The sequence below is a fragment of the Desmodus rotundus genome, chromosome 1 (assembly GCF_022682495.2).
Source record: "Desmodus rotundus isolate HL8 chromosome 1, HLdesRot8A.1, whole genome shotgun sequence".
Classification (NCBI taxonomy): domain Eukaryota; kingdom Metazoa; phylum Chordata; class Mammalia; order Chiroptera; family Phyllostomidae; genus Desmodus; species Desmodus rotundus.
In genome coordinates this window covers 122,423,506-122,533,787 of record NC_071387.1, presented here as the reverse complement: position 1 = coordinate 122,533,787, position 110,282 = coordinate 122,423,506, and the positions used below count along the sequence as shown (strand labels likewise).

General features: G+C 40.9%; 1 protein-coding gene, 1 long non-coding RNA gene and 1 pseudogene across 2 annotated transcripts; 1 reads left to right on the top strand and 2 right to left on the bottom strand.

The window, feature by feature from the left end:
* Positions 1-917: 917 nt before the first annotated feature.
* On the bottom strand, positions 918-3,724 carry LOC112314740 (olfactory receptor 1f45-like; annotated as a pseudogene).
* Positions 3,725-21,916: 18,192 nt separating this feature from the next.
* Positions 21,917-83,576, top strand: LOC112314814 (cytochrome P450 3A12). The gene is made up of 13 exons (XM_053910404.2): positions 21,917-22,106; positions 31,012-31,105; positions 32,968-33,020; positions 34,580-34,679; positions 47,658-47,771; positions 48,031-48,119; positions 49,685-49,833; positions 54,314-54,441; positions 55,719-55,785; positions 71,639-71,799; positions 75,035-75,261; positions 79,468-79,630; positions 82,006-83,576. The coding sequence occupies exons 1-13, from the start codon at positions 22,036-22,038 to the stop codon at positions 82,099-82,101; spliced, it is 1,512 nt and encodes a 503-aa protein (XP_053766379.1). The 5' UTR covers positions 21,917-22,035; the 3' UTR covers positions 82,102-83,576.
* Positions 55,753-109,368, bottom strand: LOC123480838 (uncharacterized). The gene is made up of 3 exons (XR_006656961.2): positions 109,202-109,368; positions 56,032-56,140; positions 55,753-55,885 (listed from the first exon to the last, which is right to left on the bottom strand). It is a non-coding gene; the product is annotated as an uncharacterized lncRNA (long non-coding RNA).
* Between the last annotated feature and the right edge of the window lie 914 nt (positions 109,369-110,282).

Genomic DNA, 110,282 nt, shown 5'->3' with positions numbered 1-110,282 from the left:
GTGAATTTCAAATGGACGGAAGTCAAATGGCTAGTAATTGGAGGGGCCAGGAGTAGAAGCTAGTTGTTGCGGCTTTCTGTGTGATGCTCTTTCCAGCTCTATTACACTTTGTGCAACATAGGATATTACTCTGTTGGACAGGAAGCCAAATACAACGTCTCTAGCCACAAACTCGTTTATGAGGCTTTTCCTCTTTGTCTCTTCTCCAGGTCAACTTGTAGAGAAACAGATCCATTAAGATTGTCATGGCCCATTCTCTTCCTGTTTTTCATACCCAGAGAATCAACTCTAAGTCTAGCCTCTTTTCTCTTGTTATCATGTGGATGGAAGACCTTTCTTTCCTAAGAAAAAAAGAGAAAACAGTTGAGACAGTGTGGGGTCTGCTTGGGTGCTCAGATGAGACTGTCACTACAGGCATTCCTGATATGTGTCTATAGCTATGGAACTCCATCTGGCAGGGTCCATGGCCAAGAGTGGGACAGTTTCAGGGAGAATGATCAATCTGTGCCCAGAGCTCGGCTCAACCCAGAATGTGGGGATGTTGTCTAAGAAGTGGGGGTGGAGTGGAGGAGTTTGGAAATTGGGATGCATAAGGGCTAAGGATTTGAGGAATGTGAGGGTAAGCAGGGGCTTTCAGGGGGCATCCCTTTGGCAGAGGCACCAGCACCGGTCACAGGCTTCTATGAACTGAACTTTTTCATGTGGAGTGTATGGCCTTGTCAGCCCTCTCCAGAAAGTCTGTGGATAAAGCTAATTTGCATGTTTATGTGGCCTGTCTTTAGAGGAGAATTTATCCATGCAGGGGCCAAGAAATTTTGGACTTGCAAATTACTTAGGGAGCCATGGCCATGGCGACAACCAGGATAATGAGGTCTGTGTTCCTCCTGCCCTCTGTGTGTGCAGCCTGTCCCTGGGATTCATTCTCCTCTTCCCAGCACAGAGACCCTGAAGGGGAAATCTGCTGTTACAGCCCACAGGATAAAGCCTTCACACTGAACAGTTTCCTTAGAGCTCTCTTCATGTCCTTATTTCTTAGGCAGTAGATGAAGGGGTTCAGCATGGGGGTGACCACTCTATATATCACTGAAGCCAGCGAGTCCTTGTCAGATGAATGGGAAGATGAGCGATTCAGGTAGGCCTCTGTAATGGTCCCATAGAAGAGAATGGCTACAGTGAGATAGGAGCCACAGGTGGAAAAGACCTTTTGTTTGCGCCAGGCAGATGGGACCTTGAGCACAGCAGATACAATGTGGATGTAGGAGACAAGAATGCCAAGGAGGGGATGAGGATGATCAAGCCCCCCGCCAGCAGAATCATGAGGTGGTTGAGTTGGGTGTTGGAACAGGAGAGCTGGAGCAGGGGAGGAGGGTCACAAAAGAAGTAAGGGAAGCTGTTGCTGGCACAGAACTCCAGCCAAGCCATGAGGAGGGTGTGTAGTTGGGAATGGAAGTTGGCGATGAGCCAGGAGCTTCTTAGCATCAGGGTACAGATTTGCAGACTCATCGTACTGGAGTAGTGCAGGGGGTGGCAGATGGCCACAAAGCAGTCATAAGCCATTGCCGTCAGGAGGAAGTTGTCCATGTTGGCAAGAAAATGCAAAAGTAGATTTGAGTTAGGCAGCCACCACAGGAAATGGACTGAGTCTGCATCTGGGTATTCACAAGCATCTTGGGTACTGAGGCAAAGATGAAGCAGAAATCCACCAGGGAGAGGTGCCAAGGAAGAAGTACATGGGCATGTGGAGGCAGGAGGCTGAGCCAATGGCCAGGATGATGAGCAAGTTCCCTGCTGCCCCGATCAGGTACCTGACCAGGAAGGGCCTGAAGATCAGCTTCTGGCTTTCGGGCCGGCTGGTGAGCCCTAGGAGGATGAACTCAGAGAAGCTCGTGTGGTTTCTTCTCCATGGTCATTAGTCCTGCTGGGAGATCCAGACCAGGCACAAGCTATAGAGAGGGCAGAGGTGCCCATGCCTCCTTCCTTCCCTCAGACAGTCCTTCAACTTACAATTGGCCACACGTCTACGTTCATTGGTACAAACCCCAAAGAAGGCTCTCCATCTAGCAAAGGAAAGTCCTATAGCTACAACAGCCCTCAAAGTCAGGGTTTTTGAAAATCATTTTACCACCAAAATGCTACTGATCCCAAACCCCGCGCAACCTCATCTCCCATCCCTCCAAGGAGAATCCTTGTGACACAGGATCAGGTACTCATTGGTGGTGACAATGAATTGGGTGCTGAGGGTGTTTTACCTCCTTGAATTTCAATTATACTCATGCTTTGATATGAGCAATTAATGTTGTCTCAATGTTAAGTAAAAAGCTATGGAAATATAGTTTCTCCCTAATCCTGATAAGACTGGCACCTGAAGGACATTTCTCTACAGAACTCTGGAACCACAGTGACGCATATATAGAACCACAGGGTATTATTTGTATATACCCTCCTTTCCCTTGAGTATTTTGTCTTCTCACCCACAAAGAGCCAAGGGCTCAGGGTGCTCCAGCTGCCCCTTGTCACTGACCCTGGGCCACCCTGGTCCTGGTGATGATGCTGTGGGATGGAGTAAGTCGGGGCAAATCTGGACAGAAGAGCGTGCTGACTGGGACGGCTCAGCTAGCCCTTCTGTCTGGGCTTACTCGGGAAAGGACTTGCCTCTGGAGGGTAAGAGTTGCCCCTGCATATAACAAAGAGAATAATAGGTAGAACATTTCCCAAGGTCAACAGTTGGCAGCAGAGCAACATAGAGACCCCACTAAACTGGAGTCCAAAATAGTTCAGTGCAAGCTCAGATACAGTTTCATTAGATATTACTATTCACTGGTTCGCAAGACATAGTTGGGATTTGGGTCCTACGAGAATATGCAAATCAATAGTGGCATAGGTAAACACATTGCTTGACTCCTCCCACAATCACATCAAAATTACAACTAAACTACAGAATAACCATCATTCAGAAACCACTGAAGTTGGTCTGAATGGAAGTCCTACAACTAGGGAATTAAAGAAGAAGCTGCATTGAGACTGGTGGGGAGGCGGAGATGTAGATCAGGATGGTCTCACACTCACGTGTGGTGGATAAAGATAAGGAGAATTATCTCAACTGTGGGTTTCCCCCCTGAGGAGTGAGGGGTCCCAGCCTACACTAGGCCCCTCAGCCCAGGGTTCCAGTGCTGGGAAGAGAAGTCCCGTAACTTCTGGCTGTAAAAATAAGTGGGAATTGAGGCCAAGGGAGACAGAAGGCTTCTGGAGTCTCAGGCAGTGTCTCTTAAAGGGCTCACACATGGACTAATTCATACTCCCTCTGAGCTCCAGCATAGAGTCAGCAGCTTGAGAGGTACCAGAGACATACAGGGAGGAAATGAACTGTCCAGCATCAGGGAGAGAGCTGTGGGATGGGCATCTTTCTCCCAGACAGAAGTGCTGGCAGAGGACATTGTTCCTTTGATAGCCCTCCCCCACAGAGCCTGTAGGCAGGTGCCATATCTCAGACTCCACCAACGTGGCTCACACTGTTTGCCCCACCCTGATAATTCTCTGAAGCCTCACCCCCCTCAACTTTCGGGCACACCCAAGCTGTTTCCAGTGGCTTTCTCATATGAATGGCCTATCTTGGCTCATGTTTCTGATTTTCCTAAAATCTCTCAACAAGCAGCACCTGGCCTCTGTGAGCCTCGTACCTTTCACTAAGTGGCTGAAGCCCAGGCACTAAGCAGTAGCCAGCCATGGTTTAGAGCTTGGCCCTGCCTGGGCACCTCCAAGCCTAGCACAAGTAGCAGCCGCCTGCAGATCGCTTTGTAGCTCACGCCAAGTGGCCCAGGAGGAACACAGATAGAGGCTGACCTTGGCCTATACCTCCTGGGAGGCCCTAGGGCTAGCACACCCAGTGGACAGCTTCAGATCACATTGAAGCACAACCACCCAACCACCTCCACAAGTGACACATTCAAGGGGAAGACTCAGTGAACACCAGAGCCCAGCTGGAATAAGTCCTGCTCTGTGGGGTGGGCCCCAGCACACCTGATCCTCTACAGTGGTCAGAGGTCAGTGGTAAATGTTGTAGCCAGTCCTTGCACCTGATTGGCCTGGGGGTAAGTCTCTCCCATTTATGTGCCAACAACAATCAAGTCTCAACTACAACAGGAAGGATACACAGCCAACATTGGGAGTGGGGGAGGTGTTACATCTGGAATGCCCAGCTCAGATGAATGAGGAGGCTGTACCGCTGAACCCTGCAGGACACCTACTACATTAGTCCACTCTACCAAGCCTGGGAGATGTAGCAACTCTACTTAATACATTGAAACACAGGGAGGCTGTCAAAATGAGAAGACAGAGAAACATGCCCCAAATGAAAGAACAGAACTAAACTCCAGAAAAGGAACTAAACAAAATGGAGACAAGCAATCTACTAGATGCAGAGTTCAAGACACTGGTTATAAAGATGCTCAATAGCATCTTTAGTGAGAACCTCAACAGCATAAAAAGGAACCAGTCAGAAATGAAGGCTACACTAGCTGAAATAAAGAATAATTGACAGGGAATCAACAGTAGAGTGGATGAAACTGAGAGTAAAATCAGTGACTGGAATATAAGGAAGCAAAAACACCATCAGATCAGGAAAAAGAAAAAGGAATTGAAAAATGAGGATAGTGTAAGGAGACTCTGGGACAACTTCAAGTGTATCAACATTTGCATCATGGGGGGGGCAGAAGGATACAAAAGAAAGCAAGAAATTGAAAACCTATTTAAAAAAATAATAATGAGAGAAAACTTCTCTAACCTGGTGAAGGAAATATACATACAAGCCCAGGAAGTGCAGAGAATCCCAAACAAGATGAACCCAAAGAGGCCCACACCAAAACATAGCATAATTAAAATGCAAAATGTTAAAGACAAAGAGATAATCTTAAAAGCAGCAAGAGAAAAGCAGTTAGTTACCTACAAGGTAGCTCCCATAAGACTGAGATGATTTCTCAACAGAAACTTTGTAGGCCAGAAGGGATCGGCAAAAAACATTCAAAGTGATGAAAAGCAAGGACCTTCAACTAAGATTACTCTACCCAGCAAAACTATCATTTAGAGTCAAGGGACAGATGTAGAGCTTTCCAGACAAGAAAAGGCTAAGGGAATTCATCACCACCAAACCAGTATTATATGAAATGTTCAGGGGTCTTCTTTAAGAAGAAAAAAGGAAAATATGAACAATGAAATGGCAATAAATGCATATCTATCAACAATTGAATCTAGAAAACCAAATAAATGAACAAGCAGAAACAGACTCATAGATACAGAGAACATTTTTGATGGTTGCCAAATGGGAGGGGGATTGAAAGGGTGGGTGAAAAAGGTGAAGTCATTAAGAATTACAACTTGATAGTTATAAAATAGTCATGGGGATGACTATCACTCAAGTGGAATGCTTCATTCCCCTCACCCTAGTCCCAGCCCTGCCTCAAAGTCCCTACTGAATTGTATAAATATCCTGTGTTGGTGTAAATGGAATGAGCTCTCCCTACTCTTTCGGTATTTCTCTCTGCCCATAAAGCATTCAACTTTGGGAACTGTTTAGAAACAAATTCTTCCCCATGTGGAAGAGGGTAGTGGGAGAGATTTCTGTTAGTGGGAGGGTTTAAGGTCCCACAAAGGCAGGGAAAGGTGGCGTGTGCTGGACCAGCTCCAGGCCCTATGCTCACACCACTGGACAGACACTGGCAGCCCTGATTAGAAATACAGGAAATTAAGTCTCCAAACATTTATGAGCTCAGTGGCTACTCAAGAAGCAAGTGGTAGAAAGAGCTATTTATTTTTTAAAAATTAAATTTATTTGGGTTAACTCCATATAATTTTCAGGTGTAGAGATTCTAATTTGATATCTGTGTGCCCTGCTATATGCTCCTGTTAACATATATTTGACCTCCTTTACCCATTTTGCCCTTCCCCTCTGGTAAGCAACATACAGTTGTGTGTATCTTTGTTTTTTATATTCAACATATGAGTGAAATCATACGGTTTTTGCCCTTTTCTGTCTGACTTACTTCAATTAGCATAATGCCCTCCAGATCCATTTATGTGGTTGCTAATGGTACTATATTATCTTTTTTTTTTTTTTTTTGGCTGAGCACTATTCATTGTACCACTTCTTTATTCAACCATCTGTCAACTGATTATTTACTAAAAATTTTCTTGTTCCTTGAGGTAAGCCTGTAATGCTACAAACTTCCCTCTTAGTACCATTTTTTCCCTCTCACTTTTTGTTTATTGTGTGTTGCAGGGGTGTGGAGGGGGAGAATGGAGACTCTTAGTACCATTTTTGCTCTATCCCCCAAATTTTGATATATTGTATTTTGATTTTCATTTGTCTCTATCTTTTAAAAAAGATTTTATTTTATTTTACTTTTTATTCTTTTAATTTTTTAAATTTTTGTTCAAGTACAGTTGTCTCCATTTTTCCCCCACCACTCCTCCTCACCCCAGCCATTCACACTTCCCACCCTTGATCCTACCCTCTTTGGTTTTGTCCATGTGTCCTTTATACATGTTCCTTAAAATCCTTCCCCCTTGCCTCCCATTATTCCCTCCCACCTCCCCTCTGGTTACTGTCAGTTTGTCCTTTATTTCAATGTCTCTGGTTATATTTTGCTTGCTTGTTTGTTTTGTTGATTAGGTTCCACTTATAGGTGAGATCATATGGTATTTGTCTTTCACCACCTGGCTTATTTCACTTAGCATAATGCTCTCCAGTGCCATCCATGCTGTCACAAAGGGTAGGAGCTCCTTCTTTCTTTCTGATTTTAAAATTGTTATTCAATTACAGTTGTTCCAATCTCTATATAATCTTTTTCTTTACTGTCAGTAATTAGAATTCTTTGGGTTTTATTTTGTTATGTTTTCTATCTCTGTATAATCTTTTTTTTTTAATATATTTATTGATTATGCTATTACAGTTGTCCCATTTCCCCCCCCACTCCACTCCATCCTGCCTAGCCCCTCCCTCCCACATTCCCCCCCTATAGTTCATGTCCATAGGTCATACTTACAAGCTCTTTGGCTTCTACATTTCCTACACTATTTTTACCCTCCCCCTGTCTATTGTCCACCTATCATCTATGCTACTTATTCTCTGTACCTTTACCCCTCTCTCCCCCTCCCACTCCCTTAATGACAACCCTCATGTTCTAGTTGTTTGCCTAGTTTGCTCTAGTTTTTGTTTTATGTGTGGCCGTTAATAACTGTGAGTTTGCTGTCATTTTTACTGTTCCAATTTTTGATCTTCTTTTTCTTAGGTAACTCCCTTTAACATTTCATATAATAAGGGCTTGGTGATGATGAGCTTCTTTAACTTGACCTTATCTGAGAAGCACTTTATCTTCCCTTCCATTCTAAGTGATAGCTTTGCTGGATACAGTAATCTTGGATGTAGGTCCTTGCGTTTAATCTTGGGTAATGTAATGATGATGTGCCTTGGTGTGTTCCTCCTTGGGTCCAGCTTCTTTGGGACTCTCTGAGCTTCCTGGACTTCCCGGAAGTCTATTTCCTTTGCCAGATTAGGGAAGTTCTCCTTCATTATTTGTTCAAATAAGTTTTCAATTTTTTGTTCTTCCTCTTCTCCTTCTGGCACCCCTATCATTCGGATGTGGGAACGTTTCAAGGCGTCCGGGAGGTTCCTAAGCCTCTCCTCATTTTTCCAAGTTCTTGTTTCTTCATTCTTTTCTGGTTGGATGTTTGTTTCTTCCTTCTGGTCCACACCATTGATTTGAGTCCCAGTTTCCTTCTCATCACTATTGGTTCCCTGTACATTTTCCTTTGTTTCTCTTAGCATAGGCTTCATTTTTTCATCTGTTTTTCGAATAGATTCAACCAAGTCTGTGAGCATATTGATAACCAGTGCTTTGAACTGTGCATCCGATAGGTTGGCTATCTCTTCCTCGCTTAGTTGTATTTTTTCTGGAGCTTTGAAGTGTTCTGTCATTTGGGCCATTTTTTTTTTTTTTTGTCTTGGCGCCTCTGTTACTTTAAGGGGCGGAGCCTTAGGTGTTCACCAGGGCGGGGTAACGCTGGTCGCTGAGCTGTGACGCTGTACGAGGGGGAGGGGCCGAGTGGGAGCAATGGCGCCCTCCTCACTCTCCTCCGGACCTCAATCCTTCACTCCGCCACCCACAATCAAACTGGGCCACTCTGGTGCTGGTTCCCGAGTAAGTGGGCCTGTGCACACGCTAGGCCCCTGTGGGTCTCTCCAACAACCTCTTCTGTGAGGCTGGGAGTCTCTCCTGCTGCCGCCCCAACCCCCAGGGGCGCTTTCAATCAGAGGTTTGAGGCTTTATTTCCCGGAGCTGGAGCCCTGGGTTGCACGGTCTGCTTCTTTGCCCGCCGTTCGTCAGGTTTATCTGTGGGCGAATTTGGTGCCGCGGGGTGCTACCCTCTGCTCTGCCTGTCCCACTCTCCGCCACTCTGAGTCCGGCCCTCTGGGTTTATCTGTGCAAATGTGGGGCCGCAGGGTCTGCTAGTGCTCAGACTGCCTGCGCCATTTGTCCCACACTCCACCAGTCTCAGTCCCGCCACAGCCACGAGAGTCCTCTCCACCCCGGTGCCCGTCTCCGCCCCTCCTACCAGTCTGGATGAATGGTTATTTTCTATTTTCTTGGTGTTGGTCCCCCTTGCTGTTCAATTCTCTGTCAGTTCTGGTTGTGCGAGGAGGCGCAGTGTGTCTACCTACGCCGCCATCTTGGTTCTCTATCTCTGTATAATCTTTTGATTTCTTACATTATTTGTTCTTTGACCTAGTAGTTGTTCAGTAGTGTGTCACTTAATCTTCACCTATTTGTCATTTTTCCAACTCTCTTATTATAGTTAATTTCCAGTTTCATATTGTTATGTAGAAAATATGCTTGGTATTATTTCAGTTTTCTTAAATTTATTGAGACTAGTTCTGTGTCCACCTCATGGTCTGTCATTGAGAAAGTTCCACGTACACTTGAAAAGATGTGTATTCTGTCATTTTGGGATAGAAAGTTCTATAGATATTAATTAAGGCTATGTGTTCCAGTGTGTTATTTAAAGCCAATATTTCCTTATTGACTTTCTGTCTGGATGATTTATCCATTGCTGTAAGTGGGGTATTCAAGTCACCTACTATAGCTATATTTTTGTCATTTTCTCCCTTTACATCTGTTAGTAATTGTTTATATATTTTGGTGCTCTCAGTTTGGGTGGCTATAATTGACAAATGATGTCTTTTTGATGAATTGTCCCGTTTATCATTATAAAATGTCCATCTTTGTCTCTTATTACATTTTCTGTCTTAAATCTATTTTGTCTGTTAGAAGTACGGCAATAACCCACTTTTCTGTGGATGTCATATTCATGGAATATCATCTCCCACCCTTTTACTTTAGGTCTATTTGTCTTTGGATCCGAGATGTATCTCTTGAAGGCAGTATATAGTTAGTTTTTGGTTTTTAATCCACCTCACTACTCTCTGTGAAAAAGAGCCATTCAAACATTAAGAAGATGGAAAAAGGTAAACAGCCCCCACTCAGCAAACTCTCAACATTTTTATTATTTTTTCAACTAAATTTTGAATGTATATCTCTTCTTCTTGCTAAAAGAAAATACATTCTGACTGGTGTGAGGTGATATCTCATTATGGTTTTAATTTGCTTTTCTCTGATGATTAGTGACATGGAGTATCTTATCGTATGTCTGTTGGCCATCTGTATGTCCTCTTTGGAGAAGTGTCTATTCATGTCCTTTGCCCATGTTTTAATTGGATTGTTTGGTTTTTTGGTGTTGAGTTTTATAAGTTCTTTGTTAATCTTGGATATTAACCCCTTATTAGATGTATTGGTGAAGATATTCTCCCATTCCATTGGTTGTCTTTTTATTTTGTTGATGGTTTCCTTTGCTGTGCAAAAACTTCTTAGTTTTTATTGCAATTTGTTTATTTTTCCTTTTGTTTCCCTTGCCTGAGGAGATTTATTAGAAAAAAATATGGCTATGAGCAATGTCCAAAATTTTACTGCATATTTTTTCTAGGATTTTTATGGTTTTGGGTCTAACATTTAAGTCTTTAATTCATTTTGAATTTATTCTTATGTGTGGTGTCAGAAGGTGGTCTAGTTTCATTTTTCTGCATGTATCTGTCCAATTTTCCCACTACCATTTATTGAACAAACTATCTTTAGCTCATTATATGTGCTTGCTTCTTCTGTCAAATATGACTATAGAGGTGTGGGTTTATTTCTGGGCTCTCTATTCTGTTCCATTGATCCCTGCATCTGTTTTTATGCTAGCACCAAGCTGTTTTGTTTACTATGGCCTTATAGTATGGTTTGAACTAGGCAGTGTGATTCCTCCAACTTTGTTCTTCTTTCTCAAGATCTCTGTTGCTATTTAGAGACTTTTGTGGTTCCATGTAAATTTTTTAAATATTTGTTCTAGTTCTGTGAAATATGTCTTTGGAGTCTTGATAGGAATTGTGTTGAACTTATGGATTTCTTTGGGTAGTATGGACAAACAACAAGCGCTGACATGGATGTGGAGAAAGGGAAACGTTTTTGCACTGTTGGTGGGAACACAGATTGGTGCAGCCACTGTAGAAAGCAGTATGGAGTTACCTCAAAAATTTTAGAGTGGAACTGCCTTATGACCCAGGGATTCCACTTCATGGAATTTATCCCAAGGAACCCAAAACACTAATTCGAAAGAATAGAAGTACCCCTATGTTCACTGCAACATGATTTACAATAACTAAGATTTAGAAGCAGCCCAAATGTCCGTCAGTAGAAGAGTGGATAAAACAACTATGGGACATTTATACAATGAAATACTACTCGGCCATAAAAGACAAGAAAATTTTACCTGTTGTGACAGCATCAATGGACCTGGAGAACATTATGCTAAGTGACATGGGCCAGTCAGAGAAAGACTAATACCCTATGATTTCACTCATATGGAGAATGTTATGAACAAACTGAACTAACAAACAAAATAGAGACAGACTCAGCGAGCAGGCTGACAGCTCGGGGGAGGGTGGTTTGGGGGTGGGAGGGTTCAGCAGAAAAGAAAAGGAACTGACGTGCATGCACGACAGTGTGGGGGTCGTCGGGAGGGGAGGTGTGGAGTATAAGGGGACTAAAGGATAAGGCAAAAACCACTATAAAAAGATAAATCAATAAAAATTAAAAAATATATCACACTATTTTGGGTTACTCTATAATTCTTGTCCTCTCTCATCCCTTAGCTAAAATATGAGTTCAGATGAGTGAATATTTCCAGATGACCCTGTTAAACGTCAGATATCTGGCTTAACAACATTATATGTTGGCTTCAGTCATAGCTACCGTGTGCCTGACTCTTAGATCTAGGCTCCGAGCCACGTCAGATCACAGGTCAAGGTCTGGTCTTGTCTGGGCTCCTTTGGGAAGGAAAGACATAATTATTAAAACTCATTTTATAGATTAGATAACTGAGGCTAAAGGATGTTGACATTATTCATACAGGGCCTGCCTATCAATCCCATTCCACGGATCCCTAAGCCAGCTGTCCACACAAAAGAGAGCATATATGGCCCTGGAGTCCATAGACTGCTCAGGGGCCACCTGGGACAGGTGCCCAGCCATACCTTTTCCTTGTTCCCCCTCCAACTCTGGCATATTCTCACAGGTTTTTAACCACTGTATTTGCACAAAGTCAAAATCCCCAAAATGTTACCGCTCTACAACCACTAGGATAACTGTTCAAAAATAATAAGTAATTGTAAAAATGTGAATACATTGAAACCCTTATATATTGCTGGTGGTAATGTAAAATCGTGCAGCCCCTGTGGAAAACATTTGGCAGTTTCTCAACAAGGATAGCACTGCCATATAACCCAGCAATTTCACTCCTGGTATATACCTAGGAGAACTGAAAACATTTTCTCAAACACATGTACCAACATGTACAAAACACCATTTTTGTTCACAGTAGCCAAAATGTGGAAACACTGAAAACCACTGGATTAATGGCAAAGCAAATTGTGGTATATGGATACGGTATGATAGCATTCAGTCATAAAGGGAATGAAATACTGATACATGCTACAATAAGAATGAATCTTGAAAATTTACGCAAAAAGAAAGAAAGCAGATATAAAAGGCCACATATACATGATTGCATTTATGTGAAATATCTAGAAGGGCTAAATCCATAAGCCAGTATGTACATTTGTAGTAGCCAGGGGCTCGGGGGAGCCGAAAGCAGGCAGACATTGCTCCGTGTGCACGGGACTTTATTTTGGGTGCAATGGAAATGTTTGGACACTAGATGGAGGTAGTAGTTATGCAACATTGAGAATGTACTAAAAGATAATGAACTGTTTATTCTAAAATGACTGATTTCATGTTAGGTGGATTCGACCTCAGTCAATTTTTAAAAATACCAGCAATGTACCCTAGTAAGTGCAATACAGACCACGATGGGGCCGGCCAAGCCCAGTGGCTATTTCCAGAGGACCTGCCCCACCTTCAGCACCCTGCTGACTGGTCCAGGGCTGAGCCTTGGCCCTAGAAGCTGAAGATCCCGGGGTGTGCCTGTGAAGTGATTACTTCCTTATTAGCAGTAATAAAGGTTGGCTTGTTCCAGACACTGTACTTTGCACCAAGAAATGGTAAACATACTCAACGACAATAATAATGGTAAGCTAAGCCATTCTCGCAGCCTGAAATACCCTCTCTCCTTCTCTTCTTCTGTCAAAAAACTCCTCTGTCTGTGGTGGTGCAAGCAGTGTCACCTTCTCTGGGAAGCACACCCACCACTCCAGGTGGCTCCAGATCCCACTTACCCCTGCCTGACTCAAGCTCTCAATGCCTTTGGTGTGTCTGCCCTCAGTGGAGCACGCCGCCTAGGTCCTCTTCATAAGTGACATTTGTGTTGGTTTTGTTTACACCTCGTTTTCATGGCGCATCATAGCACTGGGCACAGTGAAGGCGCAGTTCAGACTGATAGGCAGGGCCCCATGGCTCTGGGGACAGCCCTGTGACTGATTGGAATAGGGCATCTTGTGCTGGAGTTCAGGAGTGGATTGAACTTGGCTGGCCCCTGGCAAAAGTTACTGGGATTGGCAGGTGCCAGGGCAACATGTCTCTTTGGGAGCCCCTTGGAACTGCAGGGAGAATGATGAAAGTTTATTTTCTGGGGTGACTGTTCATTACTTTTATCTGATTATCAGAGGAACCTATGTTCTAACTAAAGGTCAACAACTTTAACTCATGAACTTAGGTGCTCCCAGATGAATGAGTTGCTGACCCTCTTCCTCTCCTCTTCCCCTTCCTGCCCTTAAATCTGGTCAGTTCACACAGCTTCATAGGGAGAAAACTATTTAATTTTTTCAGTGATTTTCAAACTATTCACCAGGGAATCCAAAAGCAGGATTTCTCATAAAAAGCACGTAATGATATTCTTTCCACTTACATAAAAACTTAAGTTAATTGGTGGGATTTTCCTTATTTAAGAAAAATTACTATTTTTTAAAAGACTATATGTTCACAAGATAAAACATTAAAATGGCATGAGAATAACATTTTTCTTAGGCTTTTTGGTAGATGCTTTTATCAGATTAAGAACTCCATGCCATGAGTAGTTTAAGGTTTTTTGTATCATAAGTGGGAGTTGAATATTATCAAATGAAACTATTGAAATGATATGATATTTCTTTTTTAATTAGTTAATGTGATAACTTATATTTACATATTTTTTTCTGTTAACCCCCTTTGAGTTCCAGGGTCCAATCCAACTTGGTCACGGCGTGCGGGCACTTCTGGATTTGGCTTGCTACTGTCTGGTTTAGGGTTTTGCACTGAAGCTGCTGCGTGTGACTGGCATCTCCACCTCCTGTCCCGTTCTGTCTGAACCGGGCCAAGTTGATGCTGTCCTCATGGAATGAGCTGGACAGGGGGTGTTCTTTTCCAATTCTGTGGATTGATTTTATATGACCCTTTTTTACATGAAACACAGAGTTTATTCTTTTTTAAATTTCTTCGTTTAATAGTTTATCTTTATTGTATGTTTCTCCATTACCATTCATCTCCCTTACACCTTCTAGATTCTCTCGGCTTCACCCTGCGGTCACATCCTCTGAGATGGCAGCCCATGGTCCCTGCCTCCTAGTAGTTATGCTCCTATTTAATCATGTCCTCTTAGTGTGGGCCAGATCATGTGACTTGCTTCTAGTGAATAGATTATGGCCCAAGACAAGAGGTGCCACTTCTGAGATTAGGTTATAAAAGATCTGTGGCTCCCATCCTGGGCATCTGCTCTTGCTCACTCGCTCACTCTTTAGAAAGCCAGCTGCCATGTTGTAAGCTGCCCTATGAAGAGACCCAGGTGGCAAAGAGCTGAGGGAGGCCTCTGTCCAACATGTAGCAGAGGACTGAGTCCATGAGCTTGCGAGGAACTGAAGCCTGCCAACGGCCACCTAAGTAGACTTAAAAGTGGATCCTCCCCCAGTCAAGTCTTTGGATGGGACTGCAGCCCATCCTGACAGGAGTGCCACCTCACGAGAGAGCTTGAGCCAGAGGTTTCTAGCTAAGCCACACCTGGATTCCTAAACAAGAAACTGTGACAGAGTAAATGTTTGTTGTTTTAAGCTTTTATATTTGGGGATAATTTGTTCCAAGGCATTAACTACTAATTTACCTATCCTGGTCTTTGGCTACTTGTTTGGGTTCAGCCACCACTGCAGGACCCATTTTTGCATGGATTTTAACTTAAAATGCATATGTGTAACCTGACAGTGCTTCCCAACCTACCAAATCATCTGTAGTGCAGAAGTCTGGGGGAGTTCATGCCCCACGGGAAGAACATTGACCCATGGGAGGAGGAAGCCAGCAGACACCTCTTCCCCTTTCCTTCCCATGATGGGCAGTCCTAGAGGGAGTGGCCGTGGGGCCTCTCAGAAGCTGGTCTCTTTTGATGAAAAATCAGTTGCTTTTGATAGCATGTGTTAGCCAGATTGGCATGAAGCCCTCTGGTAAATTCTCCCTCCTTCCATGCTTCATTCCCATTTTCCTTCACTCATGGTCCCCTTCCAATCCTATTCTGCAACAAACTAGTAGCACCAAAGTCTGTGTCTCGGGCTCTCTTTCCTTGGAAACCAGACTGAGACATGTTTGTTTCCTGAAGGGTATTGTAAAACTCTGTGGATGTGATGTTTTTCTTGTGGGAAGATTTTGACTTCTGCTTAAGTATTTTTAGGACTTTCAGATTATTTAGTTTTCTATATCTTCTTGGGTTGCTTTCAGTAAATTATGTTTTCCTAGGAACTTAGTCTATTGCTTCTAATATTTCAAGTAATGTTTTTCACAATTTTAGCAACAAATATTATTTTCTTGAGTTTAGGTCTTCAATCCACAAATTTAAAAAAAATTGCCAATGTGTACTACTCGTTAACTGCTAGAAGGTTCTGGCATTTGACAAAGTGAATGCACAAGCAGCAAGTAAGTATTAATTAAAAAACTGAGAAATGGCCAATCCCGCCTTTTTCTCACAGACATGTGGACAGACATGTGGAAGATGTCATTTTAGATTCCAAGTGCTATATCACATTTTTTTCCTTAGTAGTATATTTCATAGTTGGTATGATAAAATTAAAAATATCAATATTTCTGAAAATAGACTCATGACATCTAAAGACAGGTGCCTCCTAACGAGTGGCCAGGATTGGAACCAGCCCTGCCATCCACCTTCTCTCCGTGCTTAGGGTCTGGTTTTAGGGAGCAGTGCCAACAGAGGCCTCTAGAGACTCTCAGATCACAGTGATGGCAAGTTTATTTTACATGGGAAACTGCTTGGTTTTCCCACCCCTGGAGCAAACACCCCCTTAAATAAACCGCTTCCCTAAAGGGTATTGCACTATTTTACATGACGTGGATGGCTGCATTGGGTGATCAGTCGGATCCTTCTTGGTTTATTGTTCTCATTTTCCAAATTTATCTCCCTAGTTACTAGCTTGCAGGCTGGTTACTAGCTTAGGAGATATTCACTGTCTCTCTTGCTACTGTTTCTTCTTTGGGATTCCAGGTTGCCCTTTGCTCTCCTCCTGCCTCTCATCAACCTTCACTGATTTGATTCATTCAGACAGCCTTCCATTCTTTCAGCAAACACATACTAAGGGTCTGTGATGTACCAGGCAGTGTGCTGGGTCAGGGATTTGGAATCAAGAAGACAAAATTCTTGCCCTGAAGGGGAAAACTCATGCACTGTGCATCATATCTCCATTAGCAATTCTCAGCCCCGGCTGCATGTGAACATGCTTGGAGAAGAAGGTTTTTCTTTTCACTTTAGTATTGTTGTTTTGTGTTTTTAATACTGATCCTTTCTTCTACTTCCAGATATGTTGGTGGGGCCAGGTGCTTATATGTTTTAAAGCTCCCCGTTCACATGGATTGTAATGAGCATCCTGGAGTAAGAGTCATATTTGTTTCTCTGTGGGAACTGTAAGCTTTGGGGATGGCAAAACTTACCATTTGCCTAAAACATCATGTACTCATGGAAAGTAGACCAAGAGAAGACTGAAGAAGGCAGTCATTGCAATATGAACAAGTGTTTTGCATTGGTACCCAGAGACATTTAAATTTTACCTTGTGGATAATGGCAGCTGTCGGTGGATTTGAGCAAGGGAGAAAAGTTATAAGATCCATGTTTGACCAGGCTCTGCTGGTGGCCTATGGGAGGATTCCCCGATGAGGCCAGCCTAGTCTCAGACAAACCCGTTAGGAGGGTACATCAACAATACGTTAGTTTGTAAAGGCTTTGTTCCCCTTTTGCAACATACTCTGAGATGCTTATCTTTTTTTTTCCTTTTACATTTCCTCTTTTTTTAATTCCCTTCCACATGGTCTTATGAAATTTGCCAGGCATTCTCCAATTACTCTTTCATTCATTGGTTTCATCACCTTTTACTTTCTGCTTTCCTGGAAACCTAAAAGATTCTGATTGCATCATGTCAGAATTGTTGGCAACATCCTCCTTCTGCTGAGACCAGTTCAGCGAATACATGATTTAGTAATGGATACAATGTGCATGTCATTTTATAGTCACAACCAGCTCTGTCATATTTTTTTCAACGACAGTGGAAGTGTGCTGGGAGTTATGGAAGGAAAAGTTATCCCATGTGAGGTTGACAGTCTGCCAAGTTATTTCAGGATGCCTCTTGGAACTGAAGCAAGCACGTTGCCGGCACAATTTAGAATGACGAGGTCTGGCTCCGTGCTCTGGCTTCATGGATTAATTGCTTTTGTTTACATATCTGTAAAATGAGCATTACAGTAATGTGGCACTGCTCGTCTCACAGGGTTGCTGTGAGGGGCAATTAAGAGAGTCATGAAAGAACTTCTTAAACTGTACGTTGAGGTAAATGTATTGATTCTACTTTGCCTTAGAATCATCTTCTAAACTCTCCTGTTTTTCCTTTAACAATATTCAAGGTTGCAGCTCCATCTACTTCCCTCTCTGTAGGGCTCCATCACCTCAGATCTTTGAGGGGTTCACCACATTCTGGGCACAGTTATGTGTCTCCCTCCTTCCAGTAGGAGGCTGCTCCCAAGAATGGAGACTGTATGGCCTGTAGCCCACAGCCTGGTGAGGTAACTACACATAACATTCATGCACTTGGCCTTGAATCAATTCACAGATGAATAAATGTATTCATGCATTACACTTCCCAGTGACAGCTATGGAATTTAACAGATGCCTCCTGGAGAAACCTTAATGCAAAGATGACAAACTTTGATGGTAGAAATTTCAGGCTTGAGACAAACTTCCAAATAAATAAAAGGAAGTAGGTGAGGTGGTTGGGACTTTCTGCATTTTACCAATGAGGCATCCACCTACTGAGTCCAGTTTTATGCAACACTGGAGAATTTCTGGCCAGAGGGCCTTAAAGAATTGGCAAAAGGTGAATATCACTTTCTACAGAAGGGCTGAACGTGTGAAAGAGGAAGAGAGAAGAAAGTGTACAAACACAGCTTAAATATCTCCTGTTTCTATAATTTTTAGGAACTTTTAAGGTTTTGGTTTTTATTTAATCCATGGCTTCTCAGGCCAAGCAGACACAGAACGTGGGTCTGAGTGATGGTAATGAGTTGGTGGAATTTCTAGATGCACGGTCCTCCGATCTCTCCCATCAGGTGACACTGACTGCTATTTCAGACCTTCTCCTACCAGTTCCTCCTCACCCATTATAAAATCCCCCACTCATCAGACAAACAGGGACTTCCAGCCAAGATGGAGGCATAGATAAATATGTCTCACCTCCTCACACAATTACATCAAAAGTACATAAACTACAGAACAACCATCACTCAGAACCATCAGAAATCAAGTTGCATGGAAGTCTGACAACTACAGACCTAAAGAAACTGCATCCATCCAGACTGATAGAGGAGGTGGAGACACAGATGCTGAACAGTCCGGTCACACACCCAGCTGAGTTGTATAAAAATTAAGGGGGGTATCTGAGGAGTGAGGAGTCCCAGCCCCACACAGGCCCTCCAGCCCAGATTTCTAGTGCCTGGAAGATAAATCCCCATAACTACTGGCTACAAAAACCAGTGGGAATTGAGTCAGTGGAAGAAACTGCTGGTCTCAAGGAGTCTCGTAAACAAACCACAGATAGACTCATCCCTCTGAGCTCCAGCATCAGGGTAACACCCTGAAAGGCACCTGTGATATACAGGGAGGAATTGAAGTGCCTGGCACCAAGGCGGGGGGTGAGGGACCAATTTCTCCCAACAGAAAGGTAGACAGAGTCCATTGTGTGTTTTCTGAACTCTTCTCCAACAGAGCCATAGAGCTGGCAGATGGATGCCATATTTGAGACTCCATCAACCTGGCTAACTCTGTTTGCCCTGCTCTGGAGATCCCCTAAGCCTCCTCTCCACCCAACTAACATGCCCACCCAAGTGGATAACAGTGGCTTTTCCATATGAATGGCTGGTCTTGGCTCATGCTTCACAACTTCTTAAATTCTCTCAAACAAGCAACAGCCAGCCTCAGCAAACCCCCAACCCCCATTCCTCTTGCTAAATGGCTCCAGCCATGGCACTAGCAGTAGCCAGGCTAGGTTCATAGCTTGGGAACCTCCAAGCCCAGCACAAGTGTCAGCATACTGCAGATTGCTCTGTAGCTCATGCAGGGTGGCCTTGGGCAGAAGACAGGTGGTGGCTGACCTTAGCCCGGGAGACCTCAAAGCCAGTGCACCCAGTGGACAGCTACAGACCACATCGCAGCACCACCACCCTGCCCCTGCACATCTGAACCTCCACAGAGGGCAGAGGTTGGTGGTCTGTGGTCACAGCCAGTCCTTGCGGCTCACTGACCTGGGTAAATCCCTCCCATTGACTTCCCAACAACAATCAAGTTTCAACTACAAGAGGAAGGTGTATTCAGCTCACATGAGTACTCAGCTTGGGTAGTAGGGGAGGCTGTGTCACTGGATCCTACAGGATACCTACTTCATTAGGCCACACTACTGAGTGAGGGAGCCATAGCAGCTCTACCTAATACATAGAAACAAACACAAGGAGGCTGCCACAATGAAGAGACAAAGAAACACGACCCAAATGAAAGAATAGATCAAAACTCCAGGAAAAGAACTAAACAAAATGGAGGTAAACAATCTATGAGATGCAGAGTTCAAAACACTGGGTATAAGGATGCTCAAGGAACTTAGTGAGGACCTCAATAGCATAAAAAAGATCCAGTCAGAAATGAAAGATTCACAAATTGAAATAAAGAACAATTTATAGGGAAACAACAGTACAGTGGATGAAGCTGAGAATCAAATCTGTGATTTGGAACATAAGGAAGTAAAAACCAATCAGAAGAACAAGAAGAAAAATGAATCTAAAAAGACAAGGATAGTGTAAGGAGCCTCTGGGACAACTTCAAATATTCCAACACTCACATCATAGGGGTACCTGAAGGAAAAAGGAAAGAGCAAGAAATTGGAAATCTATTTGAAAAAATAATGAAAGATAACCTCCCTAATTTGGTGAATACACATGCAAGCCCAGGAAGCACAGAGAGTTCCAAACAATATGGATGCAAAGAAGACCACCCCAAGATACATCATAATTAAAATGTCAAAGGTTAAAGATAAAGAGAGAATCTTAAAAGGAGCAGGAGAAAAGAAGTTAGTTACCTACAGGGAAGTTCCCATAAGACTGTCAGCTGATTTCTCAAAAGAAACTTTGCAGTCTATAAGGGAAAGACAAAAAATATTCAAAGTCATGAAAAACCAAGATTGCTCTACCCAGCAAAGATATCATTTAGAGTCAAAGGGCAGATAAAGAGCTTCCCACACAAGGAAAAACTAAAGGAGTTCATCATCACCAAACCGTTGTTATATAAAAGGTTAAAGGGACGTATTTAAGAAAAAGAAGAAGATCAAACTAGGAACAATAAAATGGCAAATATACATATCTATCAACAATTGAATCTAAAAAACAAACTAAGCAAACAAGGAGAACAGAGACAGAATCATAGATACAGAGAGCATTTTGATGGTTACCGGATGGGTAGAGGGTTTGGGGGAGTGGGTGAAGAGGTGTAAGCGTATAGAAGTACAAATTCATTGTTACAGAATAGCCATGGGGATGTGAAATACAGTATAGGAAATGGAGCAGCCAAAGCAGTTACACACATGACCCATGGACATGAACAAAGACGTGGGGATTGTCTGAGGGGGTTGGGAGTGCTGGGTGGTCAGGGGCAATGGGGGGAAATTGGAACAACTGTAATAGCATAATCAATATGATATAATTTTAAATTTTTTTTTAAATCCTACTGGTCAAAATTGGAAGCCAAATGCTCTGGTCCCGTTTTCCCCAGAAAAGAAGCTCATGTCATCTTTTTTGAGTTTTGCATGCTGTGTGTGCTTCCCATAGTGACATCTGCCATGTCAAGTGTGGTAAGGTGTAGGGGTTCACTTGGTCTTTGGACTGCTATTCTATTCTCCTCTTCATACTTTTGTTCTTGGACTTGTGGTCTTTCCAGAGAAAGGGATCCACCCATTGGTCATGAAACTGTCTAACTGCTTGTCTATGGCAGGATGCTCTGAGGGGTGGGACAGAAAGCAGAATGAATTGGGAAGCTTAGTGTAGACGTGACTATCTGGTCCCTCCTACCTCTCTTTCGGGTGCCCCTTGTCAACAAAATCCTGACGGGTCAGCCTGAATGTGAAGCAATGATGAATGAGGCACAGCCAGGCCCACTTGTTTTGTTAATCCAGGAAGATAGAGTAGTCACCAGCTCAACTCCACCAACATTTCTCAATGCCCACTATTCATAACGTGTTATTCTAGGGACTAGGGACATAATGGTGACTAATACCCGATCTGTGTCCTTAGGAAGCTCTCAATCTGGTGAGGGCATTTGGTTTATAGACCAACAGTGGTGATGGAGAGTAGACAGGGCAATAATAGAATTGTCTGCAGAGACTAGAAGTTGCCCAGAGGAGGAAGCAGTTTTATCTGTTCAAGGAGTTTGGATAGGGTGACTCTAACAGAGGAGAATCTGTCTGAGCTAGGTTTTGAAGGATAAGTAGGAGCCTTCTGAAGGGACGGGGGCTGAAAACTGCATGGGTAAAGATATGTACACCTAGCTTTTTTGAAGGATTTCAAATATTTTTTAGTTCAGGCAGCCATGGAGTCAAGGGCATTTTAAAGATTTACCTTGAATATCTGTAACCTTTGGGCATACTGATAAAATGGAATGAGTTGTTTATTGATTTCCCACAGAACATGATCTGAAGGGTGGAAAAAGTGGGAGTTCCAGGATGCTTTGCCAACTGTCAGGTGGAGAAGGCACCTACAGGTCAGATGGTTTTTCTGCTGGCTGCTGCTCTAGCCCCACCTACTTTCTCAGCACATAATCATTTCCGTTCAGCTGAATCACATCTGGGTTGGGAAGGAAGCTTCGCACGCACAGGCTGGCAAAGCATAACACACACTACTGCAAGGAAAATTCAGAGGAGAGAGTCTTGAGAGGAAAGTGGCCATGGACCTGATCCCAAGCTTTTCCACAGAAACCTGGGTTCTCCTGGCTACCAGCCTGGTGCTCATCTATCTGTGAGTAAACTGTCCAGACTCATGCTCTCTGTAATCTTGGACTTGGGGAGCTCATCAGGCCCCCCTTTCCCTTCTCTGCTTTAAAGATCCAACAGTCGATAAAGGGGAAGTTGCTTAAATTGGGGGGGGCTACAAACTCCAAAGGAGTTATTGTTGATCTTACCATGATCTTTTGAAGGAGTAATACCCCCAACTCCCATTTTCTGTAGCCCACATGCTTTGGTGACATTATTTACACCTAGGGTGATCTTCTGAATGACTGCCCATCTGAGTAGACCTAGACTAATTAACCAGAGTTCAGCAGAGGCAGATTAAAAACAATGGGCTTCTGTGCAGTAAGGTCCTCATCCACCTTCCAGCTCTGGGGACCCTGGAAGCACAACAGAGTGGCCTGGGGTTTGTCTCATTTTCTTCACCTTCCAAGTTCAGGGTGTGCTGCAAGTGATGTATGCAAGGATTGGCTTTTGTGTCACTAGGTTTGTTCCTGCTCCTCTCCTTCCCACTGCCTGGCATAATTTACACCATGTGCCAGGGTGCATTCCACAGTTCCTAGGGGGCTGGAGACTGCCCCCTTCTCTTCACACTAGCTCTTCCCTCTCTTCAGCGTCTCTCCCCTGACACTCTCCTCCTGCAACTCAGTTCTGTCACCCTATAATAGGCAGAACTATTGAAGTATTCCCCCTTCGTGAGAAAACTTGAGCAGAAGAAAATTGCAGAAATCTTGACATTGTACTCTTTTATTTCACCTTTATCTTCTAGTCTTTGCAGTAGGTTGGCATCATTATAGAGATTTATTTTCCTCCTGACATGAAATCTGCTAACAGCCTGTAAAGGCACAATCCCACAAGATGATTTATATTTAAATATTTTTGCTAGTAAGTTACAGTACAGGAGGATGAATCAAACCATCTAGCAGAGGAATTCCTTTCAAGAGTGTGATTCCTGAACATGGAGGTGTAGGTACATACACTTTGCCTCTTCGCACAGTCAAAAGAAGGACAACAAATTTAAAAACAAAAAACAACCAGATCTGCCAGAAAACTTGAACTGTATAGAAGTCCAACAACCAAGGAATGACAGAAGAAACATTCTTCTTTAATGTAGGAGGGGTAGAGAATGGCGGCTGGGGGAGAGGATGCATGGCAAGGCGGTGGCTTGAGGACTGGGCATGTGAGGTGGCGCCTGGCGGTCCCACATTTCCATGTGGATAAACCAGAAGAACAACTGCGGAGGAAGACAGACCACACAACCCAAGGTTCCAGGGAGGGGAAAAAAAGCCTCCAAACTTCTGGCTGTAAAAACCTATGAGAATTGTGGTGGGAGAAACTCCCAGCCTCACAGGAGAGTTCATTGGAGAGACCCACAGGGTCCTAGAACATACACAAAACCACCCACCCAGGAATCAGCACCAGAAGGGCTCAATTTGCTTGTGGGTAGCAGGGGAAGTGGCTGAAAGCAGGGGGAGAGCTGACCAAGCAGCATTGTTCCCTCTTGACCCCTCTCCCACATACAGTGCCACAGGGGTTGGCCTGCCCTGGTGCATACCTAAGGCTCCACCCCTTACAATGTTACAGGTGTACTGACACAAAGAAATATGGCCCAAATGAGAGAACAGATCAAAACTCCAGAAAAACAACTAAGCGACAAAGAGAGAGCCAACCTATCATATGTAGAGTTCAAAGCATTGGTAATCAGGATGCTCACAGAAATGGTTGAGTACAGAAAAAATATAGAGGAAGAAGTGAAGGCTATGTGAAGTGAAATAAAGAAAAATATACAGGGAACCAACAGTGACAGGAAGGAAACTGGGACTCAAATCAACAATTTGGAGCAGAAGGAAGAAAGAAACATTCAACCAGAACAGAATGGGGAACCAAGAATTCAAAAAAAATGAGGAGAGGCTTAGGAACCTCCAGGACATCTTTAAATGTTCCAACATCTGAATCATAAGGGTGCCAAGGGAGAAGACGAAGAGTAGGAAATTGAAAACTTATTTGAAAATATAACGAAGGAGAACTTCCCCAATCTGGCAAATAAAAATAGACTTCCAGGAAGTCCAGGAAGCCCCGAAAGTCCCAAAGAAGTTGGACCCAAGGATATGGACCAAAGAACATCATAATTACATTAGCCAAGATTAAAGATAAGGAGAGAATCTTAAAAGCAGCAAGAGAAAAGGAGAGTTACCTACAAAGGAGTGCCCATAAAATTATCAGCTGTTTTCTTAAAAGAAACCTTGCAGGCAAGAAAGGGCTGGAAAGAAGTATTCAAAGTCATGAAAGGCAAGGACTTACATCCAAGATTACTCTATCTAGCAAAGCTATCATTTAGAATGGAAGGGCAGATAAAGTGCTTATCAGACAAGGTCAAGTTAAAGGAGTTCATCATCACCAAGCCCTTATTATATGGAGTGTTAAAGGGGCTTTTCTAAGAAAAAGAAGATAGAAAATACGAACAGTAAAATGTCAACAAACTCACAACTAGCAACAACTAAACCTAAAAAAAAAAACGCAACAAAAATAAACTAAGCAAACAACTACAGCAGGAACAGAATCACAGAAATGGAGATCACATGGGAGGTTATTCACGGGGTTGGGGAGGGGAGAGAATGGGGGAAAAGGTACAGGGAATAAGAAGCATAAATGGTGGGTACAAAATAAACAGGGGGAGGTTGAGAATATTATAGGAAATGGAGAAGCCAAAGAACTTATATGTACGACCCATGGATATGAAATAAGGGGTGGGAGGAATATTGGTGGGAAAAAATTGGGACAAATGTAATAGCATAATCAATAAAAGATACTTAAATTTTTTTAAATTGTTTTTCAAGTACAGTTGTCTCCATTTTCCCCACTCCACACCCCCATGCCCCATCCATCCCCACCTCCCACCCTCCATTCTACCCCTCTCTGGCTTTGTCCATGTGTCTGTTATACATGTTCCTTGACAACCCTTCCCTTATTTTCCCCATTATCCCCTCACCCTCTCTGCTCTGGTTACTGTCTGTCTGTTTTTTGTTACAGACCTACAAAAAAAAAAAAAAAAAAGGAGTGGAATTCCTGGCATCCTGGAGCAGGTTGGGGTAGGAGGCATTTAGGACATGTGGGTAGGGAAGGCCCCCTTCACATCCCATGCAACTTCTAGCTCAATTGCACTTTCATTAAGAGTAGGAATCATGATGACATGAATATAGAAACTATAAACATTATTTTAATTCTTTGAAAGAAATGTTACCAATACTGCGTATTATGGCAACATATTTTCTGTCTCATGGCATTTTAGAATTAATTGACAGTGTTTGATTTCATTCTTTAATATTAGACTTTTTTTACTGAGGTAAGTCTATTTCTAGCATGTTCTTTCTGTACAATAAAAGAGGTGTTGCTCCAGGATTTGTGGCTACAAAGGTGTGTAAGTAACCTCACCCGACTAGAATAATATCTGAAATATGAGTCCATTGTACAAATACATACATGCATGACATAGATTGTATATATATTTTTAAACATACCTGCCTAACTGGTTATTTTAATCCCACAGTGCAGGTGAGTAAGTGAGATCATGAGGCATGGTGATAAGCGAGCCCTTCTGGAGGGAGTGGGAGGATATTTCTCCCAGAAACCCTGGTCTCACAGGGCAGCAGGGTAGGCGTCTCTGCTGCTTGAGCCTGGGGATAGGGACACCATCTAAGTCACACTGTGCGGTCTTTGTGGCAATGGGCCTGTCACTAGATGCTGTCACCACTGGGTAAACAAACTTGGTGCCTTAGGAGATGCTGGTCCAGCTGTGAGCCAGTTGCTGTAGACAGACCATGCCCTCTCATGGCAACGCAATGGAGATGCAATGGAGATGACCGGCTTTACCAAAAGCAGCATTACTCTAGCAAAAAGGGGGAAGCTGGAAAGAAACCACAGAATTCACCCAGCCCATCCTCTGCCTTGCTAAGGAGCATGTGAGTTTAGACACCAGACCAGGTGCTTCGGGGGATCAACATTGCCGACACATTCACTCAAGTGCTTGGCCTCACTTGCGAGTTCATGGAACATGATGAAGATCAGAAGCAGAAATGGGTTTAATGGATTTGCCACAGTTGTCACAGCAAAGGAAGGAGCTGGGGTGGGACTGTCCAAGGGCGCCCCAGGTCTGGACAGCCAGTGCACACACTTCACCAGCTTTCTGGAGGAAGGATCCACACACCCACCTGGGCCTGGCTCGGGCGCCTCTGATGTCCTCGAGCATCAGTCCTTTCCTGCGTTATTTTACTTTCTTTCATCACTTACTATGAGATTACTAATATTGCACAGAATGTTAGAAACCCATACTTTCTTAAAGGCAAACCTCCAAAGAGGAGGAGACAGTTTGAATTCAGCTTGCTGAAACATATTTTATGTTGTGTAGCACATTTTTTGCAATAAACGGGAAGGTGCAGAAGTCTGGAAGGCCCCTTTTCGTGGGAAGTGCTGGTAGGGCATGCTGAACGGTGATACAGAGCCCCCTTGTCAGCCACACTTTCTTAATTTGCCTCTGTGGGGTGAGTCTTGTAGGCCCAGCAACTTCACCCTTAAAATGGTTGCCAGCAGCCTCTTTCCTCAGCCTCTCCTTGTCCTCCTCTCCTCCACCTGTCAGGGACGCTGGCGTGGGAAGGCTTGCAAGGATTCAGAACCCCCAGTTGCGAACCGCCACACCTGACACAGGAAAGATGAGTCGCAGGCAGGCCCACCCTGGGAAGCAGCAGCCTTACTGGGATTTCGAGATAGCTGACACACAGAAGCAGTAAACTAAGTGCTTTCTGACCGGCCCCCTTGAAAAAACGGGTGACCTGGCACTGTGCTTGGCAGGTGAGCATCACAGGCTGGAGGACCAGATACTGCGAGGGGAAGAACGGTCTGGAAATGGATTTTTACTAATTGGTACCTTTACACAGTTTCATTTGGGAAACATATGGGTCAATCACCCTTCTCTAGAGCTCCCGCCAATCAACTTGCCTCACAACAGAGACTTGGGTGTAGCTGACAGGCACTCACGTTTCTACAAGACCAGTGGAAGCTTTGAACACAGTTTTCATTCTGTGGGTAAGGTCACTGTAGCTATTACAAGGCCTTCCTATGGTGATATACGAGTATTTAAGAAAAGCCAAATCTTTTTTTTTAAATATATTTATTGATTATGCTATTACAGTTGTCCCATTTCCCCCCCCACTCCACTCCACTCCATCCTGCCCACCCCCCTCCCTCCCACATTCCCCCCCTATAGTTCATGTCCATAGGTCATACTTGTAAGTTCTTTGGCTTCTACATTTCCTACACTATTTTTACCCTCCCCCTGTCTATTGTCCACCTATCATCTCTGCTACTTATTCTCTGTACCTTTACCCCCCTCTCCCCCTCCCACTCCCTTATTGACAACCCTCATGTTCTAGTTGTTTGCCTAGTTTGCTCTCGTTTTTGTTTTATGTGTGGCCGTTAATAACTGTGAGTTTGCTGTCATTTTTACTGTTCCTATTTTTGATCTTCTTTTTCTTAGGTAACTCCCTTTAACATTTCATATAATAAGGGCTTGGTGATGATGAGCTTCTTTAACTTGACCTTATCTGAGAAGCACTTTATCTTCCCTTCCATTCTAAGTGATAGCTTTGCTGGATACAGTAATCTTGGATGTAGGTCCTTGCGTTTAATCTTGGGTAATGTAATGATGATGTGCCTTGGTGTGTTCCTCCTTGGGTCCAGCTTCTTTGGGACTCTCTGAGCTTCCTGGACTTCCCGGAAGTCTATTTCCTTTGCCAGATTAGGGAAGTTCTCCTTCATTATTTGTTCAAATAAGTTTTCAATTTTTTGTTCTTCCTCTTCTCCTTCTGGCACCCCTATCATTCGGATGTGGGAACGTTTCAAGGCGTCCGGGAGGTTCCTAAGCCTCTCCTCATTTTTCCAAGTTCTTGTTTCTTCATTCTTTTCTGGTTGGATGTTTGTTTCTTCCTTCTGGTCCACACCATTGATTTGAGTCCCAGTTTCCTTCTCATCACTATTGGTTCCCTGTACATTTTCCTTTGTTTCTCTTAGCATAGGCTTCATTTTTTCATCTGTTTTTCGAATAGATTCAACCAAGTCTGTGAGCATCTTGATAACCAGTGTTTTGAACGGTGCATCCAATAGGTTGGCTATCTCTTCGTCGCTTAGTTGTATTTTTTCAGGAGCTTTGAAGTGTTCTGTCATTTGGGCCTTTTTTTTTTTTTTTTTTTGTCTTGGCGCTTCTGTTACTTTAAGGGGCGGAGCCGTAGGTGTTCACCAGGGCGGGGTAATGCTGGTCGCAGTGCTGTGACGCTGGACGTGGGGGAGGGGCCGAGTGGGAGCAATGGCGCCCGCCTCACTCTCCTCTGGCTTTCAATCTTTCACTCCGCTACCCACAATCAAACTGGGCCACTCTGGTGCTGGTTCCCGAGTAAGTGGGCCTGTGCACACTCTAGGCCCCTGTGGGTCTCTCCAACAACCTCTCCTGTGAGGCTGGGAGTCTCTCCTGCTGCCGCCCCAACCCCCACGGGCGTTTTCTTTTTTTTTTTTTTTTTTTTTTTTTTTAATATATTTATTGATTATGCTATTACAGTTGTCCCATTTCCCCCCCCACTCCACTCCATCCTGCCCACCCCCTCCCTCCCACATTCCCCCCCTATAGTTCATGTCCATAGGTCATACTTATAAGTTCTTTGGCTTCTACATTTCCTACGCTATTTTTACCCTCCCCCTGTCTATTTTCCACCTATCATCTATGCTACTTACTCTCTGTACCTTTCCCCCCCTCCCCTTCCCACTCCCTTAATGACAACCCTCATGTTCTAGTTGTTTGCCTAGTTTGCTCTCGTTTTTGTTTTATGTGTGGCCGTTAATAACTGTGAGTTTGCTGTCATTTTTACTGTTCCTATTTTTGATCTTCTTTTTCTTAGGTAACTCCCTTTAACATTTCATATAATAAGGGCTTGGTGATGATGAGCTTCTTCAACTTGACCTTATTTGAGAAGCACCTTATCTTCCCTTCCATCCTAAGTGATAGCTTGGCTGGATACAGTAATCTTGGATCTAGGTCCTTGCGTTTAATCTTGGGTAATGTAATTATGATGTGCCTTGGTGTGTTCCTCCTTGGGTCCAGCTTCTTTGGGACTCTCTGAGCTTCCTGGACTTCCCGGAAGTCTATTTCCTTTGCCAGATTAGGGAAGTTCTCCTTCATTATTTGTTCAAATAAGTTTTCAATTTTTTGTTCTTCCTCTTCTCCTTCTGGCACCCCTATCATTCGGATGTGGGAACGTTTCAAGGCGTCCGGGAGGTTCCTAAGCCTCTCCTCATTTTTCCAAGTTCTTGTTTCTTCATTCTTTTCTGGTTGGATGTTTGTTTCTTCCTTCTGGTCCACACCATTGATTTGAGTCCCAGTTTCCTTCTCAACACTATTGGTTCCCTGTACATTTTCCTTTGTTTCTCTTTGCATAGGCTTCATTTTTTCATCTGTTTTTCGAATAGATTCAACCAAGTCTGTGAGCATATTGATAACCAGTGCTTTGAACTGTGCATCCGATAGGTTGGCTATCTCTTCCTCGCTTAGTTGTATTTTTTCTGGAGCTTTGAAGTGTTCTGTCATTTGGGCCATTTTTTTTTTTTTTTTTTTTGTCTTGATGCGTCTGTTACTTTAAGGGGCGGAGCCTTAGGTGTTCACCAGGGCGGGGTAATGCTGGTCGCAGCGCTGTGACGCTGTACATGGGGGAGGGGCTGAGTGGGAGCAATGGCACCCGCCTCACTCTCCTCCGGCTTTCAATCTTTCACTCCGCTACCCACAATCAAACTGGGCCCCTCTGGTGCTGGTTCCCGAGTGGGTGGGCCTGTGCACACTCTAGGCCCCTGTGGGTCTCCCCAACAACCTCTCCCGTGAGGCTGGGAGTCTCCCCCACTGCCGCCCCAACCCCCACGGGCGTTCCCAATCAGAGGTTTGAGGCTTTATTTCCCTGAGCTGGAGCCCTGGGTTACTCGGTCTGCTTCGCTCCCTGCCATTTGTCCGGTTTATCTGTGGGCGAATGTGGTGCCACGGGGTGCTAACCGCTGCTCTGCCAGCCCCGTTCTCCGCCACTCCGAGTCCGGCCCTCTGGGTTTATCTGTGCAAATGTGGGGCCGCAGGGTCTGCTAGTGCTCAGACTGCCTGCGCCATTTGTCCCACACTCCGCCAGTCTCAGTCCCGCCACAGCCACTCGAGTCCTCTCCACCCCGGTGCCCGTCTCCGCCCCTCCTACCAGTCTGGATGAATGTTTATTTTCTATTTCCTTGGTGTTGGTCCCCCTTGCTGTTCGATTTTCTGTCAGTTCTGGTTGTGCGAGGAGGCGCAGTGTGTCTACCTACACCGCCATCTTGGTTCTCCCCGAAAAGCCAAATCTTAAAACAGAGTCATGGCATAGAGGGAAGTAAAGCTTAAAAGTCACTGAGCAAACTGTAAGGACACTGTCTCGGTGGGCTCACAGTAACTCTCTGCTATTGAGTGCGTGTAGGTAAGCGAAATCTCATCATTGGAGCAGAATTTATTTTGTGTGTGTACATAGAATAGAATCTCAAAGTCACTGAAAAATCAACTTACTAAAAAAATGACTGAATTTTCTAGAAATATTCCAACCTGAACCTCTCAGGGGCACTCACATTGGAAACATTGAACAAGTACTCACTCATGTTGGGTCCATGAAACTTCAGCTGCTTTTTTCTAATCATCATTCCCTTTTGTGCGTGTCACAGTGGAAGTGGGAAAGGAGGTGACAAGCGAATGTAATCATTGCTGTTGGAGTTGCTGTTACTATTGATTGCCTACATGTTCATTCCCTAGCTTGAATGGTCCAGTTCTGCACCTGTTCCATTAACCTTATAATACGGTTTTCTCCTTCACTTTAAAGATATGGGACCCACACACATGGAATTTTTAAGAAGCTGGGAATTCCTGGGCCGACACCCCTGCCCTTTGTGGGAACCGTTCTGGGCTATCGTAGGGTGAGTGTTGTTTGGGCTTCCTCTTTTGCTTCTCATGGTTACAAATCGCAGCTGAGTTCCATAGCAAAAGGGCTGTCCGCAAGTGGAAGTTCTGAGGTTTCACACTTTCCAGAAAGGGCATCTTAGGCACCGCCCAGCACAGCCCCAGGTTTACCCCAGGGCTCTACGTCAACTGTTCAGAGCCTCAGGTTTTGCCTTAGCTGGGCAGCAGCACTCTCTGGCTGATTCAGGACATGATTTAATATTCCAACTTGTGTGCATCCAGAGGAGAATTTTCCTTCTGCCACACGCAGGTTCCCGGGATAACATAATAGTAATGAGTATTAGGAGAAAAGCAGGAAGAGGTGCCTGGTAGTGCCTCATGAAGTTAGGGGTGTCAGAGTCAGGCTTTCCTGTTCATAGGGTACACTCTGGGCAGCCTCTTTTTCCTTCTTCCTCCGGGACAGCTGTGCAACTTCAGTGTGTGAGGCAGCCCACATATTCACCATCGGGTCATTTGCACACACGTCCTGAATTCTCTCAAGAATGGCTAAATCCCTGATGTTATTTCCATGGCTCTAACTCACTCTTTGGTTCCCATGATGTCTTTGTGGGACTTGAGAGATGTAACAAGAGCTTTCTGCTTTACTTCTCGGCCCTCAAAGGAGGCAGCTTATGGCTGAGTCTGAGAGGGAGTGGGTGTAACTGATGTAAGATGGCGTCTGTCTCTTCAACCTCTAAAAGAGTTGTGTGGGTTTAAAAACAAAACAAAAGCACAGTTACTTATACAAAGTCACTAGAAAGAAAAATGATTTGACAAAGTTATTAAAAATTTAGTTTATCTGAAAGAAATTATGTCGGTGACACACGGATTGTGAATTTTGGTAAAACCTTCATGGTTGATTCGGTCCGGATGCTTTGCCCAGGGCCCGACCCTTGGATGGAAAGCTAGGAGCTCTCGTTCCTTGGGCCAGCAGGCAGAGCCTGTGTGCAGGCTGCTCTGCGCCTCAGATTTTCTTTCCTGTAAGGGAGAGGCTTGATTCTCAGATTCTAATTTTCCTAGTTGAGGTCTTCAGTGCCTCATCTAGTTCAAGAAATCCTGTATATTTTTGCCTCTGAAAAGATAATAGTTTACTTTCCACCTTTCCCAGATCAGCTCTTTATAGATGTACCTCAAGACCCACATATCCTGAACTTCTTTTGCATAAAATCAAATATCACACCTGAAATTTAGCTCACAGGAAGATCTATTATTTTAATTACAGAAGTTGAAACTTAAAGAAAGCATTTTCATTTGCTCTGTCCTTGTGTAGTGCTGGCATCTCCCCACTTTTTCCATGTTGAGCTAGGAAGCTTGAAAGTGAGTAATTTCTCATTCATTCATTCACTTTCTCAACACACACACGTCTTACTCATTTAAATCTGCTAGACTACAAGTGATCACTGATGATAAACTTCCTCATTCTGCCTGAATTCAGAGAGGGCCCATGAGAGAAATGAGAAGATGTTTAACTAGCAGATCAAAGAGTGTGCAGGCCACTCTTACTGTCCCTTGGGTTCAGTTCTGGAGTCTCTGGGGTAATAATTCCAGGGTTTTAGAGACAACACAGGCACAACACAAACCCTTCTGAAAGACAGGAGGTACTTACACAAAGTAAGTCGAGCATCAACACTACTTGGAGGAAATTCAAGAGTGATTTTAAATTCTCCACTTCAAATATCTCCTCTATTTCCTCTCTGTTCCCCAAGACACCACTGAATAAGAGCTTCCCTCCACCAGCTGTGAAACACAGTACATCTGAGTTCATGGGATTCGAGTCCTTTTGGTCCCCGTGAGAGGTAGAACATTCAGATTAATAATCTGATTTTGTGTCTCCTTGCAGGGTCTTGCGGAATTTGACCAGGAATGTTTTAAAAAGTATGGAAGAATATGGGGGTGAGTATCGGGGGGACTCCTGGTGGATATACTTGCTGTTACGATGAGGGCCCCGAGGTGTGGAGGGCAGTCTCAGCCCAGAGCCTCTCGGGATGAAGCCACCTATGGTAAAGGTTTGGGAGGCTTGTCCTACCAGGGACCCAGATGTCACCAGGTGCCCGGGCCTGCATTCTGCATCAAGTTGAGGAGTTGTAGGTTGTCACTGCTCTCCAGGCTCTGATGCCCAGGGACTCCTGGCATCACTTCTGTCCAGTCTCAGCATGCCCCTCCTCTCCATTTTCCCTCCCTGAGGTCTCCTTTCATTGGGTGGAACGCATTGTGTCAGACCCTTGCAATATAGGCTCATAGATGCCTATTGCAACTTCTTTCCCACATGGTTGACTATTAATTCAAAGCCAAAATCCTTCATTTTAAATTTGGACTTGGATGTCCTTTGGAAAAGGCTGTGGGGATAGGTAAACAGAAAGGGAAGCCATATCTGCTCAGCTTTTTATAATTTCTCCATAAATATGGAGTTTGGGTTTTTAAGAAAATGTAAAGCAACACTTCTCAACAGAGGTTTAGTTTATACAAATACTGCTTTATCTACTCTGCTCTACTAACTTTGAAGAGATGTAGGATATTTCTAAACCACACTGCCCCCTGGTGGGCGGATGGACTTGAGGATTTTGTAAAGTGGCCTCAGCCAGTCTCAGGGGCCACTCACTCCTGTTAGGAGCCCCTGGAGGGGTGGTGGGCACAGCAGGAGGGGGCTTGCCCTGCTGCTACTGGGAGCCCGGGGCCAGTGATGACCCACGTGGAGAATAAATATAAGTAATGAAAGGAAAATATTTGTAAGTGAATTATACATGCTCCTCTGTGTTTTTTATTCTCTTTGTTGTTGTTTTAAATATTTCTGAACTGGATTCTACCAGGGGCCTCTCTTTAGCAGTTAAACTATTTCCTTTAAGCACTTGTAAACTAGTAATCAAATTTTAGAGAAAGAGCATAGAGATCATTCATATTTCTGCTATATCTTTGTGAGCATTCCAAGTCTTTTTTATTTGCAGACTCGTTTTTACATATTTGTGATCAGTATGTCTACACTTTCCATCTGATATTCTGTCATATGCATTTTTTTAATGTTTTTGGTTATCTTCAAAAGTGCATCTTTTCCTTTTTATTTTTATTGTATTTTTTCCATTTCCAAAGATTACCAAAGTGTATCTTTTCCTTTTTACTTTTTGTTGTATTTTTTCCATTACCAAAAGTGTATTTTTAAGTGACTGAGTTCGCTCTTATTGTGTTCATGTTCTCAGATCACTTACTTGCCTTCATCTATTTACTAACTTAACTTCCTTTTTGATAGTGAGATATTTTAAGCCTACAGAAGTGTTAACAATGGTATATGAAACACCCAGGTGCACAACCCAGGTTTAAATGTGCTCATGTTATTTCCACCAATGATCACAAGGAATGTGGGTTACGTAACGTCAGAATGAAAGTCTGGACTTCCAGAAGTGGCTCCAGCTGCAGAAGCCGGCCTATTAAATTGAACGAGCTCTGTTTTCCCGACACAGGTTCTATGACGGCCGGCAGCCTATGTTGGCTATCACCGACCCAGACCTGATCAAAGCGGTGCTCGTGAAGGAATGCTACTCTGTCTTCACAAACCGGCGGGTCAGTGTCCGTTTTTGCTTAAATTTTTATTTTAATTTTTAATATTGAAATAATAGATTAACAGGAAGTTACCAAAAGAATCCAGGTGTGTTATGTACCTTTCATTTTGTTTCCCCTGATGGTAATATCTTGTATACCTACAGTGCAACATCGAAGCAGGAGATTGACATTGGTACCACGGTTACAGAGCTTACTCAGATGTTATCACTTTTATGTGCACTCATTTGTGTGTGTGTTGCTTGTAACAATTCATCGTGTATGTACATTTGTGTAACTGCCGCCGTAAGTTGCCCTCTTACTATTTTTTTATAGTCACCATGTGTAACTTATCTTTTCCTTTTATCAGGGTCATTAGCAGAACAAATATATATATTTTTTAATGTTGATGAAGCCAATTTTTCAATTTTTTAAATAGGTTTAAATTGGCCTTTAGTGCCAATTCTGAACACTCTTCTCCTAGCCTTAGGTACCAAAGATTTTCTCTTCTTTCTCTAAACATATACTTTTATGTTTTAAATTTAAGTTTATTATCTGTTTTGTGTTAGTATTTGTATAGGTATGAATGCAGGTCAAGGGTCTCTTTTCCCCCTGTGGATGTCTGATTGCTGTGGCAGCATTTGTAGACGGGCCATCCTTCCTCCTTGAACAGCTTATGTACCACTGTCAAAAATGTTGGCCCTATTTGCGGGGCTCTATTTGTCATTCTCTGTACTGTTCATTGATTTACATATCTATCCTCCACCGGTACCACACTGTCTTTTTTTTGTAAATATATTTTATTGATTATGCTATTCCAGTTGTCCCATTTTATCCCCTTTATTCCCCTCCACCCTGCACACCCTCTCCCACCCGCATTCCCCCCCTTTAGCTCATGTCCATGGTCATACATGTAAGTTCTTTGGCTACTATATTTCCTGTACTATTCTTAACCCCCCCTGTCTATTTTCTACCTACCATTTATGCTACTTATTCTCTGTACCTTTCCTCCTCTCTCCCCCTCCCACTCCCCCACTGATAACCCTCCATGTGATCTCAATTTCTGTGGTTCTGTTCCTGTTCTAGTTGTTTGCTTAGTTTGCTTTTGTTTTTGTTTTAGGTGTGGTTGTTAATAACTGTGAGTTTGCTGTCATTTTACTGTTCATATTTTTTATCTTCTTTTTCTTAGATGAATCCCCTTAACATTTCATATAATAAGGGCTTGGTGATGATGAACTCCTTAAACTTGACCTTATCTGAGAAGCACTTTTTCTGCCCTTCCATTCTAAATGAAAGCTTCGGTGAATAGAGTCATCTTGGTGTAGGTCCTTGCCTTTCATGACTTGGAATACTTCTTGCCAGCCCCTTCTTGCCTGCAAGGTTTCTTTTGAGAAATCAGCTGACAGTCTTATGGGCACTCCTTTGTAGGTAACTGTCTCGTTTTCTCTTGCTGCTTTTAAGATTCTCTCCTTATCTTTAATCTTGGGTAGTGTAATTATGATGTGCCTTGGTGTGTTCCTCCTTGGGTCCAACTTCTTTGGGACTCTCTGAGCTTCCTGGACTTCCTGGGAGTCTATTTCCTTTGCCAGATTGGGGAAGTTCTCCTCCATTATTTGTTCAAATAAGTTTTCAGTTTCTTGCTCTTCCTCTTCTCCTTCTGGTACCCCTATAATTCGGATGTTGGAATGTTTAAAGATGTCCTGGACGTTCCTAAGCCCCTCCTCATTTTTTTGAATTCTTGTTGCTTCATTCTTTTCTGGTTGGATGTTTGTTTCTTCCTTCTGGTCCACACCATTGATTTGAGTCCCAGTTTCCTTCCCATCACTATTGGTTCCCTGTACATTTTCCTTTATTTCACTTAGCATAGCCTTCATTTTTTCATCTAATTTGCGACCAAATTCAACCAATTCTCTAAGCATCCTGATTACCAGTGTTTTGAACTCTGCATCTGATAGGTTTGCTATCTCTTCGTCACTTAGTTGTATTTTTTCTGGAGCTTTGATCTGTTCTTTCATTGGTCCTTTTTTTTTTTTTTTTTTGTCTCGGCATGCTTGTTACATAGTAAGGAGCGGAGCCTTAGGTGTTCACCAGGGTGGGGGCCGCACTGTGACGATGTACGTAGGGGAGGGGCTGAGAGGGAGCAATGGTGCTTGCTCCACTCTCTGTTGGATTTCAGTCACTTCCCCCACTACCACAAGCAAATTGGGCCCTTCTGGTGCTGATTCCCAGGTAGGTGGGTTTGTGTATGTTCTAGTCACCTGTGGGTCTCTCCAAGGAACTCTCCTGTGAGGCTGAGAGTTTCTTCCGCTGCTGCCTCAACCCCCACAGGTGTTTTCAGTCAGAGGTTTGAGGCTTTATTTCCCGAGGTGGAGCCCTGGGTTTCGAGGTCTGTCTTGCTCCCCAGTTGTTCCTCCCAGTTTATCAGCACATGATTGTGGGACTGCCCACTCCACCAGCTGCCACTCTCCTGCTCCACCCTCTAGCCCTGCCATGCCGTGAGACCTGTGCACCCTGGCTTCCTGTCTCTGCCCCTCCTACCAGTCTGGATAAATGTTTCTTCTTTATCTCCTTGGTTGTTGGACTTAGTTCCATTTTCTGATGGTTCCAGTTATTTTTTGTTTTTAAATTTCTCGTTGTCCTTCCTTCGGATGTGCAAGGAGACAAAGTTTATCTACCTATACTTCCGCCTTCGCCAGAAGTCCCATTTCTGCCAGTTCTTCCTGCGTACCACACTATCTTGATAGTATCTACATTGTAAGTCTTGGCAATAGAATGATTTCCTCTCACTTTTCTTCAGAACTCTTTTAGCTTTTGTATGTCCTTTGCCCTTCCATACAAATTTAGAATAAGCTTATCTATATTTATAAATAAATTGATAGGATTTTGATAAGAATTTAGTCTTATGATTAATTTGGAGAAAACCTATATTGTTACTAGGTCAAGTCTTTCAATCCATGAATACCAATATGTCTCTCCATTTATTTAGGTTTTCTTTGATGCCTTTCACCAATATTTTGTTGTTCTCAGCACAGAAATCCTATATATGTTTTGTTAAATTTTCACCAAAAATATTTTCTTTTCTTTGGAGTGATTGCAAATGGTATTGTGTTTGCACATATTCGTTGTCATTGTATGAAAATGTGGTTGATTTTTGTGTTGCTCTTGTATCCTACAACCTTGTTGAACTCATTGAATCTAGAGATTTTCTTTTTGTATTCCTTATGATTTTGTACATTGACAATTATGTCATCTGAAAATAGGGACACTTCTATATTTTTTCTTTCCAACCTGTATGCCATTTATTTCTTCTTTTTGTTTTTTGGTGTTCTTACTAGCTAGAACTTTCAGTCTGATATTATATAGAATTGGTGTGAGTGGAGATTGTTACCTTCTTCCTGATCTTAGGGGGAAGCATACTGTTTTTCACCATTTAAAAAATTTTATATATTTATTTTGGGAAAATAAAATGTATGTATATCAGTATATAATATAGTATTTTGAACTATGCATACATTCCTAAAATAATTCCTACAGAAGAAGTGGCATACTCATCACCTCTCATAGTTACTTTTTTCTTTTGGTGTGTGATAAGAACACTTAAGATCTACTGTCTTAGCAAATTTCAAGTACAAAATACAGTATTAACTGTATTATAGTCATCATGCTGTACATTACATCTTCAGAACTTATACATTTTATAACTAAAAGCTTGTGATCTTTGATCATTATCATTATCTTCCCTCTGATAAACAACATTCTGTTCTCTCTTACTATGAGTTTAATTGTTTTCTTTTAGATTTCACATATTAGTGAGACCATGTGATATTTAGTTTTCTGTGTCTGACGTAATTCACTTAGCATGTTGTCCTCCAGATTCATCCATGTTGTCACAAATGGCAAGATTTTCTCCTTTTTAAAGGCTGAATAAAATTCCATTATATATATAACATTTTCTTTATCTAGTCATCTATGTACTTATATAGAAAGGAATTGTTGATAGGTAAGGACTTACTATTACCATTTTGTTAATCCAGGTGTGTCGCAGGTTCTTTATTCCTTCTTCTCTTCTTCCCGTCTTTTTCGGGGGATTTGATGATTTTCTGTAGTAGTATGCTTTGATTCCTCTTTCTTTCTTTCTTCTATATCTACCAAGCTTTGTGATTACCATGAGTCTTACATAAAATATTTTCTAGATATAACCATCTATTTTAAGATAATTTTGTTCTTGTTTAAAACTAAATGCTTTTGCTCTCCTTTATTTTATGTTTTTGATGTTATTATTTACATATTTTTATATTCTTGATCCATCAACAAATTATTTTTAGCTACATTTTTAATTGTTTTGTTTTTTAACTTTTATTTTTAAAATGTTTTTCATTTTTCAATCATATTTGATATATTATATTACTCAGATGTACAATGTAGTATTAGACTATTGAAGTGATCGTCCTGATAAAGCTAGTACCTATCTGACACCATACACAGTTATTACAATATTGTTGACTATATTCCCTATTTATATTTTACATGACCTTTTCGTAACTGCCAATTTGTAGTTTCTAATTCTTTTACCATTTTCACCCATCCCTCCAAGCCCACTCCCATCTGGAAACTGTCAAAATGTTCTCTGTATCTATGAGGTTGTTTGTTTTGTTTGTTTGTTTATTTTACCCTTCCAGATTTCATATATAAGCAAAATCATATGGCATTTGTCTTCCTCTGTCTGACCAATTTCACTAAGCACAACACCCTCTAGGTCCATCCATGTTGTTGCAGATGACAAGATTTCATTCTTTTTTATAGTTGAATCATATTCCATTGTACATATGTACCACTTCTTCTTTATCCATTCTTCTACTGATGGATACTTAGATTGCTTCCATATGCTGGCCATTGTAAACAATGCTGCATTGACTTTATGGATGCATGTATCTTTTCGAAGCAGTGTTTTGAGTTTCTTTAGATAAATAGCCAGAAGTGAAATCACTGGGTCTTTGTCTCTTGTTATAGCCTTTTTAAAAAAACAAAACAAACAAACAAACAAACCTGTTTTATCTGATAAAAGTATTGCTACCCCAGCTATTTTTCTGTTTCCATTTTTATAAAATATCTTTTCTATTTCTTTACTTTCAGTCTGTGTGTCTTTCAATCTCATATGAATCTCTTTTAGACTATATATGTAAAGGTCTTGTTTTGTTATCCATTCAGCCACCATATGTTTTTTTATTGGATCATTTAACCATTTACAATTAAAGAAATTATTGATAGATATGTAGTTATTGGCATTTTATTATTTATATTGTTGTCGTTCTCCTCTCCTCCTTCTCCTTCTCTTTCTCCTTCTTCTTTCTTCCCCTTTCCCTTCCTTTTCCCATTCCCCTTCATCTCCTTCCCCTTCTTCTTCCTCCTCCTCCCCTTCTACTTTTCCCCCTCCTTCTTTTTGTCTTCCTACTCCTCCTCTTTCCTCTTCTAAGTCCCTTTAACACTTCTTGTAATACTGGTTTGGTGGTGATGAACTCCTTTAGCTTTTTTGTTTGTTTGTTTTTTGGTCTGGGAGGCCTTTATCTGTCCTTGGATTCTAAATGATAGCTTTGGTGAGTAAAGTGATTTTGTTTGTAGGTCCTTGTTTTTCATCACTTTGAGTATTTTGTGCCAATCCCTTTTGGCCTGCAATATTTCTGTTGGGAAATCAGTTGACAGTCTTATGGGATCTCCCTTGTAGGTAACTAACTGCTTTTCTTTTTTATTATTTTAAAATTTATTTATTTATTTATTTTAGAGAGGAGAAGGGAGGGAGAGAGAGAGGGAGAGAAACATCAATGTATGGTTGCCTCTTGTGCAGCCCCTACTGGGGACTTGGCCTGCAACCCAGGCATGTTTTCTAGACTAGGAATCAAACCAGCAACCCTTTTGTTTGTAGGTCAGCACTCAATCCACTGAGCCACACCTGTCAAGGAATCATTTTTGAAAATTCTTTTTTTTTTCTTTTTTGCTGCTCTGCTTGGGTGTTTTTTCTACGTTGCCTTTCGAAACAGTGCTCCTCAGATGATCCTCTGCTTCATCTTACTTACTGTTTATTCCTTCCAGTGTGTTATTTTTTTTTCAATCCTCTTGACTTTATTTTTTTAATATTAACTATACAGTTATTTATTTTTAAATAAAAACTCTCAATTTTGTCATCGGTGTGCTATAGTAGACAAGCTCATAAGTTGGAAGTGGGAAGGTAATGTCTCATAATCTTTCTGGAATGCAATTTATTTATTTATTTATTTTGCTTTTTCTTTTTATTGTTACTCAACTACACAACAGCATGGGTAGAACTGGAGAGCATTATGCTAAGTGAAATAAGCCAGGCAGTGAAAGACAAATACCATATGATCAAGCTTCCTGACTTTACATCTAGTGAGTTTTCCATACCTGCATTGTTCTTAATCATTGAGGTGATTAGAATCCTCTTGGATTCATTCATAATTATTCAATAAAATTCTAGATTCTACTTCACACCTAATGAAGCAGAATCTGTCACTCCTTAGATCTTCCAGTTGAGAACCAAAGTTGAAAACCATTGCACTTTATCTATAGTAATGATTTTTATCATAAGAAAAGAATATACCATATTTTGCTATGTACAATGTGCACTTTTTTGCCCAAATTTTTGAGGGAAAAATAAGGATGCACATTATACATGGGTGGTACTGGTACATAAAATTTCTTGTACATTGTATCTGTTCTTGTGTTTTATAACTATTTGTTACATAAAATTTCTTGTACCATAATGTGTTCACACATAAGTGCTAAGATTCCTTTATAATACAGACAAATAAGTATCTAAATATAAATTAAAAATTGAATTAAAAAACTAAAACATAAGGTTTTTTTCCTGAAAGTTTGAGCCAAAAACATGGCTGCACATTATGCACAGAAAAATATGGTAATCAAGGATTCTCTTCTCCATCTTTTTATTTTATTTTAGTTTTAGTTTTATTGTTGTTCAAGTACAGTTGTCTGCATTTTCCCCCACTAATCCCCTCAACCCAAGCCATACCCACCTCTTTTCCCTGATGCCGCCCCACCTTGGTTTTGTCCATGTGTCCTTTATGGTGGTTCCTGAAAATTCTTCCCCCCTTCTAGTATATTATTTATTTCAGATATGTATTCTTTATTTTTGACTGGTTCTTCTTTATGGTTTCGATGGTTTTTTATCATGCTGTTGAGTGTCCTTATAGTCATTACTCTAAACTCTCTATCTGATAAATTGCTTGCTTCCATTTCATCTAGTTCTTCTTCTGTAGGATTCTCTTGTTCTTTCATTTGGGGTCTGTTTTTTTGTCTTCCCATTTTGGCTGCTACTTTGTATTTTCTGCCTTAGCTACTAAACTAATCAGATGTTAAACTTATTAGTTATTGATATAATCAAGCTGTAATCTGCAGCTGGGCTTAAGCATCACAGGGTGGGGCAGAGTAATTCCTGTCAGCGAGGCTATTGCTTCCCCTGAGGTTATGCCACTTGGAGAGGAGTGCTCTGCCTGAGAAGGATGGCTTCTGCAGTATGGGGGATGACTTAGCACAGGGGTTCTGGTAGCTGTTCCTTGTGTTCTCTCCCCAGAGCCACTAGCCCCAAGACTCTCCTCAAGGGTCTCTAGTCCACTCTGCCCTCCCTCTTCCAGAGCCCAGGGTAAGTGCCTGCAAATAAAATTTTGTGTGTTGGCACTTTAAGAGGCTCTCTTCTTCTCCAGCTATCTCTTCTCAGCAGACAGAAACCCTGCTGCTTTTCACAACTGGATGTTGTCTGGGTTCCTTTCCAGCTCTGTTGCTATAGGCTGGGAAGCCCAGTTTGGGGTTTACACCTCACACTTCTCAGGGGGAATCCCCAGTCACTGAAATGTCCCTCCAGAACTTCAGCTGCCACCTGTGGGAGCCTAGCTAGCCCTCTTCCACCACCTCTGCATTCCCTACCAGTCTTGCGGTGAAGTGGTTTCTTCTTTCTGACCTTCATTATAAGGCTTCTCTCTAGCTAGTGCTCAGTTAGTTATTCCAGATGATTTCTGTACAATTTAGTTATAATTCCAGAATGGTTCTGGGAGGAAGTTAGTGTAGCTTCCACTTACTCTTCCTCCATCTTGGATTGTTATCCTTCATTTCTAACCGATCTTTTTTTTATGCGTTGAAGTTCCTGCTAAGTTCATTGAGCATCCTTATAGTTGGTGTTTTGAACTTGGCAACTAGATTGCTTGTCTCCATTTTGTTTAGTTCTTTTTCTGGAGTTTTGTTCTGTTCTTTTATTTGGGACATGCTTCTTTGGCACTTCATTTTGGCTGCCTCCCTGTTTTTGTTTCTGTGTATTAGGTAGAGCTGCTGTGTCTCCTGGGGTTGGTAGAGTGGTCTAATGCAGCAGGTGTCCTCTAGGCACTGCTCCTCTGTTCACTCGATCAGGCATTCCAGATGCGCCCCCTTGTGGGCTGTGTACACCCTCCTGTTGTAGTTGAGTATTGATTGCTGTTGGCATGTGCTTGGAAGGTATTTACCCACCCATGCTGATGACCTGCAAGGAATGGCTACAACCACTGATCACTGACCTCCAACCACTGTGGAGGATCAGCTGTGCTGGGGCTTACCCCACAGAGCAGGAATTTAGCAGGACTCTGGTGCCTGTTGAGTCTGCCCCTTGAGTGTATTGCTTGTGGAGGTGGTTGGGTGGTGATGCTTCAGTGTGGTCTATAGCTGTCCACTGGGTGTTTTGGCTCTGGGGAATCTTGGTAAGTACAGGCCAAGGTCAGCCACTGTCTGTGTTCTACCCCAGGGCCACCCGACATGAGCTACAAAGTGATGTGCAGATGGCTGCCACTTGTGCTGGGCTTGGAGGTGCCCAGCAGAGGCCAAGCTGTGAACCAAGGCTAACTGTTGTTAGTGCCTGGCCTGTAGCCACTAAGCAAGAGATACAGAGCTTGCTGAGTCCAGATGCTTCTTGTTTGAGAGATTTTAGAAAAATCTGAAGTACTAGCCAAGACAGTCCATTCATAAGGAAAAGCCTCTGGAAACAACTTGGGCATGCCCAAACTTGGGTTGGGAAGGGCATCAGGAAGTCACCAGGGAGGGGCTAACATTGTGAGTCAGGTAGGTGGAGTCTCAGATATGGCACCCATCTGCAGGCTCTGTGGGGGAAGAGCTCATCAAAGGAACAATGGCCTCTGTCAGCATTTCTGTTTGGGAGAAAGATGCCCCTTCCAGCTCTCATCCTGATGCTGGACAATTCAGTTCCTCCCCATATGTCTCTGGTGCCTTTAAAAATGTTGTCTCTGTTTTGGAGCTCAGAGGGAGTGAGTCCATGTGTGATCCCTTTCTGAGGAACTGCCTGTGGCTCTAGAAACTCTCCGGCTCCCTCAGCCTCAATCCTTGTTGGTTTTTACATCTAGATATTTTGAAGACTTCTCTTCCTGATACTGAATCCCTGGGCTGGGGTACTGGGGTGGGGCTGAGACCGCTTGCTTCTCAGGGGAGACCCTCACAGCTAAGATATCCCTCCTGACATTTATCTACCACATGTGGGTGTAGGATGTGTCTGGATAATTTTAAGTGATTTGCCATTAAATTCACTTCTTCTATTTGATTTGGTCTGCTCACATAGCTCTATGTTGCAATTTTTGAGTTCAGTCATTGTACTCTTCAGCTTCAAAATTTATTATTTTTTTTCTTTTTATGCTTTATATCTCTTTGTCAAACTTCTCTTTTTGTATTTTTTTCTGATTTTGTTAAATTTTTTAAAAATTAAATTTATTAAGATAAAAATTGGTCGATGGCGATGTACAGACACCATTGCAAGACTACAGGAGTCATGAAGAGTCAGGGAATATGACACTAGATGATCTCGTTAAATTTTTTATCTGTTTTCTTTAGCTCTCTGAGCTTTGTAGAACGAGTACTTTGAATACCTTGCCAGGGCAATTTGTGATCTCCATTGTTGGGCAGATCTGTTACTAGAAGTTTATTATGTTCCTTTGGTGGTGTCATGTTTCCCTGATTCTTTGTGATTACTGTAGTTTTGCAGTGGTGCCTAGAGAGAAATCCCCAGTCCAGGAGACTTTCCCTTGCTGAGAAAACAACAGGGTGAGTGACAATTTTCCCCACTCATTCAGGGCATTGGACAAATGACCTCCTGTGGTTTTGCTATACCCACTGTCCAGGCATAGATAAGAAGTCTAGAGACAATTAAGAACAAAGAAGAGCAGGAACTACCAGTATTAGCCATGTGGCAAGATTGACCATGATTTTTTGTGTCCTGCTGCAGAATTTATGAAGTCCTCTTGCAGATTTTATAAAGTAACTTGAGTAAGGAAAGATCTTTACCAGTGGGTTGGGGCACACTGGGGCATGCTGTGACCCTCATCTAGTGGCACAGGATGCCTCATAGGGGTGTGTGGTGGCTCCAGGCCTGGAGGCAATGTTGGTCAGATAGCTGGGGTTCACAACACAACCAGCTGTATGATCCTTGACAGCAAGAGCTGTTTATGGTCCACGGTGGCTGCAAGGGCTGTTGGGGTCTTCAACAGAATCAACAGGTCTAGTGCTGACTGACTCAGGCAGGCAGCAGTGGTGGCCAAATTTGGCAGTATGCAAATTCTTGGGGCTAACTGCAGGCCCACATGTCCAATGGTGAGATCCAATTCTAGTGGAATGGGCTGGGGCCAACTGTGGGCATAATAGTAGCCTAGAGTGTTTGGGTTATCAGTGTATACTCATGTAGCTACAGCAGCTACCTACAAGCACATGCACAGCTGTGGGGTCTGGCAAATGGAATTGAGGCTAAAAGTGTGTAAGTATGTGGCTACAGTAGTTAGCTGTGGGCATATGCGTCAGTGTAGTCCATTAACAGGAGTCAGAACTGACTCTAGGCACCTGAGAATCTGCAGGGGACTGGTCTGGTGTTATGCACATGGCCAGTCACAGAGGCCAGGGCTGGCTTCTGTCACATATCCTGGGGCTCAGGGCATTGGTGATGGCACGAGTTGGGGCAGCACCCTGGGGGGTGGAGTGTGGTTGGGCAGGACTCAGGCTCTTGGAATTTGTAAATGTGGGGCTATCAGCAGTAAAATCGGCAGGGTGTTCACAGTGGTTGTGCTGTCTATTGGTTTCCTCAGCAGCAAAGGCTTTTGGGGTCTTCTGTGCAGCAGGACAAAAACTCATGTTCACTCATACCACATGGCTGATACTTGTAGTTCCTGCTCTTCTTAGTTCTTAATTGTGCCTAGACTTCTCACCTATACCAATATAGTGGGTATAGTGAATCCATAGCAGGTCATTTGTTCAATGCCCTGAATGAGTGGCGAAAATTGTCACTCACCCTGTTGTTCTTTTATCAGCAAGGGGGAGTCTCCCAGGCTTGGGAGTTCCCTTCTGGCACTGAGTGGTACTGGCCTGGGAGATGAGGTGATGCAGGCACAATAAACTATACTCCCTGTTCATTTTGTATAGTTATTCTTAGGATTTTTTTTCTCCATTCTGTTGCTGATTTTCTTGAGTAAACTCCAGAGCTCTCCCAGATATATTTTTGTGTGTGTGGATAGCTGTCTAACTGTTTTGTGGGGGTTTTTTTGCGGGGGGGGGGGGGGCAATGAAGGCAGGAGGCTTCTACTCCACCAGGTGATGTTACCCCAGGCTTTTCTCACTACGATATTACCTGTAGATTTTGTAGGTGGTTTTTTCAAGTTGAGGAACTTTCCCCTCTTTTCTAGTTGATGAGTTGGTTTTGTTTTTTTTTTTTAAAATTCATGAGTGTGTATTTGAGATGTCCATTTTAAACCAAAATACAGTGTTAGAAAAGTGAAAGAAAAGTCTCCAGCAGGTTGGCTTGATAGTCCAGTCCCAAACTGAGAAATAGAATTACCTCTTTCTTTTTTCTTCTATCCCTGGTGGGAAAATGTAAGGGAAGAGGATTTCCATGTAATTGTATCTTTTTTTTTCCAGAATAGAAAAAGATACCTTATCTTTTAAGTATTAACTGCTGTTTTATAAAAAACCACCATATTAGACACCCCTTTTTCAAGTTGTTCCTGCTGTAGACATAAGTAAAGATAGAACTGGTAGAGTTGGTCAAGGCTCTGTCTATCTGTCACGAATTCCTTTTTATCCCGCACAGCTCTGGAGGATGTATCGGGTTGGTCAAAAAGTTCATTAGGTTTTTCCCCTAAGGTGGCTCTGATAGTGTTTAGTTGTCTTTAACTTTGTTCAAAACAATTTTGTTAGATTGTATTGTGACAGCTGTCATATCAGCATGCATTTTCAAAATAACTTATCAAAACTGGGGAATTTTTGTGTAGCCATTTTAATATTGAGGATGGAAGAAAATATGCAACACTTTTCAGCATATTATGCTTTATTATTTCAAGAAAAGTAAAAATGCAACTCAAACACAGACAAAAGATTTGTGCAATATATGGAGAAGGTGCTGTGACAGATTGAATGTGTCTGAAGTGGTTTGCAAACTTTCATGCTGGAGATTTCTTGCTGGGTGATGCTCCATGGTTGGGTAGACCAGTTGAAGTTGATAGCGATCAAATTGAGACAGTAATTGAGAACAGTCAACATTATAAAACACAGGAGATAGCTGACATACTGAAAATACCCAAATCAATAAAGTTATTGGTGAAAATGATAAATGTGTCTTATTTTATGGGAAAAAAACATGTGAACTTTCTGACCAACCCAATAATAGGTCTTAACTCCTATCTATTCCTCTGGAAGAGCAGTTTCCCTACCACATGGATCATTTGCCTTGAAAAAGAGATTGGAATATAAAGGCTGGATATCACATCAAGTGACTGGATATCTCCTGCACCTTGATGAGATTCTAGACATTTGGTACCTAGACATTTTGAGTTTCTAGCATAGAGCCTGCTACTAAGTAGACAGTCACTAAATATTTGTTGAATAATTGATGCCCACTTAACAATTGTTAAGACCTCCAAAACTTATATGAGACAAAATGTATTTTGCTTTCAACTCCAGGCTGTTGGTCCAGTGGGATTTATGAAAAGTGCCATCACTGTGGCTGAGGATGAAAACTGGAAGAGAATACGAACGTTGCTGTCTCCAACCTTCACTAGTGGAAAGCTCAAGGAGGTAAGAATATAAGAGGACATTTAATTTGAAACTTAAAGAATGCATCTGGGGACAGGTAAAAAATAAGATCATTTCTTTCCAAGGGTAACTTACTGAATGTGAGCTTCCTAAAAAAGGTGTTTTATCTTTATGTCCTAGAAATGACATTATAAGATTCATTACAAAATATCCCTTACTACTCCATGCTTGTGAAAGCCAGGTCCTTCTAGGACTTGGGTCTTCACGTTTAACACCCAGTGGTGTTATATTTTGTGTCTAGATGTTCCCTATCATTGGCCAGTATGGAGATGTGTTGGTGCGGAACCTGAGGAAGGAAGCAGAGAAAGGCAAACCCATCACCTTGAAAGAGTGAGTAGAAGCCCAGATGCTGGGATTCTGAGCTCTTCCCCAAGACCCAACAGCTGCCTGCCACAGAGCCGAAATTCCCACTGTTGAGTTACCCTATGACCAAGCAGAAGTAGGTGTGTGGTGTTAGAACTACATTGGGCTACCCAAGAAGATGTGGCTCTCCCAAAAAGGCAGGGCAGCCGGGGGGAAATGCCTTCTCTTGTGTATGTGAGCCGGGATTAATGTGTCTGCTTGATCGTCTCCGTGGGTATTCTGGAAGACAAAGATACATCGCTCAGAAAGGAGAAACATGATTCTACCAAAGGGTTCAGGGTAGAGAGTGTGGAATAGTGGCAGGGGAAGGCCCTGGTACACATTGGCGGGCAGTGGGTGTGGCAGGGAATTACAATGTGGAACTTGGAACAACTTAAACCCCTGCATGATTTTGGTGAGGATACCAGCAAAATACTAAACATTAAATCTTACCGCCACTTCTTTCTTTAGTCTAAAAGAGAGAAGGTCCTGTACAGACTCTGGGTAGAGCGGCCATATTATTTATTGTCTGAAGTAAGACATTAAAAAAATTATGCAGGAACAACTGATGTAAATTGGGACTGGTCTGAGGAAACTGGGGACATATGATCACTTACCTACGGGATTTCCCCAAATTGATTTCGGAGTGATTTTTTATTATTATTACTTTTAGAACCAGGAATATTCTTAGTTCTTATATTTCACAGAAATGAGCCCTGGCTGGTGTGGCTCAGTGGATTGAGTGCTAGCTTGCATACCAAAGTGTCACTGATTTGATTCCCAGTCAGGGCACATGCCTGGGTTGCAGGCCGGATCCCCAGTAGGGGACGTGTGACAGACAACCACACATTGATGTTTCCCTTTCTTTCTCCCTCCCTTCCCCTCTTTTTAAAAATAGATAAATAAAATCTATTAACAATTTTTTAAAATTATTCATTAAAAATAAAAGAAGTGAGTCCGCCCTCGGGGCAACCTCAGCTCGCCAGAGTTGAGGAGAGCGGGTCTTTCAGGAGCTTTAGCAGGACTGTAGAGAAGCAGGGATGACATTCCTGGCAACTCAGACCAGGGTGCTGCTGTTCTGTAACGTGCTGAAGAGGAATCAGCTCTGAGTATAGATACTGCGATGGGACAAGACCTAGGTCCATGTCACCTTTTTTGCTTCCACTAGGAAGCTCATTATCCACCCTTTGTCCTACTCACACACAGAACTGCTGTTGTCCAGACTCAAACACACTACTGTAGTTCATCTGACTGTGGGTCTCTATCCCTCTGACTAATCTCCCTGTGCTCGCAGGTGGGTCTGACTTGCCTTGGTGTCCCCTTAGCCCCAGCACAGGGCCAGCTGCATCACTGGCCCCTGATAAGTACCTCATGATTGAGTGTGACAGGGGCATAGAGTTTTCAGATGATGCAGTTGACGGTTTGACAGTTGTGTGACTCTTTACCTGTCTTTCCTGAGCATATGAATTGACATGTCCTGCTTACTGTATGTGTTGGATGAGGCTTAAAGAGTTGCCGATTTTAATTTTCCATGTCTTTGTTTCTCTACTCAGCATCTTCGGGGCCTACAGCATGGATGTGATTACTAGCACATCATTCGGAGTGAACATCGATTCCCTCAACAACCCACAAGATCCTTTTGTGGAAAATATCAAGATACTCTTAAAATTTAATATCTTTGATCCACTTTTTCTCTCAATAAGTATGTGGGCTACTATGTTCCTCTTTCTTTCTCTCTCCCTCCCTATGTCCCTTCTTTCCACACCCCGCTTCTTCTCTTCTCTCCTCTCCCGCCTTACCAGCATCCCTTCGTTCCTTCTTTTAAAAACTTTATTGAGATATAATTCACATACTATAGAATTCATCCATTTAAAATGTGCAGTTCTATCCTTTTTACAACCCAGTGTCCATCAAGAGATAAATGTGTTAAAAATATCATATGTAAACACACACAAGAGAGTACTATTCGGCCATAGTGCTGCCATTTGTGACAGCATGGATGGACCTCGACAATGTTATGATAAGTTGAATAAGTGACAGAGAGACAAATACTGTGTGATCTCACTTATATGTGGGATCTAAAAAGATACCCAAACTCATAGAAAAATGAGTACTGATTAGTGATTATCAAGGCAGGGGTTAAGGGTGGGAGAATTGGATGAAGGTGGTCAAATGGTACAAATTTTCATGTATACAATCAATAGGAGTGTAGATTCTAAAAGTTCCTATTACAAGGGAGAAAACAACTTTTTTAACTACATAAGGTGGTTGATATCAGCTAAACTTATGCTGGTAATTATTTCACAATCTATGTCAAGTCAGTATGCCGCACACCTTAAACTTACACAGTACTGTATTTCAATTACTCAATAAACTCAATAATATTTATACTTTCAAAGATATGTGCAACCATCATGATATCATTTGTTAGAACATTTTTGCCAACTTAGAAACTCTGTACCTTTTAATTTTCACCTCCTGCTACCTTTAGCCATAAGCAATCACTACCTTAGTTTCTGTCTCTCCATATTTGCCTGTGCTGGACATTTCATATATATGGAATCACGTAATTTGTGGGGTTTTGTGTCTGGCTTCTTTAATTTAGCATAATGTTTTCAAAGTTTTCCATGTTGTAGCATGTATCAGTACTTCATTTCTTCTCATGGCCAAATAACATTCTATTGGATTGTGTATATTCTAACATTCTGCATTTTTTATCCACTCATTAGCTGACAGATGTTTGGGGTGTTTTTACCTTGGCTGTTGTAAATAGTACTACGGTGAACGTTCATGTACAAGATTTTTTTTCTTCGTGTACCTGTTTCAATTCTTTTGGATTTCTCTTGGTTTTGATTATTCCACTCAGGGGTGAAATTTCTGAATTGTGCAGTAATTGTGTGTATAACTTAATAAGGAACCGCCACACTCTTTTTCACACTAGGTATACCATTTTATATTCCCATCAGTAATGTAAGAAGGTTCCAGTTTCTCCACAACCTCACCAGTGCTTGGTTGACATTTTTCTGTGTTTTTGATTATGGCCATTCTAGTGGGTATAAAATGGTATCTCATTGTGGTTTTGATTTGCATTTCCCTAAAGACTAAGGATGTTGAGTACTTTTTACATTTTTGGGCCATTTTTATATCTTCTTTAGATAAATGTCTATTAAATTCTTTGCCCATATATAGTTGGATTGTTTCATTTTGTTGTTAAATCGTGAGTTCTTTATTTATTATAGATAAAATTCCATATTAGATACATGATTTGAAAAGTTTTTCCTATTCTGTGTCATTTACTTTCTTGATACGTGTCCTTTAAAAGACAAAATTTTTAATTTTGATGTACAATTTATATATAGTTTTTCTTTCATTGCCTGTGCTTTGGTATCATATCTAAGAATCCATGGCCAAAACTGTCATGAATAATTTACTCCTTTGGTTTTCTTATAAATGTATATATTTTAGCATTTGTTTTTAGTTCTTTGACCCATTTTGATATTGTTTTTGTATGTGATGTAAGAGTTCAGCTTCATCCTTCTGTGCGTAGCTATCTAGTTGTGACAGCACCATTTATTAAAGAGACGTTTCCACAATGAATCATCTCGGAACCCTTCTCAACGTTCAGTTGACCGTAAGCACAGAGGTTTATTTCTGGACTCTAAGTTATATCCCATTGATCTCCATATCTATCCTTATGCCAGCACCACATCGCACTGATTATTATAGCTTCATGGTAAGATCTGAAATCTGGAATTGGAGTTCTGCCACCTTAAGCTTTTTTTGTTCCCCCAGATTTGTTTTGACTCTTCTGGGTCCCTTTCAATTTCATAAAATTTAAAATTTATCTGGTTAGTTTCTACAAAGAATTCAGCTAGGATTCTAATAGGGAATGCATTAAAACTGAAGATCGATTTGGGGAGTTTTGCCATCTTGACAATATTAAATTTCCTGTTGGGGGAATATGGATGTTTTTCCATTTACTTAGATCTTTAGTTTATTTCAACAATGTTTTGTAGTTTTCAGAGTACAAGTCTTGCATTTCTTTCATTGAAGTTTTTTAAGTATTTCTAAGTATTGGTTTTAAGTATATATTTCTAAGTATTCTGGTTCTGGATGTTATAAATTGAAATATTTTCTTAATTTCACTTTTGGATTGTTTATTGCAGTTTATAGAAATACATTTGATCTTGCATACTGATCTTGTATCTTGAATTTCTACTGAAATTTTAATTAGTTATAATAGGTTTTTAGTGGATTTTTAAGGGTTTCTATATACAAAATTATATTATCTGATAGAAGAGATAATTTTACTCCTTCGTTTCATATATCAATACCTTTTCCCTTTCTTGTCTGTTTCCACTGGCCAGAGCCTCTAGTACAATGTTAAATAGAAGAGGTGAGAGAGGCATCCTTGCCTGGGTCCTAACCTTAGGGGAAACATTCAGGCTTTCACTATTAAGTATGGTGTTAGCTATGGGTTTTTCATAGATGTCCTTCATCAGGCTGAGGAAATTCCTTTCTATTCTCATTTTGTTAAGTGTTTTCTTAAATCACAAAATGGTATTGGGTTTTGTCAAATGCTTTTTCTGTATCTACTGAGAACACCATATGGTTTTTGTTTTTTATTCACAACTTGCTTTCCTGGGATAAACCCCAGATGATTATGGTGTATACTTCTTTTCATATTTCTGGATTGAGTTTTGTTAAAGATTAATGCATCCATTTTCATAAGATATGCTTGTCTGTAGCTTTCTTTTCCTGTGATATCTTTGTCTGGTTTTAGTATCAGGATAATACTGGCCTTGTACAATGAGTTTAGAAGTGTTCATTCCCCTTTTATCTCTAGAAGAATTTGTAAAAATTAGTGTCTATTCTTCCTTAAACATTTTGTGGAATTCACCATTGAAGCCATCTGGACATTACCTCTCTTGTATGGGTGGTTTCTTGATTACTAATTTAGTCTTATTACTTGCTATAGGTTTATTCAGATTGTCTATTTCTTTTCTGAGGCAGTTTTTGTAGTTTGTGTATTTATAGGAATTTGTCCATATCATCTAAGTTACCTGAATTATTGGCATGTGATTGTTCATAATATTTCTATATAGTTCTTTTTAAAATGTCACTAGTAATCTCCCTTTTTTCATTTTCAATGCTAGTAATTGAAATGTTCTTTTCTTTATTCTTGATGAATTTAAATGTTTTCAAAGAATCATCTTTTGATTTCATTATTCTTCTCTGTTGTTTTTATTATTTTATTAGTTTTTTCTCTCATCTGTATTATTTCCTTTAATGGCTTGCTTTGGTTTTGGTTGCTCTTTTTTCTCACTATGTTAAGGGGGAAAGTGTGGTTATTGATGTGAGATCTTTGGGGTTTTTTTTAAGTGTAGGCATTTATAGCCATAAAGTTCTCTCTGAGTGCCCCTTTTGTTACATCCATGAATTTTGGTATGCTATGTCTCAAATTTTCTTCATCTCAAAGTAATTCCCAATTACCCATTTGATTTCTTGTACAACCCATGGATTTTTAGGAGGGTATTTTAAAAATTTCCATGTATTAGTGAGTTTCCCAATTTTCTTTCTATTATTGATTTCTAATTCCATTCCATTGTGGTTGAAAGACATACACTATATTATTACTATCCTAACTACCAATTCTTTTTTAAAAATATATTTTGGTTAATATATTATTATACAACGCATATTTCTTATAAAATTTTCAAAACTTTTTTAAAAGACAAAGAAATAAGACTCACCTGTAATTAAATACTCAGAAACAATAATTGTTGACATTTTCACGTCTAGTGCTCTACTGCGTCCATGCATGTGCGTCTGACTCCAACTTCTTGAACAGCGTGATTATTAAAGTCTCAGACTCTGGTCCAGTGTATTCAAGGACAGTCTAATTCAATAGATAAAATGCAAAGCCAATCAGGAATGACATCCTGTTCTTTTAGTCACCCAGAAGGTGAGGGAGGGGCCGCTGATCTCACTGCTACAGTGATGGCCCTTATGTGTGGACTTGCCCTTGCTCGGCCATGTGCTCGGAAGTCTGAGCAAAGGTCATAGAGGGAATGGCTCCTTGTTGAGAGCCTGGTGTCTTTTACTCTTCTGATTGGAAGAGGAAATTTTAATTGCTTCAGGTGCATTCATATTTTCATTGTACTTTCTTTTTTTTCTTACAGTACTCTTTCCGTTCCTTACCCCAGTTTTTGAAGTATTAAATATTCATCTGTTTCCAAAAAGAGTTACTGATTTTTTCAAAAAATCTATAGAAAGAATGAAAGAAAGTCGCCTTCAAGATAAACAAAAGGTAAAATCTGGTGGTGGTTACATGAGTGTGTTCCCTTTTTGATAACTTACTGAGCTGTAGACATATGATTTGTGCACTTCTCTTATTTTAGATGGGTAGAGAACTCTAGTTTTATAGGAGGAAAGTTATATAACATATTGTAGGGAATAAAGAAGGTAGAATTTGGAAAAGAAAAAAAGAAAACGAGTCTGAGAGACAATGTTTGAAATATAACAATGGTTAATACGTCACCACAAATCTCAAAACATTTTTGAGTTCTTTTTTCCACATAAAACATACAACTTCCTTTCAATAAATTGTGAAAGGAAAGAATTGCTATTTAAAAATTATTTTTCTGGTATTCTCATTTCCCCAGGCCTAAAGCTAGCACAGAATCATATCACTTCCAAGCTTCTTACTTTACACATTCTGCAATGAAGTCCCCATGAGGCACCTGACAGAGTGTACTCTATGTTAAGTCAGAGCCTGCTCAGAGACTGAGAGGGCAGGAGTCTTCTCTGGGCCTTGAGATTACAAGCTGGCCAACCCAGCTTTGCCTTCATGGGCCTGGAGGCCAGCACAAGAACGTCTGCAAGTCACGGTGATAGGGTTAGGTACCCCAGGATTGCATTGAACATTGTGGAGAGTTCCAGGATGGTGGGCATTTGAAACTGATCACAGAAAAAGCTCCAATAAACCCTTCAAGTCTTGGAGATTAATGTATATGGCCATTCATGAAGAATTAAGGCTAGAGAAAAAAAATGAGGTCAGAGATTTTGTGTGTGTGAGCCAGCAGGTGTGACAAGAGAGGGAACAGGCACCTTTTTGACCAGGAAGCTGTGTTCAAAAGCGAGAGAAGCCAAAAAATCAGAGAGAGTGAGGACCAAAAAGCAGTTGAATTTTGGCTAGATTTCTCTCAGGAGAACATCCTCCTCTCCAAGATTGGTAGCTGGATGTTTGTGCCCACTTATGACTCAGCACTAGTGAGACTTCTGGACTTAAAGGGGCCATATTATATAGCATAGTGAATATAGTCAATAATATTACAATACCTGTGGACCAGGTAGGTACTGGAAATGTTCAGGGGAACACCTTGTAAAGTATATGATTATCTCACCACTATGTGGTATGCCTAAAATTAATACCAATAATATTGAATAGAAACTGTAATTGAAAAATAAATTTGAGAAAGAAAAACAGGGGTCATTTTATTAGGAAAGAAATATAGTACTGCACTCTTGACTTATTTCTGACTTCACAAGTGACTGTGTCATTGTAACTTTTCCTTCTGCTTCCAGCACCGAGTGGATTTTCTGCAGCTGATGATTAACTCCCAAAATTCCAAAGAAACAGACTCCCATAAAGGTAAACAAGGCATGCTTCTGAGGGCCAGTGATGGGGGAGGCTCAGAGGTAGGTGTTGCTTCTGAAAATGTGCATGAAGTTCTCTATGCAGATAAGAATCTCTGCCAAATTGAAGAATGACATAATCAGATGTAAATTGTAGCCAGACGCACTTTCTAGAACATGAAGGTACAACTTTGTTTAATTCTTGAAACGCACCATAAACAAGAATTTTATGCCCAGGAGTCAGTCAGTGGCTTGTGCTCACCTGTATCAGGACCTCTGGGGTGCTTGTTTCCAATGTGTAGTCTCTGGCCTCATCCAGCAGCATGGACATTTGCATTAAGACTTCATCACATTAGGCAGGACAACTGTAGCTGAACAACAATAAAAAATAAATGTATTATTAAATTATTAAGTATTATTAAGTATTAAGTATTAAATTATTAAATAAAAATTTAATTATTAAAAAAAGACTTCAGACACACTGCCTCCTTGCACAACCAAAAGGACAACAACAAATTTAAAAACAAAAAACAACCAGAACTGCCAGAAAATTGAACTGTATGGAAGCCCAACAACCAAGGAGTTAAAGAAGAAACATTCATCTAGACCAGTAGGAGGGGCAGAGACAGGCAGCCAGGCAGAGAGGACTCATGGCAAGGGAGTGGCTGGAGGACCAGGGCAGGCAAGACTGAGGCTGGTGGACCCAGCTAGGTGGTGGATTGCGGACTGGGCAGGCCCACATTCACATGCAGATAAACCAGGAGGAGCAAATAGGGAGTGAGATACACCATGCAACCCAGAGTTCAAGCATGGGGAGATACAGCCTCAAACCTCTGACTGAAAATACCTGTGGGGGTTGAGGTGGCAGTGGGAGAAACTCCCAGCCTTATAGGAGAGTTCGTTGGAAAGACCCACAGGGTCCTAGAATGTACACAAGCCCACCCACCCGGGAATCAGCACCAGAAGGACTCAATTTGATTGTGGGTAGTGGGGGAAGTGACCGAATACCAGCAGAGAGCAGGGCAAGTGGCATTGTTCCCTCTCAGACCCCTCCCCCACATACAGCATCACAACGCAGTGACGTGGGTTGCCCTACTCTGGTGAACACCTAAGGCTCTGCCCCTCACTACATAACAGGCAAACTGAGACCAAAAAAAAAAAAAAATGACCCAAATGAAAGAACAGATCAAAACTCCAGAAAAAATACAACTAAGCAACGAAGAGATAGCCAACCTATCAGATGCAGAGTTCAAAACACTGGTAATCAGGATGCTCACAGAATTGGTTGAATATGGTTGCAAATTAGATGAAAAAATGAAGGCTATGCTAAGTGAAATAAAGGAAAATGTACAGGGAACCAACAGTGATGGGAATGAAACTGGGATTCAAATCAATAGTGTTAATCTGAAGGAAGAAAGACACATTCAACCAGAGAAGAATTAAAGAAATAAGAATTCAGAAAAATGAGGAGGTGCTTAGGAACCTTCAGGACATCTTTAAATGTTCCAACATCCAAATCATAGGGGTGCCAGAAGGAGAAGAGGAAGAGCAAGAAACTGACATCTTATTTGAAAAAATAATGAAGGAGAACTTCCCCAATCTGGCAAAGGAAATAGACTTCCAGGAAGTCCAGGAAGCTCAGAGAGTTCCAAAAAACTTGGACCCAAGGAACCATACACTAAGGAACATCATAATTACATTACCCAAGATTAAAGATAAGGAGAGAATCTTAAAAGCAGCAAGAGAAAAGGAGACAGTTACCTACAAAGGAGTTCCCATAAGACTGTCAGCTGATTTCTCAAAAGAGACCTTACAGGCAAGAAGGGGCTGGAAAGAAGTATTCAAAGTCATGAAAGGCAAGGACTTACATCCAAGATTACTGTATCCAGCAAAGCTATCATTTAGAATGGAAGGGAAGATAAAGTGCTTCTCAGATAAGGTCAAGTTAAAGGAGTTCATCATCACCAAGCCCTTATTATATGACATGTTAAAGGGACTTATCTAAGAAAAAGAAGATAAAAAATATGAACAGTAAAATGACAGCAAATTCACAGTTATTAACAATTGAACCTAAAACAAAAACAAAAGCAAACAACTAGAACAGGAACAGAATCACAGAAATGGAGCTCACATGGAGGGTTATCAGTGGGGGAGTGGGAGGGGGAGAGAGGGGGAAAGGTACAGGGAATAAGTAGCATAAATGGCAGGTAGAAGATAGACAGGGGGAGGTTAAGAATAGTATAGGAAATGGAGAAACCAAAGAACTTACATGTATGACCCATGGACATGAACTAAAAGAGGAAATGCAGGTGGGAGGGGGTGCACAGGGCAGGGGGGAATAAAGGGGGTAAAATGGGACAACTGGAATAGCATAATCAATAAAACATATTTAAAAAACTGTTGTGCATTTACACAATGGAATACTATGCAGCAGAAAGAAGGAGCTCCAACCGTTTGCGACAGCATGGATGGAACTGGACAGCATTATGCTAAGTGAAATAAGCCAAGAGGTAAAAGACAAATATCATATAATCTCGACTTTAAGTGGAACCTAATCAACAAAACAAAAAAGCAAGCAAAATATAACCAGAGACATTGAAATTAAGAAGAAGTGGACAGTAACTGCAGGGGAGATGGGAGGGGATAATGGGGTGGGTGGAGGAGAAGGGGGAAGGGTTTTCAGGAACAACCAAAGGACACATGGACAAAACCAAGGAGTGGTGGAATCAGGGGATGGAGGTGGAGATGGCTGGGGTGGGGGGAAAGGTGGGAAGAAAGGGCAGAAAACTGTACTTGAACAAGAATAAAATAAAAAAAAAAAAGAGGGTAGAAAGGTGGCTGCTAGCCATAAGACATAGAATATTCACCAAGAAAAATAGAAAAAGACTTCCTCACATTAGGAAGTACATTGCACAGTGCAGGTGCCTTAACTTGGAACGCCTGATTAAAATTGTGTTCACTAGTTTAAACCGCTGTAAAGTTTTATTTTTTATTTGTAATTAATAAGTAACTTGTGGGGAGGCCTTTAGAGCTAAGAAAATATTCCGTTCTTTTTCAACCTTTCACTTACTAATTTTATCATCCATAGATTGTTTTTGATGGAATTATTTTTACTACGATGGTTGCAAACTGATGACTTTCTAATTCCATCATTTCTATTACTTTTATGAGTTTATGTTCCACTGTAAGGGGGAGCTTTTCATTTTCTCTCATTTACTTATTTGTGTTTTATTTATATCAGTATGATATCATATACAGTGTCTGGCACAAATAACGCCCCTTTTTTATTACAGAATCTTTTATTACGAAATCATAAGCATGTCATTCTGTAACATAATATCACACTCAAGCACACCACATGACATTTTAGGTGAAATGTTCAAATTAAAACTCTAAATTATTATACCCATATTATTACCCCACCAACCACACTCAAACAGGCCTACTGCTGCTGGCCCCTGTATTAGAAATTTACCCTCTACATCATTCTCCTTCCCCTCCCCCTCCTCCTCCTCCTCCTTCTTTATGACCAAATTCTCTCGGGTTTGTCCACTGGAGCCCTTTTTAAGTTTTTCTTTCTTTTTAATTGTTATTTTATTCAATAGACTTTATTTTTAGAGCTATTTTACATACACAGCAAAATTGTGTGAAAAGGACAGAGATTTCCCATAACCTTCTCCCCCCACCTATACTCAGCTTTCCCAACTACCAGAATCCCTCACAGGAGTGTATCATTTGTTATAATCAGTGGGCCTACAGTAACACGTGATCATCACCTAGAATACACGATTTAAACTAGGGTTCACTCTTGGTGTTGTACATTCTATGGGTTTTAATAAATTTATAATGACATATCTCCATAAAGAGTGTCCTATATCCTTTTCACCTATCATTTTCTTTAATTTTTTTTTATTTGTTGATTTTTGAGAGATAGAAACATTGACTGATTTGTTGTTCCACTTATTTATGCATTCATTGGTTGTTTCTTATATGTGCCCTGGCCATGGATTGAACCTGAAACTTTGGCGTATTGAAATGATGCTCTAACCAACTGAGCTACCTAGTCAGAGCTCACTTATCATTTTCCTAGTACTTCCTTGCTTTCTGTCGCAAGGCATTCAATATTTCTCTATATTTCCCTGATCAGCCCTGAAATCTGCCATTTCACCAAGGACCTCTGGTTTATTTTAGTGAGAAACGGTATTTAGAACCCCAAATCAGATCTGGGAGTACTCATTGCTCTTAGGGTTTCCTTACTTCTAGATCCTCTCAGTGGGCAAAGCTAAGAACATCAAATATACTGGGTATTTAAACAGGTCTGATAAACATAAATATTTCTATATCTACCTATAATCAGTGATGTAAACATATTTTCTCAGAAAAGAAAAATCCATGCATTATAGTTATTCCTATGATATAGATACTCCCATCATGGTTCATTTCAAACTACTGATGGTTTGACAACCATCTCACAAAATTTCTGGATATTTAATAGTTGGTTCTAGAGAACAGGGAGGAGATGACTCTGGCACACCACTATAAATGTATCTATGGCTACATCTCCTTCCTTCCTCGCTTCCTTCCTTCCTTCCTTCCTTCCCTTCCTCCTTCCTCCCTCCCTCCCTCCCCATCCCTCTCTGTCTCTTCTTTCATCTATCTGTCTGGTCTAATGTAATCTTCTTGATGAAGGACATCTTTTATGTGTACATTGTTCAACAGAGTTACCACCAAGCACATGTGGCTATTGCACACTTTGACATGTGAGCAGTGGAACTGAAAACTGAATCTTATATTTAATTTTAATTAATTACAATGTAAATAACCATGTGTAGCCAGTGGCTACCACATTGGACAGCACAACTCTAATCTTTGAATATCATGGGGTATATCGTAAGTCGGGGAAAGAATTCAATAGTTGAATTTACCCCAACAGTACCTTAAAAATCACCATTGGAGAATCAGAACTCTGTAGACCTTTCTCTTTTTTTTCCTTAATTTATTTATTTATTTTTATTCAGTTACAATTGTCTGCATTTTCTCCCCTTCCCTCCACCCCACCCCAGCCAGTCCCACCTCCCTCCCCCACCTCTACTCCTTGAGTTTGTCCTTGTGTCCTTTATAGTAGCTCCTGGAAATCCCTCTCCCCACTATCCCCTCCCCACTCCCCTCTGGCTATTGTTTCAATGTTCTTAATTTCAATGTCTCTGGTTATATTTTGTTTGCTTTTTTCTTTTGTTGATTATGTTCCAGTTAAAGGTGAGATCATATGTAGACCTTTCTTGTTTTTAGTTGTGAGTCACAAGGTTGTGGGCAGTACCGTGTCGATTTCAGTGCTCTAAGTACCTTCATGTCCTGATGCAGTTCCAAGCAAATAGAGCAGAGCTTAACCACACTTACCCTCTCAGGAGAAAATTAAAAAGGAGGCCGATTTGCTCACAAATAGAGCAAAGAGAGGGGGCATGTGCTGCGAAAGATGACTTTCGAGTCATGATTGAATAAACACTGCTAATTCCACTCACTGGACCCTACGTTTCTATATTTCATGCTGTCCAATGCCCTCCTATTGGCACATTCTTCTGCTATTTTAATGCCACCAATTAGACTAAGATCAATCATCTATCTTCTATATTTTTTCTATCTCTGTGGTTTATGCACATATCTGAGGTCATCAATTTTGAAAACATGTACCCCAGGTCCTCTATTACCTGATGCCTCTTAAAGGTATAATCCATGTTTCTTAAGCAAGGTTGTGCACATAAATCACCATGTGACTTGAAAGTTCACACTGTGATTCGACAGTTCTAGCAGGGGGTTTGACATTCCGCATTTCTAATAAGCTCCCAGATACTGATGATGCTGCTAGTCCGCAGATGATACCTTGAGTAGAGTACTTTATCTGTAGCCCATTCTTGTTCTCTGAAGTTGCTGAAAATATGTTTTTGTACTGCAATGCCGTGTGGGGCCAGGGCCTCCCCAAACCAGCTGGCAGTTGCTGCCTAGATCCATATTTTTTTTGATGAAATCTGTGGCTCAATACACCTACTGATTGAAATGGATGTCTTAGTCTAGGCTCATATTTTGTCACATGGAATTGAGTAAAATGCAGCATGTGATATCATTTCTGAATCACCTCCCTTGAGTATTTGAATGGAAACTGTGGAATTTTAGGTTATGGCCAGTTCTGGTGGGTGTTCATCCGTGTTGTTTCTCTGAGGAAGGTCAACGTGGATTGGCTGCTCAGATTTAAGCAATATCTCCAGGTATCTTGATGGGTCTCGAAGTTGTTAGTTTCACTTTCTTCTCAAATAAGAATGCACCTAAGCAATAAAGTAAACATGCGAGCAAAATAGAAACAGAGACATGGAAATAAACAACAAACCGACAGTGACCAGATAGGAGGCGGGAGGGGGTCAATCAGGGGATAAAAGGGGAAGAGTCAAGGAACATGTATAAAGGACACAAGGACAAAGACAATGAGGGAGGGACTGAATGTGGAAGATGGGGGAGGGGAGGGTGGAGGAGAGTAATGGGGGGAAATGAGGAAACTGTAACTGAACAACAATTAATTAAAAAAATGCATCTTCCTGATTTTGGACTTTTTCCTCTACAAGGGAAGAGGCTATAGTAGAAAATGCCTATTAGGGGCTGTTGGCAGAGTATCCAAAACTGACTGCACTCAGCTTCCTTCTTGTCATCGGCATCCAGTGAAAACACTGGCTCTTGCAGTTGCTTGACAGTCAGGTTGCTGTGCAGGAAGGACGTGGAAGGCGAGGTGCCACCGTGGACCTCAGGGGCACCTGTCCTGCAATTCTGGGTGGAAGCTGGTCCTAACTCTCAAAGAAGCTTTACCTCACCACCGCATTTGATAAGACTTACAACTTTAAATAAGTTAAAAGCTCCTGGATTTCAACATATATAATCCATTTCTTCGGTTTTTTAGTAATTACTGACACCTAGAAGCCACAGTAATTTTTACCTGGAAAGTGCCAGGTGATGTTAAAAGGTACCACTGATCAAGGTACTGACCACTAACTAACTGCCCAGTGCACCTTCCAGCCCACGTTCTCAGCCTGAGGGATTCAACGTGGTGATTTCACTGTTAGACTACAAATTACTGGATAGAAAGTGACCTAATCAGTAAGTTCAGATTTTTTAACGGTGAAGAAATAGCAAAGATTCCTACAACCACTTAAAATATTTAATATAAATTAAAATGCAGGGAAAAGGGGACATACTTCTATTTCAAAAATATTTCCCACGTAAAACCAGAGACGTTGGCTCAACAAGCCTGGACATTTACTACTTTGTGATACTAACTCTGGTTGCTTAGAGCATTTATCAAAGAATCAGATATGCTAAAAAAAAACCCTAAAATATTATTTTTTAACAGTAAGTAAAATAATGATTTTAATGCTATTGAAAGTTCATTAAATTAACCTAATACATATAACTTCTAGGTTTTTCTATTTAAAGGTTTCATGGAAAGACAGTCAACCTAAGTGTGTATCTTTCATTGGCAATTTCCAGTTTCTTTCTCTATCTCTTTTTTTATTGTTGTCCCAGTACAGTTGTCTCCATTTTCCCACCACTACTCACTACCACCCCAGCCATCCCCACTGAACACCCTTGATCCTACCCACTTCTGACGTTGTCCATGTGTCCTTCATACATGTTCTTGGAAGACCTTTCTCCCTTTATCCCCTGTTATCATCTCCCACCTCCCCTCCAGTTACTGTCAGTTTGTTCTTTATTTCAATGTCTCTGGTTATATTCACTTGCTTGTTTGTTTTGTTGATTAGGTTCTACTTGTAGGTGAGATCATATGGTATTTGTCTTTCACTGCCTGGCTTATTTTACTTAGCATAATGCTCTCCAAATCCATCCATGCTGTTGCAAAGGGTAGGAGCTCCTTCTATCTTTCTGATGCATAGTATTCCATTATGTAAATGTACCAGTTTTTTAATTCACTCTTTTACTGATAAGCGCTTAGGTTGCTTCCAATACTTGGCTATTGTAAATTGTGCTGCTGTGAACATTGGGGTACATAGGTTCTTTGAGACTGGCGTTTCAGGATTTTTTAGGGCATAATCCCAGCAGTGGAATTGCTGTGTCAAAAGGTAGTTCCATTTTTAGTTTTAAGGAAATTCCATACTGTTTTCCACAGTGGCTGCACCAGTCTGCATTCCCACCAACATTACACTAGGGTTCCCTTTTCTCCACAACTTCTCCAGCATTTGTTGTTTGTTGATTTGTTTATGATGGCCATTCTGACTGGTGTGAAGTGTATCTCACTGTGGTTTTAATCTGCATCTCTCATGGCTAGTGATACTGAGCATCTTTTCATATGTCTCTGGGCCCTCTGTATGCCCTCCTTGGATAAGTGTCTGTTCAGATCTTATGCCCATTTTTTAAATTGGGTTGTTGTCCTCCTGGAGTGCAGTTGTGTGAGGTATTTATATATTTTGGAGATCAAACCCTTGTCTAAGGTATCATTGGCAAGTATATTTTCCCATACAGTTGGTTCCCTTTTCATTTTGCTAATGTTTTCTTTAGCTGTGCTAAAGCTTTTTATTTTGATGAAGTCCTATTTGTTTATTATTTCCTTTATGTCCCTTATTCTGGGCACATATCAGTGAAAATATTGCTGTGTGGAATATCTGAGATTTTCCTACCTATGTTCTCCTCTAGGACTTTTATGGTATTACAACTTATATTTAAGTCTCTTATCCATCTTGAGTTTATTTTTGTGAATGGTGTAAGTTAGTGGTTGTTTCCATTTGTTGAACAGGCTATTCTTACTCCATTTTATGCTTCTTCCCCCTCTGTCAAATATTAATTGACTATAGAGACCTGGGTTTATTTCTGGGCTCTATTCTGTTCCATTGATCTACATTTCTGTTCTTATGCCAGTACCATACTGTTTCCATTACAGCAGCCTTATAATATAGCTTGATATTAGGTTTGTGATCCCTCCTACTTTGTTCTTCTTTCTCAAAGTTGCTGTGGCTATTCAAGGTTGTTTAGGGTTCCATATGAATTTTTGAAGTGTTTGTTCTATATCTGTGAAATATATGTCATTGGTATTTTCATAGAGATTGCCTTGAATCTATAAATTGCTTTGGGTAGTATGGTCATTTTGATGATGTTGATTCTTCCAATCCATGAACATGGTTATGCTTCCATTTATGTCTTCCTTAATTTCTTTCTTCAGTGTTGCATAGTTCTCTGAGTACAGGTCTTTTACCTCCTTTGTTGATTTTATTCCTAAGTACTTTATTTTTCTTGTTGCTATAGCAAATAGGATTTTCTTCCTGATTTCTGTTTCTGATATTTCATTGTTGGTATACAAAAATGTCTTTGATTTCTGAATATTGATTTTGAACCCTGCTGTTTTGCCAAATTCACTTATTAGGTTGAGTAGTTTTTTGGTGGAGTCTCTAGGGTTTTCTATGTAAAACTCTCATCTGCAAACAGTGAGAGTTTTACTTCCTCCTTTCCAATTTGGATGCCTTTTATTTCTCTTTCTTGTCTGATTGCTGTGGCTAGGACTTCCAATACTATGTTGAATGGAAGTGGTGAAAGGGGGCATCCTTGTCTTGTTCCTGATATTAGTGGGAAAGCTTTTAGTTTTTCCCTGTTGAATATGATGTTGGCTGTAGGAATCTCGTATATGGCCTTTATCATGTTGAGGAATGCTCCCTCTACTCCCTCTTTGCTGAGTGTTTTTAATCATAAATGGGTGCTGTACCTTATCAAATGCTTTTTCCTCATCTATTGATATGATCATGTGATTTTTGTCTTTCCTTTTGTTTATGTGATGTATTACGTTTCTTGATTTGTGAATACTGTACCATCCTTGCATCCCTGGGATGAATCCCACTTGATCATGGTGTATGGTCTTTTTAATGTATTGATGGATGCAGTTTGCAGTTTGCTAATATTTTGTTGAGGATTTAGGCATCTATGTTCATCAGCAACATTGGCCTGTAGTCTTCTTTCCTTGTTTTGTCTTTGTCTGGTTTTGGAATTAGGATGATGCTGGCTCTGTAAAAAGAGTTTGAGTGTCTTCCCTCATCTTGGATTTCTTGGAATAATCTGAGAAAAATAGGGGTTAGCTCTTCCTTAAAAGTTTTGTAAAAATCTCCTGTGAAACTGGTACAGGGCTTTTGTGTGCTGGGAGTTTTTTGATTACTGCTTTGATTTCATCAGCTGTTATTGGTCTGTGTAGGCTTTCTGCTGCTTCTTCATTTAGTTTTGGAAGATTATATATTTCTAGAAATTTGTCCATTTCACCCTGGTATTCTAATTTCCTGGTATATAGTTGTTTGTGATAATTTCTTACAACCCTTTTTTTAAAAAAAATATTTTATTGTTGTTCAATTACAGTTGTCTGCATTTTCTCCCCACTCCTCTGCCCCACCCCAGCCAAACCCACCTCCCTAATTTCTTACAATCCTTTTTATCTCTGTGGTATCAGTTGAAATCTCTCCTCTTTCACTTCTGATTTTGTTTATTTGTGTCCTCTTTCTTTTTTTCTTGATGAGTCTGCTTAAAGGCTTGTCAATTTGTTTATCTTTTCAAATACCCAGCTTCTGGATTTTTGGATTGTTGTTTTAGTCTCTATGTTGTGTAATGCTGCTCTGATCTTGGTTATTTCTTCCTTTCTACTTGCTCTGGGCTTTGTTTGCTGTTGTTCCTCTAGTTCTTGTAGATGTAGTGTTAGGTTGTTTATTTGAAATGTTTCTATATCGTTTAGGTAGACCTGTATGTGTATGAACTTCCCTCTCAGGACTGCTTTTGCTGTGTCCATAAGTGTTGGACTGTTGTGTGTTCATTTTCACTTGTTTCCAGAAACATTTTGATTTCTTCCTTGATCTCATTATTAACCTATTCATTGTTTAATAGCATGCTATTCAATCTCCATGAATTTCAGTTTTTTTGAGCTTTTTTTCTCAAGGTTGGTGTCTAGTTTCAGGCCCTTGTGGTCTGAGAAAGTGCTTGATATGTTTTCAATTTTCTTGAATTTGTTGAGGCTGGTCTTGCATACTATCATATGGTCTATCTTTGAAAATGTTCCATGTGCATTTGAAAAGAATGTGTACTTTTACTTCTTTGGGATGAAAGGTTCTATATATATCTGTTAAGTCCATTTGATCTATGGCCTTGTTGAATGCTGCAATACCCTTGTTGATATTTTGTTTGGAAGACCTATCCATTTTTGGATAGTGGGGTGTTAAAATTCCCTACTATAAGTGTGTTGCTGTCTATATCTTTCTTGAAGTTCCCCAAGATTTTCCTAATGTATTTGGGTGCTCCTATGTTGGATGCATATATGTTTACAATGTTTATGTCTTCCTGATGGATTATTCCCTTGAGTATTATGAAGTGTTCTTCGGTGTCTCTTTTTATGGTCTTTGTTTTGAAGTCTATTTTGTCTGATATAAGTATTGCTACCCCAGCTTTTTTTTTCTGTCCATTTACATGGAATATATTTTTCTACCCCTTAACTTTCAGTCTGTGTAGGTCTTTTTTTCTGAGGTGGGTCTCTTGTAGGCAGCATATGTGTGGGTCATGTTTTCTTATCCATTCAGCTACCCTACATCTTTTGATTGGAGCATTTAATCCATTCATTTAAAGTTATTATTGTTAGGTAGTTATTCATCTCTATACTACCCTCTTTGTACCTGTGTTCCTCTCTCTCACTCTTTTTCTTCCTTTTCTTAAAGCAGTGCCTTTAGCATATCTTGCATAGCTGGTTTAGTGGAGGTGTATTCTTTCAGCCTTATTTTGTCTGGGAAGCTCCTTATTTGGCTTTCCATTTTAACTGAGAGCCTTGCTGGATAAAGTAGTCTTGATTGCAGGCCTTGGCTTTCATTACTTGGAATATTTCTTGCCAATCCCTTCTGGATTGTAGTGTTTCTATTGAGAAATCAGCTGATAGTCTTATTGGGCCTCCCTTGTATGTTACTTCCTGTTTCTCCTTTGCTGCCTTTAGGATTCTCTCTTTCTCTTTGAATTATGCCATTTTATTTATGATGTGTCTTGCAGTGGGCCTCTTTGGGTTCCTCCTGATTGGGACCCTCTTTGCTTCCTGAATTTGTGTGACTTCTTCTCTCATCAAATTAAGGAAGTTTTCCATCATTACTTTTTCAAACAGGTTTTCTATCCCTTGCTCTTCTTCTTCTCCTTCTGGTATCCCTATTATACAATTATTGTTACACTTCATGTTGTCCTGCAGTTCCCTTAACCCCCTCTTTATTATTTTTTAGTCTTTTTTCCTTTTCTTGCTCTTTCTGGATTTTTTTTCTCTGCCTTGTCCTCCAGTTCGCTGATTCAATCCTCTGCTTCATCTAGCCTGCTTTTAACTCCTTCTACTGTGTTCCTCAATTCAGAAATTGTATTCTTCATTTCCTCTTGGTTCTTGTTGACAGTTTCTATGTCCTTTTCCATGCTGGTGTAATTCATAGAATATTCCATTTAGCTTCCCCGTATTTTTGGTAATTCTCACTCAGTTCATTGAGCTTCATTATAACCATTGTTTTGAACTCAAAATCTGATAGTTGACTTCCCTTTACGTCATTTAGCATTCTTTCTGAGGATTCCTCCTTTCTTTTCATTTGGAGGTTGTTTCATTGTCTTCCCATTATTGTGAGACTCTTCTTGTTTGCCTCTGCTTCTTAAATTGATCTGTTTTGAGTCCCTGAGTTTGTGGTGTGACCTTCTATGGTAGGAGACCTGTGAGATTCAGTGGTGCAGTCTCCTTGATCTCTTGAACTTAATGCTCTTGGGAAGCCCTTTATGCCATTTATAGTGACTCTTTGGATGTAATTGGTTTTTTTTTTTTTTTAAGATTTTATTTACTTCATTTTTTAGAGAGGGGAGGGAGAGGAACATCAATGTGTGGTTGCCTCTCAAGCACCACTCACTGGGGGCCTGGCTGGCAACCCAGACATGTGCCCTAGACTGGGAGCTGAACCAGCAACCCTTTTTCTCAGGCGGGCACTCAACCACTGAGCCACACCAACGAGGGTGGATGTAATTGGGTTTTGATTGTTGTTGGATTGTTCGTTGGTGGGTCTTTCCCTCCAGGTGGTTGACTGAGGGTCACTCCATCCACCACATCTTATATGCTGATGTGCAGGTGCTGCCAGAACAAAACTACAAAACCCAAAGAACAAACTCACATCTGCAAATATATCTCAAACCGCCTCCCCACAATTCCATTATCAACAGCAAATGAACCTGTATTAATGAGCATGTAACGAGATTAAGACTATTTAAGAAAGAAGAGAAATAAACTATAGTATAAAATCTAGTGACTTAATATGCACAAACTTGATGGACAAGAAATGAATGTTAAAAAGCTATGCAGGAAAGAAATTATCTCTAATCATGGAGAAGACCACAGTGGATTTCATCTTGGTAGCTTCTAGCACTTACCACTGTTTTTCCTTTCTGGATCTGCCTCTGGTAATATCAGATGTTGACCCTGTCTGACCTAGGCAGCCTGCTCTGAGACTGCCAGGGATCTACTGTCTGTGGCTGTCTCCTTCAGTTGTTAATCTGGTCACTCTGCACTGAGCAATCAGGCTTAAGTACCACAGAACCCGGGCAGAGTCTCTCTGGGAGTTAGGGCTATTATTTCCCATCAGGCTGCAGTTGCTCAGAGGGGAGTGGTCTGCCTGAGCAGGATGGCTGCTGCCTTTTGGGGGACGACTCAACACCAGGATCCCGTTAGCTACTCTCTCAGTTCTCTCTCCAAAGCTTCCATCCCTAGTCTCTCATCAGGCATCTCTAGCCCACTCTGCCCCTGCTTTTGCTGGAGCCCCAGGTAAGTGGCTACAAATGAAAATCTGTGCATTGATCCTTTAAATGGCTCTTTGTGTTGCCAGCTGTCCATCTGTGACAGAGAGCAACCCTGCCACTTTTCACCACTAGTTGTTATCCGTGTGCTTTTTGGGTTCTGTGCTCTAAGCTGGGGATCCCAGCTTAGGGTTTAGATCCAAGACTTCTCAGGGGGATCCAACCAGTTGCTTAATTATCCATCTGGTGCTGCCACCTGTGAGCACCCAGCCAGGCTTCTCTAGTCCCCACCGCACTCCTTACCAGTCAGTTAGTGCTGAAGATGATTCTTCTGTCTGTCCAAGGTTATATGGCTTCTCTCCCTCTATTGTTCAATTGTTTGTTTCAGGTGATTTCTCCATGATTTAGTTTTAATTTCAGATTGGTCCTGGGAGTAGGTTAGTGTGGCTTCCATTTACTTCTGCGCCATCTTGCCTCTTCCTTAAATATTGTTTATTTAAATATGTTTCTGTTCTAAGTCCATTACAGGAACCATTCACATTTAACATCAATTAAAACAATATTGCTAAAGGGTTTAAAAGCAATGGTTTTGAAACTCTCTGCTGAATGGTGGTATGGATCCCTGCCCCTCTCCTGAGCTGGGCAGCCATGAGCTACGTGAAGAGTCCAGAATCAGGGCTGTCCAGGCATCTCCATCAGTAGGTTGAGCAGATGTTTCCAGCCCAGCCACCTTCAGATCCATGCGCTCACCTGTTGTCTGCTTGATGTCACAACAACCAGCCCCCTCATTTATCCCATACACTTGTAGCAGGTGACTGTCACCTATGTGGGACTCTTTGTCTGGCAGTCCTAGGGACCTCCAGGGCCAGTCCCTTGAGATAAAACCCTGTGAGCACTGATAGTTACCAAACCAAGGCAGGAGGGAGTGCTGGTTCTCTTCCTGAGAAGTTTCTGATGACCCACAGAAACAGGCCTGTCAGCTGATTTTTAGCTGCAATAAAATCTGATCTACAAAATATTCCATACAAAACTGGGAAGAAAATTCAATTTTCCTTTTCTGCTTAAGTGGGAAACATTAACCATTATGTCAGCACTCTTTAAAAAAAAAAAAAAAAACTAAAAAGTGAAATCATACAGGCATTTTCCTCCCATTTTCTTCACGTGTTTGTACCAGGCTGGGGGTGTGGGTGCGCAGCTCGCTTGCTAGCCATGGGGATGGGGTGCCAGGGTCCAGCTGGCCTTACCTGTGGGACATGAGAGCTGTAGCCCCTTCCTTCCACTCTGCTCCTTATCTGTAAGAATTGGGTGAATTTGGATATTAAAATTCTTCCCAGTTCGAAAATTCAGTGTTTTTTAACTAGAACTAGCACTAATGTACACCTTCCCTTTTCTCCCCCAAATTCACTAGACAGATTAATTGACACTATTTATAGAGAAAGAACAAATGGTTACCTAAGAATATAAATACGAGAAATCTATTCCAAATGACTTTCTAAAGAAAATGTGTGGAGTCATTTTTGGACCATGAGAAATATGTTGGTATCTTTGAGTTTTAAAAAAATCATGGAATTTATTTAAGCTTTTAAAATGCAACTATATTTAAAGTAAAATAAAATCAAGCTCTGTGAAACAAACACACAAAAATATCATTTAATTTTTCCCCACATAAGCCTTACTATTGCAAACCATCTCAAAATTGTTTCCCGGGTGAGAATGCTACACTATATTACTTGTAGCTGAGCTACTTTTGGGATTTTTCAATAATGTACTGCATATGTTACAGAAAAATGCTATCTCTGGAACTACACAGCTGTATTAGTGGCAAAAGTGACATGACCAAGAGGAGATGGCCAAGAATAATGTAGACATTTGGAAAAACTGGATCAACACTTTTTTTTCCCTTTTTCTGGATCCATAAAATAAACATCAGAGTGTAAACCCCTCCCAATTTGATCTAAACTAATACCCACTTTTTTCTCCTAGCAATTTGGAGTTTCATATGGATTTATGATCATCTAAATTGTGAGAATGTACATTTACCTAAAATGTCTTTTTTTTCCTTTTAGCTCTGTCTGATCTGGAGCTCATCGCCCAATCTATCATCTTCATTTTTGCTGGCTATGAGACCACTAGCACTTCTCTCTCCTTCCTTATGTATTTATTGGCCACTCACCCTGATGTGCAGCAGAAGCTGCAGAAGGAGATTGATGCCACATTTCCCAATAAGGTGAGTGAGTGATACCTGGAGAGGGAGGGAAAAGTGAAACCTTAGCAAGGGTGCCTCCTTACCACTTCCTGGGAGAATTTTTGCAAAGAGCATAAGCATCAATTCTTTTACCTGTGCTATTTAGGAAGGATGTAAAGAAACAAAAAGAAAGAAATATGGGTAATGTATGCTATTTACAGATGATAAGATCTTTGAAAAAAGCTTTTGTCCTGGCATATCAGGTATCTGTTATCACAATAATGCCAAGTGAAAATCTAAAAACTTCAGTGGCAATTAATAATAACCATTTATTGCTCAAGTGTCTGGATAGTTGTGTCTGTTGATATTGGCTGGACTTGCTTTGGTCTGGTTCTTGGCTGATCTAGAATGGCCACAGCTAAGCTGGTTGGACTGATTCAGCTCCACACATTCTCCACATCTCCCTTAATCCAGACAACTAGCATGGGTGTGTTCTTCTCAGGTGATGGCAGAGAGAAAGAGCAAGAAGCCCAATTCAAAAGTCTGCTTGCATCACACTTAGCCTCATTCCCTTGGTGCAGTGTATGCCACATGACCAACCTCAGCATCATGATGGAAGAGGACAAAATTAGGTGACTAAGGTCATGGACACAGGAGGAGCTGGATAACTGGCACCATTATTGCAACCTACACCTCTGGGTAAACTTTGCGGTCTAGGAGAAGCCTGGTACACAGGGAAGAGCACAGGGTAGGAAATAGAGGACATGAGTTTGAGTCCAGACTGTCATTTTGGAGAGATCTTAAGACCCTTCTGTGTCATAGGTCCTTCAGATATAAGGTAAAAAAACAAACACACAAACATTTTAGAGTCCAACTAAATTAGAGATTATCTTTTATCTCAGCGTAAGTGTATATTGGGATCGATTTTTATTGCAAGCAGATGTGTTCACTAAGAGACAGAGGCTAGCTAAAGCATTATGATCTCCCCTTTTTATATTAATAATTACAATGACAATAACGACACTATAGCTATATACTTCTAACTATATATGTCTGTTCTAAATGCCTTATATTTATAAATGAATTTAATCTTTAAAAATATTATGTATTAAAAATAGAAACAGACTCAAAGAGAACAGACTGGCAGCTATCTATCAGAGGGCAAGGGAGTTGGGTGGCTGAGTGAAAAAGGCAAAACAGTTGAGCAACACACACACAGACACACACAGACACACACACACAGACAACAGTGTGGTGACTACCAGAGGGTGAGGGGAGGTGGGGGAGGTGGAAGGCATTACAGGGGGATAAATGGTGATGGAAAGAGACTGGACATGGGGTGGTCAACACACGATACAATATACAGATCATGATATTATAGAATTGCACAGCTGAAACCACATACTTTTATTAAGCAACATCACACAGTAAATTCAGTTATAAACATTATGCAGTAGGACAAAGTAAGGCATGCCACAGCTACAGATTAGCCCCCAGTTCTCAGTGCCTTTACATAGCAAAGGGTTGTTTCCAACCGACATTACAATGTTCAAACATGATTGTTAGAGGAGGGTGGGAGTGGGCGTCTCTGCTCCACATACTTCCTAGAAAACTAAGCTTGAAAGGCTCCTTGTTCTTAAAGCTTCACTCGCTGGAATACAAGGCCTTCATGGTGTTGAGGAGTAAAGAACTAGAGTGTTGCTGACGAGATATTCATATGTTTTGGCCCTGAACTGACACACGTCACCTCAGCTCACAGCCCATTCTCAAAGCTGGTTTTCCCGAACTTCAAGTAGACTGAGAGGTGCAGAGACCACATGGGTATTGGGCGAGCTGTGAATATCTCTGCCCCACAATCCATGAAGGGTCAACTCTAATTATCTCCATGTAACATATCAGAAAACTGAGCTATGGAGAGGTGAAGTAACTCATACACGAGTCATGTCGTTAGTGGTGAAGAAGCCACTAGCCGAACCTTTAGCCTCTACAATATTGCCTCTTTAATACAACACCAAGGGATACCAAACATCGCCCACACTGTTTTCAGTTATCTGACAAAACTGGAATTCTTGGTGGTGGGAAGACACTGGCCCCTGAGGCTGGAGAGTCTTGTTTGAGATCTTCACAGCTTGCAGTCAAGCCCTGAAGCAACAAGTAGGAGACTGTTCCAGCACGGCAGCATGGGGCTGCGTGGGAATTGTTAAAAACAAATTCCACCTGTTGATAACTTCCACTACAATGAACTGTGTGTTCTGGTGGCTAGCATCCAGTCCTACCCTTCTGTTGCCATATTTGCTTTATAAATGAACTCGTTTCTCTCCAAATTATTTATAGTTTCTGTATAATATAGTGTTTCTCTCCAAATTTTTTATTAAATATTTTTTATTTTTATTGTTGTTCAAGTTCAGTTTTCTGCCTTTCCACCCCACCCCTCTCCACCATCCCAAGCTTCCCCTCCCTCCTCTGTTTCCACCCCCCTTGGTTTTGTCCATGTGTCCTTTACAGTTGTTTCTGTAAACCCTTCACCCTTTTCCCCCATTATCCCCTCCCCTCTCCCTTCTGGTTACGGTCAGTTTGTTCTTAATTTCAATGTCTTTTGTTATATTTTGCTTGCTTGTTTGTTTTGTTGATTAGGTTCCAGTTAAAGGTGAGATCATATGGTATTTGTCTATCACCCCCTGGCTTATTTCACTTAGCATAGTGCTCTCCAGTTCCATCATATAGATCATCTAAAGAGTTAGCAAGCAGAATTTTTATATTTTATTTCTTTATTTTTTATTGTTGTTCCGTTATAGTTGTCCTGCCTTTTCTCCCTTTGGTCTCTCCTGCCCTTCCCCCACACACACACACATTCCCACAGTCAATCCCCACCCTTGTTGTCCATGCCTGTGCAAGCAGAATTTTTCAACAAAAAAACTGTATGTCAGATAGGGATTTTACTCTTTTACACATTCTCTTTCCTTGGTACAGAAATGTGTCCTCTCTTTTGAAAGGATACAGTGATGTTGGCATATTTTAGTTAAGAGTAAGAGGGATTTCAGATCCTGTTCAGAGAATTGTCCCAAAGCCTCTCATATACATAACTACTCCACACATCTCAATGGACCATTTAGTAGGTCAAAGGACATGATAGATATTAAAATGTCTATAAATCTTTAGGCCCTTTACCAAAACAAAGTATTCTTTGGAACGCCTAACATTCCTATAGAACTACGTAGACTGAGTTGAAAGTTGATCCCAAACCTCAATTTATCAAAACCTCTTTCTTTCTTCCCAGGCACCTCCCACTTATGATGCCCTGATCCAGATGGAGTATCTTGACATGGTGTTGAATGAATCTCTCAGATTATTCCCAGTTGTTGGCAGACTTGAGAGAGTGTGTAAGAAAGACGTGGAAATTAATGGGGTGTTCATTCCCAAAGGGACAGGGGTGATCGTGCCAAGCTTTATTCTTCACCAAGACCCAGAGTACTGGTCAGAGCCTGAGGAGTTCCGTCCTGAAAGGTACTGGGCCCCTGGGAAAGGGCACCCTCCCTGATCCAGGCTGCTTAGGACATATGCAGATGTCTGTTAGTACAGAAGACAAACTCATGGTCATACAATCATTTATATGTACACATTTTTATTTTACTTTACTTTTTTGCTTTTTTAAAATTTTGCTCAAGTACAATTGTCTCCATTTTCCCTCCACCATTCTCTCCCATCCCACCAACCCCCAACTCCCACCCTCAACCCTACCCTCTTCTGTTGGCTTTGTCCATGAATCCTTTATACATGTTCTTTGATGACTATTACCCTATTTGCCCACTATCCCACACTGCCCTCCCCTCTGGTTGCTGTTAGTTTGTTCTTTATTTCAATGTCTCTGGTTATATTTTACTAGCTTGTTTGTTTTGTTAATTAGGTTTCATTTATAGGTGAGATCATTTGGTATTTATCTTTTACCACCTGGCTTATTTCACTTAGCACAATGTTCTCCAGTTCCATCCATGCTGTTTCAAAGGGTAGGAGCTCCTTCTTTCTTTCTGCTGCATAGTATTCCATTGTGTAAATGTACCACAGTTATTTGGTCCACCCACTCACTGATGGCCACTTAGGTGGCTTCCAGCACTTAGCTATTGTAAATTGTGCTGCTATGAACATTGGGATGCAAGGTTTTTTTAATTGGTGTTTCAGGATTCTTAGGGTATAATCTCAGCAGTGGAATTGCCCAGTCAAAAGGCAATTCCATTTTTAGGGTTTTTTTTTAAAGGAAATTCTGTTTTCCACAGTGGCTGCACCAGTCTGCATTCCCACCAACAGTGCAGTAGGGTTTCCTTTTCTCCACCACTTCTCCAACACTTGTTGTTTGTTGATTTGTTTATGATGGCCATTCTGACCAGTGAGAAATGGTATCTCACTGTAATTTTAATTTGCATATCTCAGCAGCTAGTGATGCTGAGCATCCTTTCACATGTCTCTGGGACCTCTGTATGTCATAATTGGAGAAGTGTCTTTTCAGGTTCTTTGCCCATTTTTAATTGGGTTATTTGTCTTCCTTGAGTGTAATTCTCTATATATTTTGGAGATCAAACCCTTGTCAGAGGTATCATTAGCAAATATATGTTCCCATATGCTTGGTTCCCTTTTTGTTTTGCTGATGTTGCCTTTAGCCATGCAGAAGCTTTTTGATGAGGTCCCTTTTGTTTATTCTTTCATTTATGTCCCTTGCTCTAGGGGACATATAGATGAAAATATTGCTGCATGGAATATCTGAGATTTTCCGGCCTATGTTCTCCTCTAGGGCTTTTGTGGTGTTGTGACTTATATTTAAGTCTTTTATCCATCTTGAGTTTATTTTTGTTTATTGTGCAAGTTGGTGGTCGAATTTCATTTTTTTTCCATGTAGCTCTCCCAACACCATTTCTTGAAGAAGCTATTTTTACTCTTTAAGCATTTTATGCTTCTTCCCCCTCTGTCAAATATTAATTGACTATAGAGACCTGGGTTTATTTCTGGGCTCTATTCTGTTCCATTGATCTACATTTCTGTTCTTATGCCAGTACCATACTGTTTCCATTACAGCAGCCTTATAATATAGCTTGATATTAGGTTTGTGATCCCTCCTACTTTGTTCTTCTTTCTCAAAGTTGCTGTGGCTATTCAAGGTTGTTTAGGGTTCCATATGAATTTTTGAAGTGTTTGTTCTATATCTGTGAAATATATGTCATTGGTATTTTCATAGAGATTGCCTTGAATCTATAAATTGCTTTGGGTAGTATGGTCATTTTGATGATGTTGATTCTTCCAATCCATGAACATGGTTATGCTTCCATTTATTTATGTCTTCCTTAATTTCTTTCTTCAGTGTTGCATAGTTCTCTGAGTACAGGTCTTTTACCTCCTTTGTTGATTTTATTCCTAAGTACTTTATTTTTCTTGTTGCTATAGCAAATGGGATTTTCTTCCTGATTTCTGTTTCTGATATTTCATTGTTGGTATACAAAAATGTCTTTGATTTCTGAATATTGATTTTGAACCCTGCTGTTTTGCCAAATTCACTTATTAGGTTGAGTAGTTTTTTGGTGGAGTCTCTAGGGTTTTCTATGTAAAACTCTCATCTGCAAACAGTGAGAGTTTTACTTCCTCCTTTCCAATCTGGATGCCTTTTATTTCTCTTTCTTGTCTGATTGTTGTGGCTAGGACTTCCAATACTATGTTGAATGGAAGTGGTGAAAGGGGGCATCCTTGTCTTGTTCCTGATATTAGTGGGAAAGCTTTTAGTTTTTCCCTGTTGAATATGATGTTGGCTGTAGGAATCTCGTATATGGCCTTTATCATGTTGAGGAATGCTCCCTCTACTCCCTCTTTGCTGAGTGTTTTTAATCATAAATGGGTGCTGTACCTTATCAAATGCTTTTTCCTCATCTATTGATATGATCATGTGATTTTTGTCTTTCCTTTTGTTTATGTGATGTATTACGTTTCTTGATTTGTGAATACTGTACCATCCTTGCATCCCTGGGATGAATCCCACTTGATCATGGTGTATGGTCTTTTTAATGTATTGATGGATGCAGTTTGCAGTTTGCTAATATTTTGTTGAGGATTTAGGCATCTATGTTCATCAGCAACATTGGCCTGTAGTCTTCTTTCCTTGTTTTGTCTTTGTCTGGTTTTGGAATTAGGATGATGCTGGCTCTGTAAAAAGAGTTTGAGTGTCTTCCCTCATCTTGGATTTCTTGGAATAATCTGAGAAAAATAGGGGTTAGCTCTTCCTTAAAAGTTTTGTAAAAATCTCCTGTGAAACTGGTACAGGGCTTTTGTGTGCTGGGAGTTTTTTGATTACTGCTTTGATTTCATCAGCTGTTATTGGTCTGTGTAGGCTTTCTGCTGCTTCTTCATTTAGTTTTGGAAGATTATATATTTCTAGAAATTTGCCCATTTCAGCATGGTTTTCAAATTTCTTGGCATATAGTTCTTTGTAGCAATTTTTTACAGTCCTTTGTATTTCTGTGGTATCAGTTGTAATCTCTTCTCTTTCACTCCTGGTTTTGTTTACCTGTGTCCTCCCTCTTTTTTCTTGATGAGTCTGCTTAAAGGCTTGTGGATTTTGTTTATCTTTTCAAAGAACCAGCTCCTGGATTTATTGATCCTTTGAATTGTTGTTTTAGTCTCTATGTTGTGTAATGCTGCTCTGATCTTGGTGATTTCCTTCCTTCTACCCACTCTGGGCTTTGTTTGCTGTTGTTCCTCCAGTTCTTGTAGATGTAGTGTTAGGTTGTTTATTTGAAATATTTCTATCTTGTTAGGTAGGCCTGTATGTCTATGAACTTCCCTCTCTGGACTGCCTTTGCTGTATCCCATAAGTTTTGGACTGTTGCGGGTTCATTTTCATTTTTTTCCAGAAATGTTTTGATTTTTTCCTAGATCTCATTATTAACCCATTCATTGTTTAATAGCATGCTGTTCAATCTCCATGAAATTTGAGTATTTTTGAATTTTTTTCCTTGAGGTTGGTTTCTAGTTTCAGGCCCTGTGGTCTGAGAAAATGCTTGATGTTATTTAAATTTTCTTCAATTTGTTGAATTCCTTAATATATTTGAATACTTAGGAATCAAATTTGAATAAAGCTAGGTCTAACCTTCAAGTAATTTACAGCCTAGTTGAACGGATATACAAGGAAACCAGTGATTACACTAGAGTAGAGGAGCATCATACTACCATGAAAGTCATATGATTAAGCTATTCAATAGGAGAGAGAGGGATAAAAGAAGAGACGTCAGAGAAGGGGAGGGAAGAGAAAGAAAAATAGCAACTTAACTAATGGGAAGTATTATTCCGCTTCCTTGCATGAGTGTGTGACCAACATGAGTTTGATGGAGCAGGATCCTACTTTTCCTTCACTTAGTCTCATTTCCTGTTTGCCTTCCAGAGTGTGAACACATCAATACCCTGAGTGTAATTTAGTGTTTAAAGGTAAATTTTCCTTTAAACAGCATTCATATCATCTCTTCAATGAGACTGAAATCTCCTATAGGGCAAGGGGAATGGAAAGGATCTGTAGCTTACAATTCTCACAGCAAAATAACCAGATCAGGATCTCACTGACGAGCCCACACGAGTAGCCTGTGTACTACTGGTTGAGGAGCCTAAGTGAGAACCTCAAACATGTAGCTCTTGTGGTGTTTATGTTTCAATAATGGTTTTCATCTACTGTTGTGGAACCAGGTTCAGTAAGTCGAACAAGGACAGCATAAATCCTTATGCATACTTGCCCTTCGGAAATGGCCCCCGCAACTGCATTGGCATGAGGTTTGCTCTGATGAACATGAAGGTTGCTGCCGTCAGAGTTCTGCAGAACTTCTCCTTCAAGCCTTGCAAAGAAACACAGGTCAGACACTTCACACATTACCACTCTGCATAAATAACACTTGAATAAGTTTTTCTTAAGCTGAGATACATATATGTGTACATACATGTAGTGAATATATATATGTATGTATGTGTGTGTGTGTGTGTGTATATATATATATATATGCCTGAGTGTGCTCATTCATTGTTTAATAATTTGTTCTGTTGGACAGTGAATCTGTTTGCAGTCATCTGTGACCTTTAAGATCCTGTTAGTCTGGAGTGCTAAGTCTGTGATTTATAAAGACCCAACAAAAAGGCCGTCTAGAGTTAATGCACTGAGTGTGACATGATGAGGCAGAGTCCTTTGAGAGAAGTTTTAAATTTGGTTTCAAGTCCCCTGGAAGGGAGTGGAAGCGCTGTGCACAGCCCTGAAGTGCAACGATGACAACGGGTCGTGACTTCTGAACGCTGCTCCTCCTCACCAGACGTCAGAGAGGCCCTCGTGATAGTGGCTCTCAACCCTGCTGTATAACGAAATCAGCAGGAGCTTTGAAAAATCCTGTGTCTCAGTCATCTCAGATTCTAAAATCATTCCTCCTCTGTGGGTTTGAAACCCATGTGCAGACAAGGTTGAGATCACTCATGAAAGCATTTCTGCCTGATGTGAGGAACTCCCACAGTCCAGAGCCATCTGGCTACTTGAACCCTCCTTCTGGGAGCCCTGCTGCAGTCATGCTGGGATTGTTTACATCTTAACAAGAGCTCTCCGACATTCTTGCTCTCCTCCTCATTCTGTTCTCATCCTTCAAGTCCTAGTTCACTCCCTAAGCCCCTCCAGGAGCCTTCCCCACCAAGTCCAGAGCCCGTTCTTTACTCTGTTCTGTTATAGAGACTGCAGGCTGGTATCATCAGTCACACCATCTAACCTAATCCTTTATCATTAAGCCATCCAGTTTGGTTCTCTGTGTTTTCGTTGTACCTAAGAATGTCTTTAACTCTAGCACCTCATTTTATTCCTTTCATAAATTCCCAATGGTGCCTTATGTCATGCAGGAAATGCTTAAAGAGGTTTTATTTGTTTGTTTTTGCAGTTGATTTGGAGATTGGGATACAGATTTTAAATGATTTAATTTGAAAATTTTAACAAATAACATTTGCAATGTGCTTTTTCTGCGTGTGTTGTTCTGTGTCCAGGGGAAGGATATATATTCCATTTGAAATTATAAAATAGAAAGGTTTTACATTAATAGAATGAACTGGAATCTCTCTCCTGAAAAAGATACAGAGTAGCTGCTATTGTCTCATATCAAGCAAGGCCCTATAATAAGGCTTATTTTTAGGACTTGTGCATTTATTATGCAGCTCCTTTCCTTAAGTAGGCTCTATGAGAGAAAAGAGGTGGAGGACGGAGGTGGTTTGCATCTTATTTGTGGCTTTGGGCAGCTGTGTAGCAGTCCTAAAGTGTGTAAACACAGGGGCCTCAGCCCTGAGGGGCAGTGGGCCTCTGGTACACCTGAGGTGAAGCAGACACTCCCTGCAAGCTCCCAGTCATCAATGGCTGGTGCTTCTCACCCTTCATGACAATTTTCTTGCCCTTCAGTCAATTGAGATCAGAAGGTTACTGTGTTGGTAGCTCTCCCAACACTGAAGAAGTGACTGAGTGAGAATAGAGATAAAAATTTAGTCTGTTACTTCATAGAAGAACATTATTTGAGTCATTCATTAAGCAGAGAATTTTTATTTTTAACTATTTCAGGATCATTTGTATTGATTGTTAACACTATTTACTGAAGCACTTTAATAAAAAGAAAATTGAACTAGATAAAATTAGTATAATGTATAGGTCTTCAGAAATTCACCATTTATTTTACACTTGGGAGCCAGGAGATGTTAGAAAACAGGCACAAGCTTTCACAAAGAGCTTTTCCCATCACAAAACTGGAAGGTTTCCACTGGGATAGATTACTGGGCTCTCGAAGTTGAGGATGACCCATACAATGAAAACATGTAATACATACTCAGGATTACTTTGCAAGTTCCAACATGCACAAAATTAACTCTATATGGATTTTCCAGATAGCTTGCCAGAATGCCAAAGAATCTGGTTTTAAGAACTCATTGTTTTTACTTAAAGTTTAAATCAAAAACAAATACAAAACATGATATTGTCTCTGGCCTGGCTCAGAATAGTTGCTGTATTGATATTTTCTTGAAAGTATGTATTGATGAATGATTTTACTGACCAGTCGTGAGACAGCTTACCACATAAGTATAAAGAATCAGAGATATATTTTGCTAAACTAATTTTATGTACTGTAAAGCATTATCATCCTCAACATATCTCATCTATTTTGCTTCTGTTGTTGACAGTGCTACATTAACTGGTTCTCATATGCTGTTTAACATTTGCAGATCCCTCTGAAAGTAGAATCTCAAGGAATTACTCAACCACAAAAACCCATTGTTCTAATGGCTGAATTGAGAGATGGGACTGTAAGTGGAACCTGACTTACACCTTGTTCTTCAAGGGAGCTGCGTCCCTGGCGCCTGAGATCTCGATTACTTTGTGAATAAAACCCAGAAATGAACTTAACCTACTGCACTTGATAGATAATTAGGGATCCTGTGCATTCATTTAGTTTTCCCAGTGTCTACATAGAGTATTATGTATTGTATATTTTAAGGGAGGTGAGTAAATAAGTGCCAGCTATGGCGACCCATCTTATTGGGTTCTTATTATACTATTTTCATCCATCCCCACTTAGTACCATCTACTCTTCCTTAGCACTAATCAAGAATACAAATCCCTCTACAATTTCATCAACAAACTTTAAAGGAAACAAGAATTATTGTGGTAAAGGTAGTAGTGACATTTTAATCAAATGTTTTCTGTTGAATATTCTACATGCTATATTATACTGAGCAACTCAATAAACATCTCTTCATAATAGTATTATCTAATGCTTTCGTGCACAGTAGGGGAAATCTATAGAGCAAAATCAGAGGGAGCCAGTGACTAAACAGTCACTGGTTGGGTAGGACCTTTTTCAGAATCCCAGTTTGATATACTAAGATAGGTGAGTGGAAAAGGATGGCTCAAGGTTTGGCTACATAGAGGAGGATTGATTAAATAAGAAAATGTATTATAGATCATGGAAACCAGGCTCCTCATTATTGGAGGAGAATGTCACTGATTCAGAAAGAGAGAAAACCTCATGAACCCTGTGGGCTCAGAGGTTGGAGCTGAATGTATTGTGTAAATTCATGCTTTTCTGTATAGCTAGGTAGATGTGCATGGGTGTGTGTACATGACTGTGAGTACACGCATGTAAAGGGGTAGGGTCCCAACAGTTATCCTGATGGGTGGGGAAAGATTACCACTGCTAGTTGGTGTGTAGGTTGAGAGAGAAAGCTTTCCCTGAATGCATCAAGCAGATCTGACACTTACAAGCTGGGTGTCCTAGTTATTTAAACTTGACGAACCTCAGTTTCCTCATCTGTGAAGCCTGGATGATAATAGTACCTACCTCATGGGGTAATTGTGAAGATTACTAACAAATACGAGACTCCAAAAATTATTTCAGGTACATGGTAAACCAACAACAGTGCTGGCCATTGTCATTAAGATTCATATTTTTACAACAGCACTTTTGAGCTGCAGAAGTCATGAAGCAGATTAATTTACAGAAGAGCCAATTTGCTGCATGGCTCAGTCACTGGATTCCGGAAGATACTTTCTGAGGTTTTGTTTCTTCTCCACCTTTGGCCTCTGTGATGCTGCACTATGACGTGAAAAAGTGGGTTTTCTGTAAACACATTTTACTGTTGTTTTTTTTTTTTCTGGACTTATGTCCTTCCTGATATCTGTCCTATTACCTGCATTGTCCCTTTCTTTGGCCTCCCTTGCTGCCCCCATTGTATGGGCACATTGGTGTATTTGTGGAATATCCATTAAACAGACTTTACTGTTTTCTCTATTTTCATTGGACTTATGGCAGTGACGGCATATTATAGGTCTTAATGTCATGGTTTTGGTGAATTGACTTGTCTTGAATTAACTTTAGGTGAAGTGCCAAAAGCAGGCACTGGGTTTAAGGCAGCTGCACCAGATTTCAATGATCCCTTGGTACTGGCCACATTTGCTGAAAAGTTGACCTTCCCCATTTCAGTGACTTTCAAGTGGCTTACATCATTGTGCCCATGACCCTTCATGTTATGCCATAAGAACTGGATTAATTAATTGGACTATTTACAGAGTGATATGACCTCTGCACCCTCCATCTTATTAAATTTGAGGATGGTTGTGCAAAGTGGAGATGATTCCTTCATTCATGTATTCATTTAAACCTTAGGCCCAGGAATATAAAAGTGAATACACTATGGTTCCTATGCAGGAGGATTATATAATTTAATTGGAGAGATAGGAACATAATTATTGTACAATTACTGAACCCACAGACACCCTATTTCTGGCCTATGAGGGAAGGAGACTAGATCTGTATTAGTCTGCTGGGGCTGCCATAGCAAAATGCAGTAGACTGGTGGCTGAAACAGCAGAAATTTATTTTCTCACAGTTATTGAGGATGGAAATCCAAGATCGAAGTGTCACCAGGGCTGGTTCCTTCTAGGGCTTCTCCCCTTGGCTACCAGATGGCCATGTACTCCCTGTGTCTTCACGTGGTCTTCCCTCTGACTCTGTCTGTTTCTGAATCTCCTTTTCTTATAAGTATACCAGTCATATTAAATTTGATGAACCCAAGGGGAGGTCTCCACAAGCACCAGACCCTGCTGGGACAAATTCTACTTCATGGGGTCAGCCTTCACACCAGAGCCTGTACACTGTGGTCTGGGCCAATCCTCACAACCAGCCAATCAGAGGGTAAATTCCACCCACAGATGCCAAGACTTAACTGTAATAAAAGGGCTTACATAATCCACACAAAGGACAGTCCTGGAGTGCCCAGCTCAGGTGATCATGGAAACTGTGCCACTCATCACCATTAAACATCTAAAATATAGGCCACTCTACCAAGACTTGGAACATAGTAGATCTACCTAACACACAGAAACAAATGCAGACAGGAAGCCAAAATGGGGAGAAAAAGACACAGGCCCCAAATGAAAGAACAAGAGAAATCTCCAGAAAAAGAACTAAGTGAAATGAAGGTAAGCAATCTACCAAATATGGAGTTCAAAATGATGGTTATAAGAGTGTTGAAATAACTTAGGAGAAGAACAGAAGAACTAACTGAGTACTTAAAAAAAGAGATAGTAAGCATAAAAAAGCACAAATAAATTATAAAAAAGGAACTAGTTAGAAATAAAGAATACAATACCTGAAATGAAGACTATATTAGAAGGAATCAAAAGCAGGCTAGATTAAGCAGAGGATCAAATCAGCAATTTGGAAGACAAAGTGGAACAAGACACCCAATCAGAGCAGCAAAAAGAAAAATAATTAAAAATAGAAATAGTTTAAGGGACCTCTGGGACAACATCAAGCATAACAATATATACATCATAAGGGAACGAGGAGAAAAGAGAGAATAAACAACTGAGAACCTATTTGCAGAAATAATGACTGAAAACTTCCCTAACCTAATTTCCTCCCTAACTAGAAGGAAATAAACATAGAAATCCAGGAAGCACAGAGAATCCCAAATGATATGATCCCAAAGAGGTCCATACCAATACACATTATAATTAAAGTGGCAAAGTGAAAGACAAAGAAAGAATCTTAAAATCAGCAACAGAAAGACAGCTGATTGTTTACAAGGGAGCTCCCATAAGATTGCCAGCTGATTCTTCAACAGAAACTTCAGGCCAGTCAGGAATGGCACAAAAAGTCAAAGTGATGAAAAGAAAGGACCTGCAACCATGACTACCCATCAAGGGTATCATTGATTATTGAAGGTGAAATAAACAGCTTCTAGGACAAGAAAAAGCTAAGAGTTCATCACCACCAATCCTGTAATACAAAAAAATAGTTAGAGGGACTTTAACAAGAAGAAGAAAAAAAGGAACATAAATATTAGTCATAAAATGGCAAGAACTAAATATCTATTAATAATCACTTTAGTGTAAATGAATTATGTTCCAATAAGAAGACATAGGATAGCTGAACGGATAGGAAAACAAGGACTCATATGTATGCCGTCTACAAGAGTCCCACTTCAGATTCAAATGCACAGATAGATTGAAAGTGAAGGGATGGAAAAAGATATTTCATGAGAAGGGAAACAAAAAAAACTGGGGTAGCAATATTTATATCAGACAAAATAGACTTTATAACAAAGGCTCTATTAAGAGACAAAGTGGGATGCTACACAATGATAAAGAGATCAATTCATCAAGAGGATAAAACCCTTGTAAACATTTATGCATCCAAAATAGGAGCACCTAAATATAGAAAGCAAATGTTGATAGACATAAATGGAGAGATAGTAATACAATCATAGCAGGGAACTTTAACATCTCATTGGCATCAATGGATAAATCTTCCTGGAAGAAAATCAATAAGGAAACAGAAACCTTAAATGACACATTATACCAGATAGATTTAATTAATACATATAGAGCATTTCACCCCAAAGCAGCTGAATATACATTCTTTTCAAGTGCACTTGGAACATTTTTCAGGGTAGACCATATGATAGGCCACAAAACATGCTTGATATGATTTTAATCATATAAAATGGTATTTTCTCCCACTACAATGGTATGAAACTAGAAATCAATTAAAAGGGAAAATGTGCAAAATACACAAATACATTTTAAAAAGGGCTAAATAACATGTTACTAAACAATAAATGGGTTAACAATGAGATCAAGGAAGAAATCAAAAGATACCTTGATACAAATGAAAATAAAAGCACAATAACTCACTTCAATTCTATGGGACACACCAAAAGCAGTTTTTTAATGCTTTAATTTTATTAGTAACAATTAGTTATTATTTATTCAGTACATCCTTATGTGTATTACATCACGGTCAAGAATTATGACTATAAAGAATCAGTCCGACAGTACTGACGTTCATTTGGGAAAGTGCTGGTATAAAGAACCTAGTAAGTAAAGGTATGCTTAGCATGGAGACTCTGAAGTCAGAATGTGAATTTGAGTTTTGTCATCATGGGTGATATTGTTTGGCAATTTTGTCCTTATTTGTTAGTGCAAGCCATAGTTTAGATTTGTTGTGTGACTATGCATAGGAGGTCCGTTAGTCAACTTGGCTAAGGGGGTGTTGAAGTCATCCAGACATTTTGGAAACAACAGTTGGACCTCAAGTGTTAACAGAGGAAATGATGTGAAATACGAACTTTTAAAAGTTCAAGGAAAGAATCAACAAGACACAGCAAAAGATTGAGTACATACAATGCAGTCAGGAATGATCAAAGATTTCTATCTAGGATCTAAAAAGGTTTCTATGCAGTTCTCCATGGACCGAAAGGTCTTTGGTGGGTTTTTGATTCCAATGGTAAAATTTAAATCAGATACTTTATGGGCTAATTGAAGTTGTGGTAAAGCACATAAAATATGGTGTTAATAGCTACTTGAGAAATATTATGTAGGTGATATAAAAATATCAAATGAGAGCATGAATAATTTAGTTATATTGAATTTATAAAGTTATTTGAATTTCTTTCAGCTTTACCCCCTTAAGGTTTTATTGGTTTCCTACAATTTTATTTTATTTTATTTCATTTTATTTTCAATGATTTAACAGAAAACATGCATGAAAAAGTAGCAAATAAAACTGGAGCTGAAAGTGCAAATTTCCATTTAATTCATTTTCATATCTGACTGGTCATTTCTTAGTTTCTTGCTGCTCATTTTTTTAAATTGTTGTTCAAGTACAGTTGTCTCCATTTTCACTACACCACACCACCCACCCCTCCCATCCCCACCTCCCACCCTCAAAACTACCCCCTTTGGCTTTGTCCATGTGTCCTTTACACATGTTCCTTAATGGCCCTTTCCCTACTATCCCCCCATTAACCCTCTCCTACCCCCCTCTCTGGTTACTGTCAGTTTGTTCTTTATTTCAATGTCTCTGGTGGTATTTTGCTTGCTTGTTTGTTTTGTTGATTAGGTTCCACTTGTAGGTGAGATCATATGGTATTTGTCTTTCACCACCTGACCTATTTCACTTAGTATAATGCTCTCCAGTTCTATTCATGCTGTTGTGAAGGGTAAGAGCTCCTTCTTTCTTTCTGATGCATAGCATTCCATTATGTAAATGTACCACAGTTTTTTGATCCACTCATTTACTGATAGGCATTTAGGTTGCTTCCAGCACTTGGCTATTGTGAATTGTGCTGCTATGAACATTGGGGTGCATAGGTTCTTTTGAACTGGTGTTTCAGGATTCTTAGGGTATAATCATAACAGTGGAATCACTGGGTCAAACAGCAGTTCCATTTTTAGTTTTCTGAGGAAATTCCATACTGTTTTCCAAAATGGCTGCACCAGTCTGCATTCCCACCAACAGTGCAGTAGGGTTTCCTTTTCTCCACAACCTGTCCAACACTTGTTGTTTGTTGCTTTGTATATGATGGCCATTCTGACTGGTGTGAAGTGGCATCTGATTGTGGTTTTAATTTGCATCACTCTGATGGCTAGTGATGCTGAGCATCCTTTCATATGTCTCTGGGCCCTCTGTATGCCCTCCTTGGAGAAGTGTCTGTTCAGGTCCTTTGTCCATTTTTTTAAATGGGTTGTTTGTTTTCCTGGAGTAGAGTTATGTGAGTTTTTATATATTTTGGAGATCAAACACTTGTCCGAGGTATCATTTGCAAATGTTTTCCCATACGATTGGTTTTCTTTTCACTTTGATGCTGTTTCCTTTAGCCATGCAGAAGCTTTTTATTTTGATGAGGTCCCATTTGCTTGTTCTTTCCTTTATGTTCCTTGCTCTAAGGGACATATCAGTGAAAATGTTGCTGCATGGGATATATGAGATTTTCCTGCCTATGCTCCCCTCTAGGACTTTTATAGTGTCATGACTTATATTTAACTCATTTATCCACCTTGAATTTATTGTTGTGTATGGTGTAAGTTGGTGATCAAGTTTCATCTTTTTTCACGCAGCTGTCCAGATCTCCCAACACCATTTGTTGAAGAGGCTCTTTTTACTTCATTTTATGCTTCTTCCCCCTTTGTCAAATATTAATTAACTGTAGAGACATGGGTTTGTTTCTGAGCTCTCTATACTGTTCCATTGATGTATATGTCTGTTCTTAGCCACTACCAGACTGTTTTGATTACAGTGGCCTTGTAATATAGTTTGATATCAGGTATTGTGATCCCTCTGACTTTGGTCATCTTTCTCAAAATAATTATGATGTGTCTTGGATTAGTTCTCTTTGGGTTTGTCTTGATTGGGACCCTCTGTGCTTCTTGAGTTGCATGGTTTTTCCCGTCTCCAGGCTTGGAAAGTTTTATGGGATTATTTTTTCAAATGAGGTTTCTTTCTCTTGCTCCTTTTCTTCCCCTTCTGGCATTCCTATGATTCGAATGTTGTTGCATTTCATGTTATCTTGCAGTTCCCTTAAGCTATCTTCATGGTTTTTTTAGTCTTTTTTCATGGAGATGCTCTACCTGGGTGTTTCTACTTTGTCTCCCAGCTCACTAATTTGGTCCTTTGCTCCATCCAGCCTGCTTGTAGTTCCTTCTAGTGTGTTTTTTATTTCAGAAATTGTATTCTTCATTTCTTCCTGGTTCTTGTGTATAGTTTCTATTTCCTTTTTCATGTTGTTGTAGTTCTCACTCAGTCCCTTGCAGTTGTCTGTGAGTTCCTTGAGCATCCTTATAACCACCCTTTTGAATTCTATATCTGATAGTTTGCTTGCCTCCATTTCATTTAGCTCTTTTCATGGGGAGCCTTCCATTCCTTTCGATTGCAGATTCTTTTTTTTTTTTGTCTCCACATTTTAGGTGACTCTTTTTGTTTGTTTCTGCAATTTCCAATAATCTGCTTTGCTAGCTGTCTTTGTAGGGTGAACCTCTATGGTAGGAATTCTGTGGGACTCAGTGGTGTGGTCTTTTTGATCTCCTTGTCTGGATGCTCTTGGGTTGCCCTTTTTCCATTTGTGTGGGCTCTCTTGTTGTACATGGGTTTTACCTGTTGGTGGTTCCTTTGTTGGCGGGTTCTCTCCTCCATCAGGTTTACTGTTATTCACAACTCCCACCTTATTATATGTGATCGGGGCATGGCAAAGATGAAATGGATTACGATGCGTGAGAGTTCTATGGTATTTAAAGTACCAACAAGTAGAGAACAGATAGGAGGTCCTTTGGAGAAGTCCAGCGATAACTATGATATTTCACCCAACTAACCACTTTTTATAAAAGGTGGAAAAGAGATAAGACTCATTGGAAGGGAAATAGAATGTGAGCTGACTCCAGAAAGCATAGCACTTATGCTAGGTTAGATAGTGAAATATAGTCAGAGTAAGGGATAGAAACTTGGCATAGGATGTGAGAGAATAAAGTTAACCTCAACAGCAATAAAGCTCAGGAAGATAGTGAAATGGACCAAGACCAGGGAAGGGTGTTGTGTGGAATTTGGAACAACAGTAATATGCCAAGAAATATATGATCTGAATTAAAAGAACAGAAAGTAAAGACCAAGTGTAGTGTGTTATTGGAATATAAGTGAAGTGAAAGAAGAAAGATTAAAATGCAATATGATAGGAAGAACAAAGAAAACCAGTCAAACAATAAAATCAAAGCAACAAACAAAACAAAGAAAACCAAATGGAAAAAGAAATTTTAAAAATAAAAATAAAAAAATAATAATGAAAATAAAAAATAAAATGCAAGTTCTGTAAATAGCAATGTAAAATATGTCTCAGTTGTTGGCCTTTAGCCTTCTGATCTCTCTCTGTGGATATGTCTTTGGTCCTTTCACCGCTCCATGTTTTATTGTCTTACATTTGGAAAACAAAAAAAAAGCCTCCCGCTGACTTTAAACCTGCTAAGCCAATTGTGTTGGTGTTCCTGGATGCTGCAGGCAGAGCAGGGCTGGGCTGGGTTTTTTTTCCCCTTCCTGTGGTTTTGGGATGATGGAGGCTTGATCTGGGCTACAACATTCACAGGTGCCCAGCCTCCAGCCCAAGTCCCACTGGCCATTTGCACCAGGCTGGTACTTTTAATCCACCTCCTTGTGCCACTCTTTGATTAGTCCCTGAGTTCACTGAGTGGGAGCAACTCGCACCCCTCCTTCTCCCTCTTTGTTTGCCTGAGCACTGCGCGTGTGTAAAGCTCCATCAGGGCACTTTAGTTCCCCTATTAAATTCAGTCTCTCTGGGGATGGCTACCTCTCTGAGCCCCTGCTGCCCCACTTTTCTGTGAGGTGCCGTGATTTGGGGTAAATCACACCCCTCATCCTCCCTCTTTGCTGGCCCAGCCACTGTGCATGAGAGGTCCTTGTGCAGTGGCTGTGAGCCTTTTTTTGAGTGAATTCTCTGTGGTTCTGGGAGGTCTTTCCTAACAAGCACCCAGCTTTTCACACAGCTCAATTCTCTGACCAGTCCTGAGACTATCTGGCTCATGGTCAGTCACAGCCCAACTCTTCTCCCAACTCCAGGTATCTGGGTCACAGTCAGTCACAGCCCAACTCTTCTCCCAACTCCAGGTGTCACCAGGCTCGCCAATTTCTCTGGTACTGTCCCAGCCAGAGACCACAGTCCCAGCCAAGGAAGGCTGCTGTGTCTCCCACTGTGTCTTTATCCCCACAGCAATTTTAAGCATCCAGGTTGTGTGGGAGGGAGGTTGTTTAGGCATCCCTGGTCTGGGAGGGGAGGGAGCTGCGAAGTTACAATCGCTGACCGGGCTCACCTCCAAAACTCCTACAGCAGCCACAGTCCCAGGTGCAGGGCCCAGGGACCTTTCCGTGGGCCTCCAAAATCTCCTTACCATCTGTTTTTAAATGTCCTCTGCAATCTTCGGCTTCCAAACTTCATATAAACTGGGAATCCATTGGCTGTTTACTCTGTTCTTCAGAAGATCAGCTAGGTGTCCCAGTTGGGTGCATGAGCAAGAGGGTTCAGCTCCCACCTACCTTGCCACCATCTTCTACTCTCAATCTCTTTATGTCCATCAGTATTTGCTTATGTGTTTATGTGCTTCTGTGTTGGGTCTGCAGATGTTTACAAGAGTTATGTCCTCTTGTTTTAAAGATCCTTTTATCATTATGAAATGCCCTTATTGGTCTTTTGCTATAGCCCTTGTTTTCAAGGCTATTTTTGTCTCATACAACTATTGGTACCCCAGCTGTTTTTTGTTTCTACTTGCATGAAATATCTTTACTCATCCCTTTACTTCCAGGCTGTGTGTGTCTTTGAACCTGTTGTGAGTCTCTTGTAGGCAGCATATGCATGAGTCTGGCTTTCTTCCCCATTCAGCCACCCTGTGTCTTTTGCCTGGAACATTTAATCCATTTATGCTTAAAGTGATTATTGATAGGTGTGTAGTTAGTGCCATTTTATTAATCATATTTTTATGATCTTCTTAAAAAAGTTCCTTTAACATTTTTTTTGTAATACAAGTTTGGTGGTGCTGAACTTATTATGTTGTCTATCTGGTAAGTTTTTTGTCCTTTGATTTAAAATTATATCCTTGCTAGGTAGATTAATCTTGGTTACAAGTTTTAGCTTTCATCACTGAGTATTTCATGCCAATCCCTTCTGGCCTGTAAATTTTTTGTTGACAATCTTATGGGAACTCCCTTGTAGGTAACTGCTTTTCTCTTGCTGCTTTTAAGATTCCCTCTTCATATTTAACCTTTGCCATTTTAATTATGATGTATCTTGGTATGAGCCTCTTTGGGTTCACATAGTTTGAGGTTGTCTGCACATCCTTCCTTGACTTGAATGTCCTTCACCAAGTCAAATAGTTTTTCAATTGCTCGATCTCCCTCTTCTCCCTCTGCAACCCCTATGATGTGAGTGTTGGTATGCTTGATACTGTCCCACAGGTCCCTTAAACTATCCTCATTATTTCTATTCTTTTTTCTTTTTGCTGTTTCAGTTGTGTGTCTTCTACTATCTTGTCTTCCAAATCATTGATTTGATCCTCTGCCCATCTAATCTACTGTTAACTCCACATAATGTATTCTTTATTTCTGTTATTGTATTCTTATTCTTTATTTCTAACTGGTTGTGTAGTTCTCACTGAGCTCATCTATTCTTCCCCTAAGTTCATCCAGCATCCTTACAATCAATGTTTTGAATCCTGTATCTGTAGATTTCATGCCCTCATTTTGTTTAGTTCTTTTTCTGATGTTATGTCCTGTTCTTTCATTTGAGGCATGCTGGTCTCCTCAGTTTGGCTCTCTCCCTATTTTTGTTTCTACATATTAGGGAGATCTGATACATCTCCCAGTATTGGCAGGGTGGCTTTATGCAGTAGAGGTCTGTGGGGCCCTGTGGCACAGTGTCCCTGGTCACCTGAGCTGGGGGCTTCAGGAGTGTTCCTTGTGTGTGTTGTGTGCCCCATCTTGTAGTTGAGACTTAATTGTTGTTGGCATGTCACTGGTGGAATTGTCTTCAGGCTGACTGGCAATGAGTACTAGTCATAACTAGAGCAGAAGAGCTGTTATGTAAGGGCTGACCCCCATGGAGGGGGATTCTCTTTAGTGGAGCTCTAGTCTGCTTAGTCCAGCCTTTGGGTGTGTCATTTGTGGAGGTAACTCTGTGGTGCTCTGGTGTGATCTGAAGCTGGCCACTAGATATGTTAGTTTTGGGGCCTCTTGGGAGTGGCTCTGGTGCAAACCAACATTAGCCACTGCCTGTGTCTGGCCTGGGACTGCCTGATAGGACCTACAACCTGATCTGCGGTTGGTAGCTGCCTATTCTGGGCTTGGAGGTTCCTGGGAGAGATTATGCTGTGAACTCAGGCTTTCTGACACTAGTGTCAGGCTTACAGCCACTTAGCAAGAAGTTCAGGGCACACCAAGGCTAGTTGCTGCTTGTTTAGGGTTTGTGGCCCTTGAGAAATTTTAGGAAAATCTGAAGCATGGGCCAAGGCTGGTCGTTTGCAAGGAACAGCCTCAAAAATAAGGGGGTACATGAGTTGGGTGGGGTGGAATCTCAGGGCATCACTAGGATGAGGCAAGCAATGTTAGCCAGGTTGATGGAAACTCAGACTTGGGGCCAACCTGTGTCTACAGGCTGGGGAGGGGAGGGCTCAAAAGAACAATGGAGCCTGCCAGCACTTCCACCTGTGCCTGTCAGCTCTGTGGGGGGTGGACCTAACAATGAAACAATCACACATGCCAGCACTTCCATCCCAGAGAGAGCTCCCCCGCCAGTCCTTGCCCTGAACCAAACAATTCAGTTCTTCTTGTGTCCCTGGCACTTTTTGAGCTACCGCTACTTCACTGGCACTTAGGGTGTGTGTTTCTGAGCAAGTGAGTCTATGCTAGGGCCCTTTCAGAGGATGCCTGGATCTACAGCGGCCCTCCATTATATCCAGAAGGAATCCCTGCTGATTTTCACAGCCAGATATAGTGGGGACTCCTCTCTGGCACTGGTGCTTTGGTCTGTGTAGCCTGGTGTGGGGCTGGGACTCTCTCATTCCCCAGGGCAAACCTCCACAGCTGAGATATTCCTCTTGATTCTTAACCACTCCAAGTGGGTGTGGGACCAGCCCATTTCAAGTTTCCTCCCCTCCTACCAGCCTTAACATGGCTTCTTCTTTATATCCTTAGCAATAGGACTTCTGTTCAGCAGTCAGATGGTTCTCAAGGGAGACTGTTCTATAATTTTGTTGTAATTTTGATGTGGTTAGGAGAGGAGGCAAGCACAACATTTTCCTACTCCATTTACCTACTTCTTGACAGGAAGTCTGATTTATGTTTTATTTTGTTAATGTGATATATCACATTGATTGATTTCTGAATGTTGAATAATCCTTGCATCCCTGGAATGAATCCCACTTGATTGTGGTGGATGATCTTCTACATTTATTGTTGTATTTGATTTGCTAGTATTTCCTTTAGGATTTCTGCATATATGTTCATCAAAGATAGAGGCCTGCGATTTTTTCTAAATGACCTTTCCTGGTTTGGGTATCATGGTAATGTTTCCCCTGTAAACTGTGTTAGGAAGTAAGTATTCCCTGTTCTTCAGTTTTTTGGAAGAGGTTGAGAAGTACTGGTATTAAATCTTTATTGAATGCTTGGTAGATTCACCAACGAAGTCATATGCTCCCGGAGTTTTGTTTCTTGGGAGGTTTTTGATTACTGTTTCAACTTCCTTACTAGTGATGGGCCTAAAGGTTTTCCAGTTCCTCATGATTTAGTCTAGGAAGGTTGTAGTCTTCTAAAAATGTGTTCACTTCTTCTAGGTTATCCAATTTAGTGGTGTATAGCCTTTCATAGTATCCTTACACAATCTTCATATTTCTGTGGTGTCTATTTTAACTTCTTCTTTTATAATTCTGATTTTACTTATTTGAGCCTTTTCTCTTTTTTCCTTAGTATGTCTACATGGAGGTTTGTCAATTTTGTTTATTTTTAAAGAACCAGCTCTTCATTTCATTAATTTTTTTTCTGTTGTTTTTTTGGACTCTAGTCCATTTATTTCCACCCTGATTTTTATTATTTACTTCTTTCTACTAATGCTAGGTTTCATATGTTCTTCTTTATCTAGTTCTTTAAGGTCTAATGTTAAATTATTTATTTGACTGTTCTTGTTTCTATAGGTAAGTCTGTAATGCTATAAACTTCCCTCTTAGTAATTTTTGTTGCATCCCCCAAACTCGATATGTCATAATTTCATTTTCATTTGTCTCTTTGTATCTTTTGGTCTTCTTTTATTTCCTCTTTGACCCAGTAGTTGTTCAGTAGCATATCATTTAATCTCTACATATTTATCATTTTTTCCAGCTTCCTTATTGTAGTTAACTAACAATTTCATACCATTGTGCTCAGAAAATAAGCGTGGTATAATTTCAGTCTTCTTAAATTTATTGAGTCTAGTTCTGGGCCCCAACACATGGTCTATCCTTGAGAATGCTCCATATACACTTGAAAATAATATGTATTCTGTCATTATAAGATGGGAAGTTCTATAAATATCAATTAAATCCACTTGGTATAATGTGTCAGTTAAGGCTATTATTTATTGACTATCCTGGATGATGCACCATTGCTACAAGAGGGGTATTCAAGTTCCCTACTATAATTGTATTTTTTTTAGTTTCTCCCTTTAGCTATGTCATTAAACGGTTTTTATATTTTGGTGCTCCCTGGTTGGATGCATATGTATTGACAAATACTGTCTTTTTTTTTTTTTTTTTTTTTTTGCCCTGACTGGTGTGGATCAGTGGATTGAGCACCAGACTGCAAAGCAAAAGCTTGCCAGTTCAATTCCCAGTCAGAGCACATGCCTGGGTTGTGGGCCAGACCCCTAGTAGGGGGCACGCAAGGGGCAACCACACATTGATGTTTCTCTCCCTCTCTTTCTCTTTCCCTTCCTCTCTCTCTAAAAATAAATTAATAAAATCTTTTTAAAAATTTAAAAAATGTTATGTCTTTTTTTTGAAGATTTTATTTATTTACTTTTAGAGAGAGGGGAAATGAGGAAGAAAAAAAGGGAGAGAAACATCAGTGTGTGAGAGATACATTGATTGGTTGTCTCTCACATGCCCCCAAGTGGGGACCTGGCCCACAACACAGCCATGTGCCTTGACTGGGAATCAAACCGGTGACCTTTCAGTGCACAGGCCGGTGCTCAATCAACTGAGCCACACCAGCCAGGGCTGTTATGTCTTTTTTGATGACTTGTCCTCTTTATCATTATAAAATGTCCATCTTTTTTTCTTATTACCTTTTTGTCTTGAAATCTATTTTGTCTAATATAAATACTGCTATGCCTACTTTTCTCTGGATTCCATCAGCATGGGGTATTATCTTCCACTTTTCTTTTTAAGCCTATCTTTCTCTTTGTACCTGAGATGTGTCTCCCAAAGGCAGTATGTACAGGGGTCTTGTTTTTAATCTAACCCATTACTCTGTGCCAAAAAGAGCCATTTAAATATAATCAATGACGTGGGAAAAAGCAAACAGTTCACATTCAGGAAACTCTCAAACTTTAAATTATTTTTTCAACTAAAACTTGATCTTATATTGCCTCTTCTTGCTAAAAGAAAATATATTGCACAATTTGGGATTACTCTGTAACTCTTGTCCTCTCTCAGACACTAATTGAACTGTTCATGAGTTCAAATGGGTTAGCATACCTAGATGACCCTGCAGAGGGCTGGATATCTGGCTGAACATTTTCGTATATTCTCTTTAGCCATGGCCACCATGGGCCAGACTTAAAGATCTAGGCCTCAAGGTACTGAAGTTCATAAGTCAGGGTCTTTTCTGGTCAAGGCTCCTTTGGGGAGGAAAGACATAGTTATTAATGCTTATTTTATAAATTCAGCAACCACATATAGGAGTCTCAACAATTCCTATAGTGCCTGCATGTAGTCACATTCTGTGGGTCCCTGTAAGCTAGCTGCCTAGACAACAATGAACATACATGTCCCTGGAGTCCATAGAAAGCTCAGGGGCCAACCAGGCCATGTTCCCACGACACCCTTTCCTGTCCCCCTCTATCTGGTATGTTCTCAAAGGTTCTTACCAATGTGTTGCACAAAGTTAAAATCCCAGAAAAATCACGACTTCATAACCACTAGGATGCCCACAAAAACAAACAAACAAAAACTAGTGTTGGTGAGAGTGTAGAAAAATTGAATCCACTGTACATGGCTGATGGAAATATAAATTGATGTAGCCACGTGAAAAGCAGTTTAGTAATTCCTCAAAGTATTAAGCATAGAATTACCATACAATCCAACAATTCCACTCCTGGGTATATACCTAAGAGAACTGAAAACAGTTTCTCAAACACATACATGTACCTACATGTTCAAAGAAGCACTTTTCACAATAGCCAAAAAGTGAAAACCACATAAAACAGTGGATTAGTGGATAAGCAAACTGTATTCAAGTCATAAAGGGAATGAGGATGGCAGCCAAGTAGGTGGAAGCTGAGCCCACTTGCTTGTTCTCCAGCATGAATCTTCAGCTGATCTTCTGACAAGTGAACTGAACAACCAACAGAATCTCCACTGATAAGAAGTTTTGAAGCCAGGGGTATGTACAGAGTATGCTTTGCACCATCCGGTAAGAAATTTTATAAGTTGAGGAGGAAGTGCCCTGTGCAAGGTGCCTGCAGCAGAGGAGAGACAGACAGAATATGCAGTTTGGAAGCTCCCTCCCCTCCCAAAGTGGTGCCTTGGTCCCACATAGGGAAGCCCCCCAATTCTAATGGGGAGAGGCCTGGAAGGATATACAAAGTATGAGAGACTTAGGCTGCATATAACACAGAGAGCAGTATATCCACAGCTGCAGCGTCAACTGGGAGAGCTCCAGAGAGAAGCTCTATCTCCTAAAACTGTCGGAGGCACTGGCAGGCTGTGGACAGCCCTGACTGAGAGACTTTCTGCTTCTGGGGGAGGTGGAGCACATGGAGAGCCAGCCCATGGCTCAGGGCTGCAGTGTGGGTGGCACAGAGAGACTTTTTAAAAAGGGAAGCTGAAGCAAGGCAGGGCAGGGACTCTGTGCTCGTGTGTGCAGTGGCTCTGCCAACAAAGAAGCCAGAGGGAAAATGCAGTTCATTCCCAGTGAGTCCAGCTGTGCAGGAAGAACAGAAAGTGGCACCCCAAAGGGACTCTGGGTCCCAACTCAGTGTGGCTGGTGGAGTTCGGGTCTGAGTCTCCAGCGAGAGTGATAGGCTGACAGGAGCTGAGCGCCTGAGATTTGTTGCAGCCAAGCAGGTCCCCTCACAGGCAGGTGTGCCCAACCACCACCTGCGGGATTGCAGGATCTGCAGATCATCGAGGCCAAAGGAGACCCCCGCTCATCACATATCCACAGGGGAAAGAAGGAGGAGCTCTGAAAGGGCCATTTCTGAACTTCTGTCAGGCACCACAAGCTACACTGGTTCTTTGGGCCCTGATCCACTAAAACCAGTGGAGCAGAGAGTTTAGAGATAGCACAGCAAGGGGTATTCAGGGCACTGCCCAACCTCTGCTTTCACACAGAGCCAAGCGGGAAAGAGCTGAACCTTTTACACAGGTTGCCCCCTCAGAGGAAATGGACAGATAATTCATCAGAAAATATACATTGTTGGAAATAATCTGGGACAGACCAAGAAAAGTGGTGGGGAGGGGGAGGAAAACACTTCCACCATCTTCCCTGAAAACTGAACAGCACCTCCCAGGGTTGACCCAGGGAATCTACCCTCCCAGTCACACCAGACAGGTGGAAGTGGTGCTGGCAGTGCTCTCAGACATTAGACCAACCACCCCTGGGCCACGTGCTGATGGAAAGCTATCAGAACAGAACAAGGAAGACCAGCCAGGCCTGAAGGAGACAGCCACAGACTGCAGATTGCTTGTAGTAGCTGCAAACAGGCTGCCTAGGACTAGACTAGGATACCATCTGACATCATCACCGGTAGATCCAGAAAGAGAAGACAATGGCAAACACTAGATTCCACTGAGACGAATTCCACCTCAGTCCTATTCATTATTTGCATTACTTTTTTCCTGGCACAGCTTTTTAATAATTTTTCTTTTTCTTCAAGTTTGTTCCTATTATTCCACTATTTTTTAATTTCAGTTCTATTTCAAATCTTGTATTTTACTCCTCCCTTCTCTTAGTCCAATTCGCCTTCTTTATCCCTCTTATTTCTGTTTTAACTTTTATTTTTTTCCCTTTCTATGCCTTGTTTCTACCCTACACTCTTACTATTTCTCCTTCCCCCAGCCTCTCAAAACCATTTTTCTTGCCATTAGCCACTTCACTCTTTTCCCTTGCTTATATTATCCTTATTCTCTCTCCACCTTTATTAATCTTTGCTTGTTTGTTGTTGATATGGTGGTAGTTGTTGCATTTCTTCTATTTTATTCCTAGATGTTCACTATTTTAGTATTTCAAATCCAAATTTTACTGTTCCCCTCTCCTGCACCATTTCATGTTCCTCTTACCCTTTTTAAATTTTAAATTTTATTTTTCCCTCTCTTAGCCTGGTTTTTATTCTTTACTCATTATTTCTTCTACCTTTATCCTCTCAGAATCACTTTTCTTTCCTTTAGACATCCCATAATCTTTTTCCTTTCTTTTTTTCCTCTTTATTCTCTTTCTACCTTTATTAATCTTTGCTCATTGGTCATTGATATTGCTGTGGGGGCTATTTTTCTTCAATTTTGTTCCTATTTCTCCACTTTTTTTTAATTTTTAAAAACTTCATATTATACTCTTCCCTTTTCTTACTCCATTTTGTCCTTTTCCCTCCCTTTTTTACATTGTAAAGTTTCTTTTCTTTCTTTCTTTACCTTGTTTCTATCCCCCCTCTTGTTATTGTTCTTCCCTCTACCCCCTCAAAATCATTTTTTCCCATTAGTCATCTCATATTCATTTTCCTTTTTTTAATAGTCTGAATCTCTTTCTACCTTTATTAATAATGCTCATTTGTTGTTGGTAGTGTGGTTGTGGGGGGCGTGTATTTTTGCAGGTGTGGATTTTGCTTCCTGGGTTGTTTTGTTCTGTTCTGGCAGCACTTGTACAACAACATAAAAGACATGGTGGGTGGTGTGACTCTCAGTCAGCCATCCAGAGGAAAGAACCCACCAAAGAAAGACCCAACAAAACCCAAAATCTAATTATAACATAAGAGCCCACATAAATGTCATAAGGGTATCCCAAAAGCATCAAGCTCAGGAGATCAAGGAGACTGCACCAATGAGTCCCAGAGGTCTCCTACCACAGAAGGCCACCCCACAAAGACAGGCAGTCAAGGCAGGTCAATCTAATACACAGAAACAAAAAGAGTTGCCTAAAATGGGGAGACAAAGAAACAACCCCAAATCAAAAGGAAATGAGGAGTCCCCAAAAAGAATGCTAACTGAAATTGAGGCAATCAATCAACCATACATTTCAAAATATAGAGTTCAAAAAAGAATATAGAGTTGAACATAGAGTTCAAAAGAATGGTTATAAGAATGCTCAAGGAATTCAGTGAGAACTACATGGAACACTAGGGGAGCTACAAGGAACTTAGACGGAACTACATCAGCATGAAAAAGGACATAGAAACTATGATAAAAGCCAGGAGGAAATGAAAAATACAATGTCTGAAATGAAAAAAAACACTAGAAAGAATCAAGAGGAGGCTAGATGAAGCAGAGGATCAAATCAGTGTGTTGGAAGACAAGGTAGAAAGAAACACCCAGTCAAAACAACAAACAAAAGCCAAAAACACTAAAAAAGAATGAAAAAAGTTTAATGGAGCTGTAGAACAACATGACATGTAATAATATTTGCATCATTGGGATACCAGAAGGAGAAGAAAAGGAGCAAAGGATAGAACCTGTTTGAAAAAGTAATGACAGAAAATTTCCGCTCTCTCTGCCCATCTGTGAGTTCGACAAGGGTCTTTTCCGGCCCTCGCAGGACCTGGACTTGGACTAAAACTTGGAGCATCGGCTCTCCTGGTTCTTGGGCCTTCGAACTCAGACTGGAATTCATACCATCAACCTTTCTGCTCCTCAGGCTTTTGGACTCAGGCTGCAACTACACCATGGCGCTCTCCCAGGTCTCCAGCCGGCCAGCTGCAGACCTTGGGACTTCTTAGCCTCCACAGTCACGACTCGGTAGTCCACTGTATGAATTTGTCCATTCCACACGGATTCTGCCAGCAGGAATCCACATCAGGAAATGAAAAGCTAAGAGAAAGCTATCAGAAAGGACTTGGTGGGAAGATGGCGGCAACATAGGTGGGAGCGGAGTCCACTTCCCCTCAACGCCAGGGAAATACCTAGCTGATCTGAGGAGCAGAGCGAACAGCCAACAGTATTCCAGCATATACGAAGATCAGAGACCAAAGATAGAGGACATTGAAAGATCTGACGGTGAGACAACAAAACCTGGAGAGCTGAAAAGACTAGAGTTAGACCGTGTTACACACATAAACGTCAGCTCAAGACCAGTGAGCACAGGAGAGTAAGGAGACAGCACCACCGAATCCCACTGGCATTCTACCATAGAAGTTCATATCATAAATCCAGGGAGTCAGAACAAAGCAATTTAAGAAGCAGAGGCCAACAAGAAGAGCCTCACAAACAATGGGAAGACAAAGAAACAATTCCCAAATGAAAGGAAAGGAGGAAGTCTCAGAAAGAATAGTAACCGAAAAAGAGGCAAGTCAACTATCAGATACTGAGTTCAAAGCGATGGTCATCAGGAAGCTCACTGAGCTCTCTGAGCTCAAAGAGAACTACCAGAAACTACAAGGAAACTACAATGAACTCACTGCAAACTATATAAACATGAAAAAGGAAATAGAAAATATCAACAAGAGCCAAGAGGAAATGAAGAATACAATTTCTGAATTGAAGAACACAGTAGAAGGAAAGAAAAGCAGACTTGATGAAGCAGAGGATCGGATCAGCGAGCTGGAGGATAAAGTAGAAAAAAACACCCAGAAGGAGCAAGAAAAGGAAAAGAGGCTCAGAAAGAATGAAGAGGCAATAAGGGAAATGCAGGACAACATGAAACGTAACAATATCCGTATAATAGGAATACCAGAAGGAGAAGAAGAAGAGCAAGGGATAGAAAACCTGTTTGAAAAAGTAATGATGGAAAATTTCCCTAATCCGAGGAGAGAAAAAATCACCCAAATCCAGGAATCACAGAGAGTCCCAAGCAAGAGGAACCCAAAGAGACCCACCGCAAGACACATCATAATTAAAATGGCAAATTTCCAAGACAAAGAGAGGATCTTAAAGGCAGCAAGGGAGAAAAAGGAAGTAACATACAAGGGAGCCCCAATAAGGTTAGCAGCTGACTTCTCAATGGAAACGCTCCAAGCCAGAAGAGAATGGCAAAAAATATTCCAAGTACTGAGAACCAGAGGCCTGCAACCAAGACTACTTTACCCAGCAAGGCTCTCAATCAAGATAGAAGACCAAATAAAGAGTTTCCCAGACAAAAGAAGTCTAAAAGAATACAGCTCCACCAAACCAGCTCTGCAGGAGATGCTAAAGGGACTGCTTTAAGGAAAGGAAGGAAAAGAGAAAGACAGAGGAACACAGGTAGGAAATAATGGCAATGAATAACTACCTATCGATAATAACCTTAAACGTAAATGGATTAAATGCTCCAATCAAAAGACATAGAACAGCTGAATGGATAAGAAAACATGACCCACACATATGCTGCCTACAAGAGACCCATCTCAGGACAAAAGACTTACACAGACTGAAAGTGAAGGGCTGGAAACAAATTTTCCAAGCAAACGGACAGGAAAAAAAAGCAGGGGTAGCAATACTCATATCAGACAAAATAGACTTCCAAAGAAGGGCCATAAAGAGAGATCCAGAAGGTCACTTCATAATACTCAAAGGAAGAATCCACCAAGAAGACATAAACATTATAAATATATATGCACCCAACATAGGAGCACCCAAATACATAAAGAAAATCTTGGAGGATTTCAAGAAAGATATTGACAGCAACACAATTATAGTAGGGGATTTTAACACCCCACTATCAAAAATAGACAGGTCTTCCAAACAAAAGATCAACAAAGATATTGTGTCACTTAACAATACCCTAGAGGAAATGGACTTAACTGATATATACAGAGCTTTTCATCCCAAAGAAGCAAAATACACATTCTTTTCAAGTGTCCATGGAAATTTTTCAAAGATAGACCACATGATAGGACACAAAGCAAGCCTCAGCAAATTCAAGAAAATTGAAATCATATCAAGCATCTTCTCTGACCACAAGGGTCTGAAACTAGAAACCAACGCCAGGGGTAAAAACCCAAAACACTCAAAATCATGGAGACTGAATAGCATGCTATTAAACAATGAATGGGTCAAGAATGAGATTAGGGAAGAAATCAAAAACTTCCTGGAAACAAATGAAAACGAACTCACAACAACCCAAAACCTATGGGACACAGCAAAGGCAGTCCTGAGAGGGAAGTTCATAGCAATACAGGCCTACCTTAAGAAGTTAGAAACAGTCCAAACAAACAACCTAACCCTATGCCTACAAGAACTGGAGGAACAACAACAAAGACAGCCCAGAGCAAGCAGAAGGAAGGAAATAACCAAGATCAGAGCAGAACTAAATGACATAGAGACTAAAAGCACAATTGTAAGGATCAATGAATCCAGGAGCTGGTTCTTTGAAAAGATAAACAAAATCGACAAGCCTTTAAGTAGGCTCATCAAGAAGAAAAGAGAGAGGATCCAAATAAACAGAATTAGAAATGAAAGTGGAGAGCTTACAACTGATACCACAGAAATACAAAGGATCGTAAGAAATTACTATGAAGACCTGTATGCTAAGAAATTTGAAAACCTAGATGAAATGGACACATTTCTAGAAAAACATAATCTTCCAAAACTGAATGAAGAAGAAGCAGAAAACCTGAACAGACCAATATCAGCAAAGGAAATTGAAGCAGTCATCAAGAAACTCCCATCACACAAAAGCCCTGGACCAGATGGTTTCACAGGAGATTTCTACAAAGCATTTAAGGAAGAACTAACCCCTATCCTTCACAGACTATTCGAAAAAATCCAAACTGATGGAAGACTCCCAAACTCTTTTTATGAAGCCAACATCATCCTAATCCCAAAACCAGATAAAGACACAACGAAGAAAGAAAACTTCAGGCCAATATCGCTGATGAACATAGACGCTAAAATTCTCAACAAAATATAGGCAAACCGCATCCAGCAATACATTAAGAAGATCATCCACCATGACCAAGTGGGATTCATCCCAGGGATGCAAGGATGGTACAATATTCGCAAATCAATAAACATAATACATCACATCAACAACAGCAAAGACAAAAATCACATGATCATATCAATAGATGCGGAAAAAGCGTTCGATAAGATACAGCACCCCTTTCTGATAAAAACACTCAGCAAAGTGGGAATAAAGGGAGCAGTCCTCAACATAATTAAGGCCATATATGAGAGACCTACAGCCAACATCACACTCAATGGACAAAAACTTAGAGCTTTCCCACTAAGATCAGGAACAAGACAAGGATGCCCTCTCTCACCACTCCTATTCAACATAGTATTGGAAGTCCTAGCTACAGCAATCAGACAAGAAAAAGCAATAAAAGGCATCCAAATTGGAAAGGAGGAAATGAAACTGTCACTGTTTGCAGACGACATGATAGTGTACATGGAAAACCCTATAGTCTCCACTCAAAAACTACTCGACCTAATAAATGAATTTGGCAAAACAGCCGGATACAGAGTCAATACCCAGAAATCAAAGGCATTCCTGTACACCAGCAACAAAACTGCAGAAACAGAAATCAGGAAAAAAATCCCATTCGATATAGCAACAAGAAAAATAAAGTACCTAGGAATAAACCTAACCAAGGAGGTAAAAGACCTGTACTCAGAAAACTACACAACACTGAAGAAAGAAATTAAGGAAGATACAAACAAATGGAAGCATGTACCATGTTCATGGATTGGAAGAATTAACATCATCAAAATGGCCATACTACCCAAAGCAATTTATAGATTCAATGCAATCCCTATTAGAATACCCATGACATATTTCACAGATATAGAACAAACATTGCAGAAATTCATATGGAACCATAAACGACCTCGAATAGCAGCAGCAATTTTGAGAAAGAAGAACAAAGCAGGAGGGATCACAATACCTGATATCAAACTGTATTACAAGGCCGCTGTAATCAAAACAGCCTGGTACTGGCATAAAAACAGGCACATAGACCAATGGAACAGAATAGAGAGCCCAGAAATAAACTCAAGTCTATACGATCAATTAATATTTGACAAAGGAGGCAGGAGCATAAAATGGAGCAAAAACAGTCTCTTCAACAGATGGTGTTGGGAGATCTGGACAGCTACGTGCAAAAAAATGAAACTCGATCACCAACTTACGCCATACACGAAAATAAAGTCAAGATGGATAAAATACTTAAATATAAGCCGTAACACCATAAAAGTCCTTGAGGAAAACATTGGCAGGAAAATCTCAGACATTCCACGCAGCAACATCCTCACAGACACATCCCCTAAAGCAAGGGACATAAAGGAAAGAATAAACAAATGGGACCTCATCAAAATAAAAAGCTTCTGCATGGCTAAAGAAAACAGCACCAAATTACAAAGAGAACCAACAGTATGGGAAAACATATTTGCCAATGATACCTCAGACAAGGGCCTGATCTCCAAAATATATAAAGAACTCACACGACTCCACTCCAGGAAGACAAACAACCCAATTAAAAAATGGGCAAAGGACTTGAACAGACACTTCTCCAAGGAAGACATACAGAGGGCCCAGAGACATATGAAAACATGCTCAGCATCACTAGCCATCAGAGAGATGCAAATTAAAACCACAATGAGGTATCATCTCACACCAGTCAGAATGGCCAACATAAACAAATCCACAAACAAATGTTGGAGAGGATGTGGAGAAAAGGGAACCCTCGTGCACTGTTGGTGGGAATGCAGACTGGTGAGGCCACTGTGGAAAACAATATGGAATTTCCTCAGAAAACTAAAAATGGAACTGCCCTTTGACCCAGTAATTCCGCTGCTGGGATTATACCCTAAGAACACTGAAACACCAATCCAAAAGAATCTGTGCACCCCAATGTTCATAGCAGCACAATTTACAATAGCCAAGTACTGGAAGCAACCGAAGTGCCCATCAGCAAACGAGTGGATCCAAAAACTATGGTATATTTACACAATGGAATTCTACGCAGCAGAGAGAAAGAAGGAGCTTATACCCTTTGCAACAGCATGGATGAAACTGGAGAGCATTATGCTAAGTGAAATAAGCCAGGAAGTGAGGGACAAATACCATATGATCTCACCTTTAATGGGAACATAAGCAATAGAAGAAAAAGCAAACAAAATATAACCAGAGACATTGAAGTTAAGAACAATCTAACAATAACCAGAGGGTAGAGGGGGCAGGAGCAATGGGGGGAAGGGTTTTCAGGAACTACCGTAAAGGACACATGGACAAAATGAAGGGGGAGGGTGGAAGCAAGGGAGGGAGGTGGGTTTGGCTGGGTTGGGGGGAGTGGTGGGGTGAAAATGCAGACAAGTGTAATTGAACAACAATAAAATAATTTTTAAAAATGGTGTTGGGATATCTGGACTGGTACATGTGAAAAAATGAAACTAGACCACCAATTTACACCATACACCAAATAAACTCAAGATGGATAAAAGACTTAATTATAAGTCTTGCCACCACAGAAGTCCTAGAGTAAAACATAGGGAGTAAAATTTCAGAAATCCCACCCAGCAACATTTTTACTGATAACATCTCCTAGGGCAAGGGAAACAAGGAAAAATAAACAAATGGAAATACATCAGGTTAAAAAGCTTCTGCATGGCTAAAGAAACCATCAGCAAAATGAAAAGGGAACCGACCATGTGGGAGAACATATTTGCCAATGATACATCAGACAAGGGTTTGATCTCCAAAATACATAAAGAACTCATATGACTCAACATCAGGTAGAAAAACAATCCAATTAAAAAATGGTCAAAGGACCTGAGTAGACACTTCTCCAAGGACATACAGATCACCCACAGACATAGGAAAAGATGCTCAACATCAGTAGCCATCAGAGAGTTGCAAATTAAAACCACAGTGAGATATGACCTCACACCTATCAGAATGACCATCATTAATAAATCAACAAACAACAAGTGCTGGTGAGGATGTGGAGAAAAGGGAACCCTTATGCACTGTTCTTCAGAATGCAGACTGGTGCAGCCACTGTGGAAAATAGTATGGGATTTCCTCAGAAAATTAAAAATGGGCCTTTTGACCCAGCAATTCCACTGCTGGGAAAATACCCTAAGAAACCAGAACACCAATTCAAAAGAACTTATGCACCCCTATGTTCATAGCAGCGCTGTTTACAATAGCCAAGATTTAGAAACAGCCTGAATGCCTATCAGTAGATGAGTGGATCAAAACACTGTTCTGCATTTACACAATGAAATACTATGCAACAAAAAGAAGAAACTCCTACCTCTCGTGACAGCATGGATGGAACTGGAGAATATTATAGGTGAAGTAAGCCAGTTGGTGAAAGACAAATACCACATGACCTCACTTATGAGAGAAATCTAGTGGACAAAATAAACTAACGCGCAAACTATAACCAGAGGCATAGAAACATGGAACAGACTGACAGTGGTCAGAGGGAAGGGGAAGGGGGACAATGGTGGAAAGAAGGGGGACTAGTCAAAGAACACGTATGAATGACTCACGAACATGGACAATGGTGTGGGGACTGACTGGGAGTGGGGGTTGCTGGGCGGAGGAGGGCAAAGGGGGAAAATTTGGGACAACTGTAATACAATAACAACAACAAAAAAATTAAATAAAGAACAAAATAAAGAAACAAAATAGAAACAGAGAACATCCTGATGGATGCCAGATGAGAGGCAGGTTGGGGCTGGGTGGAAAGGAAAAGGGTCTAAGGGGTACAAACTGGGAATTATAAAACAGTCATGGGGACGTAAAGCACAGCTTGGGGATTACATTCAATAATATTGTAATAACTGCGCGTGGTGCCAGGTGTGTACCTGAAATATCAGCAGGACCACTTTGTAAAGTGGATCATTGTCTAGCCATTATTCTGTACACCTGAAACCAATACAAAGTAATGTTGCGTGCAAACTGTAATTGAAAAATAAAATTTAAAAAATAAAGGGAATGAAGTACTGATACATGCTACAATAAGAATGAATCTTGAAAATTTACCCAAAAAGAAAGAAAGCAGATATAAAAGGCCACATATACATGATTGCATTTATGTGAAATATCTAGAAGGGCTAAATCCATAAGCCAGTATGTACATTTGTAGTAGCCAGGGGCTTGGGAGAGCCGAAAGCAGGCAGACATTGCTCCGTGTGCACGGGACTTTATTTTGGGTGCAATGGAAATGTCTTGACACTAGATGGAGGTAGTGGTCGTGCAACATTGAGAATGTACTAAAAGATAATGAACTGTTTATTCTAAAATGACTGATTTTATGTTAGGTGGATTCGACCTCAGTCAATTAAAAAAAATACCAGCAATATACCCTAGTAAGTGCAATACAGACCACGATGGGGCCGGCCAAGCCCAGTGGCTATTTCCAGAGGACCTGCCCCGCCTTCAGCACCCTGCTGACTGGTCCAGGGCTGAGCCTTGGCCCTAGAAGCAGCAGATTCCCAGCTGTGCCTGTGAAGTGATTACTTCCTTATTAGCAGTAATAAAGGTTGGCTTGTTCCAGACACTGTACTTTGCACCAAGAAATGGTAAACACACTCAGTATCAATATCAAATGGCCTAGTGATAAACTAGGCCATTTTCGCAGCCTGAGATACCCTCTCTCCTCTTTTTCTGTCAAAAACCTCCTCTGTCTGTGGTGGTGCAAGCAGTGTCACCTTCTCTGGGAAGCACACCCACCACTCCAGGTGGCTCCAGATCCCACTTACCCCTGCCTGACTCAAGCTCTCAATGCCTTTGGTGTGTCTGCCCTCAGTGGAGCACGCCGCCTAGGTCCTCTTCATAAGTGACATTTGCGTTGGTTTTGTTTACACCTCGTTTTCATGGCGCATCATAGCACTGGGCACAGTGAAGGCGCAGTTCAGACTGATAGGCAGGGCCCCATGGCTCTGGGGACAGCCCTGTGACTGATTGGAATAGGGCATCTTGTGCTGGAGTTCAGGAGTGGACTGAACTTGGCTGGCCCCTGGCAAAAGTTACTGGGATTGGCAGGTGCCAGGACAACATGTCTCTTTGAGAGCCCCTTGGAACTGCAGGGAGAATGATGAATGTTTATTTTCTGGGGTGACTGTTCATTACTTTTATCTGATTATCAGAGGAACCTATGTTCTAACTAAAGGTCAACAACTTTAACTCATGAACTTAGGTGCTCCCAGATGAATGAGTTGCTGACCCTCTTCCTCTCCTCTTCCCCTTCCTGCCCTTAAATCTGGTCAGTTCACACAGCTTCATAGGGAGAAAACTATTTAATTTTTTCAGTGATTTTCAAACTATTCACCAGGGAATCCAAAAGCAGGATTTCTCACAAAAGGCATGTCATGACCTTCTTTCCATTTACAGCAAAAATCAAGTTAATTGATAGGATTATCTTTAAGAAAAATTACTGTTTTTGAAAAGGCTATATGTTCACAAGGTAAAATATTAAAGTGGTATGAGGATAATGGTTTTATACTCTAAAGAATGACGTTTGGGGGAGAAATGCTTTTATCAGATTAAGAACTCCACGCCATGAGTGGTTTAAGGTTTTTTGTATCGTAAGTGGGAGGAGAGTATTATCGAATGAAACTGTTAAGATAATAAAACTTTTCTTTTAATCAGTTAATATGATAACGGATATTTATATATTTTTTTCTGTTAACCCCCTTTGAGTTCCAGGGTCCAATCCAACTTGGTCACGGCGTGCGGGCACTTCTGGATTTGGCTTGCTACTGTCTGGTTTAGGGTTTTGCACTGAAGCTGCTGCGTGTGACTGGCATCTCCACCTCCTGTCCCGTTCTGTCTGAACCGGGC

Coding starts and splice junctions, on each gene's coding strand:
- LOC112314814 (XM_053910404.2), top strand. CDS start 22,036: ATGGACCTGATCCCAAGCTTTTCCACAGAAACCTGGGTTCTCCTGGCT. Junction 33,021..34,579: donor AAGTATGGAAGAATATGGGG/GTGAGTATCGGG, acceptor TTCCCGACACAG/GTTCTATGACGGCCGGCAGC. Junction 48,120..49,684: donor AAACCCATCACCTTGAAAGA/GTGAGTAGAAGC, acceptor TTCTCTACTCAG/CATCTTCGGGGCCTACAGCA.